Genomic DNA, 121,896 nt, shown 5'->3' with positions numbered 1-121,896 from the left:
TGCTCACACTGAGTCCTAACTATAACCTAACTGCCGGGTAAACCTTATACTCCACGTTTCTAGTCCTGAAGCACAGGCCTGACCCTTAGCCACATTCCAAGTGGCCTTCTTCATCTGCCCATGCCCAAGATGTCTGCACTCTGAGCTCTGTGGCCTGGCTGAGCCCAGGCCTGATTTGCTAGAATCCCTGGAACCTGTCTCCTAGATGGTGGGGATGACACCCGCACCCCGTGCCCCAAGGATGAAGCCTGGCCTCCTCACCTTCTTGCATCTTTGCCTCAGTTGATCAAGCCCAGGCCTGGCACCTGTGGACGGCAGCTCCAGAGATGACCCTTGACAGGCTTCTGCTTTGCCAGGATCCAGAAGCATCCAGGACTGACTGGACACCATATGGTACCCGCCTCATTGGACACTTCATTCCCCACAATCTGCCCCTGACCTCCAGGGAGCCCTACCCTCCAAAGAAGCAGTCTTTCTCCAACTATAATTTCTTCCTCCTCCAGGCCTGAAAGAAGAGGGATCCTTGGAATAGGAATACCCTCCCAAAGCAGTCTGTTCCAAGGACTCATGAAATGGTGACGTTTAATGAGAACCCCCCACTCCCCACCCCTGTATATACATCTATAAAAAATTCAAATACAGCAAGTTACCATTGAGTCAGACTAGAAGGGACTGACAGGGCATTAAATACTGTGGGGTTGGAGCAGGGAAAGGAAAAGGTTGTACAAAACAGGAAAAGAGGTGAGGGACTGAAAAGTATGGGCGCTGGGGGGAGGGGGATGGCTGGGCCCCCCCAGTGTCAGGAGCTTATAATCTGATGGTGGCAACAGAGACCCTGGGAGAGACAGGAGGCTGGGGCAGAAGGAGAAGTTGTAGATGTCAGAGGATCCCCTCAGGCCCCCCGAGGGCTCCTGGGAGTCGCTGGCGTTGGAGGGTCCAGCCCGAGGGGGCAGGGTCGGGGTGAGGTGATCTTTGGTGGGTGGGTTAGCTGCGTGGTCCTCCTCCCCTAAGGGAGGGTGGAGGACCGGTGTGGTGTGGTGGGGCTAGGGGGCGGCAGGCCCGGGCCTGCCGGGGTCTCTACAAATTGTGTCTGAAAAGAATGCAGAAGGTCCTCCTGCCCGTGTGCAAAATAGAAACCGGGGTCTGCGGGCTCAGCTCCGGCCTCCTGCTCCTCTGCAGGTGCGCTGGCATGTCCTCGTGGGATGCCGGGCTCTGGGGAGACAGGGCAGGGAACTGTGAGGGACCAGAGTAGGATGGGCTCCCCTCTGCTGCCCAGCCTCACTTGACTTACCAGATCAGGAGACTGCTGGCAGTGGCAGCAGCGGCAGCCAGGGCCAGAGTGACAGGGACACTGATCAAGAAGGGTGCTGAGGGTCCTCCGCCGCTGCCCAGCTCCCCGGGGTCACAGATCTTCGTGGTGGGCGGGGGTGCCAGTGAGCTGGTGGTGCTGGTCGTGGTCTCTGGGGAACATGGGGGAAACTCAGGGCAGGGTGGGGGCTGGAGTCCCACCCAGATCTGGGGGTTCATGAGGAGCAGTTACTGCTTCCTGTATCACACCAGTGCTGCCTCCCCATCAGACAGCCCCTACCTCCTCTCTCAAACACGCCTGCCTGCCCGCATCAGACAGATTGTTTCCCCAAGGCTCAGAGATGATCCCTCCACCCAATGGCCTCTACAAAGAATGTCAGACAGCAAGAATCAGGAACAGCAGAGGCTGGACAGATAAATGGGAGTATGGCAGCCACAGAGTATGGAGTCCCCTGAGGCAGAGGGTCTAAGTCCCAGGAGGAGTTGAAGGGAGCAGGATAAAGCCAAGCAACAGTGCACTGACTGAGAACACAGTGGGTGGGCAGGCTCACCCGGAGCTTGGGCCTCCGTGGTGAGGTGTCGTGGCTCCTCAGTCCAGGGTGTGGCATGGGCAGCCACGCTCCAGTCACTCCACGTCCCAATCTCATTGTCCTTGGCCGCCACCTGGATGATGTACTCCTTCCCAGCATAGGCATCTGTGATGGTGTGTGCTGTGCCATCAGACAGCTCCACCTGCAGCCAGATAAGAGGTGGGAGGTGGGGGTGGGAGGGACCTCTGGGAGTCAGAAGAGTAAGGCACCCCCAAAGGAAATGAGAACAATTCTGGGGAAAGGAGTGAAGACACCCCTGTAGGGAATGAAAACTTCCCAGGGGGAGTGAGGGGGTATTGAGAATATTCCTGTGGGAGAGTAAAGACATCTCAGGGATAAGACCCTCAATGGAGCAAAGATAGTTCAGACGGAGAGTAAGAAAATCTTTAGGGTGACTGGAAGCACCCATAGGGGAGAGTAAGGAGAATTTTTTTTTATCCTCACCCGAGGACATTTTTCCATTTTTTGTTCAGATAGAGTGGGAGAAAGAGAGAGGAAGAGAGAGAGAGAGAAACATTGATGTGAAAGGGACACATCGAGTGGCTGCCACCCACACAACCAACAAGGGCCGGGGACAAACTGCAACCGAGGTACGCGCCCTTAGCGGGAACCGAACCTGGGTCTCTCTGGACCGCAGGCCGACACTCTAACCACCGAGCCAAACTGGCCAGGGCAGGAGAATTTTGCTCAGTGTTTGGACTCTGCTGTCATCCCAGTTCTGTCACAATCCCCAGCCTGAGCCTGACCTCAGTCCCAGCCTAGAGGTAACAAGAGTAACAGGGTGAGAAAGAATGGCACTGTGCAGCCCTCTCCCATCAAGAAGCTGTTTATAGGGAAGGTTACAAACACAGATATGGAGCTAGGCTGCCTTAGTCCAAATTTTAGCTCCATTCCCTACTAGCTAGGTGACCAAGTCACTTAACTTCCTTAAGCCTTGAGGTCCTCATCTGTAAAACGGTGTTAACGATCTATCTCACAGGGTTGTAATAAGGACACGCACATGCTAAGCAACAGACTTCAGTCAGCTCTGTCATATCATGAGTTCCAGTTCGGAGCCTGTGTTCCTGGATGCCCAATGCACCCACCAGCCTGGCCCATCTAGTCTCCCCTTCAAGAAGGCCTCAATGTGGTTATGGCCCTGCCTGAGGTGGAAAAGGATTGGGGGCAGCTCTCAGGGTGGTAAGACAGCAGAACAGCTGCTCCATTTTTTCCTAGAGGCATCATCACCCCACCCCCGCCCTAGCCAGCCTTATCCTGCTGGTCTCCCCCCATACTCCAGGCTGGCCTGCCTGTCCAGCACCCCTCCCAGGCCCAAGCTGGGCTCTGGTTCATCTCAGCGGCACCCGCTGCCTCATTAAGCCGCCTCATAAACAGGGGCAGCCGGTGGGGGTGGCGGAGGAGGGGGCTGCTCTGGGCCATGTCTGGCCTCAGGACTTTTTTGGTCCCTGTTCCAATCTCCCCCCGCCCCCCCACCCCCAAAACTAGGGTCTGGGCTACCTGATCTAACAGACTGTGAGTACATACATGTGTGTATGTGTATTTGTGTGTGTGCAGTTCAGTCCAAGTGAAGTGGGAAGCCCCTCCAATTCCCTCTGAGTCTATGGCCCTGAGGCAGAAGAAGGCACTGGTAAAGGTCAGGGTCAGGGTGAGAGCCACTTTGGGCCCAGACCTGGGCTTAGTATATTCTACTCCCAGCCCTGGAAGATCAGTGGGCCCCACAGTCCCTCCTCTCCTAGAATTGGGCTTCAGTTCCACCTTTGATCCCCCATTCCCCTTTTGCTCTGCAAAGACTCCCTCTGGCTGAGTAACTCCAGCTCCTTCAGCTCATTCTCCCTCTTAACAGGATTTGGGGATCCCCAGGTCCTCCTTTGCCTCCAAGACCTCCACATCTGTCTTTCCCCAAAGTGAAAGAGCTATGGGAAGCAGATCAAATTACCACCTCCTTGGTTGGCTTATGCTGGACACCAAACCTCTAGGAATATGTCCCAGAAGCCCAATGCCCTCTGGCAGCCACATCTCCTAGGCCTGAGCCCTTCTTGCTAGGTTGTCCCTAATCCCTTAATCCACCTCCTTAAGAGAATGGATCCTCAACTGGCAGGAATTCCCTAGTTGCTGGCTTTGGCCTCACCCCTGAGTCCTCCATCCAGTCTCCTGGCCTCCCTGCTGAGTTAGGGCCAGAAGACACTGGGAAGGAAAACCCAAACTGGGTCCCAGTATTTGTCTCCCACCTTGTCCATGGACAGATAGCCCCTGCCAGGCCTCATGGTGTCCATTCTTGTGCAATTCCTGACCTGTATCTCTCATCTCCTCCTGAAAATCCAAGTGTTATTTTTCTCTCCTCTCCCCTCTACACCCCCACACCTCCAATCATACACCTGCCTCTAAGATCAAGAATCAGGAAGAGTAGATTCTGTTCAGAGCAAAACTCAAGTTCAAAAGAGCCATAAATCTGGCCAACTGTAATGCCAATGAGACATGGAACAGAGCTAGCACGTGCCACAGGCCACACATATTCTTGCTACAGAGCCCCACATATTTGCTCTCCCACTTCAGTGTGGGGGTCAGCTCTGCCAATGTGCAGGCCAGTGCATGGCTTTGCCATGTTAGCACATGTATGTATGGAGCATGGTTCCTCCTGGGGACCACGTGTGTGTGTGCATGTTTCCGTGTGTGTGGTGGGCAGTGTGCCAGGTCCACTGCAAGGCGTGTGCGCCGCGACGCGCGCGGGGCTGCTGCCTGTAGCTCGTTAGCTGGGGAGGGGGGCTTGTGAAACTAGACCCTGGTTATTAGCAATGCATTAGGCGCGGGCAGCTGGCCAGGCAGGAGGGACTCCGGACTCTGTCAGAGAACATGTGAGAGTGTGAGCAGCCTTTGTGGGGGCCAGGCCTGCAACCCGGACAGGCATCCTGGAATCGAATTACGCACTTTAAAGGCTAGCTGGGAGGGGACATGAGGAGATGGGGCTAGAGCCTGGTGGATGAGGTGGGGATACAAGTTGACCCCCAGGTGCCAGCCTGTGTTGCCCCGTGAAGCACCCTCCTAGCCCACACTACCTCAGAGGCCAAACACAGTGCCCACAACTCTATGAACCCAGGGCTATCAAGGAGAGAGAATCTCAAGTACGCCCCAAACCTCTGTATGTTCCTCAGAGCTATCATGGTTTGAGTAACATCTCAGAGCACAGCTTGACCCACACTCACCCTTGTCCATTGCTTAGTTCCTAGCCCAGGCCACCTTCTGACCCATAACCTTAAGCTGACCTCTAAGCTAGATGTGACTTTGGAGCCCTGACACTAGTCATGGCCTGAACACTCACATACCCTGAGCCAAACTGGATTTCATTGCCTAATTCTGACCCCTTGAGACTATCTGTAAATCCTTGAGGATAGGAACTGTCCTAGACCTTGGGTCCAGCACAGGCCCAGAGACTGGGCCAAAGTGTAAGAGGGAGATGCCTGATTAGGGCTGAGAGCCAGAAGTAAGGAAACTGCCTGCTGCCTATCTTTTCCAGCATTTCTCTCCACAACCCTGGGGAGCTACAAAAACAGATGTGTTCCCATCTAATGGGGGTCACCGGGAACCTATAAGGGCCTTAGATCAGGACATTTCTTTCAGTTCCATCCATCCTACCAGGCCCACCTGGTGACTTCTCCCCACAGAAAGCCTCCCTGACTACCCTCAGGCTTCACACTAAGTCAGCTACCAGTGGGGATACAGGCACTCAGGATCTGAGCAAAGTCAGATAGGGCACTCACATGCTGCCACTGGTCCAGAATGAGGGGTCGGTAGCGCAGAAAGAACTTGAGAGGAAAGGATTCAGGGTCGGGCCAGGTGGAGGGGGTCTGCCATGTCACCTCTAGCCGGCGAGGGTTGCTGGGCACCGGCCGGGCTACCACGTTTTCTGGAGGATCAGGCTTCACTGTTCAGGAGACATAGCTTCATTACCACACTAATCTCTGGGAACACCACCACTTCATCCACCCAGCCACCATGTCCACCATCTCAACATTGTCAACCACCATGGTTGCCATCCCTCTTCTCTGCTGTCAGGTCTGACAGCACCTTTAACAACCATTTCATTACTTTCAACTCTCACATCCTATCATCACCAATGACTGTCATTATAGTAGTCACTGTTACTGACTCATGATATCAATATCCCAAATTTCACTCCATCATCCCAACCCCATCCTCATGATGACACCAGTATCCCAATTACTAAGCCTATATGATGGTTCTACTGTCACCCTCATCGTCACCTGGATATCCCCTCCTACACCAGCATTATACACTCCCCCCAAGCCTGGCTTTTCACTTCAACTTTTCCATTTCCAAACTGAGACATGGACTCCCTTAGAAGAGTATGGGTTTGGAGTTGCCTCTGTGGGTCAAGGTTAAAAGCAGACCACAGGTTTTACAGATCTCAGTTGAAGGTAGGCTGAGGATCTGATGGGAGCATATAACGGCCCACCTCATGTAGAAACAGTCTGCCTGGAGACCCAGCCATGGGGTGGGGAGGCAAGCAGAGGGTCTGGCTGGGTCTGGCTAGCAGTAAGAGAAGGCAAGGGGTCTGGCTGGGATGGAGCAGAGATAGGCAGAGGTCTGGCTGGGATGGGGGTTGGGGGGGGCTCAGTATCTGTCCCACTCCTGTCTCCTGTTCTGACACCTCATTCATCACAGGCCGTAAGGAAGCTATTAGTGTGTGGGGGGGGGTGGAGGCTGCAGCTGCACAAGGGTCTGGCCCAGCCTGCCCCCCCTCCCCCTCCTGTATGCTGTGGGAGCCAGAGAGATGATGGGAAGAGCTGCTATAGAGGTCTCTCGGCCCCTGCAGGTAAAGGACATTCACTCAAATGTTCCCAGGTACATAAATGCCTTGCATATATGTACAGCGTGCATATACATACCACATATACCTGTGCACACATGTGAATATCCCACCAATGCTCATATACACCTCTGGCACATACCCACTTACACACTCCCATTAAAGTAAGCAGCAGGGACCCCCCTCTTCCCACGTACCAATGGTGAACTCGTCGAAGGTGATAGCTGTGGCGTTGTGGCCCAGGGCATTGCTGACACTTATCGAGACCTTGTACTTGATGGTGGAGAACAGGTGCATGTAGCGGATGTGACAGCGGTTCTTGAGGGCTGGGTCCTTCTCACAGACCATAATTTTGGATCCGTGCCTGGGAGGGGTGAGGCCCAGGCACGGTTACCAACATCAAGGGTCAGGTCGGGCAGAGGTTGGGGAAGGTCAAGCCAAAGGCTGGGCTATGGGTCTGGACTGTGGGCATGGGGTGGGTGGGGTGTGCAGGAGAGAGGTCAGAGGTCAGGATTGGAACTGAGTCACAGGTGTGTCTACTCACATCACAGTCACATTGAAGGTGTTGGGGATGTAGGTGGGGGCAGGCAGATGCCAGCTGCAGTAGAAACCCTTGGGGTAAGTGTTAGAGCGGCAGCTGAGCACAGGCTCCCGTGGCGGCACTGGGGGTGAAGAGAGCATGGTCAGGGCATTCTTGGAGCTTCCCGTCCCCTGCACTAGTATGGGGACAGGTGGGCCCCAGAACCCCAGCTCTCCCCCTCTAACCCATCAGCAATGCCAGAGGTTGAGGGGGGGACTGTCAGCAAGGGTCTGAGGCTTCCCAGGCCACAGAGAGCCAGATGTTTAATTAAAGAAAAACAAGGGCTGTAAGGAGAGGGAGCCCCCCCCCACCTGCTCAATAGACGCTGGAATTATGGGGAGCAGGGGGCTGCGGGCCTCAGCTCATCAATCACAGGATGGAGGTGTTGTCTGGGGGAATCAGCCCAGCCCCACATCTCCTGCCACACTGTGTCCATTCCCAAACTTGGCAACAGAGGCCAAGGGGAGCCTGATTGCTGGGATGATCAGGGTGCACTCCCTGGAAAAGAGACACCCAGGCTTCCCCTCAGTAGAGAATGAGAAACATGAAGACAGGCCTGGTGGTTCCACAGCAACAAAAGCACCGGGTGGCTGTTCATGTTTCTATCTGTACATGTTGCACATGTCTCTATGGGTTATATATGTTGCACATGTCTCTATGTGACATGAATGACTGACCTGTGATGGGATGTAGGTACACGTGTAGAAGAATCTACGTGCATGGCTCTCAGAGTGTGTGTTCCTGTATGACTACATGTGTGTGTACCTGCTGATTAGAAGCTGCTATTCCCTTGGTGTATACCTCATCCCAGCCCTAGCCCTGGCTTCTCCATCACAGACCCTTTAAAAAGCCCTTTACATGGTCAGCAGCTGTCTTCACTCTGAAATAGGGAGGTCCAGAGAGGAAGAGGGACTGCCTGGGACTACACAGCAAGTCAAAGCTGGGACTACACCCGAGGATAGGAACACACAAACACACTAGGGAAGTCTTTTCTGCTGTCTAACCACACTCTGGATGTCATGAGCACTTAAGTCCAGCTGTCCCACCCTCAGGCACTGGGTAAGGCGTGAGGACAGCCGGCTCAGGTTCCTGGAAGGAGGCAGCTTCTGTGATCTGACCCAGGCAAGGAATGTCTGTGGTGGCTCCAGGGACACTGACACCTCCCTCCTGTGTCCCCCTCTCCCCTTCCCCGCCTCCTGCCTGACAGGTGGACAGGAAATAGGAGGGGGCAGTTCAATAAGCCAGGGACAGTGAAGGGGAGTGCATGTCTATGCTTGCTGAGTGGCCATGGTGACACATGGGGAACTGTGGGCTTTCATCCAGTATGCACGTGACTGTGAGTGACTCTGTGTGATTGCATGTACACACATGTCCAGTATGTGTAAAGTATGCATGTATGTATTTGGGCTGAACCCCCAGGACCCCATCCGGCTTTGCAGCAGGAGAAATAGGGGCTCAGAGAGGCATCAGGGAAGCTTGGGTGTAGCAAGTGGAGAGGGCAATGCTGTGGGCAGAGGCAGCGGCATGCCTTAGGCCTGCAAAGGAGACAAGAGCTAGCTAAGCCCCCACAGGGGCAACCTGCATTCTGCTCGCTGCTGTCTGCCTCCCCTGGGAAGCCTTCCTGGCCCTGTGTCCATCTTCATACTGTATCCCTTCCCTCTCTGCCCAGGGGCACAGAGGCGTGGGGGTGGGGTGGGGGGCGGCCAAGGACACAGGAAGTGCCTTGTGGGGGCCTGTGGGCCAGGCCAGAGTTGGCAGGCACCCCAGGAGGAAAGGACATTCTGAGGTCAGCTGAAAAGCTTCCACTCCTCCCTTCTGCCACCACCCCCCCTTACCCCCAGCTTCAAAGGAGAAGGGCACTGGGGGGTGGAGGGGTAGGGATTGAAGCCTGCAGAGTCAGCTCCCAGCTTTGCCCGCCCAGGATTGGGGGGAGGGCAGAGCAGGCCATGGCAATGGACTCACAGGCCCCTTCCCCTGACCAGCCTCCCCATTGACCAGCCTCCTCCATTTCTCAGACGGTCCTCCCCTCTCAAACCAGCCTCCCCCTCAAACAAATTTCCCTGTCTAACTGGGCAGGTCATGGAGGGCTGGGGGGCCAGGCAGGGCTTTGTCTGTCATCTGGCTACTCCTGCCTGGCCCTGGGCCCTGAGTAGGGAAGGGCTTGGGTTTCCTGACAGGGACCAGGTTTCTCAGAGGGAAAAGGAGGAAAGAAAAACAAAGAAAAGGAAGAAAAGGAGTGACTTGCTGCAGCTGGAGCCCAGCTGAGGGGCCGGGTGGGCGGAGGTGGGGGTGCTGTGAGAGACCAAGTGTGAGGCTGTGGGACAGAGTGTGATCAGGAGGCCTGTTGTGAGTGTGCTGCGAGTTGGGGGAGAAACAATTTTTTAAGACAATGCAACTGTGTGGCTGTGTGTGTAATGCTGAGCGGCTTCATGTGTGTGACTGAGACTCTGGGCAGTCGTGTAACTGTGTGATTGGCTGTGTGTGACAATGACTGCGTGTGTGACTCAGGGAGAGGCTGTTCGAGTTTGAGACGGTCTGTGCAGCTGAGGTATGCTGTGAGAGCACGTGTAAATGTGCCTCTGTCTGAAACACAGTGACAGCAGGACTACATACCTGAGACACTGCATATATAAGATGGAGTTTAAGCCTGAATTTGTTTTTCAAACTGGGTGTGGAAAGGTGCCCAGAATTCCAAGTGTGTTCACATGTATGAGCTGAACGTTGTATGACAGCATGTTAGGAGAAGCTCACATGCATACATATAGTATCACACTCGGAGTATACAGGCGTGTTCCTGAATGCCCAGGCATCCTGAGTTGCCTCTTGTCGGGATTCCTGAAATGTCCAGTGATGCTGCCAGCCAGTGGCAGGGTGTCCCTGGGTCCCATGCGGGGCCGTGTGTGCGTGTGCATGTGTGCGTGTGCCCTCGCTGGCCTGGGGTTTGTTTGTTTTCCTCCTAATTGGCTTGTTTTTCCATGTCCAGCCCACCAAACCGCATGTTTTTCCTCTCATCTCGCCAGCCCGCCTAGGCTGGAGCCCCCAGCATGCATGAGGCTGGCCCAGAGGCCCAAAGAGGAGGAGGGGCAAGCAGCCCACACCCCTGGCCACGCCAGATCAGGCTGGGCGGGGCAGGACCCTTCCAGCTCCAGCCCTGCCCAGGCCCCACCCACACTCCTCCTTCCTGCCTGGCATTCAAGGGTCATGGCCTGTCCCAACCTTGTCTTGTGGCATCCCTTGATATATATCCCAACTTATGGACTCCCAAATACCCCTTCCTGCCTCCCACAGGCTGCTCTTTCCTTCCCAGCCAACAGGGCTCAGGGCAAAGTAGTGCTGAACCAGGGGATCTGGAGCTCCCATCCTGACCAATCAAATACAAATTTTTTAAAAACTGAGTAAGAACTGTCCAGTTTAAAGTTAGTGGATTACATTTAATTTCTCACCATTGACTGCCGATGAAATTAGTTCAAAAGAAAAAGAAAACTAGTCATTTGGGAAGCAACACACGACTGGCTCCTGTATTAGGAGCCTAGCTAGTTAGAGACTCATCCCCAAAGCCAAGGTTGCAGTTAGATCTCTAGTCGGGGCACATACAAAAGACAACCAATGAATGCATAAATGGGTGGAGTACCAATGGAGGTTTCTCTCTCTCTCCAAAACAAAAAACCCCCATCACCCAAATACTCCCCCTAACAGCACAAGGCTGGCCCTGGGGCCTCCCCCAGGACGGAGTTCCTATCTTCCTGCTATCTTGATTGGTTGAGTGTGTCCTCTGGTCTTTAACCCCAACAACAATGGAGTATCCCCAGGCAAGGACCTTGTTTTTGCACTGGGCCTAGGGCACACCAGTAGCCAAGTGGTTGTCAAGAAATAAATAAATACATACAGTTAGTGGATTAATCTCTGATTTGTTTTAGCTTAAAATCAAAACAACACTGCATCAGCTGTGTCTAGTAAACAAAAGACTATTAAAGGGAACCCTATGATCCTATTTTCTAATGTGTGTATGGGTCCCTTCATCATCCTGGACAGGGGACTCCTCAGAGGTATTTGCGAGTATCCACCTGAGGGCAGGAAGGTCGATCAAGAGAAAGCAATTCAGGGATCTGTCTGAGTAAGAGGACTTTCAATAGAACATTTTTATGATCAGGTACCCATAGATATAGACTTAAAAATCATATATGTTTAGGATAAACATTAAATAATTTTTGATTTGAACAACCCACAAATCAGGGGTAACTTTGTCCTGTTCTCTGAGTGCTGGCAAGAAGCATAATTTGATATTGAGTATTGCCAAACCCAGTCTCTTGTTACTAATATGAAGTGACTGAGACAATCATGATTAATGTCCCTTGTTCCCCTGACCAGCTCTTTAGAAGGAAATAAGGCAATGAGAGATAAGTACCGGTTACTAATGCTACAGCCAATTCATGGCCAGCTCTCCTCTGACAGGCAGGGCGTGGGGAGTGGTCAACACTATATACAAAAGGTCTGGTCTCTGGTCACAACAGGGCAGCTGTGGGCATGTCCTGTGTATACAGACTATAGCAATTACTTTTAGATCCAATCCCCCTCAAAGAAGATCAAGTCATCAGGAATGGGGAAGGGGCGGGGGCAGTGTCACCAAGGCCCAGCCATTACTGCCAACCTTGTCCATCCTGAAGACTTGTGGGAATCAAACTGAGAAGTCAGGCATGTAAGTGACAGTGCCAAGTTGGCCTTTTCCTTCTTCCACGGCACTCAGTATATACAACCCCCAGTAAGGTCTGGGGGAAAGGCTGAGTCCTCCACTTCAGGTGGGTCAAGGACTCCTGTAGGCTGGTCCTGCATTTCTAGACCTGGCCAACAGGGGTCACTTCACCCCTGGTTTGCAACTAAGCTGTTTGGTTAGGAAAGCCACCTCCCCACCAAAATATATTTCCACCCCTCCTCTTGCCTTACTGGTGGGTCAGTGTTTTTGTGGAGAACCCTGAGCAACCCTTCAACCTAATATTGCCCATGGTTATCCACACCAATCTCCTGACAATGGAACAAGGGCCTGCTTCCAGGACTCTCAAGCATCTCCTCCTCTTGGTAGCTGCCAGGGAGAAAAAAGAAACCATCTTCAGGCAGTGGGGTGCATCACCCAATTGGCACGAGGCCAGAGAAGCTTGAATCTTTGGCTCAAGGAGAAAATAAAACTGTTTTCTGAGTACTTATTCTGTCAGTGGGAGCCTCTGGCTGGGATCCCGGTGCTGACCCTAAGCAACACTGATAACCTCATTCTTCCAACTTCTCCAAACCCCACTCACCTGGGCTTCCCCCTACCTTCCTGCTGGCTCCTCCTCTCTTCGTGGCTTATTTCTCTCCATCAACCCCTTATACAGTGATGGTCTTCAGAGCTTACTCTGGGTCCTCTTCTCTCCACATCTCACAATCTCTCCCCTTGGCCATCTCATCCCTCCCAGGGCCTTGATGCTGACAGCTTCCCAAATTCCCATCTCCAACATAGATCTCTCCCCTGAACCTCAGACCTTTAGATTCACTGACTACCAGCCATCAATTCCCAGTTGTCACCCAAAGACTCCAACAAACCTGTTTATAGCAGATATGGATAGTGCCACAGATCCCTCACCCATATACACTGCTGCTTCTGCAGTTATTTGCCTAAGAGCTTTCTTTAGACACCAAAGTCTGCTTTGCCTGCTGAGGCACCAGGCTAAAAGTGCTGCAGAATTAACAACATCCCCATCCTCACCCCAGGAGAATCCCCCAACCAAGGATGGGCAGGAGTTGGTGTATAAGCACCCATGCTTCCTCACTCCTCTGGCAAGAGACCTCTAAGGTGCATGTTCTGCCTGGACTGCAAGAGTTCCCCCAGTGAGTTAAGCTCCAATAGCCCAGACTTAATGTCTGGTAACTCTTTACTGACTAACTTAACTTCCTATCATTTTCCCATTCCCCTACGGTGTTTCCATCACCCGCCAAACAAACTACTTGCATATGAATTTTCATCTTGGGATCTGCCTCTAAGGAAACCCAAAAGATACTGTCCAAATGGAATATACTACCTTCTCCTCCAAAGGACCCTCCTATGGTGTCTCTGTTGCTGTGACTGGTACCGCCAGCTACCTTGATTCCTCTTGCTCTCTAGTCTCCTCTCCTTCCCTCCTCCAATCCTTCTTTCCTGGGTCTTCCTGAGCACCCATATCTGTCTACATAACCACAGATCTCATTTTCCTCCATAACGTCCTCATGGCCATCCCCTGTGACAGCACACAGTGGAATGTGACTGCTCCTGCTCTGATCTGTGACCCCAGGATTAATCCCCACCAGGCTCCAGATGGGCCATGACCTGCCAGCTCTCCTCTATCCATCTTGTCACAGGAACAGAATTTCAGGATCTCAAAGACCTCTTGGGTTAGGGGGAGATATATGTGCAAAATATCCAGGGGTCTAGACTCAGTGGGTAAGACTTGGCTCAGAGGTCAGAAGAACAGGCTGGGATGGAATCAGAGGGCAAGCAAGATGCTGCAGCCCTCCTCCCTCCACCAGCAGGAAGGGGACTTGATCTAGGCCAGGGGTCTGGGGACAACTCCTCTGGGTGAAGTAGGAGATTGGATGAGGGGTTGGGAGCAACACTTACAGCCCACATGTAGGAGAACTTGGTGGCGCGGGTGCCAGGAGTCATGGTGGAAACAGGCGTAGAGGCCGCTGTGGCCCAGTTCCAGGCCACGGAGCACGAGCTGAGAGCCATTGAGTAGGTCAGGGGCCAGGTCTGTCCCGTTTACCTGCCACGTCACAGCTGCATCCCAGTTGGCTGTCCCACAAGGCAGAGTCACATCTGAGCCCAGGCGCTCATACTGCACATGGGGTGCCTCTGGAGGGGGGGGAGCACAGAGCAAAAGACAGGTCACAGCTGTGCCCAGCAACCCCAGGTGAATGTGCAAGGATGAAATTCTGATTAAGCACGAGTGAGAAATCCAGGCCAAGAGGCTCCGTGTCTGATGGTGTTAAGTATCTTGGGGAGATGAGTGTGTAAGATGTCTCTGTGGCTGTGCAAGTATACAGATATGTGAGTGTCTCCAACATTGTGTGTGTGTAAATGGATGATCTGTGTGTGTGTGTGTGTGTGTAAGAGAGAGAGAGAGAGAGAGAGAGATTGAGATTGAGATTGTGTAGAGTGCTGGGAGGTATTTTAGAACTCAGTGAAAACGCAGTTCACCTCCAGTCCCTAGGTCCTTTGAAAAGTTTTTCTGCCCGGCTGGCATGGCTCAGTGGATTGAGCATCATCCCATGGACTGAGAGGTCCCAGTTTGATTCCCCCTGCCCGGGTTGCAGGCTCGATCTCCAGTGGGAGGCAACCAACTGATGTTTCTCTCAAACGTTGATGTTTCTATCTCTCTCCCTTCCTCCAAGAAATCAATAAAAACATATTTTTTAAAAAGTTTTCCTGCCCTGGCCGGTTTGGCTCAGCGGTTAGAGCGTCGGCCTGCGGTCCGGAGAGACCCGGGTTCGGTTCCCGCTAAGGGCATGTACCTCGGTTGCAGTTTGTCCCCGGCCCTGGTTGGTCGTGCGGGTGGCAGCCACTCGATGTGTCCCTTTCACATCGATGTTTCTCTCTCTCCCTCCCTCCTGCTCTATCTGAACAAAGAATGAAAAAGTGTCCTCGGGTGAGGATAAAAAAAAAAAAAAAAAAAGTTTTCCTGACCCCCATGACCCTAACCCTCTTACCATCAACAGGCCCAGCCCCAGTCACTACATCTGCTACCCAGGCAAGCTGGAGGGGCCCCATTCCTGGACTCCTTTCTCTGTCTTCCCCCATCTGTTTCTCTTCCCCATCCTTATCTCTTTCTGTCTTGCCTTTCTCTCTCTCTCCCACTCTGGCCCCCCTGACGAGCCCTACTTCCCCACCCCCCAAACAGCCATCCAGGGCTTGGGCAGCAGCAGGAGAAGAGAGAATGGGCTGGGTGGAGGACAGGAGCCCTAGGGAACTCCTGGCAGCTGTCAACTTCGTGAGGCAGGAACTGCTTGGGTTGGGGGTGGGGGAGTGCTGGGACTAAGGGAGCTCTCTGACCATTCCTCTCCTGCCCCCAGGAGGGGCCTGTCAGAGCCAAAAGCAAACTCCAGCCCTGGCCTCCGCAATCCAGGCGTGATGGACGGAGCCCAGGAGACTAGAGTGGAAGGGCAGGAGGGAGCACCTGTCAAGAGGCAGCACTAGGTGGGGGAAGCCTATGGGACAGAGAAAGTCCCAGACACCCTTCTACAGACACCAGCAGAGAAACAGGCATGAAGAGCCGGGAGATGCAAATCTACTCTCTGCATCCTGCCCCCCAAGTCTGGAAGGACAGATGCTTCCCTGGTCCCAGCCAGATCTGTGGAGTGAGGGTAGGAGGGGAAGAGTGAGGGGGAGGGGTCCAGGTGGGGGGGCTGCGGGATCCCTCGTTAACACTCATTCAAGTCTCCCCTCAGAGAGCTACCCCACTGAGTTGGGAAATTTTCAGAGGCAGTTCCTGTTAACGAGCCAATTAAGTTGGGCCAGTGGCCTCTTAATTAGACTTGTTAACACCACCAGGACAGCAGGGGGTAGGGATCCCCCCTATGTCTCCAGATACCCCCTTCCCTCCATCCAGCCCCCTCCCCATACTGCTTTTCTCTGTGCTGCTGGAACATCTGTCCCTGTTTGCTGTCTCTGTCAGCCTCCCTGTGCTGGGGTCTTTCCCTATCTCCAGGTCTCTCCTCCACTGCTTGTCTCTGTCTTGCCCCTCTCTGAGCCTCCCTGTCCCTGTCGAAGAAGAGGGAAGCAGGAAACCCAGCCAGCCCTGACCATTCGTCTGTGGAGCCTGGGACCAGCCGAACAGAGGATGAACGGGGCGGAAGGGCGGCGGCTGGGGGCCTTGGAGGCCACAGCTGTGAGGCTGGACCAGAGACTAAATGGGGGCCTCCCCCTGACCAGAGGCCCAGTGTCCAAGGCTCAAGCCATAGAGCCCCCCCATTCCACCAGCCCTAGCCATTGAGCCCCCCTCTATCCTCCCTTCCAAAAACCTGGAGCTTCCAGGAAACATGCCAAGCCCCTCTCTCTGCACGCCACCCCCCCAGCAGAGACTCTGCGTCCAGCTGCTTGAGGAGGAGGCTGGAAACTGACCGTTGAGGAGGGGGTGTGGCTATCATGGTCCCAGCGGCAACACATCAACACTGACCAACAGCAACTCAGAACTAACGTGGACCCAGGATGGCCCTTTAATCCTGGGGGGCAGGTACAGCCACAAGATGAAGAAATGGCAACCCAACAGCACAACAAATATAATGGCAGTGAGGTAACACTTCCTCACTGCACCTTGTCCGCCTCACAGAGGACATGGAAACACAACCCAATGACAATGACAAACCAACAATGTAAGGGCAGAGCAGGAATGAAAAAATGACAATACAATGACGGAAGAAAACTACAAGCCACAAGGCAGAGGCAGTGACGTGACATGACAATCACACAGTGTCACACAACTACAATAACACAACAATGGCAATACACACAGCCATGCAACAGCTCCAAAGATGGCAGTGATTTAATCCTTTGTCTCTGGACAGCTCTCCTCCTACCCCATGGGTGTCCCTACTGATATGCTGTCCATTTCAGAAATTAAATCAAGCAGCAGGGGGAGGATGAGGTTCTTGGCCCTGACACGGTGACAAATGCTCCAAAGGAATCAGCTGTGAAAAGGTTGTTAGAAGCCAGGATGAGAGACAGAGACAGGATGAGGTCATGGACACAGAGAACACAGAGGGACAGTGCTGAGGGCTCCCTCACACCTGTGCACACAGGCTCACATGGGGACCACATGCTGGAAACAGTCCCCTCGGGTATCCTAAGCAACTTCACATCACCACACACATAGGACAAGGATAATCACAACAAAGAACAAGCACACACAGGACAATAGTCCACAAGGTCACAGCCACACAGGGACACTGTCCCACTTCAGGGATGGTAGCACCTGATATAAGATCACATGCATGCACAGGAAAGGCACCATTACTCAGAGGCACAGTTATACATGGGAACATGTTCTCATACATGGGGAGATAGTTTAACAGGAGTGCAAACACACAGAGACAGAGAGAAACTATCACACATGGGGTACAGTCTCAACCACAAGAACACAGTCCCACAGAGGGCATGGTCACACACAGACAGATAATATCACACCAGGGCACAGCCCACAAGGATGCAACCACCCAGAGAAACACAAACAGAGACATGGTGTCACTCACACAAGAACACAGCCTAATGCACAAGAACAGTCACACAATCACAGAGATGTGGCCTTGGTTACATGTGGCTCTGCTTTACACACTGGGCAGGGACAAGGCCAATGGTAGAGACCACTGCAGGCCTAGGCAAGCCAGGTCAGCGCAGGAGCCCAGGGCAGGTTAACTGCAGGAGGGAAGTCAACAGGCTGGCCTAGTAGTGGTCCGTTTAGCCCCTGCCTACTGGGGAGCAGCCCTGGAGCAGGCCAGGCTCTCTGGGTCTCAGTGCTGGTCGCACAAGGAAGAGGACACAGTAGCCTCGACCCCCTGCCCTCCTTGAACCCACAGCCTTGAGGGTGGCAGATCTTAGCCATCAGTGTCTGCTCCATGCTTGGGCCTCAGGGCTGCCCCACCTTCTCTGCCTCTACCCAAGTCAGCTGAGGTGGGGACGGGTGATGCAGAATACATCTAAAAGGGGAGCTCCCTACAACTGGAGCCTCATTTGAGGAGTTTTGAGGTCAGCCCTTGTATTGTGGGTTTTTGAAGTGCTGCCTCAAATGCAGTGGAAGGGCTGGTGCTCAAGCTAAGAGGGTGCCTGCTTCCCAGCAAGGGTGCAGCTCCTTGCCCTGTGAGCTGTGGGGAGAACTAGACCCTCATTGGACATTGGTAAGGGGAAGACAGGAGTCTGCCACTGGTACTACCTGAATAATACTTGCCTCCTCCAGCCATTCCATTCCATTCCAGCTGACTGACTGACCAGTCCCCTTCCTTAGTGTGCCAGCCCTCTCCCACTTGTCACCCTGCCTGTTCCCCCATCTTGTTCTCAGTCTACCATCTCTGTCCCCATATTTCCTGTAGGATATGGAGAAGCATTCTTGCCCACTGTCTCTCTCAGTGCCTCCCACTGCATGCCCCCCAAAGCCCTTAGGGGACCCCAATTCACTAGATACTGTACACAGGCCCTGGCCCTAGCCACCCCCAACTCCCATCCCACCTGTCTGTACCCTACATCCATCCTAATGGGAAGAGGGATAGATCATCTCAAGCCAGAGATACCATCAGCCTGAGACCACCCAGGAGGGACTGAAGGACTATGCCTATGAAACAACATCTGTGGGTCATCCTGCATATCAGTGTTATATGACTCATGTCCTTCTGGGTGTTCATGGATGATGATACCAGCATATGCCAGTGTGTGGCTCTCGAGTGAATGCATATAGCTATGCTGAAGAAGGCTTATACTCAGCTCTGGGAGAGGGTCAGCAGGAACCCCCCCGCCCCCCCGCCTCAGCACTCACCCTGAGGACTGTGTCTCTGGGCGTAGACAATAGCAGTAGTGGCAGCAAGCACAGCACAGCAGGCCCATGGGACAGGAACGGCCATCTGTTGGGAGAAACAGGGGTAGCAGGGAAGGGGCAGCATCAGCCCAGGCAGGAACCTTCTAGGGAGCCCCCCTCCCTTCCTCAGGCAAGGCTGGGAAATCCCAGCCCTAGGGCCAGGCACCTTGACCCCAAATGCCCTTCTTAATGGGGCTCAGGATCCTCTTTCAAGCAATAGAAAACAACATTATTGGCATCTGTAAGCAAAAGTTTGCTAAGACGCTAGAAGGCAACCTACAGTGGTTTGTTGCTCGATAAGGCTGCTGCCTGCAGGATGTAGTCAACCGTGGATTAGTTACAGAACACTAGTAATGTTAGGGTCATTTTTCTTTAAAAAATAAATAAATAACTGGCCTGGCTGGTGTTACTCAGTGGTTAGGGTGTCAGCCCTTGCACCAAAGGGTCTTGGGTTCGATTCTTGGTCAGGGCATGTACCTGGGTTGTAGTTTCGATCCCTGGCCCCGGTTGGGGTCATGTGGGAGGCAACCAATTGACGTGTCTCTCTCACATTGATGTTTCTCCTCTTCCCCCTCCCTTCCATTCTCTCTCTAAAAAAAAAAAAAAAAAAAAATCAATGGAAAAAATAAAAATAAAATAACTTTACTGGTGAGGTTGGCTAATTAGCTATAAACATTGCAAAAGGAAAGGATAATGTTTTAACTTAGTTGGAGGTCTATACTTCTTCAAATTGCCTTGAATGGAAGGTCCCTTGCTGTGCCTCTGGGGAGACAGCCCAAATCCTGTATGCTCAGGAGCCCCTCAGATCTGCCCCTCAGTGAGCCTTGCCACTGGGCTTTGGGAACTTCAGAGGAGCAGGGTACCAGAGCAGGGGTCCATTGTGGCCCAGGTCAGATGTGGCTTTTGCTTTAATGTGCACAGATGATCAAGAGAAGAATGAGGGGTTTTCACATGTAGGTCCTTGTCAGGGATCTCAGCCCATCCTTCACCCAGGAGCGTGGGACCTGCAGCTCAGCAGGTATGCATCAGTGTCTACACACATCCATGTGGGTACCTAAAGCACACTCAGAACATGTCCCCCGAACCCAGGAAGAATCCATTTGCCCCCCTTGTTGTCCTGCTTCCTGGAATAGGTCCAGCTGTCCCCCTCCAACCCTACCCCAGCATACACTTATACCTGAGAGCAGGAAAATAACTATTTCCTGCAGAAAAAGCTCCAAATATGATTCTCCCAACCCAGTCTGAGGAGACGGGGGACTGTCAACCAGACAGAAGTAGAGACCCAGAGAGGAATACTGCCAAACACTCAACCAGACACTGTCAAAGGTGTAGCCAGACATACAGCAAAGACACTGGCCAGACACACTGCTCAAAACAGTTAAACAGACCCCCCCCCCCCCGAAAACAGGTCCACACAGTTGGAATTATACTGGGAGACTGTGAGGCAGAATCAGACAAAGCCAGAGAACAGCTTATACACAACCAAAAGACCCGCCAGAAACATTGTAAAAGACTCAGCCAGATGCAAGCCAAGGTAGCACCATAGAAAGCAAGAAGCACAGGCAGAGAAACCATCAGCGACACCGCCAGAGAGCCAGACACTGTCCAAAACCATGCCAGAGAAACTGCCTAACACACAAGCAGAAAAACACCAGAGAAACAGATAGACACAAACAAGCATACACTCAGAAAAACAGCTAGAGAGAACCAGAGACACAGCCAGATGCTCAGTCAGGAAGTATCCACACCACTAAAAACACTGCCAGGGACACTCACATACACAGCCGGACACACTGCCAGACACAGCCAGAGCCACTGTCAGAAATACTGCCAGAGACACTGTAGACGGCTAGAGCAGGAGGAGACAAATGTGGGTGTCAGCCTGAACCAGTGGGTGGGGCTCCTTAATGAGAGAGGGCTCCTGCCTGCCTGTTGCTATACTTGCCCCTCACCAGGTGAGTCCCCCCATCTGCCCTGGTTTTCCTCCAGCCACAGCCATAGGTGCTCTAACTGCCTCTCCCTGGCACAGCATATTTCTGTAGGCCCCACATGGCCTTGGCTATCCCTCCCACGGCAGTGACTCCTTGAGCCTTAGCTACCACGTGGCCTGGCTCCTGACCCTCAGCTACTCCTCAGGGCTAGGGGTTAAGATGGCCAAAGTCACAGTCAGCAAGTAGTGGAGCCAGGAAATGAACCCAGAACTGTCTGATTTTAGAGCTGGTGTTAGAGAAGGAGAGACAAGAGCTGGTTCCCCACCTCCAGCTCATGTAGGTAGTCCTTAGACCCTCCCCCACCATCTCTACCATCTGCTCCTCTTTCTCCTCACAGCCAAGAAGATACTCCACCTCAGTGCCACGCACTGCCCACCACATGGGAGCAGGAACCTTGGCATGGGGAGGCAGCTGGGCTGGCGGAGTAGATGGAGATTAGATCACAGGATAGGAGAAAAGGGACCGGGTGGCCCTCTGCTCCCAGCTCCTTCCTGGTCCCAGTTAGGGGGAGGGGCAGGGGTAAGGAGAGAGCCTGGCATACAAGCAAACACACACACACACACACACACACACACACACACACACCACGGGCCTCCGGGCCTCCACAGGGGGAGGGGTGGCTTCTTCATCAAAGTCGCCTCCATCAGCCCGATGAGTTACTGTAAGGGCCGGGCCCTGGGCCAACGGGGCTGCAGCCATGGGAGATGGGCGGGCGTGCTGAGAGTGAGCACTGCAGAGTGGGGGATGGGGTACCAAGAGAGATACTGCATAGTTGGGGTACACAGAAAAGAGAGAAACCCAGGAAGAGGGGAACACAGAGGTAGGGAGAGAAGGAAAGCCATGAGCCGAGACCCAAAGGGACAAGGAGGGACCAAAATAAGGAGAAATGGAAGAACAGACTCAGGAAGAGAGATGAGGAGCATAGGAAATGGGCAGAGATTCAAGGGCAGAAGGAGACAGACCTAGAGAGAATGACAGACACATTGGCAGGGTCTCTGTGCCCACCCTAGAGCATCTGTCTAAGCCTACCTAGCTCCTCCAGTGTGAGGCATAGTGTCAGTGCAGCAGCCCTGGCCAACACGAGACAAAAGGAGCAGGGCCTTCTTGGGAACTGTAGGGCTTCTCTTTGGGGATCCTGTAGTTAAGACCTCAGGGGATAAGGGTGGACTAAAACCCCACTCCATCTCTGTCCCATATATCCAGAAAGCCCCAGGCCAATTTCACTTCCCCCTTCTCTCAGAGTGCCAGCTGGGCCCATTCCCAGGTAAAGAAGCTGAGGCCAGAGGCATCCAGACTACACCTCCACCCTGCCCTAGCTCACTTCAGGCCACCCATCCCAGGGCAAAGAGCATCTTTCCCAGGAATTTTCCGAGTCCACACCCCCTGGCTCTGGGATAAATCTGGAGAATAAATCCCATACAGTCTCAGATAAGGGCCTGCAAACTGACCCAGGTTCCCTGTAGACCCCTCCAGGGGCCAGCCTGGCCTCCAGCTCCAACCCCAGAATGAGGAGGAAACAGAAACCACCCCAGTAACAAGGAGCCCAGTGCCCAGCAGCCAAACCCCTTGTCAGCACAAGTAGCCCAGCACTTCTCCTGGTAGAGAACCCCAGAGTGTCACTGTTATACACACACACAGGTGACACATCAAGACACTAATCCTGGGCCCCCAACTTACTGTTACTGTCCCACTGTGACACATTATTACATATTGATAACACCCAGTATAAATAACCCAGTTGTACAGTTGACACCGACACATGGGTGTTAATAGTCACTACACTGACAATGATGCAGTGAGTGATAGTCACATTCAATGGCACCAACAAACAGAGCAATGATACCTGCTGACATTGACACAGTCACAGTCTCAGTAACCTCAAAATAAAAAATGCAATGAGACTGACAGTCACATAGAGTAACAATGATGGTGACATCCATAGTGCCACAGGGATGTTAATAAAACCCAGTAATAGTCTACAGTAATACTGGCACCATAGAGGCTGACAGTCACCAGCAGTAACAATGACAGATACAAGTGACAGGCTCCAGATCAGGAACCTCAGTTACCTAGGGTATGAGTCTGGCTTAGGATCCAGGGCCCTAGATCTCTCTTGCCAGCTCCAGCAAGGTCCTAGTTGCCCTGCACCCCTCACCCTCAGCCCCTACCCAGCTGAAGGCAGAACTTGAGGAAGGAGGAGTGTGAGTTCTGGAAAGCAGAAGCAGACAGTTCAGGTTATACAAGCCCAACATGGGGTGTTCTGAGTGTCACTGACCGTAGCCCAGGTCTAACTGTGTATGTGTTGATGCACCACAAACTGTGTTCAGAGCTTCAGGGTGTTGGTTGGTGTGGGTGTACTAATAGTCAAATAGGCTCAACCTGGCCTAGACAATGAATGAGCAGGGAGGCCCCATGCAGTACCTCCAAGAAACTGAGATCCAACAAAGTTAACTGACCTGGACTCCCCCATGGCCCAGGGCTGGATGAGGTCAGAAACATTCATCTGATAGAGGACAAATGGCCCATGGCAGGGCAAAGGTGACATCTCAACAGCTTCCAGGACCCCTTTGCAACCCCAGATCCCAGAATCCCTCTGTGTGAAGGGAAAGGCACTCTGTCCTGGGGCCTCTCCCCACAATAGCCCTAGGGGGCTGGTTCTCAATGAGGCAAGAACTCAGGACAGGACACAGCATGAACTGATTCAAAGGCCAGAGGAACTCTAGAGGCCTCTGACCTAAAGAGGAATTAGAGTGGAGTGAGGAAGAGAGACACTTACACTTGGAGATGGAGAGAAAATGAGAGACAGAGCAGGGGCAGAGACCGGTACAAGAATGTGGTAGGCAGGGAGGAACAGTATTGTCTGAGGGGGAGCCTGAGGGAGACAGTCCTGGCTGGCGGGAAGCTCCAGGAGAGGGAGGAGGGGCTGAGGCCAGGAGGCCCCCAGATCCCACCAGGCCTAGGCAGCCTGGACAGCGTGGGCGGTGGGGGTGGGGGCAGAGGCCTGAGCTGTCCAGAGGCTGGGGGGGTGGGGTGGCAGGCTATGGAGGGAGGCCTGGTCCCTGGCAGCTGGCCCGCAGGCCCCCCACCAGGGAGGGGGTGGAACAGGTCAGGGGCCAGCTCCTGGGCTGGGGCAGCTGGCCATGGGGTAGGCTCCCACTCCCTGTGGTGTCTCTCCCTCCTGTCTGAGTCTCTTGTCTCTGGCTCTTTCTCCTTTCTCTCTGGATCCAGACCTGGCCTTCCTCTCAGCTCTCCATGCCCCCCCCCCCCAAGGAGCATAGGACTCGGAAGCCATGCCTGGGTTCAGGATTCAAGCCTTATCTCTTCCTGGACTACCACAACCCCACACACTCCAGGGGCAAACTCCAGTGCTCAAGGGAAAGCATCCCACCCAAACATAGGTCCCCTCTTTCCCCCTAGAACAGGGCAGGAGAAGCTGAGCACCAGTGGGAGGGGGGGCCAGGGGCCAGGAGGAAGGCAGGGGGAGCGATCCCCCAGCTCCAGCCCTTGGCTGAGGTTGTGGAAAAGGAGGCAGCCCAATGTGAGTGAGTTGAGGGGGGGGTATCCGCACCTGCTGTTGTGACCTCTGCAGCCGGAGATGGGGGCCTGGGGGGGGACAAGAGTCTGATGGATTTTGGCAGCAGCCTGGACTCTGAGTGCTCAATCCCCCCACCCGCAGCCTCTTGCACCATAGGGACCCTAAGATCAGCATGTGCGTGCCCTGTTGCACGTGTGTGTTGGTGTGTTGTGGAGGAAACCTGGGGCCTTCCCATGATGAGCCTAGATGGGCAGCTGGGAGGTGTCCTGAGGAGGTGGGAATCTGAATCCCACCAGCCCATGCCCACATGTGGAACTCCACTCCAGATGGGGGCTGCCTGGTGACCTGGGCATGGGCTTATATATACACATATATGTAGGTCTGTGTTTAAGTAGCCCTCTAGATACAGTACAAAGGTCTAGGCTTTCTCCCTCAAAAGTCAACTGGTCCAGCTCCCTGCCTCTCAAATGGGGATCAGGAAGGGACAGATAAGTTCCTATCCTCCCACTGGGCACACAGGCTCTGGACAGCTTCACAGAACCTGAGGCACAAGCAGCAAATCCTCTATGCCTTAACCCCAGTCCAGAGTCCCCTCTGGCTTCTAGAAGAATGAGGAGGACCCCTCTAACTAGAAAAGGCCCACATACCAGTCAGGTTAATTCTGTGGAGAGTAGGGGCTGCTCCTCTTGGAGAGACAGGATGCTGTAGCAGGAGGTTAGACAGCTGGAAGAACTTCATGAAAGGTGGGGGATGGGCAGAGCAATGGGGTTGAATAAGACTTCTCTTAGCTGATGGGGAGAGGACTCAAAGCAGATGAGGCAAGGGCAGAATGGAGGCAGTAGGGCCTTCTATGGAGATAGAAGAATGGACACAATAGCTTTCCAGAGTTGGGGGCTGGGACAAAGATCTATTTGCCTCAGCATCTCTCACTGCACCCCACCACTGGCCCCATCACTGTTATGGTGCAGAAATACATTCAAATACATACACAGAAGCCTGTGCTTATAAGCTTGTATACATGTGTACACACACACACAAGAGGGCTGGAGAAGCAGTGCATGTGAAGCATTGGTTTGTAACAAAAAGAACCAAAGATGATCTTTCTGACAGAACTAGAGTTGATGTGGTGGTGCGGGGGAGGCAGAAACTTTGACTGTCTTCGTGTAATAATGTCCTGTTCTCCCTACCTCCCAGCCCCCTAACATGCATGTACACTGCACATGCTCTGAGGAAGCTTCTGGTCTGCTGGGCAAAAGCAAGCCATCCTTCCTCCCCCTTTCTCCCCTCCTCACAGTGGGGAAGCCAGAGCAATCTGTTCCTGATGGGTAAACACAGGCATGAGTACGCACACACACATGCTCACACACACACCAGCAATTCAGGGTCAAACAGCACCTAATATTCACTTCACCCTGAGTCCCAGCACACACTTGGGCTCTCATGACCACCTGGGAGAACTCCCCAAAGTCCCCACCTCCACATACACACAGCCAGAGCTTTAAAGACACACCCAAAAGTGTCTTGCAGACACTGGCACTCAGAGTCTAGCATCATGGCCATACATTACAGCCTCCCACATGGACACCCACTGCCACAGCCTCGCACACGCTGGGGTGCATGCACACACACATTAGTCACACACACAAACTCACACGCGCTTACTCAGAACAGTGATGGTCTCACATATGGATACCATCACACACTCAGAACAGTCTATCTTCCACACAGATACCATCACACCTCCAGAAACTTAGAGCCCCCCACTCACCCTCAGCCTCTCACACCCCTATATCCAGCAGGGGGAAATACACAAATAACACACTCAGAATAGTGACTCTATTCTGGGACCTCAGGTTGCCCAGGTGGTTCTTGGGGGTGAGAGGGTAAAACTCAGGGTAGCCCATGGCAGGAAGGAAGAATTTTGTTGGTCCCTAAAAAGTGAGGCAATAGATGATTATTCCTTAGGCCAGTGATTTTCAACCTTTTTTATCTCATGGCACACATAAACCAATTACTAAAATTCTGCAGCACACACAAAATTATGTTTTTACTGATTTGACAAAAAAAATAGGTATAATTTTGATTCATTCATACTGGATGGCTATTGTTCTGTTGGCTGTTGTCATTTTTTAATTTGACAGTCTAAGGGAAAAGAGGTCAGTGCCCCTGACTAAATAGTCAGGTATTGCATGTTTTTAAAATATGTATCACAGTGGTCAAAAACTGCTGCCTAGGCAGCTATTTCCTTCCCTAAGCCCATTTTCACCAGCACTGGGAATGAGGGGACCTCTACGCCAGAGAGGAGGGATGAAGAAGCCCCTGGGAGAAGAGATGGTGGCACTGGTAGGAGCAGGAACCAGAAATCGCAGAAACCAGCTTACTCCCCAAGCCCCTCCTATCTCCCCTTCCCACCCCCTCTTCTCTAGGTTAAGGATCAGCAGCAGCTCTCAGCCTAGCTATCTGTTGTGTGATCCCAGGCTTCTTCAAATAGATCTCAGAGGGGAGGGAATGGGGTGGGGGGGACTGGAAGAGATTAACCAAAGAACATATATGCATATATACATAGTCCATGGACACAGACAATAATGTGGTGAAGGACTAGGCGGAGCTTGGTGGAGGGGGACAAAGGGGGGAAAGGGGAATATCTGTAATAGTGTCAACAATTTTTCTTAAACAAAAGCTCTATGCCCATAACTGTCTATAGGGCACCAATGTCAGGCCTGGCTACAGGAGGGGGAAGGAAGGAGAAAGAGATGGGGCCTCAACCTCAGTCCACAGCCAAAGCACTGTTATCACTGACAGGCCCAGAGAGAGACAGGGATAGCATTGGCCAAGCTGGTATTCCCCCTAAGTAACTACTAAGGACAAGAATCCTAAAGTGTTGTTGGACCCCACCCACCCCCTTCCCATCACAAGAAAGGACACCATGTGGCTGTCCAGGCAGAATGGAATCTAGGCTGTGCTGGCCAGGCCCCAACCAGGGAACAATTGGAAATGCTGTTGACATCCTCACCACTTGCCACTCCAGGGGTAGCTTGGACCCTGATTCCCCATCCTAAAGGGAGCCTGATAGGGCTCCACAGAAGCCAGGCAAGGGAGCAAACACCAGGCAGCAGGACCTAAGGAAAACAGGCAGGGCAATCCTATAAAGCCAGGTGATACAGACCTGTGGAAAGCAGGCAGTGGAAACAAAAGAAACCAGGCAGCAGGGTCTAGGGAAACCAGGTGACAGAGCCCCAAAGAACATAGGTTGTGGGGGCTAAATTAAACCAGGCAGTGGGGACTAAAGTTAGCTAAGAGGTAGGAACAAATGAAGCCAGGCAAGAGGCCCATAGGACGTGAGAAAAGAAAGATATCAGGAGCTCATTCCCTCTGTCTAGGTGTCACCCCCACACCCTGGGCCTCTCTCAGTAGCCCCCTTCCCACCCAGGTGGTGGTTCCCTCCCCCAGGCCAATGGACACCGTCAGAGCCCCCTCCTCTCTCAGAGGCCTGGTCCGGCTGCAGCCAGTGGGCCCCCGGCCCCGTCCCTGAGACCTCAGGAAGTCCTGGTCCCTCCCATCGGCTGCAGAGGCGGGGGTGCTGGGGGGAGAAAGAGAAGAGAAGAGAAGAGACAGCTTGGCAGGGGGAGCGCGGGGAGCAGCGCGGGGGGCGGAGGCCGAGAAAGGAGCGGGAAGCGCCGAGGCGGGCTGGCTGGCGAGCGCGGGCGGGGGCGTCTAGGCGGCGGCAGCTGAGGTGACAAGTTCTGCGGCCCTGTGGCCGCGCGGCCACTGACCTGTGTCCCCACGCAGGCGCCCCGTCGGTGCCTCTGGCGCTCTGTGGGTCCGCCCGGCCGCCCGTGGGCATCGGGCCCCCCCGGGCTCGGGGCTGGGGCCCGAGCGGCCCAGGCCGGCCCGGGAGGCAGAAGCCGACCCCCCTCCCGAGAGCCCTGGAGGGCGGGCGAGGGGCCGCGCGGAGCTGCGAGCGAGCGAGCGAGGCGGCAAGCGGGCCGGGAGGAGGGGAGGAAGGAGCGCGCCGCGAGCGAACAGGCGAGCGAGCCCAGCGAGCGCAGAGCGAGTGAGGGACGGCAGGCAGTGAGGTCATCCTTTGAATCTAATTGTCTGAGTCAGGAGGAGATGTGGCACTTGATGCAGCGAGAGGGGAGGAGGAGGGGACCCTCCAGGCTCCGGGCCGGGGCTCGTCAAACCCAGGGGCAGCCGGGACCTCCGGGACCCCGCCCAAGGCAAAGTTGCCTCAGGCCAACTTGGACAGACCTCTGCCTGTCTCAGGACTGACCTCTGCTGCCAGGGGGAATCAGTAATCCTTGAGATGTGGGACCCAGTCCTTCCTACTCTCTGTGGGTGATGGAGACCCCCTCCCAGGCCCAGGTCACCTCCCTGCATTCCTGAGGGTAACAGGAGACCCCCAAACCACTTCAGCTGGTATTCCTGCCCTCTCAGGTTTATAAACGGGGAACTGCAACCAGCAGTTCCAAGTTACCTTCATGCATTTAGGAGCATGGAATCTCCAATTCTATTTCCCAAGTTACTTTTCACACTGGAAATTCGGGGGAATCTGATCATTGAACCCCAGCTCACCTCTGAAAATGATAGTGCAGTGTCGCCCAGTCCTCCCGTTACTGCAATTGGGGGGGCATGAGGACCCCCACCTGACTCCGAAGTCTCCCTATTCTGTATGCCCAACCTTTCAGGCAGGGCAGGAGCCCAGCCAGACACGCAGGGTCCCCAGGAGCTGCCCAGAGAACCAAGCTGCTCATGGGGGTGGGGCTAGACAGCAGCTGGCCCCTGGGCCTGTCAGGTGTGCACACCCAGGCGTGCAGACATGAGCACATGCACACATGTGCACATACACACAGAGGGGGCTACCAAGCAGCTGGGGATGCTCACACCAAGGGCCACACACCCCTCCCCTTGGCCCCATGGGGGAGGGGTGATAAATATTTCAGGGGCTTTTAGCTCTGAAGGGGCTGAAGCTGGGGGAGGGAGGGGGATCCACGATGCCTGATTAATGGGGTTACCGGCTAGGATCAATCCATCCGCCCGCTGCTCCCTCCTCTCTCCTCCTCCCTCCCTCTGCCTAATGCTCTTTATCAGGAGACGCTTTTCTGACTTGGCAGCGTCGGGTGTTTTAAATAGACCCATTTAGAGCAGGGGTTGGGGGAGAAAGGAAAGGGGGGAAGGGAGACAGAGATTGAGACAGGCTGGGAGACAGAGACAAATCAGGAGAGAGACAAGCTCCAAAAGAGAGACTAGGAGAAAGACAGAAAGAGATGCAGAAACATGGAGATAAGAGACTGAGGATTAGACTCCCACAGAGGCTGAAACTGGGGGAGAGGGGGTGATGGGAGGCCAAAGGAAAGCCAAGGGGCCCAGGAGCAAAACTGAAAAAAATAGAGACAGAGACACAGAAAGCAGAAAGGAGCCACTGGCAGTAGGGGAGACCCAGAGAGAGGCTCTCGGCAAGGGTTGAGTGCTAGCCTGGGAGACAGCAGATATCTTTTATTTCCAAAAACAGTTTTTCATCCACTTTGTTAAATTAAAAAGCTGTTTTTAAAGTGGAGCTGGAGGTGCTGCTGGGGGAGGGTGGACAGAACTGCCAAGTCCTCCTTCCAGCCTCCTCAGCCTTCACAGAAGCTACCTCAGCCTTACCCCACCCCCCAGGGTGTTCTCCAGCTCCCCTGCTCTTTTCGATCTGCTGGGATCCCTGGGGACAGGGTCAGGGTATCTGAGCTACTGTTCATTGGCAGGAAGTCCTTTCTGCTGTCTGGCTTCAGTCCCTCTTGCTGCAGGGAGCCCATTCTCTTGCCTGACCACTACCCTGCTCATCTCCAGCTCCTGTTCCAGCTCGCCAAGGTGTTCCCAATTTAAGGGGAGGATTATGTGCCCTCACAGCTCAGTAGCTCACTTTCCCAACAAGCCATCAGACTCCTCCCAGGTGTGTCCCCTGTAAACATTTATCATCTATTAATAAATCTGAACTTCTATCAGATACCTCACTCCACGTCCTTTGGTCCTCTGGGAACAGTGAAGATGGAAGCTTAACTCTCTACAGCCCTCTGGAGCCTCCCTTCCTCTTCTTCAAAACCCCAGCTTCATTTTAAGTCTCTTTAATGGCCATGTGTCAACCTGGGATACCCCATCCCACTGTGAACAACACCCGAGTCCTAGTTCTGAAGGGTCTGTCCTCACCACTCCCGGGCCAGGAAAATGGCCAGTCTGTTTGGGAGCTAAGATGAAAAACCTGGCTAGCCTTTGTGGGCCTCTGGCAGGTTTTGGACAATAGGCCCTTCCGTTCCGCTCCAGCGCTTCAATTCCTTGGACAACCCCAACCCTGAGCTGCCAATCCAGGGGCTGAATGAAAGGCAGGAAGAGTCAGGCCCAGCCCTAGGGCTGGCCCCAGAAGATTTTGGACTTTCTGACCCCCCATCCCGTCTCCTCCAAACCCAGCTGCTTCCCTAGTCAAGCCAGAGAGATGCTTTGGGGGCAGAGAGGGAGCCTGACAATGAGAGAGAAACATATTCCCACATCTGGGATTCAGTCCCTTCATGCAGAATTCCAGTTTTCTAACCTGATTGTAACTGGGTAAGTCTCTTCCCCTTTACAGACCTGGTAGGAGAGCATGGAAGGCCTCAGGAGGAAGACAGGGGAAAAGAAGAAAGGGACCTCTGGCCCTCCTTCACTCACATCCCCAGACCTACAGCTCCACCCACCGTATCTGCTTGATGCCCTGAGACTGACCTGCCTTGCCTGGGTTCCCAGCACATACCTCTTTACCACTGGCCACACACCGAGCACATCAATGTCCTCCTCCTCCAGACCAAACTCTTCCTGAGACTTCCAAAACCAAGGGGGCGGATGATGTGACAAGACTGAATTCTAGAAGGGCAAAGGGCACAAATCAGAGGTCGCAGAGGAGCCACAGGCCTTAGTCCAACTCATAGCTTGTTCTATACTGACAACCCCACTGTAAGGAAGGGAGACTGAGGCAGGCAGCAGAGAAGCATCGAGAAGAAAAGTTGGGAGTAGTCCAAACTCCATCTGGCACCCCCTGCTGACTTCAGGTTCTGAACCACACGGACAAAGGGAAGCCAGAAGCCAGTGGCTGACACCACATATGATACATACTCATACTCACCCACGGACAATCCAAAATCTCTACACAACCAGTTCACAGACACAACTACCTCCATATCATACACATTCTCACATGCATACTCACACAGAGACACGTGGCCACTGGCAGGGCATAAACATTACCATCCTCTTCCTCTGCCTCGTCACCACTCTAACTTATTGAGCATCTGTTATGTTCCAAGAATTGTATTAGGCAATTTATATGCATTATCTCATTTCATTTTCTTGACTTCTCCATGAAGTAGATTCTAGTACTATTCACATTTGACAGATAAAAAAACTGATATTCAGGGAGGTTAAGTAACTTGCCCAAGACCACATAGCTGATTAATTCCAGAGCACAGATTTGACTCTTAGTTCCAAAGCCTTTCTGCAATACCAGTTTGCTTCTGCAGATCTCTCTTACCTGCACAGTGCCTTTTCCAATAATAATGATATAGTAACAGCTAACACTTGTTCAGGATTCTTGATGAGCCAGGCACCAGGATAAGTAGTTAACATATATTTTTGTACTGAATCATCAGAACCACCTTTGCAGGTAATCCTGTATACATTTCACAGATTAGGTAGCTGAGGCTCAGAGAACAAAAGCACCTTGCTCAAATCACACACTCATAGTTGGTAAGGGAACTGGCGTTATACTCAGGACTATCTTTTTTTTTTTTTTTTTTGCTCAGATAGAGTGGCAGGGGGAGAGAGAGAGAGAGAGAGAGAGAGAAACATCGACGTGAAAGGGACACATCGAGTGGCTGCCTCTATAGGCTCACTTAGCAGAGCCCTCACTTTCTATAAGACCCCAGGAGATCCTCAGGGTCCGAATGCTCCTCTTCCCCAAAAACTTGTCCCAAAGGCATGATCAGGTGCCTAAACACATACTCATGAGAAAGGGGCTCCATGTCATCCAACTCTGCCCAGATATGCAGAGAAACCACCAACTAGGGAGAGATGGCCAGAAACTAAAACAAGGTGTTAGAGACAGGCTGGCTAGTGGTAACAGATACAGACATACCAAGAGATAGGCCCAAAGAGAGGGAGGAAAAGAGGGAGACAGAGACACAGAGACACACATTCAGGGCAAAGAATGACAGAGACCATTGGAAAAAAGACAACAGAGAGAAAGCAGGGTATAGGAGAACATGAAAAAACACACAGATGCACACCAACAGACACAGAGACACATATAGAGCCATCCGACCTTCACAAGAAAAAAACTGAAAGCAAACAAGGCTCAGGTTGTGTGTTGGGGTGGGGTGGGGGGGCATGCAGAGTCTGTATCACTACACAGATTACACCAGCTGCTTCCAGCAATTTCATCTGATTAATAATAAATGCCCCATAATTACAGCTGCTCCCCCAGCCCTTCTTCCTGTTTTTTGTCAGCTGCCGCCAGGCCAGCCCCCTATGGACCCCATGGCCCCCTCCATCCTCACCTGCTGCCTTCTAGGAGGCCAAGACGGCATGAGCTGATAGAGGAGGCAAGACTCCCAATCTGAGGGGGAATACCCATCTCTCAATCTTAGATTAATGCCTTCTGCCTCCAAGCAAAAGGTCATCTCCCTTAGGCCTCACTCAGAACTCTCTCTCTCTGGCCTCTACATAACTTGTGACCCTTTAATACAATCCAGTCTAGGGGCCCCAGTCTGGGATGCAGAGAGATGAACTCTGAACTTCCCTTGCCTACTCTTTATCACTCACTGGCTGAAAGAAGTCTCCATTCACAAACTTCCCCTAGCCTTGGAACTCCCCAGGCTCAAAGAAGGAAGGGACCAGGACAGGGGACCCCACACTATCATTCCAACCCAGGCAGCCCCAGAGTCTGCCCATTTGTGTACCATCACACTCTGGACATTTGAGGGCTCTGCCTCCCACTCCTGAGCCCCCCACTTTCCCCACCCAGGTCCACCTCATTCCAGGCCTCCCACCCTAGCTCTCCAAAGCAGTTCTATCAGAATCAGCTGCGAGTTTGTGCTGATCTGTTTCTAATCGCTGGGGCCTGGTTCAGGCTTGCCCCCCCCCCCAATATTGATTCCATTATTTGGAGAGTCATTGACGTCAGGGGCCTGGATGGGTGCCAAAACAGCCCTTTCTCCAGGCCTGGGCCAGGGCCCAGCCCCCCATCCCATGATTTCACAAAGGGGCCCAGAAAGGTCAGCTGAAGGACCAAGGTCACATGGCATCTGCCTCCAGAGGCTAGGTTCTTTTTACCTTTGTGGGACCACTGTACAGCTCCCTTCTCCTTCAGAGAGGGGCTACACAGAGGCCTGGGAGTCAGAGGTCAGGTGGGGGTGCCTAAAAAAGGGGATGTGCAAGAATCTCATTGGAACTTGGGCTGTAAGGGAGACTTCTAAGAGAAGGAATGGGGACAATGGCTCAGAAACGTCTAGTTGGGCCCTGGCCAGTGTGGCTTAGTTGGTTGGGCATCGTCCTATGCACTGAAAGGTTGCTGGTTTGATTCCCTTGTTGTGCAGGAGGCAGGTGATCCATGTTTCTCCCTCACACTGATGTTTCTTTCTCTCTTCCTCTCCCTTTCTCTCTAAAAATCAATTTTTTTTATTAATTTTTGTTAAAAATCAATTTTAAAAATCTTTTTAAAAGCCCGGCCTGGCCCTGGCCAGTTTGGCTCAGCGGTTAGTGTTGGCCCGCGGACCAGAGAGACCCAGATTTGGTTCCCGCTAAGGGCATGTACCTCAGTTGCAGTTTGTCCCCGGCCCTGGTTGGGGTTATGTGCGTGGCAACCACCTGATGTGTCTCTCTCACATTGATGTTTCTCTCTCTCTCTTTCCCCCCTCTCTCCCTCCAGCTCTATCTGAAGATAAATGCAAAAATGTCCTCGGGTGAGGATATAAATAAATAAATAAATGCCCAGCCAGTGTTGCTCACTGGTTGAGCGTTGACCCATGCACTAAGAGGTCACTGGTTCAATTCCTGGTCAAGGCACATGCCCAGGTTGTAGGCCAAATCCCCAGTGGGGGGCATGCAGGAGGCAGCCAAATGATGTTCTCTCTCATCAATGTTTCTATCTCTCTCTCCCTCTCCCTTCCTCTCTTTCTAAAAATCAATAAAGAAAAAAACATTTTTTAAAATTTGCATTTCATTAAAAAAATTATTTTTTAAAAAAAGAAAGAAAAGTCTAGTTGAGGAAGATTTTTTTCTTTGCCGCACATTTATTTTGGAACATCCTGAAGCTGGACTTGAAATGTTTATTACTAATGGCTTGATTTTTATGTCTGATATCAGATGTATCTCCTGATCATCTCAGAAGGAAATTCTCTGCAGTGCAGGATAACAGATTACCCTAAACATTGCCATAATCTGACTAACTGGCAACATTAGTTTTATAAATCTTTGTTCCATGTAAAACAAAGGTCCTGTCTCTGGTGCATCTCCTGCCATGCTGCCTCAGTTTCCCCATACTCTCCCAGTCTCTCCTGGCTCTGTGTCTATCTGATCAAGATGCAGCCGCTGCTACACCAGCCAACATTGGCAACTCCTAGGCTCTGGCTGGACAGTGTATTTTTAAGATCCGAACCCTGTGTTCTCAGACAGCCGTTAATAATCAATACAGAGAGTCCGTAGTGCCCACACCAGCTTAACAACCTCAAAGCCCAGCCTCAGAGGCTCAGAGATGGGGTCCATTGCCTCAGCTAGAGTCTAAGAAACTCAGAACTAGAGAGAGGGACATGCTCACAACAACATGGGGAAAGACTTTCCCACTTTCTGAAAAATCCTGAAGCTGGAGAGAGAACAGAGGTGACCTCTGACCTCTGCCATGAAATCAGGGTTATTGCCCTGCCCCAGTCTTCCCTAGTCCAGACCTTTTCAAGGAAGAAGCTGCCTATCCTCTGCTCTCCTTCCCCAAGTACAAGGAAGTCCTTCCTTTAGTGTAGCCTACAAATTACTCAGGGGTCTTTCCAGTGAAACAGGGGTATACAACAGAGGCCGTTGGGTCTCAAGCCAGAAACCCCAGGGAAGTCCCATCTCCCTGTGGTCTGTCCCACTCAATGATTCATTTCTCAATAATTATTAATCACCTAATCCCTCCTAGGTATTAGGGGTTACGGTTCTCACCATGAGATGCACTCAATCTGATGGGAGAGAAAAAGATGTATTGTTTAATCAACACAGCCCTCCTACTGTGTACCAGGTCTGTGCCAGGGGCAGGGTACATGAGGGGAGCAAAGCAGACCCAGTCCCTGGGTCCCACAGAGCCTACAGGCAATTACTATGCAACCTTGCTGAGTATTGTAAGGGGAAAGTATAGTGTATGGTAGGGTATACTGACTGCTCGGGTCTGGAAAACCAATCCTCCTACAGGACTGAGAACTCTTCAGTCCATTTCTAAACTCCAGGACCAGCTCTTGCGCTGACCAGAAGTCACCACCATAGTCTAACTTCAGTTCCTTCCACTATAGTTCTAGCCCCAGCTTCTGGGAGTTGGTTCCCCACAGAGGCAGAGTCTAACTCTGTCCCCACATCTGCCCCAGCTCCTCCTTCCACCTCTGCCCCTCCCCAGAGCTCCCACCTCTGATGACCCCCAACCCAGAATGGCTCTGTTCTTTGGGGGCTCTTTGCCTTCTGCAGAGGCAAATGGGTGGGGTGATGACCTCAGTGCTCTTGGCCCACAGGGACCACTTGTCTTCCCAACTCCTCCCCACAGGAAGCCAGGAGCCCTAGTGGGTGTGGGTCATTCAGGACCACAAGGATTTACACAGCTGATGTCCCATGGTTGGCCTGAAGGAGGGGGGTCAGCTCTCTCTTCTCAGCCTCCTTGTTCTCTGGGACACCCCCCTCAACAAACCAGGCACACATGGTCCCCCCCAACTCATCTGCATTTCAAAGAAAATCTACCCCATATGTTTCCAATTCATTTACACTTCAACTCACTCACCATGGGGGGGCAGAGAGCAGGGTGCCTTTCCTCCAAGGGCCCCACCCTCCTAGGAGGGCTGGAAAGCATGTGTCCCCTTCAGGGACAGGAAACAGTTATGGCCCAGTTATCTGAGCCTGAGGACCAGGTCCTGACGTCCCGGGCTTCCTTGGGGTGATGGTGGTGCACCTCAGGTACCCCACCCGCTGGCCCTATAGTGGAAAGGCATGTAAAGCTCAGAGTGTCTCCAAGGTAGGTGGAATGCTAGAGGTGGCTGTGACCTAGCCCAAAACAATCCCCATCCCCCATCCCCCATCCCCCAGAGCTGTTCTGAGAAGAGTGGAGAACCTGGGCATTCCTTGGAGACAGGATAAAGGCTCAACAGGCATTCCAAGAGACACTGCAAGTAATAACATAACTTGGCCCCTACTCCTCTTTAGCCAGGGCATAAAAAGAGAAAAGGATGGGTTCAAATCCAGTCGCTTCCTCCAGCCACCTTTTCAGGGGCTACCACCTTCCTTAGAATCAGAGATTCAACACCCTTAAAGGATCAAAGGAGCCAGAGGTCTACCCCTCACCAGATAATCTTCATACCCTTCCCATGTGTGGTAAGGGTGACTGAGATGGGGGAAATGTCTTGGGAGGGCATGAGTCTTATTTCCCCACACCTGACTCTCTCTACCACAGAAGGGATAGGCCAAAACTATTTAAGGGGACTGTGCATGAACAAGGCACATGGGAGACTCTAAGGGTACATATCACCCCTTTACCAAAAATCTACTCAGACCTTCCTGCCAAGAGCCTAGTATCCTTGGCAAAGTAAAGGCAGAAAGGTTTAACTGGTCAATGTTTTTGTGGTAGGCAGTTAGATAGACATGAGCAGAGCAAGGATGATGGGCCAGGTACAGAAGGTCACCAGGGTGGAAAGCCCCAGGTGCTTAACAACAGACAATTGTAGGATAGGACATCATCCCTAGGGTGACTTTTCCTCCCCTGGCATATTTCTGGTCATTTGGTTCAGACTACTGATAACATCTAGGTCTCAGTTGTATTTCCGCTCCAGGCTCAGAAAAGCACCAAAACCAGACAAGGTTGACCTCAGGATCCCCTGCCTGGCACCAACCAATCAGTGGAGATCCCAACCCTGAAAGGAATAGTCTATTGAGATCCTCAATAGACTGGGACCTTCCCTAAGATTTCCACCCTTAAAAGCTTGTAGGACAGAGGACCCAGCACACTCTCCCTCCAGGAGCATGCCCACCCCGCACCTTTCCCTTTCTCTTCTCTCTTCCCATCCTCCCAGATGCATCACCTTTACTTCCTCACTTCTAAGCTCCAAGGGCCCTTCCTTTGCCTCTATAATCTGTTTCCTAAAACCATTTCTTCAAATAACTGCTTCTTCTACCCCTGTGATTTTCTAAATAAATTTTTTCTTACAGTTTGAGTCTTGGCTTTGAATTCTTTCTTAGCCAGAACTCAAGTACCAAGGTTGCTGAATCCAGGTCTGGTCTGACCCCACTGGTCTAACACCTGGTGCCTTCCCTCTGCTGCCAATATTTTTACCACCACCCTCTCCAACAGCCCACTTCCCAAATGAGGGATGTGACCATGCATGTATCCTTACAAATCTTGAGCAGTCGATATTCCTCACCCCAACTGCCTGATATACACCATAAACCAAAAGAAAGCACGGGTGTATTTGAATATGAATTCTAAATTCCACTGGGAGTGTGAACACCACAATCCTAGTGTGCATTTGAATATTTGAGCCCCAGGATAAAAGTGTAACTGGGTGTGATTCTAAGTGTGAACCCCAAGGCCCCCATGTGAATATGAAAGCCTCAAGATGGAAGCAAGGAATCTGAATGTGAGCACTAGGGCCCTAATTCAAGTCTGAGTATAAGCCCCAGGATGGAAGGGTAAGTTTAATGTAATTACCAGAAATGTCCGTCTGAGTTTGAACTTCAAGATGTTAGTACAGGTTTGTGTGCGAACCCAGGTCCCAGGGTGCATCTAACACTAAGCCCCAGGACTATAGTGTAGGTTCCAGGATTCCCATTCAAGTCAGTATAAATAAGCATTAGAGTCCTAGAGTAAGTGTGAGTGTGAGTCCCTAGTCTGAAGGGCCTTTTGAATGTGAGTAGTGGGGTTCATTTGTAAGTCTGAGTGTTAACACTGGGTCCTTAAGTGATCCCAGGACGGAAGTGTGAATCTTGCATGTGGGTCACTAGAGTTATAGTCTGAGACTGAATGTGAGTTCCAAGATAGAAGCGTGAGTCTATGAACCTGTGTCCTGTGTGAGGCCTTGAGTTCAAATATGAGCCCCAGGTTCCCCATGTGAGTCTGAGTCCCTAGTCTTTTTTTTTGTAGTAATATTTTTTATTGTTGACAGTATTACAGATGTCCCCGTTTCCACCACTTTGCCCCTTTCTACTCAGCCACCACCCACCCCAGCCTTCACCACACAATTGTCTGTGTCCATGAGCTATGCATATATGCATATAAATTATTTGATTAATCTTTTCCCATCTCCCCTCATGCCCCTCCCCTCTGAGATCTCAGGCTGTTCCATGTATCCCTGACTCTGGAACTATTTTGTTGGTTAGTTTATTTTCTTCATTAGATTCCACATGTAAGTGAAAGCATGTGATATTTCTTTCTCTGACTGGCTTATATCACTTAATGTAATAATCTCCAGGTCTATCCATGCTGTCGCAAAGGGTAAGAGATCTTTCTTTTTTACAACTGCATAGTATTCCATTGTGTAAATGTACCACAGCTTTTTTATCCATTCGTTTATTGATGGGCACTTGGGTTGTTTCCAGATCTTAGCTATTGTAAATAACCTGAGGCCCTAGTCTTAATGTGACTCTGGGTATGAGCCCCAGGATGTGTGAATGGAGTAAGTTCCAGGGTCTCAGCATGAGTCCAACTGTAGGCCCTAGGCTCCCGGTGACATTCTGAGCATGAACTCTAGGTCTGTGCAAATCTGTAAGCCAAGTCAGGAGAGAAATGTGAATCTAAGTGTGAGCCTAGAGTCCAAGTGTGAGTCTTATTGTAAACTCCTGGGTTTAAGTATAAACCCCAGAATGTAAGTGTGAATCTGAGTGTGAGTCCCATTGTTCTGGTGTAATGCTGAGTGTGAGTCATGTACATTTAAGTATCCCAGTGTGAATCTGAGTATGAATTCCAGAACCCCAAGAAGACTTGAATGTGAACTTTAAATTCCTAGTCTTTGGATAAGGCTAGGGTCCCAGATGGAGTATTAGCCCTGATGGAATGCGAACCTTAGTTCCCTGTCACCAATCCTGACCAGGAGCCCCAAGAACCAATCCAGAAGATTTGTGTGGGTTTTGACCGTGGAGACAGGGAGGCACAGTTTATTGAGACACAGGGGCCCTTCCACTCCCACCCCCTAGCCCAGGCTAGCCCTACAGCCACAGGACTATCTAACTGTTGAAGCCCCATCCTCACACATGCAATGGTACTACCATCACACCCAGAATTAGACACAAAAATACATTCAGTTTTTCAGAGCCCCCGGATGGACAAGAATTATAGGTGCACAAACACACCCAGCATTTCAGACTCCCACCACCTCACTGATTACAGCCACGTGAACACCCCCAGTGACAGACACAATTATAGCAAGTATTACAGGCAAAACAACTAATGTTACAGACACACTCCTAAAGAGACATGCAGACAAACATTCAGTGTTTCAGACAAGCTGCCAGCCACACAGACACACACAGACGCTTCTCAAAGAGAGACTAGTCGGAAAGAGAAAGAAAATCCTTAATTTTCAACAAGGCGTGAAATAGTCCTGCCCGCCTGAAGCTACTGGAGGGGGGAGGGGGCCAAGGGAGCGAGCAGCGCGAGAGCTAGACGCAGGAGGAGAGGCTCCTGAGAGGAGGAGAGCTGTCCGTCTGGTGACCTCCCTGCGGCCCAGCCCCCACGCACGAGAGATAACACTACTCCGAACAACACAGGGACACTCAGGCCGGCTCCCACAGAGCCGCACTGGAGGAGACACACACCGGCAGACTCACAAAGAGATGGGAATACATTGCAAGCGGACTCACACGGACACGCAACACTGGAGGACTTACTTACAAAAGGACACTGGAGGAGACCCACTACGTGGAGAGACATCCAAGCATACTCACGGGGAAACCACGGAGAGGCTCATGCCGACACACACATATACACACCACGGGGATTCACACGGACACACAGACACTGGCAGACGTGTCAGTTCACACCCCTGGGCGCTTTGAAGTCCAGATTTCTGGCAGAGAAGGAAGCCGCCTCCGGGCGCGCGGGGGGTCAGTGCGACCCCCAGCTCAGGAATTTTCCCAGACCCGGGCGCACTGCTGAGGGGTGAGGGAGAACTGGGACGCTAGGACAATCCGCCCCGGCCACCTCCCCCAAGATGATTGTCCGCCCCCACTACCACCACGCCCAACCCCCCCCTCCGCCTTGCCCGGACGTGGGGGGGCCTCCTCTCCTGCGCCCCGGCCCCCGAGTTTGCGGGCAAAGTTTCCTGTGAACTTTCCTGTCTCCCACACCCGTTTGCGGGCCCACGCGGGTCCCTCCCTCTTCCCGCACGCACGAGGGCCACGGGTCTGTCGGTCAGCCCGAGGGTTTGAGGGTTCGGCCACGCTCGACCCGCCACCGGGTACTCACCGCGCCCTGGACAGTCGGGGCTCCGCGCCTCGTCCTTCTATCGCCCCCGGCAGGGAGCGCGGAGCTAACACTGCTGCCGGATCCTGCCGCCGAGCCCTGCGCCGCGCCGGCTGGAGGAGCCGCCGCCGCCGCTGCCGCCGCCGCCGCCGCCGCCACCGCCGCCGCCGCCGCCCGCTCTGCACCGGCTCCTCGGCGCTCGGCGGCTTTAACCCCCCCATCCTCCTCCCTCCCTCGCGCGCTCCCTCCCTCCTTCCCTCGCCATGTGACCGCGGGCGCCCGCTCGGCCGCGCGCGCCCTCGGTCCCCTCCCCCTCCCGCCTTGTCTCCCCGCGCCTCCGCGGCCGCGCGCCACGACCCCCCTCCTGGCCACGGCCCCCGCGCGCCCCCGCCTTGGCCCGCTCCCGTGCCCGGCACGCGCAGCCCGCTTGCGCGGGCACACTCACCCTGCGCAGGCCTGTGAGCCCCTCTCCGGGTCGCCTCGAGCTGGCACGCGCCACCCCCACCCCTCTGACACACTTGCCCGCACTGGCACGCGTGGCCGCCTCACATTCGCCCTTTCTCGGAAACGCCCTCCAGACAGCAGTGACCCCCGCGCTTCACGCGCAGCCCTGACCGCGGGTCTCAAAGACGCGCGCGCACACATACCCACACCCACTCCGCCGAATCCCCTAGAGCCGCTGGGCGCGCACCCATCCCCCGGGGTCGCTCATTCACACTCACTCCTTCACCCAGCCTTGGCCAGGTCTCTGCTGAGCACACTCCCGCACGTTCAGGCCCTGACTGCCTCGTACCAACACCCTAGCACACCCCGGGCCAACTCTCGGGGCCCTCCCGCCGGCATCTCCGTAAGAGGAGCTCGAGCCAGAGCGCCCAGGCCCCACTTTGGGCAGAGGACGCCAGCCGTCTCCGCCCCTCCCCTATTCCTACCGCCCCCAGCAATACACACACTCCCCTCGAGGCGGGAAGGGGGCTTTACGCTCGGATAATATGTAATGGACCAGGCTGGGAGCCCAGATCCTCGCCTCCCACCAAATCTCCGGTGACACCAGCACAACTACCTTCTCCTTCCTCACCCTCCGGACACCTGGCCTGGGAAGAAACCTCCACTGGGATTAAGGGGGTAGGGAGGGTGCGCCCTCTATGCCTGGACGGCACGCGCAAATTCGATGCTGGAGGTTTACCCCTGGAGTTTTCCTTATGCAGCCTGGGCCTCATAGGGGTCGGTGTGCTCCCTTCACTAGCCCCGGGCCTCCGGTCTAGCTACAACAATGGGGGAAGGGGTTAGGTTAGACAAGCCGACCAACTTCTGAGGCCACGCGAGAACGAAACAGAAAGGGTGAATGCCAGAGGCGGAGTACGAGTGGCCCACTCCCATCTCCACCCCACGGATTTTTCACCTGACCTTTGACCCATAATCCCTGCGCCTTGCACCTCCAGGGAGCTGCTCCAGGGCTGCGGGCGGGAGAGGGGAAGGAAATATCTCACTATTTCCTCACACCTTCCCCAGTAGGCTGCCCAGAGCGCCCGGGCCCTTTCCCAACAAATGCCTCAGGGACGCCCGTTGCAGAGGAAAAACCTTCTTCCCGCCACTGGGCTTTTCACTTTCACTTCAGTGGCAGCAGAATCCCCTCAGTGCAACCGGCAGGGGTCAGCGGGGCTGAGGCTCAGAGAGGGCCGGCTGGGGTTTAAGGACACACAGAACCTTAATAGTGGCACCCAGCTGAGACCAGCCCACCCCCACCCACAGTAGGTGTCCCCTATCCAGCCTCTCTGGCGCCCCAACCTCCAGGTCCCTGGGCCCCAGACGAGAACGAGATGGTGAGTACCAGGAGGGAATGGGGGTGGGGGCGGCAGAATCTTTGGGGGTCTGAAATTGCCCCTTTTCCTGCACAGAAACGGGGCCTGGTTGTGATTGGGTACTCAGGAGGCCGCCCCTCTCCTGGTCGGAGAGCAGGGGTCGTGATCGGTGGGTCGCTGGTGGACTGACTTGACCTCGGAATCCTCTAGCGTCCCGGGCTCAGCCTTTCTGCCAGGTTGAGCGCAGTGGTGAGTTCCGCTCCGACCAACGTGTCTGCTTGGGGACCCGGAGGCTGAGTGCTTAAATACGCGGGCGCTGGGGCAGGTCCCGCGCTGGGCAACCGGGAACCGTGAGCCGGACATGTATGTATAACAGAATTAACGAGGACTAGAGAGGCTCAGGTAGGACCGGATCCCGGCGTCTGTCCAGCCGCAGTTCCTCCGGGCGCAGCACCCAGCGGCTGCGACCACGCGCACTTTCCCGGAGCCGCAGCGACACCTGGCGAGCAGTGCAGGACGCGTTCCCCCTCTGGCTGCGGCTACTGCACAGAGGCAGCGCCCACCTACGAACAACCAGAGTACGGCCTCATCTCCCTCTCGCTTCCAGCACCTGGCCCAGAACTGATTCTCCTCCCACCTGAGCTGGGCAACAGATTACTCGTGGGTTTCCGCTCCTGCCGCCTCCACACGAGCTTCTGAGCTTCCTAAACCTCCGTGTTGAGCCCTCCTGGACCTCACTGTCGTGGGGGCAAAGTCAGGCTTCTTAGACGAAGCTTAAAAGCCCTTACAGAATCTAGTCCTGTCTCCTCTGCAGCTTTACTAGGCACCTCCATCCCCGGCCTCCCAAGCTTTGCCGCAGCTCATTTTCTCACGTTTCCTTAAGCCAAATCCCAGTTAACCCTTCCCCGTCCCATCCCATCTTCATCATGCCTCTCCCATAAGGGCAGCAGGAAATAACGCCCCCAGTTCGGAGCCCTAGTGCCTTGCAAGTGATGGGGATCTCAGGTTTTATATCCCTAAACGTAGAGTACCTGGAGTTTTATACCCAGCATTAAAGAGGGCTCTGTGGCAGGGCTTTTGGCTCCATCCTCTTCTATCCTGGCAAGTGACCTAAGTTTGGACCACCTCTCATTCCCCACCCTCAGGAGTCAACTGTGCCATCCCAAGCCTTTGGGTAGCAAGTACCCTTCCCCATTCCCACTGATGTGTGTCCTAAAGGAAGGAGAGCCCCTCATGCCTAACCTCCCGTGGTCTAACTTTTCCAGTGCTCCTTCCGAAGCGGTGTTTATTACTAACCTGTGATACCACCAGAAAGTTAAGCCATGGGGCACATACCTGGCTACCCAGTCACAAATACTCACACACAGGCTGTGTCTTTCCTACAAATGTCAAATACATCGTCATGTAAAGTCACACACCCAGTCTCAAAGAGTCAAACCCCTATATTTAACCTCCGATGTGGCACAGGGTCCAGGGTCCCCTGCTTGGGACTGGAAGCTAGAGATCCCAGAAGGGAGAAAATCCCTGATTCACTCGCTTATGCACGAGACCCACACATAGGCACAATCACATAGCCATGTACTCAGTTACACCGCATGTCACACAGGCACACACGTGGAGTCACACACTCTCTCAATCACACAAAGTCCCATGCTGGGGTTTGGCGATCCGGGAGGGCTCCAGGAGGCGGTTACGTAAACGCCCTCACATCCCGCCCCCCCCCCCCTCGCTCCTCCTCACCCCTGGCCCCCCTGCTTCCTCACGCAGTGCCAGCGCCCGGGGCGGCTTGGCCGAGGCCCGGGAACAGCTCGGCCTCGCGGAGGCTCCAGGCGCCGAGAAACCCGATCCTGACACAGCCCTAGGCCGAGCAAGGAAGGGGGGGCAGAGCACCCCCCACACACACACACTCAGGGTCCAGCCCAGCCCCCCTGGGACGACTCACTTCCCATCCAGACAGCTCCCAGCACCATCCTGGGACAGCACCTAGGGCCCACTTAGGAAACCCCCATCCTTTTGGAATTCTGTCTTTTGAACCTTCACCTAAGTGTGCCCTGATCTTCCAACCTCTGGCACCAGAAAACAGATTTCCTAAAGGTATAGAATAGGCAAGGGCTGAAGCCATAAAGGGAGAATATAAGTATTCAACCTGGAATTGCCCCTAATTCTCTGGAGCTGACTCCCCTTCCCTCCTCACCTGGGCCCTCTAAAGCCACCCTGATAGAGGTGATTTCACTCTTGCTCCATGCCCCCCTCAGATCTGCTGTCAACTGATCCCAACATATTCTCTCAGAATTCAAATTTTTTAAAAAAAATCCAAGGCCTCCCCTTTTTCTCTTTGACATCCTTCCTTCCTACTTAGTTGGAAGTTCTAACTCTAGTCTAACCCCAGTTCCTCCTGTTTTGCAAAGAAGGAAGTTTGAGGGCAGCCTGAGACACTGGGGATGAAATCTCTGAAAGGAAGGATTAAGGTTCAGGAAACCCCTGAAAGTCAGGAGTCTAAGAGAAGGGGATAGAACGTCTGTGCCTGCCCCCAACATAAACTCCCATCTCACTCTGCAGCCCAGACTCTATTTTTTTTTAAAATAATAGTTTTTTGGTATCTGCCTCTGCTCCTGAGGCTCAGGCAAAAAGGGAATTTCCCCCATGTTCTCTGTTAATGAACAAAACATTTCATGTTGAAATTCCTCCTCTGCCCCCAGCCCAGTGTCTCCAGGGTCCCCCAACCTGACCAAGCAGGGGAACTACTAGGATGGAAGTAACAGAGTAGGGGGCAGCCCCCAGGGGAAGCATAATTTACATTAGGGGGTGTGTGTTTTTTCATAAATAATTAGGGTGGCTTTTTCTTTTAACTTTTGGCTAAAATCACCCACTCCTGTGGCAGCTTCCCAGAAAGGGCGGCAGGAAGGGCGGCTGGAGCTGTCCCGAGGCCCAGGACATGGCCCCCCTCCCCTGGGCGAGGAGCCTTCTCCAAGTTGTTTTCCTGGTCTCTTCCTCTTGGATGTTTTTTTGATTATTAATCACATTTTCCATCCACAGGCTTGGTCCAGACCCCCTCCCCCTGGGGTCAGGGCTGGACAGAGGAAGGTGGGGCAGTCTCCAGGAGGATGAGTTGGGGACAACATAGTCAGTGACCCCTGGTTTTGGCTGACCTGAAAGAGACTCATTGGCATGTCACAGATCCTATCCTCACCAACCTAGTACATAGTAGGACCTTAATAAACACAAGTAGAGTATATGAATGAACAGGTATCCAGCTTTCACAGCACAGAGCTGGTAATGGAAGGCAAAGCCCCTAGTGTCAATCCCCTTATGCCACAAATAGGGAAACAACTCAGAGAGGGAGAGTCACCTCCCCAAAATCACACAGCAAGTTAGTGCCAGGGTCAGAGCAGGACTCCAGGAATGCTGATGGCTCCCCCATTTATAAGGCAGTCAATACATATTTATTGAGCACCTACTAAGTGCCAGGCATTGATCCAAGTGATTGCATACAGCAGTGAACCAAACAAAAATCCCCACCCTTTCATGGGTATGGAGCAACTAGAATGCCACACAATGCTGGTGCATGTATAAGTTGTTACAACCACTTTAAAACGCTGTTTGGCAAGATCTGCTAAGCTGAATATATGTATATCCTCTGACCCAGCAATTCCACTCCTAGATATATACCCAAAAGAAATTATTGTCGAGTTCACAAAGAACATTCATAGCAGTTTTATTCATAATAGCTTCAAATTGGAAACAACCTAAATGGATACATAGATTGTGATACAGTAACAGTAATGGAAAAGAATCAACTATAGCCTTACAGAACAAAAATGAATAAAGCTCACAGACAAAATGTTGAGCAAAGAAAAAAAAAAAAGAGCCAGACACAAAAGAATACATATAGAGTGATTTCATTTATATGAAGCTCAAAAACAGGCAAAACTCATTTATGCCGATAGAAGTTGGAATCGCAACTTCCAATTGTTGGGGGAGGAGGGCATGTCCAAGAGTGTACACACATATGTCAGAACTTAAGCTGTGCACTTAAGGTTTGTGCACTTTACTGTTTACTTTTTGCCTAAAAAAACAAAAATAAAAAACAAACATTTATAATCCCTTGCTCTCAAGGGACTCACATTCTAGTCAGGGAAGATGGATACTAACTGAAATAGGTGAGTGTATAATGTGAGTGCAATGTCTAACTCCATAGCCCCCTCCGGCAAGAGGTGACAACCTAAATGTTACCTAAGAGAAGACTAGACGAAGCCACTTTGCCCTCTCCCATAGTGCCACACTCTTTCGTTATAGTAGTTAGTGTGTCATTTTGCTACCTAGTTACTTGTGTGGTGCCTGTGAGCTCCACATTGAGTAATCTTGAGCTGGATCAGCCATAGAACAGGTTCTCCTAACAGTTGAAATCAGTTTAAATAAATGTTGAATGAATGAATGATGCAAGCAAGCAAGCGGGACAACATTGACCTGGGGAAGTAAAGTCCCAGGGCACAGGGGAGGAAGCCCATCTGGATGGTTCACGGCCTCGAGGGATGGGAATGAGGGTTTGGTATCCAGTAAAGGATTAAACAGACCCAGGAGGCAGGCTGAGTGGCCCAGAGACCACATCCTAAAGTACCTCTGGTGTTAAGGCCATGCTGGCCTGTAAAGGCATAAAGTAGGTAAGGAATGGAACCCAATTTTTTGATTTTTTGTTTTAGAGAGATCATTGAGGCTGCTGGGTAGAGGGTGGTGAGAAAAGCTAAGGCTGGAAGTGGGGCTGCCAGGGAAGAGGTATTTGCAGTGACCCATAGGCAAGAGACCTCCAGCCTGACCTGGGGCAGGGCCACGAACTCAAGATAGAGGACGGGGCTTTGGGGGAGACACTCAATACATCTTCTCCATTTGCTCCCATGAACCTTGGAGGAACCCCATGTCACTCTTTACATAGAGAACAGACCCCCTGGACACTTAGTTCAGTGTCTGCTCTCCCAAGAACCCTCCCCTTGGGTGATCCTGGGGTCTGGGTTAAGTTTGGAAAGAGAAGTAGATTGTCAGGGAAGGGCAGAGAACCCAGAGGGGTAGAGGCACAAGGGAGGACAGGAACACTAGGGGTTAGGGGAGTATATGTGTTTGAAGGTGGGAACAGGGACATGAACTTGCAAAAATTTGCATGCAACTAATTCCCTGCTCAGAAGCACAAAGTCTGTCTCATCCCCTCTCTCTCCCTCCCTTCCCACCCCAGTGGACACTGACCTTCTTCACCTCCCATTTTCCATGTAGGAAGCATATGTCTTCAAAGGATTGTCCCCTTCTAGTGTCAGCTCAGAGGCTGACCTTGATCCCTGCTGCTGTAGAGCTGCCTCCCTGATAACAGGGTTGGGCTTTCCAAATAGGACTGACCTGACAGACTGATGGCCATGTGGCCATAAGCTTTGCTCCCTCTCTTCATCTCCCACAGATCCATTCCCAGACAGCTTGCACTCTCCTTGGGCAGGCTGAGAGGGAAGAAAAGAGGTCTGGGTCCACCCCCACTCCTGAAATTCAACTATTGTGTTTTGGAAGACAGGGGACAATGAGAGCTTTGAAGACAATGCCAGAGATACCCAAGCCCAGGGAAACAGACAGAGGCAGAGTCCAAGAGAGAAAAGTGAATTAAATTCAATTTAATATACATTTATTAGCACCTACTGTGTGCCAGGCACAGAGGGAACATTGTGTACAAAAACACAGATGACTCCCAGGTTTTTGGCCCGAGTGACTACGAGATGACAGTGCCATTCACTGAGCTGGAGAGAGTTGGGGCTTGACATGTCCAGCTGAAGGGTCTGTGGGATGATAGCCAGAAGAGCTAAGGATGGGAAGACCAGAGAGGCTGAGAGAGGACTGTCTGTCTGTCTGGAGGTGTGTTGTCCCTGTCCAACAGCTCCCACTAGCCTCAGTACCCTCTGTACTAGTGCTGGTTGCATGGGCATTCATCAAAGTCTTAGACTGACCTGGGCATATGAGGGCCCTGGGAGATGGCAAGATCAGAGAGCAGGGAGAAGGTGTGATGAAGGGGAGGAAAGGACTGTCGCTGAAATCCTGGGAACCATGACTAAAAGACAGAGAGGTATAAGGAGAGCCAAGAGTCAGGGTTGTCATAGGACCAAAAAGAAGCCAAGTGATGCCAAAAAGAGCCCTGGGCTTTAGCAGCCAGGAGTGGGGTGAGGCCAGTGGGACCAAGCTGGTGCTATGGAGCTGGCTGATGTATACCCTCTGCCAGAGGCCTGTGAGCACAGTATAGGCATCTCCTTCCCCAGCCCTTCTGCTGTCTCTAGAGGCCTGCTTGGTCTGGGGTCTTCTCTCAGCCAGTCACAGGGGAAAAAGAGGATGAAAAAGTTGCCCTGCCCCCAGACTGCCATCCCTGAGTCCTTGGTTTCCGGCCTTCCCAGGAGGGTCCTGAGCCTTCCTCTAGCTTGGGAGCCTGCAGTGGTCAGGGTACCCTGGGGACCCTTGGCGTAATTAAAACCAGAACTAAGACATTAGAAACCATAACGTGGACTTCCCAGGTCCCCCAGGATAGCTGCTGGTTTCCTTCTTACCCCCATCCTCCCTGCTGCTGACAGCTCAGCTCTCCAGGCCCCCACCAGCTGGGCCAATGACCCTCCTCCTCCTCCCCAAACCAACTAGAAGGGGCTTCCAAACCAGAAGGCACCCAAAGCCAGCCCTTGGGGACTTCTTCTCTGTGTTCAGACAACCTCAGTGTATATTAGGCTAATCCCCCCATATGCTGTCATCCCCAAATTCTAATTTTAATCCTTCATTGCAGAACGTATCCTAGGGGTTGAAGTTAGACAATGGGAAGAATTTTTTAATAGTAAAAGAGGAGAGGTAGGAGATGTGGGGCAGGAGTACCTCCCAAGTAGCAGGTGCTCAATAAATGTGTGGGGAAGAAAGCATGAGTTTCAAAACCTGGGCCCCACCAGAAAAAGGTGCTGGTTGGGCCGGATCTGAAGCACAAGCAAGACAGGCTGCACAGGAAGGAAGAAAGAAGGGATTCTGTGGCCTCCCCTTCTCTCTCTGTCTGTGTGTGTGTGTCTCTCTCAGCTCTGATGTTTTCTCTGTCCCTCTGTCCCTCTCTCCCTCTGTGTCTCTATGACAGAAAGGACAGGAAGCCTCATGTTTGTGGGCCTGATGGGAAGGCCCTCCCCCAGCCTGATGATTCCCAGATTCCCCATGAGTGCTGGTATGAGAATCTGCCCCCACCTGTCTCTCTTCTTGGCTCTTCAGTGAAAGCAAAGGGTTCAAATACCTAATTCTACCACTTACTGGCTTTGTGGCCTCAGGCAAGTGACCTAATGTCTCTGTGCCTCAATTGCCTCAGGAGTAAAATGGAATCATAACACTGCCTATTTCCTAAAAATCTTGTGATGATTCAAGTAAATGAGATAATTCAGGCAAATGTTTAGCACAGTGGTGAGTGCTAGAGTCCCCTTCATCTTCAGGCTTTGGCTTTCTCTCCACTGATGTCTCTATGTCTCTTCTCTCTGTCAGTCTTTCTCCCCATCTTATCTATCTACATTATCCTCTGCCTCTCAGTCTTTGTCTCTCTCTCCATCTTTCTCCTGATCCTTTTTCTCTCCCTGCATCTGGCTCTGCCTGAAGCTCAATCCTCCCCCGACCCATCCCCAGAAAGCCGTGTTTGACCCTGCTCCAACCCCCATTGGCACAACCGGTCCTGGTCGGGTGAGGTGGGATGTCTGGGGAAGTTTTTAATTCAAACATGGAATTCCTGGAAGCAAAATCACGCCTGGGCCTGAACATATGTGAATCACATTTGATGGGAAGAATGATTGTGTCTGTGTCCTTTCTGGAGGGAGGAAAGCTGGGGGCTCAGCCTGGCAACCTCTTGGAGGAAGAGGGACTTGTCCTGACGGCATTGACCACCCCCACACCTGGGCCCAAGCCAGACCTCCCATGTTTAATGCCTGTCTGGAGGTAAGGCAACCTGCCCAGAGTCCAGGACCAAAATGGAATGCCCTGCACCTTTACATAAGGTGGTTTACCTGCCCTCAAAATACTCTGGCCCACCCTCATCCTACCTCCTGCTCTGAACTTCCCATACCCCATCCCAAACCCTGTATAAAGGCATGCTGCTTCCATAGATCCAGCTTCTCTCTCTCTCTCTCTCTCTCTCTCTCTCTCTCTCTCTCTCTATCTCTATCTCTATCTCTATCTCTATCTCTATCTCTATCTCTATCTCTATCTCTCTTAGCCTTGATCCATGTCTTTGGCAGCCTCACATGCTTTATCTCCCCAAACTGAGGCTGCCAAGTTTAGGAAACTATGGGGTTGAAGAATCTTGTGTTCTTCACCTGGACCAAAGAACTCCTTCTTGTGGAGGAGGGGGGTACACAAAAAGTACAGATGTCATTTCTATATCACTGTGGATCTGCGAAGAATGATGCTCTAGAACTGTAAAGTGAATGAAGGAGGGGCAAACAAAGAACCTCAAACAGGAAACTAGATGGCTGAGGCTTTAGCAGGCAGAAACATGGATAGACTGTGGAAAGGCTTCTGCTTGATTCTATGGCTCAGCAAGGAGTCTTCTCTAGGGGCCAGGATTGGTCTCAACTAGTCCCAGACGCCCCCATACCTGGGCCCCAGCCAGACCCCTCACGTCAGCCCTTAGGCAAAGGGCCAGATGTGTGAACCACTAAGACTTACCTCTCAGTTTCCCATTCCCGACACACCATTGCCTCAAAGTGCTCACAAGCTTCAAGGAGAGAGAGCTGAGACTATAGATCCAGAGAGGGAGAACCACTAAGCAGGGTCACACAGCAGGCAGAGGCTGGGACAGGAGCCCTGGTGTACTGGCAGCCAGCCTGGGCCTGTCACAGGGATCCTGTGACAACACTATGACAGCCCAGGCTTGAAACAGGATTCTATGTGGGAAAAGTACCTAGGAATCCTTGAACATGTGGATAGCCAGGCCAGGGATGGAGCATCTCATCAGGCAAGACAGATATGCAGCTTCCTATCCTTCCCATTAATTAGAGACAAGCATTGGGATAAGAAGTTCAAAGAGATCAGAGCAAAAGAGAGACAAGAGAACCTGGGAGAGAGACCAAGAAATAGACACAATCAGAGACAGAGTCAGGCACAAAAATAGAGATACAGAGAAAGAAAGATGTGAGTCAGAGATATAGAGACAGGGAGATGCAGGAGGGAGAGCCAAAGAATTAAAGACACAGAGACAGAGATAGGGAGACATGCGAAGTCAGAGAGAAACAGTGTCTCAGAGTCACAGAACATCAGTGACATGGAGTCAATGATATAAAGACACAGAGAAACTGAGATTGAGAGAGAGAAAAAACAGGAGAGAGAAATAGAGATAGAGAAGACAGGGAAAGACAGAGAGAGACAAAGACAGAAAGGTCAAGAGAGGCAGAAAGATGGAGACAGAAAGGCAAAGGGAGACAAAGACAAAGTGAGGCCAAAAAAGATATCAAAACAGCAGGAATGGGAAAAGCGAAGGACAGAGGAGCGTCTCCTTTTCTCTGGTCTCTCCAGCCTGGTCTCCCCAGGGTTTGGGCCCCCCTTGCTATTCTTTGGTTTCCATAGCAACAGGGAGGGCAGCACCAAATTTGCATATACATTTACATCCTTTCTTTCTGCATAATTCAACAGGTTCTGTGCATATTCATGAGACTGTGAGTGAAGGTGACTCTCTCAATCCCTGCTCAAAACCTGGCTGTGGTGTCCCCTGTTTGTAGTACATGGTCATGGCTCCAGGGCCCACCTCACAGACCCTGACCTGTCCCTGCCAGACCCTGCTAACAACATTCCCCCCCTGCTCCCCAAACAATGCCTTGTACTTTTCTACCTCCAGACCTTTCTTCAGGTGATGCCCGTCTGCCTGCCGGGTATGCCCTTCCCTCATCATCAGTACTGCTAATGGTACATGTGCATGCATGCACACATTTACTCACGTTTTTACACATGAACTCTAGTGCAGGGAGTGACCAATGCTCACCCTGGCTCCCTAGTTGAGGAGGCTCCTAAGTCATTCTTCTATCTGGGTGTTTCCATCAAAGAAGGGAGTACATGAAAGGATCACTGGGGTATAGGCTGAGCTCAAGGCTGACATATATACAGAGAGGAACCTGGGATACTGTGGCCTCCCTATGGAAACTGACAGACCCTGGTTATAGCCAGAATAATCACAGCTGGAATAGAGCCAAAAGGAGCCTCAAGAATAGAAAAACTGAAGTGACTCCAATGTTTGGGGAGAGGGTGCTAGGGCCAAGAATCCTCTCAAAGTGCCAGGCCTTGAAACTCTTGTGGGCTGGACAATGCTTCTCCAGGGCCTGATACAGCCACGATTTTGGTTTCAGCATCTCCCCCTGTATTCCTACAACAGCCTCCTCACTGCTCTTCCTGCCCTGTGCCCCCAATCTACCTTCCACACTATAGCAGCCAGAGATATCCAATATTAATCTTATATTCCATATTACTTCCTTCTTAAAGCTTTCAGTGACTTTCCATTGCCCTAAAGAAAAAGTCTAAGCTCCTTGGCTAGGCACTTAGGTCCTTCCAGTCTGGTCCCCACTTACCTCTGAGCCTCATCCCTCACACTTCTGCCTTGAACTTCAAGCTGCAGTGATCATTTCTATGCTCCTCTCACATCTATGTCTTAGCTCATGCCTATACTTTACCCAGAATGTCCTTTCCACTTCTCTTTTCCTGGAGATTCTACACAAGTATCACCTCCTCTTCTCTGAAGCTTTGCCTATCCCTAAAGACTGGACGAAGGACTATGAACTCCTGAAGTCTAATGAACTTCCTTCATTTCTGAACTCATCACACCAATAATGAAATTATCTATATGTGGTTATAGTCTTCAGGGGGCTGGAGGTTCCGAGCCCAGTAATATTTGTTACATCGTGGGTGATCATTAACTGTTTGTTGAATAACTGAGAGGTAAATGAGCCCACTGAAGGCCAAATTTCAAGCCTAGACAATCCTCTCTGTCTTGACTCCTGGGGACCTCTGCACACTGAGCAGAAAAGGGATGGGTTATCCCTTTGAGAATGCTGCCACCTCGTGGCCAGACTTAGAAACACAGCCAGACCTCACCTTCCCAGCGCAAGCACCAAAGTGGGAGCCCAAGAGGCCCCATGGAACTAGGCCTGATCCCTGAGCTCTAGGTTGGTGGTCCAGACAGAAGGGAATGGGGGAAATAAGCCCCGAGGAGGGCTCAAAGCTTAGCATTAGTATCCTTTGAACATTCTTGATGAGTTCCAAGCAGACAGAATGGCAAAAGCAAAGGCTCAGGAGCAGAAAATCTCAGGGTACTTAGAAGAGTGAGGTATTAATGTGGCCAGAGCCCAGGGTCCAAGGGGACTAGACCAAAGATGAGCTAAGCCATGGCAGTGACGAAGCAAAGGGGTCCTTTAAGGCTATCCAGTGAATGAATTTGGATCTTGTTCTCTAATCTAGCCATGGGATAAGACTAAAGGAGCAGAATGATAGATCTGGATGTGGCCACATACTTGGAGGCTCAATGTTCATTCATTCACTCATTAAATAGTTATTGAGCACCTACTATGTTCAAGATCCTTAGGTTACATCAGTGAACAAAGCAAAAATTCCTGCTCATTTGGAGCATCATTCTCATCAGGAGATAGACAATAAACAACACCAAAGAAGTAAATTATATTTAAAAAGGCAAATAAGAAAAATAGGGGCAGGAGGAGACAGGATAAGGAAAATCAGAAGTGCTTGACTGCAATTTTATTTTTATTAAAAAAATTTTTTTTGTTCTTTATTGATATTTTTTAGAGAGGCAGGGATAGAAACATCAATGAGAGAGAACATCCATTGGCCATCTCCTGCATGCCCCCAACTGGGGATTGGGCCCACAACCTAGGCATGTGCCCTGACCAGGAATCGAACTGGTAACCTTATGGTGCATGGGTCAACACTCAACCACTGAGTCACACCAGCCAGACTTGACTGCAACTTTAAACAAAGTGGTTAGAGTAGGCCTCACTGAAGTGACATTTGTGCAAGTGACATTTTGATTTAAAGGAGGGAGGGAGATAGGCATGGTATATGGCAAAAGAACATTTTAAACAAAAGGAACATCTGATGGCTTGGTCTGGAGGAGATCAGTAAGGAGACTGTTGCAAGATGGGGGCACAAATCTACAGAGGTTGTGAGAATGGAGACACCTAGGAAGCACGGTGTCTGCTTGGATATGGGAGATGTATAACTCCTCCAGTCATGTTGTGTTCTTTTTTTTTTTATCCTCACCGGAGGACATTTTTTCTATTTTTTGTTCAGATAGAGTATGGGAGGGAGAGAGAGAGAGAGAAAAACATCAACGTGAAAGGGACACATCGAGTGGTTGCCACCCACACGACCCAACCAGGTCCGGGGACAAACTGCAACCGAGGTACGTGCCCTTAGCGGGAACCGAACCCGGGTCTCTCAGGACCGAGGGCCGACGCTCTAACCGCTGGGCCAAACCGGCCAGGGCTCATGTTGTGTTCTTAAGTCTGTATTATACATGCCACCTCTAGACTGATAGTAAAAATGCTCAGCACATTCCATCCTGGATGACTCCATCACCCACCTAGATGCTCCCCCAACCCCCCAACACACACACCACCCTCTTAATTCCTCAAATTTATCTTCAGTTACTTTTTCTCCAGGCCACCGGGCTATCCACTCTCACAAACAAATCCTATCAGCTCCTAAAACTCTCAAAGCCACTGACTCTTCCATCTCATCCTTTAGTTACTGGGCTGAATTGTATCCCTCCAAAAAAGATCCCTTCAAGTCCTAACCTCTAGTACTTCAAAATGTTACTTTATTTGTAAACAGGATCTTTACAGAGGTAATCAAATTAAAATGAAGTCATTAGGGTGGACCCAATTCAACCCATGACTTGATCTTTTTTTTTTTTGGTATGTGCCCCTGGCGGGAACCAAACCTGGGACTCTCTGGTCCTCAGGCCGATGATCCAACCACTGAGCCAAACCGGCCAGGGCATATATCCTTTTTATTTTTATTTTATTATTTTATTTTTTTATTTTTTTGTATCCTCACCCGAGGACATTTTCCCATTTTTTTGTTCAGGTAGAGTGGGAGGGAGAGAGAGGAACAGAGAGAGAGAGAAACATCGATGTGAAAGGAACACATCGAGTGGCTGCCACCCGCACGACCAACCAGGGCCGGGGACAAACTGCAACCGAGGTACGTGCCCTTAGCGGGAACCGAACCCGGGTCTCTCAGGACCGCAGGCGACGCTCTAACCGCTGAGCCAAACCGGCCAGGGCGCATATATCCTTTTTAAAAAAGAGAAATTAGGACACAGAATCAGACACACACAAAGGGAAGATGATGTGAAGATGGGTGACTGGACTGATGCTTCTAAAAGCCAAGAAGGCCAAAGACTGCCGACAAACCAGAAGCTAGGATGAATCAAGGACAGATTCCCTTAAAGATTTCAGGGGAGCCCTGGCCAGTTTGGTTCAGCTGTTAGAGCGTCAGCCTGCCGTCCAGAGAGACCTGGGTTTGGTTCCCGCTAAGGGCATGTACCTCAGTTGCAGTTTGTCCCCTGCCCTGGTTGGGTCGTGTGGGTGGCAACCACTTAATATGTCCCTTTCACATCGATGTTTCTCTCTCTCGCTCCCTCCCACTCTATCTGAACAAAATATTGAAATAAAAATGTCCTCAGGTGAGAAAAAAAAAATGTTAAAAAAAAAAAAGATTTCAGGGAAAATGGCCCTGCTGACACCTTGATTTCAGACTTCTAGTCTCCAAAACTGTGAGACAGTACATTTCTGTTGTTCTAAGCCACCCAGTTTGTGGTACTTAGTTATGGCAGCCCTAGAAACTGACATAGCTACAATGCCTTCTCCAAGTTCTCCTAACTACTCCATCTGACCCCAGACATTTTCATGGGGGTCTCCAGGCCATGACTCCTGTCCCTTTCTATCTTCACTTCTTTCCAGACCCAATCTGGATTCTTTGGTCCTTTACTACATGCACTCTCTTGCTAATCTCCTCATTATTCTTCCATCATTCCCGACTGTCTTAACCTCAGTCTAGAAGAATGAAACAGTGCTCCTCTGAGTCCTCACCTGCCCTGTGGGTGCTCCTGGAGCTCATACACCCTGACTGAAGACACTACATTTTCATGGTCATCAGCCTTAATAGGGCCTTTAACCCTGCCTGGCCATCCTCCCATGCCCTCTCTACCCAGTTATCTCTCTCAATTGCAACAACTGTTTCATACTTTACCATCAGCCTCCTCACTCTAATCTCAGCAGCAGAGCTGGACAGAAGCCTTCTTAACTTTTAAATCACTCCTGTCCCACCTTAACCTCCACACCATCTGCATGCATATCCATCCTTAATTCCTTCCCTCCTGTTACAAGAAATCATCTTTCCTCTTTCCTTTGGAAGTCCATATGTATCTCCATACTTCTGGGTCCCATTCCCTTCATCCATTCAGGAGCCTCATTCTATAAGTTATCTACAATCTTCTGCATCTTTAATCTCTTTCTCTATTGGCTTCCTCCATCAGCCTACAAACATGTTCTAGTTTCTGCCAACTCATTAAAAATAAATAAATAAAACTCTCTCTGTATTCTACATCCCTCTCCAACTATATATTAGCTCTCTCAACCTATTCACAAGGCAACTTTTTTTTAATCCTCATCCGAGGATATTTTTTTATTTATCTTCAGATAGAGTGGAAAGGCGAGAAAGGGAGAGAGAAACATTGACATGAGAGGGACACATTGACTGGTTGCCTCCCGCAGGACCCCAACCAGGGCTGGGCCGAACTGCAATGGAGGTACGTGGCCATTGGTCTGTGGGCTGAAGCTCTAGCACTGAGTCAAATTGTCCAGGGCACACAATCCAACTTCTTGAAAGAGCTGTTAGAAATGGCATAACCTTTCCTAAAAAAACTATGAAGGCAAAAGCCACACTGCAGTGGCTTAAGAATAAAGTAGAGCCCTGGCCAGTTTGACTCAGCAGTTAGAGCGCTGGCCCGCAGACCAGGGAGTCCTGAGTTCAGTTCCTGCTCGGGGCACGTACCTTGGTTGCAGTTTGTCCCTGGCCTCGGTTGGGGTCGTGTGGGTGGTGACCAGTTGGTGTGTCTCTCTCACATTGATGTTTCTCTCTCTCTCTTCCCCTCCCCCTCTCCCTCCAGCTATATCTGAAGATAAATGCAAAAATGTCCTCGGGTGAGGATAAAAAAAAAAAAAAGAATAAAGTAGAAAGTTAAAAAAAATGGAATCAGCAATTATACACAACTCTTATGCTCCTTCCTAAGCTTAATCAGACCTTCCAACCTCTAAAGGGCTCACTTTTCTCTGCTCCCTCCCTACATTTCCTCCTGTAGGCTCCAGTTGGGCCCTATAGAGGCCAAAGAGGGAAAAGATCTCAGAATCACGTCATTCCTTCTCTAGCCTGTGGCTTATTTCCTCTCTCTCCTTCCCACTCTATCTGAACAAAAAAAAAAGGAAAAACGTCCTTGGGTGAGGATTAAAAAAAAAAAAAGCAAGGATGAAACCTGCAGGGGAGATATGGGATTAAGGTATATTTGTGTGTTTTAAATTTTTTTTTTATCCTCACCCAAGGACATTTTTCCATTTTTTGTTTAGATAGCGTGGGAGGGAGAAACATCAAAATGAAAGGGACACATCGAGTGGCTGCCACCCACACGACCAACAAGGGCCGGGGACAAACTGTAACCAAGGTACGCGCCCTTAGCAGGAACTGAACCCGGGTCTCTCTGGACCACAGGCCGATGCTCTAACCGCTGAGCCAAACCAGCCAGGGCTTAAATATTTTTTAATTGATATTTTTTTTTGGAGACAGGAAGGGACAGATAGAAACATTGATGTGAGGGAGAAACATCAATCGGCTGCCTCCTGCATGCACCCTTCCAGGTGTGTGCCCTAACAGGGAATCGAACCAGGACCTCTCAGTCCATGGGATAATGCTCAATCCACTGAGACACACAGGCTGGGCAAGGTATGTTTTAAGAAAAAGTATGTTTGTAAATTGAGTCATTAATAATTAGGCAATTAAGTATCTAAGACTTATTTGTGTGTATTTCTACTTTCAATCCTCATAAAAACCCTGTAAGGTAAGCACTAAATCCTGTTTTATGGATGAGAACACTAAGGCACAAAGCAGTAATCTGCTAGTAAGCTAGAGGCAGAATCAGGATTCAAATCCAGACAGTCTGATGCCTGAGACCATAATCATAACCACTATAAGCCACAGATAGAGAAAAATGTCTGACCTGGCAGAGTCCCTAAACCAGCCCAATGCACATGGTAGACCCATCCAGGGATCAAGATATAGTCAGGTTACTGTTTGAAGCTTATTAACGACTCTAGATCCTCCCAGCACTAGCCTGAGCCTACTCTTCCTGTCTCCAGCCTATGAGCTCCTGGGGGGCAAAGGCAGAGACTCTCACCCCCTTAATCCCAACTCCACATAGCAGGCTGAACAGAGGGAAGCTCATCAGACAAACCAGAAGAACTTTTATTTCCTAATCCACTCCCTGGACCTCTGTCAGAAGGCAGATCAGAGGCACTACAGATGGAAGCAATCCAGAACCTGGCTGAGACCCCACAACACCTGTCACTCTTCATAGCAGTCCCTTTCCATATGCCAGAGGAAAGGGGAATCAGAAAAGGGAGGCCCACTACGGTGGATTCGTCTTGTTGGGGATGTTGAGCAGTTACAGAGGCTTCTGGAGAAGGCACAATCATCCTAGACATTCAGGCATGGAGAACAGCTTGCTCAGCAGGTCTTCAGGACCGGGTGTCTCGAGCCCTTCTTCGGGGTCGGGGACCACAACTGGAGCTAGGTGTGGAACCCAGGCCAGGGGGTGCCCCTGGGGGCTGGTAGCCATATTCATTGGGATCCAGGGGGTCCCGGCTGAGCAGTACCCATACTGCAGGTACGTGTCGGCGCACTGTGAGGGGATCTAAGCCTGTGTCCGGTGAGGTTGGTACCCAGCTGTCCTCAGTCTGCAGGAAGTGCAGCTTGGTAAGCTGGTGCAGGCCTGGTACCCGTCGCTTGACAATCTCAGCACAGCTGACAGCCTTCCCTGCAGCCCGGCCAGCACCTGAGAACACCACATGTCTTGTGCTGCCACCCTCCAACCGACCCAGTGCCAGCCCCAGCAAGTTTCGGATTTTGCTGCCATCACGGACCCGCATCTCCAGGGTATCAGGAGGTAGCTGGGGCATTGGGGAAGGTGCTGGGAGTTCCACAGAGCCAGCTTTCCGGTAGTGCTCCATCCTGCTTGTGCTTGCGTCTGAATCTCACTGCCCACTGCAAGGAAGTATCAGATGAATGATCAGCAATGTGCTCCTGGCCATCCCCCCACTCTGGCTCTCCAAGACATGGCCTTGTTCCTCATACCAGACTTCCCAGGAACAAGACATATCCCCTCACTCCCAGTTTCTCAGGGCAGGGGCCATGCCTGCCTCACCTTGGGAGGGGCTGTGCCCCATACACCCCATTACCATGGCCAGGACCATAACCCTCCCTCCACTAGAGACCTAAACAGAACCAAATTCCTCAGGCTCTTTAAGATAGGTCCAAGCCCCCTCAGAGGGAGACAATCCAAGCTCCAGAGGCATGGGGCCAAGTCTGCCTCATCTTGAGCTCCTTGGGACAGGGTCCGGGCCCTCACCCCAGACTCCATGAGAACAACACCAAGAACAGGAACAAGGTTCCCTCACCTCGTGCTTCCAGAGCACACAGCCAAATCTCTACACCCCAAGCTCCCCAAGGAAGAGACCAGAGCCCTCATCAGAATGCTCCTCAAAGGCGGAGCTGACCCCTCCCTCACCCCGAAATCCCCAAGACAGGGTCGAACACCCCTGACCCCGTGATTCCCAGAGTCATCCCCCCTCACCCAGTTCACTGAGAAACTGAGCAGAGGCTTGACGTAAGAGTTGCTTGGGTTACTTCTGGAGTCGCGCCCGCCGTCTCCATCGCCACAGGCCACCCCTAGTGTCCTGCCGGCCGCACAGCCAAAAGGCTGGCCTTTCTTGCTCCCAGCCACCCCCTACGTCCAGGCGACCCCCAACCCCGCTGGGTTCCGGATCTCACCGCCGAGGCTGCGCCCTCCTCAAGCTCCGATCCAGAGCCAAGATGGCGCGCGGAACGGGAGCGCGCCGAGGCCGCGGGACCGCGCAGGGCGGGGGGCGGGGCAGGACCCGAGGGGCGGGGCCCGCGGAGCTCGGCGGGAAAAGAGGGTGACTAGGAACTCTAGGAGCGCAGCCTAGATGTCCGGGGCCCTAAAACACACGTTCAGTCTATGCTGTACCGCCCCGGGGAAGGAGCACTCCTATTAGGGTGGAGAGAGCCCTGCGGAGGAAAGCAGCGGCCTTTAGAGGAGTCCCGCGTCCGAAGGATGGGAAGGATTTGGCCCTTACAAAATGACGGGGATGGCGTTACTAGTTGAGCGCACCGCAACAGCAAATGCTAAGCTGCGGGCTTCACTTTGGACAGGAGCAAGAGATTCCGTTTGGAGTGGCTGCTGCTGCGTGGACGAGAGCCTTGGTCACTGAGTTCTGAACTTCGACCCCATTCCGTGGGAACTAGCGAGTCACGGGGGGGTTTCATCAGATAGTGTCTGCAGCGGAGAGGGTGGGTGTGAAAATCTGGCCGCAATTGCTGGTGACTCCAGGCTGCTGGGTCCCGGGGTCGTGACCATTGAGACATGTCCGGTGCCGGACAAAACAATTGGCGCTCAAATATTTGTTAAATGATTTGTTTAAAGAATGAACCACAGAAGTGGCAGTGGGAATGGAGAAATGTAGATTAAATTGGGTGATATTTGGAGGTACCTGGGGTGAAAAGCTGGCAACTGTTTGGACAGAGGGAAGGGTCTAGGATGACTCCCACTTTCAGACTTAGTTGGGACATGCTGAATTTGAGATGCCTGAGACCCGGCAGGTGGGTGACAGGGCAGGCCATTGAAAAAGGGCTTGGAGCCACAGCATTCCCTGAGACCACGAGGGGGCAGCAAACACTCGGTGAACTGAGCTGCCAATCTCAAGTCAGCTTTCTCCTGCTTCCTCCTCATTCCCTAGTGGGTCCCCACCCCCAACACCTGTATTGGAACCTCCTGTGTTCCCCTTGTCTGCTATTAGCACCAAGAAGGCTACCAATTGAGAAACTTCATGGCTCCTCTCTGCCTTTGCATATGCTGCCCCTTGGGCTCTCAAAGACCCTGCATATCGCCCTTTAGGGCTGCCTCCTCCATCCTTTTTCTTCTGTATCCCAAAGGACCCTGTGCCCACCTGGTGGGACTGCTCTTTTCCTTGACTCTCTCACAGCCTGTGCAGAGCAGGGATCAGGTGGACCCTACCTATCTTCTCCCCACCTGGCTGACATAAAGAGGGATACTTGGTAAATGTGGGATAAATGGATACGTAAGTGAATGTTCCACTCACATCAATCAAATGAGAGCATTCACCCTGCAAGCCCTATACCTCCCATAAAGCCAGACCAGAACAATATAGCTCCTGGTTCAACCACTAAGAAAGTTGACAACGCGACCCTTCATCACCCCCATCCTCACCCCCATCCCCATCCTGGACCAAGAAGCCAGCACACTCTTCCAGTGATCTCTACAGTTTATTATCTCTGGAATAGGACACTGATGAGGGGAAGGGGTGCAAAGAGCATATTTCAAGTGGCCAGACCTGTGACCTCAGGGCCCCATCTGAGTGCAGACAGATAGGCTGTGAATCCAATAAATACAGAGCTGCCTCTGGGCCCTGTTACCTGGCTGCCCTGGCCCACCCTGGGATGGGTAGCAGCCATCACTCCTCTGCTGGCTTCACTTGCTTGGCAGCTTCTAGCTGGCAAAGTAGCTCATCCCATTGCACGAATTGCTTGGAGAGAAGTATTGTCTAGTTTCAGGTCAAGGTGAGAACAGGAGTCTGAGTGAGGTACTGCAGATATTTTGCATCTGCCAAAAGGGTGGGGAGCCTTGGCCAGTTTGGCTCAGTAGTTAGAGTGTCAACCCGTGGACGTAAGGGCCATGGGTTCAATTTCCACTAAGGGCATGTACCTGGGTTGCAGGTTCCATTCCCGGCCCCGGTCCGAGTTGTAAGGAAGGCAACCAATTGATGGGTCTTTCTCATATCAATGTTTCTTTTGCTCTCCCTCCCTCCCTTGCACTCTCTAAAAATCAATGAAAAATATCCTTGGGTGAGGATTAACAACAAAAAAAAAGGGTTGGGGAAGCAGGGGAATAGACTGACTGGTTGGGATGGGATGAGAAACAGCTAGAGATGGAACAAAAGAACAGGGCTTTAGATAGCTCTCAGGGGCCTGGCTGAACAGAAAGGATACAGTTTTGTTGTATTCCTCCAGGAGAGCCTTAGACTCCTCAGTGATCTCCACACACTGGTCCTGTGGGGCCAAGGTGTGGCAGAAAAAGGAGTTGGACAAAGTCTTCACTTCCCACCAACCTTCCTGCCTCATCAGGGACCTTCACCCACCAGAGAGCCCATATAAGGTGATGTTTAACCCCTGAGACAAAAGGAGCAAATTTCTAAAGGGGTACTTTGAGGCTCTAGGATGCGTACACTAACAGCAGTTTTAAGGTTGATGGAAGGGGGAATGGGCCACACATTTAAGGAAACATTTCTGCTAGTATATGTCACCCCTCTTTCTGAGCCCTTTTTGAATTTACACTAGAGCCTAGAATTACTGAGAATGCACACACACACACACACACACACACACACAGTTCCTCTACCTACAGTCAAGGACACACCATCCCCAGGAATTCTTGGGTACCTCCCAACTCAACCTTTAGGTGTCTCAGAGTAGCCCTACTTCGGGAGGCAGGAGACCTGGATGTGCCCCTAGGCAAGTCCCTTCCCCTCTCTAAGGCAGATGGAAGATAAAGAATAAACCCCCAAGTTTCCCCTGGAGCTGATATCAGGGTTTCCCAAGGCTGTTTCCCCAGGTGGCGGGGATGGGGACTAGGAGACTCACTACCTCTATTTTCCCTTCCAGTTCTCTCCCCTCCCATACCTGCTGCTGGATGTGGATCTGGGCCAAGCGCTGCAGGCAGGCGGCATGCTCAGGAACGGCTGTAAAACACAACGCACACTGCCCGATGATGCTTGTGCCTTCCCCCGGGACTGCTCAATAGTCTATTAGGTCTTTGGCAGGATTAGAGTATTGAGTGGAGAAACTAAACAAACGCCAGGCTTCATCGACCGCTGCAGCTAGAGGTGGTGGTGGGGCTCCCTGCTCACTCCAGTCTTATTCTAGGACCCAAAAAGGAGGGGGAAGATACAGGTCCCTAGAAGACAAAACCTTGAGGTCCCCAGAGTTGTCCCATACCCCCACTCCAGTGCCATAAGCAGGGACAGGCAAAAAGAGCTTTGCCTATCATGGGATCTGTCCCTGCTTTTGGGCACTGGACCAATTCTGCCTGTCCTAGGGAACAGGGAGCCTACAGGTAGGCTGAGGATAGATGCCAGGTCCCTAAGTTAGCTACCTGAGATCCTACACCCAAAGCCTTGGTTACCATGCTAGGCCCAAAGCTTAAGGCTGTCTGATGCTCAGCAGGTAGCTGAGCAGTGGTAGGGAGGGAGAGCTGGGAAAAATACCTCCACAGACAGACAAGATGGATATCTGGATTCAATTAAAGTATTAAAGTCACTGTCTGCTTGTCAAAACCCATAGAGACTGCTCTCAGCAGCGTGGCAGGAAGAACTCACACACGTTCACATACTTGGCAGAGACTCTTACAGTAAAATCTGGGCTCTGCAGCACCCTGAAGGACAGATGTTGAGAGGTGGGATAAAAGGCAGAAGGACTCCCCAGAGTTGGGGCTGCCATGCTCACTTACACTACAATTCTTAGGCCCAAATTGCCTGGGGTTCTGAAACTGAGCTCTCTGCCCTGGCAATGTTTAATCCCAATACAGGAGGCAGGTATCCCCAGGGTAAAGATAAAGACAAGGACCCGGCTGGTGTGGCTCAATGGATTGAGCATCATCCCCTGGACTATGAGGTCCCGGTTCGATTCCTGGTCAGGGCACATGCCCAGGTTGCAGGCATGATCCCCGGTAGAGGGAATGCAGGAGGCAGCTGATCAATTTTTGTCTCTCACATTGATGTTTCTATCTTTCTCTCCCTTCTTCTCTCTCTAAAAAATCAATAAAACATATTTTAAAAACAAAGATAAAGACAAGGGCCCTGGCCAGTGTGGCTCAGTTAGTTGGAGAGTTGTCCCATGCACCAAAGGGTCAAGGGTTCAAAGGTCAGGGCACACACCCAAGTTGTGCATTTGATCCCTGGTCAGGATGAGTATGGGAGGCAACCTATTGATGTATCTCACATTGATGTTTCTCTCTCTCTCTCTCTCTCTCTACCTCTCCCTTCCTCTCTCTCTGGAATCAATGAAAAAAGACATCGCTGCCTGGCCGGTGTGGCTCAGTGGTTGAGTGTCGACCCATGCATCAAGACGTTGCCAGTTTGATTCCAAATCAGGGCATATGCCCAGGTTGTGGGCCTGATCCCCAGTGGGGGCCCTATAGGAGGCAGCCAATCAATGTTCTCGTGTGGATGTTTCTATCTCTCTCTCCCTCTCCCTTCCTCTCTCTCTCTCAAAATCAATAAAGGGAAAAAAAAAAAGATACCGTTGGATGAAGATATTAAAAAAAGGACAAAGACAAGGAACAGACCTAGCCTGAGCCCAGGGAACCTGAGGCACACAGGGAAATCCCGCCCATCCACCCACCTCCCCAAGCAGAGTAATAGAGAGGTACCTTTGATATGAGCACTGTCCAGCATAGGCACCAAAGCCTCCACCTGCTCCAGAAGTGCAATCTGGGAAAGGATAAACTGCTCCTCTGAGGTATAAACAGACAAGATAATTGCACTGGGCACTGCTACGCCAATGTAAGGGGCTGAGAACCTGACAGAGGAGATGGCTGGGTCCTGGAGCTTGGGGCAGCTACTCTGACCACTCTGGGTGCACATTCCCCCATTCTGCCCCCACCCCTCCTGAATGCCTCTGGTATGACCCATCTTGAGCCCAAGGAGCCTCTAAGTTTCTCCAAATCCCACCTTTCTTCAAATTTTAACTTGAAGGCCTCTTCCTCTAGCCTCCTATCAACAAATTCAGTTAGCCCCTCCAAGGCCACAGGAGACAAATTACTTCAGACTTAGGACCCCACACGCAAGTGCTCAGAAGGTCTGAAAGAGGAAACACATACATGGCAAACTGCCAGGCAGATTCTGCTCAGTGGCTCTGGAGAACTGAGACAGTAACAGAAGAGTCCAATAAGGAGAGCATGGCCCTGCACAGATTTCAATGGTTGTAAAGAGTGGAAAGGGCACTGAAGAAGGGAGGACTGTTATGTCAAATATTTGAAGGCAAGAATACTTGTCAATTAGTAGAGGAAAAATAATTTAATTTGCTAAACTGGAGCAGGGAGAGCACAAGAAACAGAGCTTGATGGGAGAGTAGATCCAGCAAACTGTAGAAGACTATGAATGCAGGCTAAGGATTTAGGACTTTATCCTCTCAAGGAGTAGGAGGATAAGGAGAGGGAGGGAGAGAGGAGAGAAGGCAGGGGGAGGGGGAGAGACACTGAGGTTTCTAAGTAGACAAAATGGCATGTTGGACATGTGTCTTAGAAAGATGATACTGAACCACATGCAAGAAGAGGAAGATTAGAATCAAGAAGAGGGTTTGGGCCCTAACTGGTGTGGCACAGTTGGCTGAATGTCATCCCACGCACTGAAAAGATACCCAGTTTGATTCTGGGTCAGGGCACATGCCTGGGTTGCAGGCTCAATAACCGGTTGGGGTGTACATGAGAGGCAGCCGATCAATGTTTCTCTCTCTCTCTCTCCCTCCCTCTCTCTCTAAAATAAATCAATTAAAAGCATATTTTTAAAAGACATACCTACATATCTGGCAGAGGATTAAAAAAATCAATACTCCAGCCAGTGTGGCTCAGTGGATTCAGAGTCGTCCCATGGATTGAGAGGTCCCGGCTTGATCACCAGTAGGGGGCATGCAGGAGGCAGCCAATCAATGTATCTCTCTCACATCGATGTTTCTATCTCTCTCCCTTCCTCTCTCTCTAAAAAAGTCACTAAAAACAGCCCAGCTGGTGTGGCTCAGTGACTGAGCATCAACCCATGCACCAAGAGGTCGCCGGTTTGATTCCTGGTCAGGGCACATGCCCAGGTTGTAGGCCAAATCCCAGTGGGGGGCATGCAGGAAGCAGCCAACCAATGTTCTCTCTCATCAATGTCTCTCTCTCTCTCTCTCTCTCTCTCTTTCTCCCCCCTCCCTTTCTCTCTCTCTCTAAAATCAATAAAGAAAAAATCAATAAAAAAATATTTAGGCCCTGGCCGGTTTGGCTCAGCGGTTAGAGCATTGTTCTGCAGTCTGGAGAGACCCGGGTTCGCTTCCTGCTAAGGGCATGTGCCTCGGTTGCAGTTTGTCCCCGGCCCTGGTTGGGTCGTGTGGATGGCAGCCACTCGATATGTTTCTTTCACGTCGATGTTTCTCTCTCTGTCTCTCTCTCTCTCTCTCTTCCTCTTTCTCCCTCCTGCTCTATCTAAATAAAGGATGGAAAAATGTCCTCAGGTGAGGGTAAAAAAACAAACAAACATATTTAGGCCTGGCTGGTGTGGCTCAATGGACAAGGCATCGTCCCCTGGACTAAGAGGTCCTGAGTTCGATTCCTGATCAGGGCACATGCCCAGGTTTCAGGCTCAGTCCCTAGTGGGAGGCATGTAGGAGACAGCCAATTGATGTTTCTCTCTCACACTGATGTTTCTATCTTTCTCCCTTCCTCGCTCTCTGGAAAATCAATTTAAAAAATATATTAAAAAAAAACCTACATATTTAAAAAATAAAAAAATATACATACATTTTTTAAAAAGGACCTAGGAGACTGTAGCTGTTCATGTGTGAGGGGATAAACACTGAGGCAGCAGCCACAGAAAGGGATGAAGAGGCAGACTCAAGAGTCAGTGCAGCCTGGCTGGTGTGGCTCAGTGGTTGAGCATCGACCCATGCACCAAGAGGTTGCCGGTTAGATTCCTGGTGAGGGCACATGTCCAGGTTGTGAGCCCGATACCCAGCAGGGGGCATGCAGGAGGAGACCAATCGATGTTCTCTCTCATCGATGTTTCTATCTCTCTCTCCCTCTCCCTTCCTCTCCCTCTAAAATCAATAAAGAAAAAAAATTTTTAAAAAAAGTCAGTGCAAGAGAAGATCTGAACTTGATGCTTGAGCCATATCGATAGCTCAGAGATGTTCTGGTTCACAGTTGTATACCTCATACCTAGGATAGTCTGGATTACAGGAGATGATTATTAAATATCTTTTCAGTGAATGAACAAACACAGGTGTTTGGCAAACCCTACCTCATGGAGTGGGGGACTAACTGATGAATAGCCATTGCCTAGAACTCTGAAATCCCAGAGCTTTTTCACATGAAAAAAGATGTTGAAACTGATGCCAATTTTATCCTCACCCAAATGCAATGCTCTCTGCTCCCACCCTTTCCTAGAAGCTCCTCTGTCTAGTAAGCAGAAGTGGAAGGTCCTATAGGAAAATCCTACAGGTAGACCATTGATGGAACATTGGAGTAGCCCCCACTGTGGCCTACAGCTGACTCAGAAGTATGCCGCACCCAATTCCTACTAGAAAACCATAGGACCACCTTGGGCTTCAGCTCAGACAAAGGCCAGAATTACAGACAGCAGTTTACAGGGCTTTAACCATTAGGACTGGTAAGGAGGCCATCTCTGTGCCCAAATTCCCCCACAATCCACATCCCCAGATGAATGCACACACCTGCTAAAATGAACTGCAGCTTTGAGGCATCAGGAATGGCAATGCGGTCCATGTATTCAGGATCCAGGTATTTGATTAGATCTTCAACTAGAAAAGTAGCAAGATGGAAAATGGAATAGGGCTGGGGAGTGAGAATCTGTTTTATGAAGGTTACTGGGGGAATGGTTCACCTTGGGGAGAGCCCTGAGTAAGGAGCTGACATCTACAGTGTCAATTAGCAGGCCTCTCCCAGGAACTCTATCCCCACTTCACTACCCTGTCTCTCCCCTCTGATCACCTGCTAGCTGACCTCAAAATTTTTTTTTACATTATGATTATATATTTTTTAAGCACTCTCAAGAGGAATAATAAACCTGCTGCCTACCTTGATTTTTCTTTACTTTTTTATTTTTTATTTTTGTTACAAACGTTTCTCCTTTTCCCCCATTGACACTCTCCTCCCAATCCTGCGCCCCCCAACCCCACATTGTTGTCTATGTCCATGGTTATGCATACATGCATATAAGTTCTATGGTTTATCTCTTCCCATCCTGTCCCCCTCTTCTGAGGTTTGTCAGTCTGTACCCTACTTCTATGTCTCTGGGTCTATTTTGTTCATCAGCTTGTTTTGTTCATTATATTCCACAAATAAGTGAGATCATGTAATATTTGTCTGTCTCTGATTGGCTTGTTTCGCTTAGGATAATACTCTCCAGGCCTCTCCATGTCATCTTTCTTTCTTACAGCTGCATGGTATTCCATTGTGTATATGTACCACAGCTTTTTTATCCACTCCTCTATTGATGGACACTTGGGCTATTTCCAGATCTTAGCAATTATAAATAGTGCTGCTATGAACATAGGGGTATATATAGTCTTTCTGACTGGTGTTTCAGGCTTCTTAGGGTATATTCCTAAAAGTGGGATCAAATTTTAGAGCTGGGAACATAAGTGCCTCCACCACCCTGGGGCTCTAAATATTCCCACTGACCTATGTTCACCAAGGGTGGAAGGCCCCTTGCCCCTCAGTGCTACCAAGACAATCCAGAGCTTTAACTGATTTCTAGTTACTGAGCATGTTGCTAGCTCTGACACAATCATAAAGACATGGTTTAGCCAAGGGCTCTAGTGCCTAATTAATTTCTTGCCTCTAAACCTTGCCTGTGGAATCCCACACCGGTTCTCCATACTTCACCTTTTCAGACAGAGCTCTTACCCCGTAACTTAGGACACTGACATGGGTTTGAAGTTTTACCACAAAATAGAAAGCACAGGGAGGGATGGAGAGGATGGACTCAAGAGTTAGTGCAAGAGAATATCCATTTCACCATTTTACCATTTCACATTCTATCTTCAAAGGGAAACTCCAGTGACCTAACGGGCTGAAGAACCAGGGCCATGTCTCAGGAAGTATAGGAATGGAAAAGAAGACATAGAAACACTTACTCTTTTTGTATAGAATCTTCACTCTCTCTCTCTTGCTAGCGATGTTCCCCAAAGCTACCTGCACCTTGACCAGGTTATCAGCCACCTGTAAGGGGAGTGAAAGTTATCTCAAAGATTCACCACCTGGTTTAAGGCTTGGAAGAGGTAAAAAACAAACAAACAAACAAACAAACAAACAAAAAATTCAGTCCCTCAGACTTCTAAGCCTCTTTGCCCCAGAAATCTAGGTTGGTCACTTTCTCTTGTATTAAAGGAGATGCAACTCCACCTTCTGGGTATCCTCAGTATGAAGAGGGAGATAATCATATACTCCTTGGGGGAGTTTCAAGTCTGACTGGGGAGAAAATGAACTATTTTGGAGTTTATGGGGTGCTAGCATATACTATATATTCCCTGGTTCCTACCTCTCTGACTGAACCTACCTAGGCTTTAAGGGGAGAGGATAAAGAATTCCAATATTAAAGAGCTGAACAGATGAGGGGCAATGAAAGTGAATGACCTTACCTAGGTTTTAGGTTAGAGGGAAAGGAAGACCAAAATTCAAGGGTCAAATATTTGGGGAGGCAAATAAGATTGAACAGCATAGCCAGAGATGTAGATGTAAAAAGATACCCAGGAGGGATAGCGTTACAGATGTCAAAGGGAGAAGGTTTTGAGAAGTCAGTTCTCAAATGGGGCACAATCTACTAGTGACAACTAATTCCACAAAGGTATACAAACAGACATCATTACCTCTGATGCACTTAAATCCATGGTATTTCTGAGTCTCCACGTTCAGTAAAAGTTCTTCCCATAGTGAAAAGGGGATGGAAGGGCAACTGAGTTTCCGCAGTTGTGAAAATTCAATAACTGGTGTGAAGGAGTACCAGACCATGCTAGAACACCCAGTATCCAATCCCTTACCCTACTAATCCTGGTCCTCTCAAGATCTCACCTCTCACCCCTCAACCACCCAGCCTTCCTTATGCACCTCTGCTGTGCCGCCTCTAAGTCCCATGGACCTCTTTCTGCACAATTCATTTAGCAATTAATTACACAGGACTCCATGACGACCCTTCCATTGTGGACTTCAGCTCTTATTGAAACTCTCATTAGTCAGCTTCCCAAGTGTGTCAAGTCGCCCCAACTGGCCCGCAAAGGCAGGGGTGGAGTCATGGTCACAATTCATACTGAGCACATCTCAAGCGGGCCTAATAACCCGCAGTTCCCTGCATGGGCATGGGCATGGACCCCGAGCGTCCAATATGCTCCGGGATCTCTCGGACCTTTGTTATTTCAAGGCTGGAGTGCGGGCGATGTAACTAGAACAGCATCAATCCCGAGGCCCAGGCCAGAAGACGGCCCTTGCTCTGCCCCAGAAAAGGATCACTGGACCCCAAATCGCTCACCTTCCGCGAGCCGTGAGACCCACTCGGTCCGTACACCCAGCGCTCCAGTTCCTCCACACGGGCCTGTAATCGCTGCACATCGGTCACAGCCGCCATAGCTACCACCCCACCTCAGCGGCAGCCAGTGGGCGGGACGTCGGTCCAAATAGAGAAGGTAGGCCAATCGGGTGTACGGGCGCCCCCTTCATACAGGAAGTGACGCCATGACTCAGGCCTTCAGTGCCGGAAATTACCGGCTGGGCCGGCGAAAGGAATCAAAAGCTGTCTGGTTACCTAGGCAACGGCCACCGGTCAGGCCCCACCCTAGCTTGCACCTCCTGCTTGTCAAGACAACCTTTGCCTTTCTTCTTCTAATTTCAAGGTACCAAAAATGTTTCCCCATCTCATTCCCCGAAGTTGCGTAAATAAATACACCTATTATTCCAGTATTGGTCCATTCCCATGAATCAATAGGAAGCCCTGTGAGATACCATAATCTTTTACAGTCTAATAAGATTAAAGCGATTAAGTGCTTTGCCCAGGGCCACTCGGTACTATAGTGGCAGAGTCAGAATTTGAACTCAGGCAGTCTGATTCATGAGACGGAGCTCTTCTACTCTCGTGGACTTCTGCTATTCTGTCTTCCCTCCTGACCTAAAGCAGCCTGTGTATACCACATAATTTCTTTCCTACCCCCAGATCCAAATAAAAAGAAGAGGCACTGGGGAGGGAGGGACTCCAGCTTTATTTTCCAGATGTGACCTGAGGGATATCTCCTTCACCACACCCCAATCCAACACTTCATCTGGCTCCTGAAGAGAAGAAGCAGGTCTCCAAGAGGTAGGGTCCTAGAGATGACACTGACACAGTGGGGCACATGAGGAGATGATGAGGGTTATTACGGGCAGAACTCTTTGGTAGATGCTGCTGAATTTGGCCAGAGAGGAAGTGCCCTCCCTTTACAATGAGGTAGAGGTAACATCAAAAGAAAACTCTTTGCATTCAAGTCCACATGGCATGTGGGGGGAGTGGTCATCTCCCACATTGGGTCCTAGAGGTAGACCCCCGGGAAGAATCAAGATGGAGGGGTTGTCTCTTCCTGGCCCCAGCAATGGGCTGGGACTCTTAATTCCAACTGGGAGCTCTCAGGGTGAGGTGGTGGAAAGGAGGGGCCCTGTAGGGGTTGGGGGTGTGGGGTTAGTTTGGCCCTGGGAAGTTGGCACAGGCTGGCGGCGGGCAAAGAGGATGCCTGGCAAAGGGGTGAGGAGATGGTAGAGGGCAAATACAAGCAGGAGGGAGGATGGCAGGAAAACAAGAAGTAAACAAAAGTTAGTGACCTGACTGCTAGAATACCACATACATACCTCTGCCACAAACCAATGAGGACAAACCCCTTGGGTCAGTTAGAAACTTCTATGCCAATATAGATCCCCTCGAACAGGTAAACAGTAAATATTTATACTGATACATAGGCCCATGACAAGGTAGACATCCTGTGGTACCCATGGTACCCATAGAAAGGTCATGCCTTGGACCCCATGCCATGTAGACAGCCTCTTTAACACATGCCAGTGTAGCAATCCCCTAAACCCCATATTACTCATGCAAGTTTGGATATCTGAATCTCATGCTAGTAGAAAAAGTCTAAAATTCCCATGCCAATGTAAATGCCCCTGACTTCATGCCAGTGTAGACAGCATGCAGTACCCATACCAGTGTAGACCACCCCGTTGATCTCTAGGGCCATGTTGATACTGCTGATACCACTGCCTGCCAGATTGAGAGGCCCATCCAGGCGCTCTTCTGTCCAGGAGGGGACAGGGGAGTCACATTTTTAGAAATCATACTTCAGACTTACAAGCTCCCCTCCTCCATCCCTATAGACATCCTCCATTCCACTTCAGCCCACATCTGTAATCACACAGTTGTCTATTGAGGGATCTATCTGCCCCACCTCCAATGCCTATCAGGTGATGGGTCTGTCCTCCTACAGTGCACAGGCTCAAAGCCCTATCAGCAATAAGCCCCTCCTCACCCCTTAGGGGAACCTTTCCATGGGGCAGAAAACTGGGGGGTGTGCCAGGTCGAGGTGGGTCCATGGACCCCATCAGCACAGCCCTCTTCTCTGGAGGTTCCTCTGGTGCCAACTTCTCCCGTGCAGGTCCCAAGGCCAGGCCCACAGGCAGTGCCAATCGAGGGGTTGGAATTCCACTTTCCTCTGGAAGAACAGGTCATTCATTCAACTCCCCAGGCCCAACCAACTCAGTCTCTGCATTTGGTTCTCCCCCTAGGCCTGGAACCAAGGGAGATCAGTCACTAAAGCTTAAGCACCAAGCTCAATCCCCACTCCCATCTAGAGTCTCAGCCTACAGGCTCTGAAACTGGAGAGCCCAAAGGGCCAATATATTGATTTTTTATTTTATTTTTTTTAAGAGAGAGTAAGGGAGAGAGAGAGAGAAACACTGACTGGGCATTGAACCTGTAACCCAGGTATGTGCCCTGACTGGGAATCAAACCTGCCACACTCTGATGTATGGCGAGACACTGCAACCAACTGAGTCACACAGCCAGGGCCCAAAGGGCCAATATATGTCTAGGTTGGTCTAAGACAACTTGGAGGACTTCTTGGTTCTTAGTTGATAAATAATCCGGGTCACAGGAGGCACAAACCACATGCAAATAGGAACCCTGGTGAGGAATGGAATTGCTTTGGATAAAGGACCTTCAGCCCCATACCACGGTAACCCTTACTCCAGGGCTCCTAAGGCTTCATTGACTTCACACCTCAGGACACCTAAACTTTAGAGTGCATCAAATCCCATACATCGATGCCTCCCACATTCAGAGCCCCCATATTTTAATGTTCATTATATCTCAGCATACCCCTAGGTCTCAGAGACCCCCAAACCTCAGCCCCTCCCCCCCTCACACCTTTCTTAACGGGGCTCGGGCTCAGCTGCGCACAGGCGTGCGCCGGCAGACCGGAGGCGGAGCCCTGGGCGGGGCGGGGGCCGGGCGTAGGCGCGGGCAGGGTGGAGCCAGGACAAGTAGCAGGGCCCGGAGTGCCCCGAGGGGGCGGTCCAGCCAAACCTAAGAGCGGGGCGGCGGTGTAAGCCTGACGACGGCCCTCGCGCCGGTTGCTGTCGATGGCTGCCTGGAGCTCCCCCGGGGAGCTGAGCGCCCGTGTCTCGCACTCGTATGGGTACAGGTACTTCATGTACCTAGGGGCGGGAGGAATGTGTGCGTTGGAGAAGCTAGACCCTGCCGATCAAGCCCTACACCCAGACGCCCGCCCTGGGGGCCGCCTCGCAACGCCCCGCCCGCGGCCTAGTGCTCCTGCTCCTGGCCTTACTGGGTGCGTAGAGTGAAGGCAGCCGACGTGATGGTGGTGGGCAGACTGAGGCCGCGCGTGACCTCCCGCCACACCTTGCGGTTGATGACTTCCACCAGGCCACCTTTGGCCGTCACCAGGCGAAACAGCGCGTACAGGTCCAGCACCTGCTTTGCCATGATGGGCACGCGGTTCACTGGCGTCCCTGGTGGGGGTTGGGCAGAGAGTCAGGATACAAAGACTAAGACCCCCTTTGTGGGCATCCTCGGGGACTGAAGGAGTCTGCTGCCTGGGTGAGGCCGGGGTACAGGGCAGGATGTCGAGAAAGGAGAGGAAGAGGAAGAGATGGGGAGATGGTGGTATACCAGGCAGAACCCATAGAGCTCCAAGGAGGGACAGGAGGCTAGACCAGGGGTAGGCAAACTTCTTCTGTAAAGGATCAGATGTTAAATATTTTAGGTTTTACAAGCCAAATGGACTCTTAAGAAGTACTTCACTTTGCCATTGTAATCTGAAAGCAGCTTTGCGGCTGGGTTCCAATAAAACTTTACGGACTCTGAAATTCGAATTTCACATGTTGGAAATGTTATTTGTCTTTTAGTGTTGTTGTTTTTTAACACTATTTAAAAATATAATAACCATTCTTAACTCTCAGGCGGCTAGATTTGGTCCGCAAGCTTTAGTCCGCCGACCCCTGGGGTAGACCGTAGGAAGGACTTCCTGACAGTGCTGATGAGAGGCCGACTCCCCTAAGCAGCAGCCCAGGGAGGCTGTCTGAGGCCCAAGGATGGTGGATGGGAGAAGAAGCGGCCCCTGCCTCGGCTCGCCAACTCCGCAGCCCACGCCGCCCCCGCTGGCCAGTCCTGACAAAGGGGCCTGTCTGCGCTGAGCGATGGGCCCCAGTTAATTCCTTACCGATCCTGTCCCCTTCCGCTGCCGCCTTTGGACCCGAACAATTAGCTGCGGCCTGATTAATGGGGGAAAATTATCGGCCCCGCGAGACCCCCTCCCCCTGCAGAGGGAGCAGAAGGAGGCAGGACTCTAGGGAGGCACAGCTCTGGGCCTGGTGAGGGAAGTGATGGGTCTGATCAGACCCCCTACCCCAACCCCCAGTGGAGGGGAGACCTCAAGGAAGACTAGGTCTCCCTGGGGAGCAGAAGGATTTGGGGCCCTACTGAGGGTCCTTGGCTAGGAATGAATCCAGAAGGGGTGCTGGGCCTAGGGTGGAGGCCTGAGAGACTTTGGCCAGCTTCTGCACTGGGAGTGGGGGGGTGGGGGGTGTGCAGTGCAGCCAGTTAATTAGCAGCTTATCAGGCCATGCTCGGAGTGAGTTAATTAGCTTTGTTGAGAGAGATAATGAGTCAGTCTTTGGACCCATGAATCTGGGGAGAAGCCTAAGTGATAGACTGCCACCCTCCCTGATCCCCTCCTGGACCCTTTTTGCATTCTCTTTTAGCTCTGAGATTTCTGGAAAGGAATTCTTCCTCTTCCACATCCCCAACTCACATGGTCCTCAGCCTACCCCTTGAGAAGTCCCTCCTTCAGTCTAATCCCAGTCCTTTCTGCTGTAGAGCACATTGGGTATCCCCTGCCTGAAGTAAAGGGAACCTGAGGAGAGACAAGGCTGGAGGGCAGGGTCAGCAAAAGAGGACCAAGGCATTCCCAGCCCCCTAGTCCTGGGAAGCCCCCCCCCACCAGGCCAGCCCCCCACCAGTTCCCCTTCCCACCTTCCCAATTGATCCCACACTCATTAACCTGCCAGTGGGCTGACCACTAATTAATTGCTGGGTGGAGGAGGAGGGCAGGGTCAGAGGTTAAAGATGCTATTGAGGGCCCAAAGTATAGGTGCTGCCAAGCTCAGGCTTCTACAGAAAGGACCCCACCTGGGGACTAAACCCTGAGGTCTCCCATCCTCAAACCTGGTAAGTGAAGGTCTTTCCCTTATATCACCCCACTCACCCCTCTTCTGCATGAAGCTAAACAGGTCATCCAGAAATTCCTTCCTCCTGGGGTCTGCATCGAGCTCGTACAGCTGGGGAAGGACTGAGGTCATTTTCCAGCTCTGTTCACCTCCACCCCCTGGGAACCCAACTCAGATTGTACCCTGAATAAAGGTCCCCAGCTGAAGGGGTAAGTAGGGTCTGAAATGTGGACTCCCAGGCATTAGGCTCTCTCCCACTGGGTGCGGTAGGGGCACTTCATTCTAATACACATTCAAGAAACTACTGGCTAGCCTGGGCAGGTCAATAGGGGAATAGGGGAAGAGAGGAAGCTATGGAGGCTTAGCTTGCCCTCCAGGGCATGCACAGACTGCAGGGAGGAAGTCAGGATGGAGCTGTGTTCCACACTGAGGAAACTGACAGATATGTCTGAGGCACTCATTCACTCTTTCTTGGTCATTCCAGCAAGGGCTTCTTTCTGTTCACTTCTCTATGTGCCAGGGCTGGGGATGATGACTCTAACCCATCCCTCAGGCAGGAAGGATGCTCAGAACCTCCTAGATTGAAACCTAGGGCCCCTCAGCTTACCTTCTGGTCTAACACTTGTAGGTAATACTCCATCCCCCAATAAGAACTCTCAGGAAAGAAACACCCACAAGTAACAAACCTCAGAGATTTACCTTTAGAGCTATACTCCCACAAGAACTGAGCCCTAAGTCTTAGATGGATGCCCACAAATAACATACACACTCTCCAAGTAATAATCTCCAGATTTATACCCAGGAGAAACAGTCGCTAGAGCCATATCTCCAGAGTTACACAGGCCTGAATAACACTCCTCTTTACACTAATGCCACAGAGTACTAACCACAGAGGAACACTTCTGGAAAATATCCAAGACCAACACCCTACAGGTAACACTACCAGAATAGCACACCTAGAGTTACAGCTCTATGGAATACCTTCATAGTGACAGCCTGGAGTAGTGCCTTAGAATAACATCCAGATGGGTTATGCAGAGAGGAAAAACTCAAATAAGGCCCTATGAGTAAGATCTTGTCATTCCCAACCGCACAGGGGTCCGTTAGTCACACTGCAGTTGTAGTGGCCATAACAGGCTAGGAACTGTCACCCACATAAGTCAGGCCAGTTAGAGGATTTGGATGGGAGGAATGTGACAGGGAAGAGATGCAGGGGTTATCAGTTTGCGAAAAGAGTAGCAAGCTTCATTCTGCTCCCAAAGACAGAAGTAGGCAGCCCAAGACATCCCCACTGGTCACTGAAATATGACCTTGAGATTTGATGTGTGAGAAGTTAGGGTAGGATGGTGCTGGCATTAGAATCCCTAGTTCTCAGATCCCCTTCCCTCAAAAGAATTCTTAAAGGCTCCTACATCCCTATCACTTTTCCTTCAAGCCTCACCAAGAGCCTCCAATCTGTCAGCCTCCATGTTTCTGGGTGTCTTCTGCACCTCTTACTGTTTGCCTATGCACTTCTTTCTGTGTCTCTGGGTACCTCTCTTTCCCTCCCTGTCACTATCTATCCTTCATTCTTTCCACTGTCTCTCTCCAGGTCTCTGTGTCTCTGTCTTTCCATCCTGTAAAGGGCAGCGGGGTAGGTGGGCTCCTAATCACCAGGCTCTGCTTTTGTTCAGAGAAGAGGAGAAGGGGAGGGCCTGACATTGAGGGGTTCCTACCTGCTTGAACTGTTCCTCGTAGGTCCACTCATGGGGATGAGGTCCAGAGGGCTGGCTGGAAGGTGAGCTGGGACCCTGGGTTCCTGGACGACTCTCCTCAGCTGCCTCTTTCTCGGACCTGGCTTTCTCTCCCTCCTCATCCTCTCTGGTATCCTCCTCTTCCTCAGCCCCAACCATCCCCAAGGCCCTCTCAGGGGCCTGCAGAATCCGGGGGGCAGGCAAGAGAGGCTGTGGTGGTGGTGGGTGTGGAAGGGCCAATGGCCTCACCCCCTGGGCCAATCTGGCTGCCTGCTGCCTCTGCAGGGCTTCCATTACAGCTTCCAGGCGCAGTCCCCCTGATGGTGGGGGGGCTGGCACCAGGCGGGGCCCCGAAGAGAGGGCCACCTGTGAGAGAGGGCATTATGGGTGCTGGGTCTTGCTGCCCCCGAAATCCCCAACACAAGGGGAGGTGGTTATGGATTCAGGGAAGTGCAAGGGGGCCAAGGAAAAAGACAGAAAGATAGCTTTCTCAGAGATTGACAGAGAGGTAGAAAGAGCAGGAGAGACAGAGCTAAAAAGACAGAAATGGGCATTGACCGAGGACAGGCAGAGATTGAGCAGATCAAAGGGGGGTGACAAGGACCAAGAAACAGAGAGAGATTGGGGAGAGTGAGAGAGAGGGATCCAACACACACACACACACACACACACACACACACAGAAGGAGAATGACAAGGAGATGTGGAGATAGAAATGGAGATGGGACAGAGAGACAAGGAGAGACAAAGGTGAAGAGAGACAAAGATTGAGAGGAACCAAGATGGAGAGAGACAGAGATATCAGGCAGACACAAGAATGGAGAGAAAGATGGGGAGAGATGAGACTGGTAGAGATACTGGGTAGAGAGATAGGGAAGGTAAGAGAAAGAGGGGAGCAAGAGATAAATATCAAAGACCTGAGTGACAGTCCAAAAGGAGAAACAGAGACAATTAGTGAGGCAGGGATTGAGAGAACTGGAAAGACCGACTAGCAGGTGACAGAAAGAGAGAGATTAGAAAGAGACAGGGCGAGACAGTAGATAGAGGGAGACAGACAGACACAGGGAAAATAGACGGAGAGACGCGGCAGAGACGCAGAGAACTAGAACTAAGGAGGCGCAGGCATAGAGGGTGGCAGGGGTAGAGCCCCGGACCAAGTCCGGACCGGGTGGGCAGGGGACGGCGGGGTCTTGACGCCCGCTCTCTGGCTCTCGACGCCCGCTCTCTGGCTTCCAACGCCGGTTTTGGCTCCGGGCACCTCGCGGCCACACTCACCAGCCTGGCGCGGCCCGCTGCTCCCGTCGTCTCCACGGTTCTCCCTCTGCTACAACCGCCTCTCGGGCGGTCCCTGCCTCCGCTCGGTTCCCCGCGCGGGGTCCCCCACTGTGCGCTCCTGCCGCGGTGCGCTCCTCTGGCCGTGGTGCACTCACGCCGCTTTGCTGGCGGCCGCCGCGGGGCGGGACCCGAGCGGGGCAGGGCGGGCGGGGACACAGGGAGAGAGGCCCAGTGGGCTCTGCCCCTCCCAACCCCCCAACAGGTGTTTCCCACCTTCCCGCACAGCCAGATTCGGGGGAGGGGGCGCTGGAGAGCTGATGGGAATCATGCAAAAGAGAGTGAGGAGTCTACTGCTACTAGACTGGGGACCAGGGCCCCGCCCAACCTCACAAATCATGCTCCCACACCCACACTCAGTAAGTGCCCGGTATTCACACACAAGCAGCTGTGTTCACAAACCAACATACCCTGTCACAAGTTCAGGCACACAGTTGCCCTGTTTCACATAAGGAGTTACACGAACACTACAGAGCTAATGGCCTATGATCATAAGGGGAATCACTCTGCAGGATTCTGGGGTGAGTGTGGAAGGCCTGGACAAAACTGAAACTTCTCCCATGCTTTGCTCAATCCTGCAGTTTGCACAATATGAGCACATGGTGGTGTACTCACACCTATGTACTCACACTTGGAGGTCTCTACGCTGATTCTACACCTGCAGCTGGGTACACTTGCTACATGGAGATACACAGCCAGCCACACAGTTTATTTTTTTAATAGCTCTTTTGATGTTCTATTACAGACATCTTCAAACATATATACAAAAAGAGTGAAGAGCATAATGAACCTCTGGTACTCATCAAACATTTCAACATTTTGCCCATCTTCACATTCATCCTCCACTCATGTGTGTATGACTCCCCAGTCTGTATCTCCAGACTCCTTCATCCAACTGATTTAGGTGTAGTCTACCCCCAGTTAACCTCAGATGCTGAGATGCTGTTCCTTATTTGGGGGTCCTGATGGCAGGTTACAATTCCTGCTCGGAGCATCCTGGATTCAGTTCCTCTCCAGCACTCTTATACATAGCCCAGTTTCTCCCGGTATGCAAGGAGGAGGGCCTACCAAGCAGGAGGGCCACTTGGAGGTGATGTCAAGTGTATAAGAACAACATGTGTCTGTAGGAGTGGCACCTGGTATGGGTGTGAAACTGCTATGTCAAACCCAAACCCTGCATGGGAATCATCCCCTGACCTCATACCCAGTGAGGAAAGATTCCTCCCAGGGCCAAGATTCCCCCAAGAGGCAGAAATCCAGGTGTGACTTTTGCTGCTTCTTCCCTGCCCCATCAGCCCTCTCCTCTCAGACCCAGCCTACCCTGCCTTGGGTCACCAGCTCTTCTCACCAGGGTGACCCTCATTCTCCCTGTCTCTAGCCTCTACACTTGTCCCCAGCCTGGCTACCACAGTAGCACTAAGTCCTTGCTCTCTTTGGCCCATCCCTGGCCACAGTGAGGCTCAGTCCTGCTCAAAACTTTGACTCACTCCAACGCCCTCCTACTCAGATTTTGGACCTGAGCATCAGATCCCTTCCCCATCAGGAAGCCTTGGTGATCCAACCACCTTCAGTACTGATGTCCGCTCCTGAATAGCTTTGTGTGGTGAGTGCTGGGACAGAAAAGCCCCCTTTTCTGCCCAGCCCTCTCTAAGACTGGTCCCACAGAGGGGAGAATCACTGAATGTGCAGAGGCAACAAACACATGCCCTGGGAGTCTCCTGGGGGACTAGAGGGCAGAGGGTAGAGATTTGTGGAAGTCCTGTTCCCAGCTTGCTCCTCTTTCCCCACACAGCTTTTCTTGGCTGTTCAGAAAAGGTGCCTGGAGATAGATGGTAAGCTTCCCCTTGGAAAGGTAGGAACTGGCTTGGGGAATTCCAGTTCTGAGCATTTGGAGATTGCTTTGAGGGTGTTGAAGGGTAAGAGAGGGGCAGGAGACTGAGCAGCTACTTCCAAAAGAAAAAGAATCAATCAAACATGGTAAACCCTCCTTTGGAGTCTGAGCCACAAGTGCTAAACTGGAAAGGGCTGAGGGGAAAGAATAAGCCTGACTGAGACCTGGTTCTCTCTTCATCTGTTAAAAGGCTGTCTCTCATACTCACACATAACCCCCATCTGAACTTATACCTCAGAAAGACTGACAGACAGACAGACAGACAGACCTAGACCTTTATTCATCCAACATATTTACCGAACACCTAATTTATGCCAGGCACAGGAGAAAATAAAAATGCCTCTTATAATGGTGTAATTCCAGTGGGAAATAGTGTCAGATAACAATAACTAAAACAAAGAGACATAAATCTGGATTAGGGGAATAGAAAGGGAAGAGTGTATTAGTTATCTATTACCATGTAACAAATTACATGCAAACATAGCAGCTTAAAACAAACATTTATTTTTTCACAATTCTGTGGATGAGGAATTTGAGAGTGGCTGAGTGGGATTCTAGCTCACTGTATCTCATGAAGTTATAGTAAAAATGTTGGCTAAGGCTGCAGTCATTTTGACTGGGATGGGAGGATCCACCTCCAGGATGGCTTACTCACATGGCTGCTGGTGGGAGGCTGTTCTCCTCAGGTGGATCTGAGTGTCTCTCAACACGAGAGCTGGTTTGCCCCAGAGAATGACCCAAGAAAGAGACTAATGCTTTTTATGGCCTAATCTTAGAAGTCATACACTGTTACTTCTGCTATATATTATTCGTCAAAAATACATAACTAAGTCCAGCCCACATTCAAGGGTAAGGGAATTAGGCTTCATTTAATAAAGGGGGGAATATAAAAAATTTTATGCAGATATTTAAAAACCATCACAGAAGGGCTGTTAATACACAGATATTATGGGAAGGATTTTGAACAGCAATTGGGGGGGGGGGCACAGGAAAAGATCCATGAAGAGACTTAGAGAAGAGCATTGCAGGCAGAATAGCAGGTGCAAATACTCAAAAGTGGAATTTTGCTGGATGTGTCAGAAGGGAAACAAGGAGGCCACTGGGCTGAAGAGCTGAGGTGAATGGTCAGATATTTGGTCAGAGGTAACATGAACCTTGGAATAGGTTCCTGGAGGCAGTAAAAAGACTGCCTGAAATGGGAGCTGATGGAAATATCTGAGCAGAGAGTAAAAGGCTGAGTCTGGCTGTTGTATGGTGAACCCCCAATATAGTACACAAGCATGAGCATCAATTAGGAGGCATTGCAGTAATCCAGGCATGAGATGATGATGGCTTAGACCACTGTGGTAGCAGTGGAGGTGACAAAAAGTGGTTAGATTCTAGATATATTTCAGAGATAAAACTGACAGGATCTGTTGATGCCTTGCATATGAGCTATGAGAGAATAAGAGGTATTCAAGATGACTCCATGGCTTTTAGCCTGGGCACGAGGGTAAATGGAGGTATACTTAACTGAGATAGTAAAGACTGCAGGAGGTACAGGACTGGGAGAAATCAGTTTATGTTGAACATTTTAAGTTTGAGATGCCAATTAGACAACCAGGTGGAGATGTCGGCAGTCAGATGTATGGAGCTCAGAGAAGAGGTTTAGGCTGAGACAAGAAATCAGGAATCAACACATATAGATAGCACACAAGGGCCATCTATGTTGTTGCAAATGACAGGATTTCTCTTTTTATGGCTGAATAATATTCCATTATATATCACATTTTCTTTCTTTTTTCTTTTTTTGGTATGTGCCCCTAGCAGGAACTGAATCCAGGACACTCTGGTCTGCAGGCCGACGCTCCATCTGCTGAGCCAAACCAACCAGGGCTGTATTACATTTTCTTTATCCATTTGTTCTTGAGGGCATTATGCTAAATGAAAAAAGTCAGAAAGACAAATACTCTGTTCTCACTTATTCGTAGAATCTAAAAAACAAAACTCTTAGAACAGAATGGTAGATGCCAGAGGCTCACAGCGGATGATATGGATGAAAGTGGTCAAAAGGTACAAACTTCCAGTTATAAGAAATAAGTCCCGGAGATGTAATGTACAACATAGTAACTATAGTTAACAATACTTCATTACATATTTGAAAGTTGCTAAGAGTGCAGATCTTGAAAGTTCTCATTAAAAAATTGTATCTACTGCCCGGCCAGTGTGGCTTAGTGGTTGAGCATCGACCCATGCACCAAGAGGTTACTGGTTTGATTCCCGGTCAGGGAACTTGCCCAGCTTGTGGGCCAAATCCCCAGTGTGGGGCATGCAGGAAGCAGCCAATTGATGTTCTCTCTCCTCGATGTTTCTGTTTCTCTCTCCCTCTCCCTTTCTTTTTCTCTAAAATCAATAAAGGGAAAAAAGTTTAAAAAAATATAACTATGTGAGGTGCTAGATGTTAACTTATTGTGGTAATCATTTCACAATATCTACATATATCACTATGTTGTATACTTTAAACTAATGTTATATGTCAATTATATCTCAATAAAACCAGGGGCAGGGAGACATATAATAGTATTCAAAGTCTTGAAATGATTGAGATTACCTGGGAGGAGTGCAGACAGAAGTTTGAGGATTGAGTCCAGGCAAGTCAACAAAGGTTGAACAGGTAAGATCTAGTAAAGGAGGCAAAGGAGTAATGTACTGGAAATCAAGTGTTCTAAGAGTGATTACGTCAAATGAAAGTTGAGAATAAATTTAGGCTTAGCACAGAGATGGGGAGGACCCTGGGAGCCTAGTCCTATTGGAAGGGAGGGATGATAGGGGAGCTAGGACATTCCTATAGATGTGGGATGAGCCTAGAGGCAGAACTAGGGGTGGTAAAAATCCTTGGAAGCTTGACTTTGAAACCGTGATCTATGGAAAGGCCCCAGGGAGGACCTGTCACGGCCAACGTGTTGGTGGTATGTCAGGAGGCCATCTTGCCTGGGCTTCACATTCATTCAGAGCCACATTTAGACTTTTGATGTTGCTTACAAGTGGTTATACATGTTGTTGCCTGTATGTTTGTTCATTAGAATGTTAACTTTTTAGAATATACAATTTTTGTAACCATGTTCCTTTCATTTTTTAATATACCAAGTATCCTAAGAATGATCTGGGCCTACTCAACCTCAGAGCAGGGCCAGGAGGAAGAGGAGACAAATAATGCAACTAGAGCACAAAACTTAAGAGGGCACGTGCCGCCCAGCTGGTGTGGCTCAGTGGTTGAGCCTCAACCCATTCACCAAGAGGTCGCTGGTTGGATTCTGGTCAGGGCACATGCCCAGGTTGTGGTCCCAATCCCCAGTGAGGGGCATGCAGGAGGCAGCCAAATGATGTTCTCTCTCATCGATGTTTCTCTCTCCCTCTCTCTCTAAAAATCAAGAAAAAAAAAAAGAGGGTAAGTGCAGGGGTCCCAGAGAGTGCACCTTAGGGCACCTCTCTTGCCTCACACTAATTCCAGGCCCACCTACCCAGACACTACCAGATAGCGTACTTGCTCCCCACCCCCAGGAGCTTCCACAGAAGTGAGGGGTCCTGGAGAAGGCAGACTGGAGAGAAACTCCTGTATGGGTAGGGGTGGACAAAATACCCTGGAAACCCAGAAAAAAGCAAATGGGGAATGACAAGGCCTTGTTCAGCTCAAAAGTGGGTGCACACTGCCATCTTGTGGCCATCCAGGCAGGACCCCCAGGACTGTTTCCAAACCTGCAATGGCAGAGGCAAGGCAAGACATGAATTTCTTAAACTGTCACATTAAAACTTGTGAAGAGGATCTTATTAAAGGTACTGATCTCAAGGCCTCAACCCAGAATTTAACTCTAGGGATTGGCACAGTAATATAGAGTCAATGATCCTCCTAGGTGAGTTTTGGGCACACTAAAGTATATAGCCACTGTTTTATAAACTCAATCACACAGCAAGGGAGAGGCCTTCGTAAGGCCTCCCTTGAGTTAGCACGTTTTCTTGCTGCTCAGATACACAAAGAAATAGAACTGTTCAAAAGGTCTTTATTAACAGAGAGACAGATGGACAGAAAATGCAGGCAGTGTCTGAAAGCTGTGATGAGTGTGTTTGTATAGAAAAGGCCTCTCTAGGCCAGGGATGGCTCCTTGGATCTAGACCCACCTCTTCAGGTCCTCTCCCCAGGGTTGGGCCTCCCCATCACATCTGAGAGAGGAATGGGGATCTTTCAGGATAGGAGGGACCCTGACCTCAGCATTCTCCACATTCTTCTGGTTCCCCAACTAACTTGGTTGCTGAGAGGGTGGGGGACAGGCCATGAGGGGACTTGCATAGCAGGGGAACAGAATGAGGGTAAGGCATATGGTGAGGATAGGGAGATCAAGGGAAAGGGCTTCATAGCTGTAAGTGAAGGGGACCTCCAAAGGCAACTCCTCTTCTTCCTCATCCTCTCCCCAACTGCTGCTGGGTTGAGGGGTCAGACCCAAGTAGAGTGTAATACCCACCACCATCCCTAACTCCAGAGCCCTGATGGGGGGTAGGGAAGCTCTGGAAAGGCCTGAGTTAATGAGTCAAGCTTGTGTTATATGTTTGAACATGACTGGACCCCTTGATATGCATGGGGATTCAGTATCTGAATGTGTGTCCTATATGTTCTCAGGTCTCTGTGTTTGGTGGTATAAGTGTGTATGTCCCTACTTGTATACCAGGAACTCAGTATCTGCATGTTGAGTATGCCTGTCTTTTCACATGGGTTCCAGCAAGTGGATGTATGCAGGCCTGCCTGCTCCTGTCCACTCACAGGTCCTCCTTCAGGCCTGGCTACTCAGGGGTCCTGGCCGAAGAGGTAGGTAGTGAGCTCAAGTCGGAGGCCCCGGGCATAGGCGCGAAGAGTGTAGAAGAGGGTGAGGAAGTCCTGGGTGCTGAAGATTGTGTCAGCCAGCGCGAAGGCCAGGGTAGATGGGATGACTCCCCGGCCGTACTCCACCATCCATGTGTTCGGCCCCCACTCCACAGCCGTTGCCTCACCAGGCCCGTGAACCACTGTCTCCCCTGGGGGACAGGGAGCACCCACATGAGGAGCCTAGCCCTGCTTTTCCATTGCTGCCACCTCCCTGGCCCATGGGCTGCCTAGTGGTAAGGAATGGAGAGAGAGCCTAAGGAAAGGAAAAAGCCTGACCCCTGCCCTGGTCAGTATGGCTCAGTGGCTAGAGGGTTGGCCCTTGGAGTGAAGGGTTGTAGTATCAATCCCCGGCCCTGTGGCCATGAGAGGCAACCAGTCGATGTCTCTCACACAAATGTTTCTTTCTCTCTCTCTCTTCCTCCTTCCCTTCCACTCTGTCTAAAAATCATTAGAAAAATATCCTTGGGTGAAGATTAACAACAACAACAAAAAACCCTGACCTCACTGGCCAAGCCTCCTATCTGGAAGGTTAAGAAGCCAAGATGGAGACTCCCTAAATTTTCCTGTGGCATCACTTGGCTCATGTTCTCTCTTGGAGGAAGCCAAGGAGGAACACTTATGAACATGGAAGTCTGCATTCCCAAGCCTCAGTCATGTTCAACAGAAATTTAGCTAAACTTGGGCTGGGCCTGTTAGATACAGAGGAATGGTTGTAAGAGTTGTGAGGCTTTCTGAAAAATGTAACTGTTCAATTACAATGCCTGCTGTGCTTTAACACTCAATCTCGAACTTAGTTGGAAGTCCATACCTCTACTTTTTTTTTGGTCAAACCTCTACTTTTTATGTAAAATATTTCACTATGTAAGAAATGAAGACAGCCCTGGTTGGTGTGGCTCTGTTGGTTGGAGCACTGTCCCATATACCAAAGGTTGTGGGTTTGGATCTCCAGCTGAGGTGTGATTGGGAGGCAGTGGATGGATGTTTCTCTCTCACATTATGTTTCTCTTTCTCTCTCCCTTCCTCTCTCTCTGAAATCAACAAAAACACATCCTTAGGTGAGGATTAAAAAAAAAAAAAGTTAAAAAGAGCTTCTGATTGCCTGTCTCCCCAACAATTGTTGGAATATAGGATGAATAAAAAAGTGTCTTAGGCCCAGCCAGTGTGACTCAGTGGTTGAGCATCAATCCATGCACCAAGAGGTCACCGGTTTGATGACCTCTTGCAGGGCACATGCCCAGGTTGTGGACCAAATCCCCAGCGGGGGGTGTGCAGGAGGCAGCCAGTTGATTCTCTCTCGATGTTTCTCTCTCTCTAAAGTCAATAAAGAAAAAAAAAAAAACTTTTAAGTGTCTTAACAGATAAAAACCAGACAACGTTTAACAAGAAACGTATGTTTTGCTTCCTTTGACAGAAAATAAAGCAACAGGGGCCCTCAGCCCTGCCTCAGCCAACCACTTATAGTTTATCTAGGGAATTCGAGAACCAGGGGGAGGGCCCTTCAACGCACCCCTTTCCCATGCATGGCTCTCTCCCCCATCTATGGGCATCCCACAATGAAGGGACTCACTTCTCTAACAGACACTCCCTACCCACCTGGGTAGAAGACCTCACTTTTGGTAGTGCCCTCTCTCCACTGGTGGAAGGTGCCAGAGATTATGGTGTCGGAGATCTCAGCCCAATAGCGTCCTGCGGGACAATCAGATGGACACCGAATATCAGGGTATCCGCGCCATCGCATGGCCTAGCCAAACAGAAAGGAGGGCATGGGCCCTTGTACAGCCCCAGCCTCCCGGTCTGGCCCGCCGCCAGCACTGACCAGAGTGGCCGCCTGAGCCGAGGGCGGTGCCGAATAGCAGCACGTACTCGGACAGCGAGGCATGAAGAAGGCACATGGCGCCCATCCAGCCGCCCGCGTTCACGAACACCCATTGCAGTTCCTCGTCGGGCAGCACGTGGCCTGGGTGCAGCCTCCGCAGCTCCACGATGAGCCGAGAGAAGGCCAGCTCATGGTCCAGCCCTGGCGGGGGCAGAAAAGTAATACAATTAGGGCCAGCACCAGTCCGGAACTAGGAAACGATAACCCCGAAACCCCCAGTTCTGACCGGGCCTTCCCAGCCCTCCATCCGTTCATTCACCCGCTCACCCGCGTACTGGCGCGCCAGCTGCGCGATCTCTTCGTGCTCGAAGACAAAGCTCTGCGTGCCCAGCCAGAGCCAGACCACCTGGGCCAGCACAGCCGCGGAAGCCAGAAGCAGCGCGGCCCACGCCCACCGCCGGCCCACGGCCCACTGCATCCCTGCGGGTAGCTTGGCACAACGGAGCAAAGAAGAGAGCTGGGGCCTGCGGCTATGCTTCTCACCGAATCCTAGCCAGTGGCGCGCTGTCCAAGACCCGATCCCCCGCCACAGCCGTGGTACGGCTCTCCCTGGCCAATCGGAACTGTCTGGGCATCCGGGCACGGTCCTTCGGGTTGTACCATTTCCTCGAGGGGAGTACAGAGCGCCGAGCGGGTGGGACGTCGCCGCGAGCACAAAATAAATGGGACTGGGCCAAGCGCTCCCAGCTCCCACATTAGGATCTTCAGGTAAGATCTCTCAGAGCGCCATCCCACGTGGGGTTAGGGGTTGGTGCCGGTGAGACTGAAAAAGGACCTCCCCTGGGCTCACTCATTGGTGAAACTGGCGAGCCCGGAAGCAGAGTCTTCCCGGACTCGTAATTCTCAAGGCCTATCTTTGCTAGCACAGAAGGTGGAAAGGTGGCGTTTCAACCTGAGAATGTTATGGAAGACTTTCTGGAGGCGGTGGCATTTGAGCAGTGTCTTTAAGAGAGATGGGAAGGGCATTCCAGCCATTGAGACCTACTCCAAGAGCAAAGGCCTGGAGGAGAGAAACAGCATGGGTCTGTCTTCAGGGGCCTACAATTCATTATTTCTTCTGAAGCACAGAATGTGGGAGGAGGCTCTTGTAAACCAACTGAGGGTTGTGGTAGAGGAATGATAAAGGAAGAGAAACAAAAGAGAGAAAAGCATTGTGCAGCATTAAGAAAGAAACTCTGGAACTGGATTGACTGGATTAAAAGCCTGACTTCTGCCACCTACTAATTGTGTGATCTTGGGCAAGTTACTTAAGCTCTTTGTGACTCAGTTTGACCATCCATAAAATGGGTTGAATAAAAGTCCCTACCTCAGCCTGACCAGTGCGGCTCAGAGGTTGAGCATCGACCCATGCACCAAGAGGTCACCGGTTCGATTCCCAGCCAGGGCAAATGCCCGATCCCCCATGGGGAGCATGCAGGAGGTGGCCAATTGATGTTCTCTCATTGATGTTTCTACCTCTCTTTCCTTCTTTTTTACTCTGTCTCTAAGAGAAACTTGGCCAAGAAAGGAAAGATGAAGAAGGGATTATCTAGAGGATAATGCAGAATTGAGGAAACTTTTTTTAATCCTCATCTGAGGATATTTTTTCCATTTATCTTCAGATAGAGGGGGAGGGGGGGAAGAAACATTGATATGAGAGAGAGACATTGATTGGTTGCCTTCTGCAGGGACCCAACCAGGGCCAGGGACCGAACCACAACCGAGGTATGAGGTATGTGCCCTTGACTGGAATTGAACCTGCAACTCTTCGGTGTGCAGGCCGACGCTCTAACCGCTGAGCCAAACCAGCTAGAGTGAATTGAGGAAACTTTTTTTATTGGCTCTGGCTTCTGTGACACTCCTGGGCTGACCATTCTCTTTTTTTGTTAATTTTTTTTTCTTTATTGATTTTTAGAGAGAGAGGAAGGGAAAGGGAGAGAGAGGTAGAAACATTGATGAGAGAGAACATCGATTGGCTGCCTCCTGCATGCCCCCCACTGGGGATTGGGCCCACAACCTGGGCATATTCCCTGACCGGGAATGGAACTGGTAACCTCTTGGTGCATGGGTCAACGCTCAATAACTGAACCACACTGGCAGGGCCTGAGTTGACCATTCTCTGAGAACCCTGAATAACTAGCCCAGAAATCTGGTCTCTGTTCCCCTGTTCCAAGCAGAACCCTCTGAGGCTATGTAGGCCTGCAGCTCCCTTATCTAGTGTTTCAGAAAGCTTCTCCAACGCACACTAAAAACAAACAATCAAAACACCCCAATTATCCTTTGGCCTTGATAGGGTTCAGAACAGGACTCCCCAAAATATGCCACTTTGACATGTGAATTATTTTAAGCTGAAGGTATCGAGACCCTGTGGGCTCACTAAAAGCTTTACCTCTTCCTTAAAGAATTTGAACTTGGGGCCTTGCCCATGATAAAAGTTATTACCAGAAATAACTTTTCATGACCTATATATATGGCAGGGCAAACTTCTAATTACTGAACATCTGCTTTTATCCTGCAATGACCTTCCTCCCCACTGAAACCCCAAGGTGCCTTACCTCATCCTTAGCTCAGAATGCTGTATAGACTTCATTTTAACCTTCTGTCTCTGAACCTCTCAGGGATGTGGGGTCTCTGACTCTCTCATGTCATATGTGCATATGTAATTAAATTATTATTTTCTATTGTTAATCTGTCTCTTGTTGATTTGCTGTTTTTTTTAATCTTCACCCAAGGACATTTTTCCATTTTTTATTCAGATAGAATGGGAGGGAGAGAGAGAAACATTGATGTGAAAGGGACACATCGAGTGGCTGCCACTCACACGACCAACCAGGGCCGGGGACAAACTGCAACCGAGGTACGTGCCCTTAGCGGGAACTGAACCCGGGGCTCTCTGGACGGCAGGCCAATGCTCTAACCGCTGAGCCAAACCGGCCAGGGCTGATTTGCTTTTTAAACCAGTCTGAAGAACCTAGAAGGGTAGAGGAAAGTTTCTTCCTCCCCATAGCCTTAAGAGGGTCTAAGAAAGGGGATTAAAGGGTTAGGGGGTCACAGACACCTTCCCTAAATATCCTAGAAGAGATCACATCTCTGCATAGGCCCCATCTCAGCCATTCTCCTCTTCCCCCGAAACATGACCTTGGAGAGACACACAGAAAGGAGAGGCTTGGCAATAGTCCAGAAGAGATGTTTCTGAAGGGGTCAGGTGTTAGTTGGCATGATCCTGGGAGTGGCACTGAAGCACTGGTGTTAAGAAAATGGGGCTGCCTCCAAAATCCAGTCACTTAAACAACAAAGTCAGTTGAGAGAGTAGAAAAGCAGATCTATCCTTCGCCCCCACCATGAACAGCCTATGGGACAGGTACCCCCTACCCCCATTCAGATCCCTGCTCCCTGCTCCCTACCTGGTGGCCTCTTCAGATTCCAGTCAGAGGACCCTAGGGCAGAGATTAGGTAAATGACCAATGACCCAGTTTTTGCATCTGAGCTGCAAAACACCTGGTTTGGCCTGGTCTGGCTTGGGGGAAGGGCCCTCCCTACTACTGCCCAGGTTCTAGTTCACTATTTTTCTGTGTCAAGTGTCACCTGAGTATCAGAGGCATTTCAGAGCAGTGGCAAGAGACTGGAAATTTGAATTCAAATCCTAGTTTGACCACTTGTCCTTTGAGTGACCTTGAAGCCTCTGTTTCTCACTATGAAATGGGGACGATACTCAGCCCATATTTAGATGTCTCTTTAAAAGTGCAGTTGGTCCCTGGCTCTGGTCGGGATCTTGCAAGAGGCAACCAGTCAATGTGTCCCTCTCAGGTTGATGTTTCTCTCTCTCACCACGCCCCCCCCCCCACTCTATCTGAAGATAAATAGAAATATCCTTGGGTGAGAATTAAAATAATACTACTAATAAAATAAAAGTGCAAGGGGAGCCCTGGCTTCTGTGGTTCAGTTGGTTGGGTGTCATCCCTGAACCAAAAGGTTGCTGGTTCAATTCCCTGTCAGGGCACATGCTGGGTAGGGATGTGCAGGAAGCAGTTGAATCAATGTTCCGCTCTCACATCAGTGTTTTTCTCTCTTTCATCCTCTTTCTTTTTTTTAATTCTCACCCGAGGACATTTTTTCATTTTTTGTTCAGATAGAGCGGGAGGAAGAGAGAAACATCGATGTGAAAGGGACACATTGAGTGGCTGCCACCTGCACGACCCAATCAGGGCCCGGGACAAACTGCAACCGAGGTACATGCCCTTAGCGGGAACCGAACCCGGGTCTCTCTGGACCACAGGCCGACGCTCTAACCGCTGAGCCAAACCGGCCAGGGCTCTCATCCTCTTTCTCTAAAAAATCAATTAAAATATTTTTTTAAAAAAGTGCCAGGGGAGGAATTAATTTGAATTTTATTCTAGTGTTAGCCAATTGGTCTGATCCCAGAAAAAGTTGAAGGGGCAGCCTGTGGGACAGGTACCCCCTACCCACATTTACACATCCAAGGGGTGTGTAAACATCCCTGATCAGTGGCTAGAGCTACTGATAGTGCTGTCTTCCCCATATGTTCACATTTCTTATAGCCCTCTTACCCTACCCACTTCTTGTACTTTTGGTGTGTGCATATAAGAGAGAGAGATAGCCCTGGCCAGTTTGGCTCAGCGATTGGAGCCTCGGCCTGCGGACCAGAGAGTCCCGGGTTCGGTTCCCACTAGGGGCACGTACCAAATAAATAAATAAATAAAAATAGAAAGGCTTATTAAATTTTAAAAAGAGAGAGAGAGAGAGGTAACTATGGTATGTCCAAATCTTTTTCTTTCTTTTTTATCCTCACCCGAGGACATTTCTCCATTTTTGTTGTTGTTGTTGTTCAGGCAGAGCGGGAGGGAGAAAGAGAGAGAGAGAAACATCGATGTGAAAGGGACACATCGAGTGGCTGCCACCCACACGACCCAACCAGGGCCGAGGACAAACTGCAACCGAGGTATATGTTCTTAGCAGGAACCAAACCTGGGTCTCCCTGGACCACAAGCTGACGCTCTAACTGCTGATCCAAACTGGCCAGGGCAAAACATGTCCAAATCTTTAGAAAAGTTTTATAAGAGTTTATTTGAGCCAAAGTTTGAAGATGTGTCTGGAAGTAAAATCTAAATGGATTGAGAAAATACTCTGAAGAATGGCAGTTTTGCTATTTCTTTTATGTATTTTGAATCAAAGGAGAAATATAAGGAAGCTACATTAAATCCATTGGTGGTAGATTAAGGAGGCAGGAGAAAGCAAAGTGGGGTAATCTCTAGGATTGGATAAAAAGCAAAATTGAGAAACATACTTCTTTTACATTGGTGAGTACAGAATAGCTAATAATTAACATTCACTGTACTTAGAGATAGTATTCCAGGAACAAGATAGCAATGAGGGGTTTAGTGGTCTTGTGCTCTGGTGCTTGTGGTTGTGCCTTCAAGGGCTCTGGAGAAGAAAATTACTGTGACATTTCAAAGGTATGTTATTCTAGATGCATAAGGACAATGAACAGAGCTCACTTAAGGTAAAGGTTGACCTTTAATTGTAGGTCTGGGACATGACTACCCACTATAAACTGTCCAGTTAGGAACTTGTGATCAGACTTGTGATCCTGTGTAGTTACTTTCAGTCACTGAACTTATCAGACCTGCCATGTGCACTGCCTCTCCACCCCCGACTTGCCAAGTTTATTACATAGCCCCCTTTTCATTCAGTTACTTAGCCCTATTTTCCCAAACATGTTTCTGCTGACTGGTGGGTATGGTTATAGTGTAGTTACCCACTCCTCCAGGTTATACTTGAGGCCAGGGTTCAGCTGAAGCAGATTCCTCCACACCCCCCCCCCAAGTTTGCCTCTCCTCCACCATAGCCACTGAGCAGGTAAGTGAAGTGATTGTAGATCAAGGGTTATACCTTTACTGTGCCCTAGAATGTTAGCAGGAGGGCAGAGGTCATCACGCGGAGCCTAGGTGTCTGGAACAGGGTAGATACTCAGTAAACATTTGCTGAATGAATGACCAAACGAATGACTGAAAGCAGTAAAGAAATCTTGTAAGCGTCTGGAGCTGAGGTACCTGCAGTAAGCAGCTTTCACAGAGGTTTTATTCAATGTACCGGTTTTGACCACGGAATTACCAAAGTCGCCCCCTAATGTGCTAGGTTGTCTGGAGCCCCGCCCCAGATAGGTGGCCCGTTGGCCTCAGATAGTCACGTGCTGGCGACTGGCCAATCATCGGGCGCGGGGCGGGGCTGGCTTGACCGAGATGGTTGAGTGGCAGCCGGGCTCAAGACCCTCCAGAAGTTCCTGCACGGTGGCCTTATGTCGCGCAGCGGAGCGGGTTCTGAGCAGCGCCAGCAGGCGTCAGAGGCGGACGCTACCGCCACGACCTTCCTTGCAAGCGGTAACTTTAGGGCGGCCGGGACTCACTGGGAAGTGGAACCTACCCCTCTCCTTCCTTAGGACGTTGTTGTCTGTACCCCCAGGTCGGCGCGCCCACTGGGTCAGGCCAGAGCGGCAAAGACACACCGTTTTGGGTTGCAGGCTGATTGGCGCTAGGAACGCCCAAGCCGGGTCCTTTAGCTCCTGAGCCGGTCTGGGCCGACAGGGTGCCTCCGAGCTTGGGCCTGTTGGTGGGTGAGACCCACTGGAGAGGTGGACAGAGAACTTCGCTGACTGAACTTGACTCTTTGCCTCCAGAGCATCAGCATATCCGCTACAACCCGCTACAGGATGAGTGGGTGCTGGTGTCAGCTCACCGCATGAAGCGGCCCTGGCAGGGGCAAGTTGAGCCTTCCCTTCTGAAGACAGTCCCCCGTCACGACCCCCACAACCCTCTGTGTCCTGGGGCCACACGAGCCAATGGGGAGGTAAGTCTTTAGAGTCTGCATCTGCAGGCTGGACCAGGGGAAGTAGCTCCCACTTAGAGCTGCCCCTCACCCAGAGGGTAGCGGACCTCCTTCTGGATCATATCTCATTAAGTCTTTTTGACCCCAGAGTGGGTCCTTCCTCACCCTCTTGTAGCCTGTCCAGCCATTGAAGCCCACCAGATGACTGGTGGTATGGGGCAGCGAATGCTTCTAGCCTATCCTCGTCTGTAGGTGAATCCCAACTATGACGGCACTTTCCTGTTTGACAACGACTTCCCAGCTCTGCAGCCTGATGCCCCCAATCCAGGTAACCTGGTTCTAGTTGCTGTTGTGGGGAAGGGAGGCTGGACCTCGTGTGTGGACTTATATTGCAGAGAGTGATATCCCTTTATCTCAGGACCCAGTGATCACCCTCTTTTCCAAGCAGAGGCTGCTCAAGGTGTTTGGTAACTATGGATTTCCTCTCATAACTTTCAACCTGGGGCCTAGTCTGAGCACTGGGATTGGGCCCTGCCCCTAGCACATCCAAGCCCTATATTTCTGTCATTCCTCCCTCCCTCCGTACTTAGTAAGGTCTTGTGCTTCCACCCCTGGTCGGATGTGACACTGCCACTCATGTCAGTCTCTGAGATCCGTGCTGTCATCGACGTGTGGGCCTCAGTCATAGAGGAGCTGGGTGCCCGTTACCCTTGGGTACAGGTCTGTGAAGTTACCCCCTCCCATGGATGAACAGGGAGGGGGTGGTGCAACTTTGGTTCAGAAAATTGGCATTCCTGTTTCCACAGGGTGTGGTTTGGAATGGTTGATTTGGTATCTTTTAGGCTACTGAAACTTCCTACCTCCCTATCTGATAGATTTTTGAAAACAAAGGAGCCATGATGGGCTGTTCCAACCCCCACCCTCACTGCCAGGTAGGTGTGTTAGAGGCTCCAGTGCATTTCTAGGCTGAGTGTAAGCCAGCACTGTGGGGAGGGGAACTGGAGTAAAAGATGGGACAGAAGGAGTATGCTAGTGATATGGAGGCTTGGGGGTGAAGGATCTGCATTATTTTCTCTCTTCCTACTCTTTGACAGGTGTGGGCCAGCAGTTTCCTGCCAAATATTGCCCAGCGTGAGGAGCAGTCTCAGCGGGCCTATCAAAGTCAGCATGGAGAGCCTCTGTTAATGGAGTATGGCCGCCAGGAGCTGCTCAGGAAGGTGGGAGAAAGTTAGGCCCTGTCCTCAAGGAGTCTCTAATCTCACCCCAAAAGAGAGAGGTGTGTGAAGAAGAAGGGTAGAAGGCAAGTAGAAAGAGAGACTTGTCAGGAGGCCATAGCAGTAATCTAAAGGAAAGGTGATAGTGACTTAGACTAGGGTAATAATGGTGAAAGTGGTGAGAAGCCATAAGATTATAGGTATATTTTTTCTTCTGCTTCCCTTACTTATTTGCTGACCATCAACACCTGCCTTGATGACCTCATCTCCATTTGGTTTGCTCAGGAACGTCTGGTTCTAACCAGTGAGCACTGGTTAGTGCTGGTCCCCTTCTGGGCAGTGTGGCCTTTCCAAACACTGCTGTTGCCCCGCCGGCATGTGCGACGGATGCCTGAGCTGACCCTCGCTGAGCGTGATGGTGAGTCTTCCAGCTGGAACATTGGGGCCAGTCTCTGGATGGGGGTTGCTCTGGTAGGGCCAACATCTAGGCCCCAGGCTGAGAGTCAGGCTTTGATTCCAGATCTAGCCTTGATCATGAAGAAGCTCTTGACTAAGTACGACAACCTATTTGAGACATCCTTTCCCTACACCATGGGCTGGCACGGTGAGGCTTTTTTGAGCATCCATATATAGCCCCAACATCATTTGTGAGCTCCTGTGGCCCAACCCAGTGGAGTGCAACCCCTAATAGGCCTCTGAACGCTTGCTGGGGGAAGTGTCCAGATCAGGGCTGCTAGGACTGAGGGTGGAGCAAGGACTTGGTGAAAATATGTCCCAGTGTGCCATCCAATGCTTGGTCTGCTCTCTGGCAGAGAATGCTGGGAAATGTAGTTTTCAGCTACCTAGCCTGGTTGGGGGTGGTTGGTTGGGGCTAGGCTGTAGAACTAAAGAAGGGCCCTCTCCAGCCGTGTCTGCCTTCTTCCTGTCAGGGGCTCCCACAGGATCAGAGGCTGGAGCCAACTGGGACCACTGGCAGCTGCATGCTCATTACTACCCTCCACTCCTGCGCTCTGCCACTGTTCGGAAATTCATGGTTGGCTACGAAATGCTTGCCCAGGCTCAGAGAGACCTCACCCCTGAGCAGGTCAAGACTCAGAGCGTCCTAGGTCCTCTTTACTCTCCCATTTCCTCAAAAGCCCAACAATCATGACCCCGAGAACCCCCATAACTCAGGCATTCCAAAGGACTCAGGAGCTGCTCAACTTCTTCATCCTCAGTCCTTATCACCAGCTTCCTGGTCCCACGAGCCCTCCCTCAGTGTCTCCCAGGCACTCAGAACTCCACACCACCATTGCAGGCAGCTCTTACTGTCTCTCTTTCTCTTTCAGGCTGCGGAGAGACTAAGAGCACTTCCTGAGGTTCATTACTGCCTGACACAGAAGGATAGGGAGACAGCAGCTATCGCCTGACCATGCTGACCTCAGGGACTTCTGCCTGAGAGAACCAGGGGTTAGGGTTTGGGCAGAAATGGGATCAATAAATCCATGCTTCTCAAACTTTAATCACATATTCTAATGCTAGAGGAGTATGAATTCTAACCCTCGAGAGTCTGGGGTTAAAGGCGGAAGGCATAGCTCCAGCCACAACTTTTCTTTGCCTACAGATGTGCAAATACTTAAGGATAAAAATATTCCTCTCTAAATCTCTGAACAAAATTAATACTCAGTGTTATGTCTTGTCTCTTACTCCTGGGGTAACAGAAGCATCCCAATTTAAGAAAATGGTTAAAAATCCTGTGTACTTGTCTGTGGCTGAGGCTTTGGAGAATACCAGAGGCCCCTTCACCACCACCCCTAGGGTGTCAGCTCACCAATCCTGGGCCTGAAGTTTTGGTGGGGAGCGGGTGAACAGGATCCTGGTCCCAGTGGTCAGTGGCTAGACCGTGGGCTGCAGGCCAGAACCCTGGCTTTGTGAGTGGCTACAGCTTGGCTCTGCTCCAGCCCACAGGGGCTGAAGGGGCGGGTAGGGAACTTGTACATGGCTTTGTGAGTCTCCAGACTCCCATGTGCAGCCTATATGTGCAGATTCCACACATCTCTGTTGCCTCTGTGCCTCAGTCATTGCACAGGGCCAAAAACGGCTCTGGCAGAAAAGGGCCTGCCAGTGTTAGGAGCCCCAGGGCCTGGAAGGATGGGATGTTTTTTGGAGTGACCCCAGGTCTACCCCCACCCCTCTGGACCTGTTTCCTTGGTAAGACTATAACTGTGGGAATAACAGGCCATGCAACTCAGGAGACCTCATGTCCTCCAAACTTTTAGGTGAGCACAGGCCTTGTGAACAATGCAAGGATGGCCAGAATGCTATTTGTTTCTATTCTTCTCTTAAGGGAATTGAGTCTCTGGGAGGGGAAATGGTGCCAAGGCCAGACAGTGGTGACCTGGCCCAAGAGAACCTTGGCTGCCTGCCTTCCAGTCTAGGGTTCTTTCTTTCTTGAGACCCTGAAGGAGAAGGGTCTGGGACTTGGGGTGTTGCCTTGGTCTGGAAGGACCTAAGACAGTCATGCTAAGCATCTTCCTTAAGCCCCCAGTGACTGGAGAGTGGATGAGAACCCTGTTTCTTACACACACACACACACACACACCACTCGCCTAAACCTACACCTCTGGTCTGCATTTTGGGATCATCTGGGGAGTTTTAAACAATACTGATGCCTAGGTCCAGTCTCCAGAGCTTCTGATTTAATTGGTTTGGAGTGTGGCTTACAGTTTTAAAACCACAATGTCCAGTAAAATTTGAGAACCACTGCTTTGCATCATTCTTATCTGGAGTCAGGGGCACCTTCGGCGTGTCCAGTCACCTGTCCAGTGGCCCCTGAGCCACTGAACTTAAGGCTTTGTTTGTGCACAGTAGGTAGGGGGAGGGGCCTGAAAAATTCCAATCCTGCTGTTCCAGGAGGACAGGCCTTTAGGCAAGGACCCAGGAATCCAGCCCCGGGCTCTGTCCCCTAGCAACCTCAGCCCCGGATGGGACAGGAAGTGTCCGGCAGAGGTGGGGGAGGAGGTGATTGGCAGTTGGAGGCTCCAATGGGCCGAAACCCCCCTGTTTCACCCCTCTCTTTCCATTGGTGCCTGGGCGGAGCCACCCCCACAGCGGGGCCCCAGAGCTAGAGGGAGTCGAGGCCGGGGCAGAGGGCGAGGGCGGAGGGCGCTGGCGGCGGAGGCCGCGGAAGGTGAGGCCTGGTGGGGCCGGTGGGTGTGCACAAGGAAGCCTTGCCAGCAGAGGGCCGGGCAGGGTGGTGTGAGATGAAGGGCTCAGTGACTGACGGACTGTCAGTGTGTGTGAGGCTGTGTGTGATGTCTATGTGAGGCTCCACAACTATGTCACTTGTTGCAACTATCTGCTAATGTGACTAAGTGTGTCATTGTGCATGCGTCTGTGCAAGGGATTAGGCGTGTATCTGTTAATGTGTAGTTTTTGGTGAGGGACTGGGTCATGTGTTTTTGCGGGAGAGGACCTGTGACCACATCAGGGAATGTGTTTTGGGAAGGTTCTTTGGGGTTTAAGATCGTTTTTTGCCAGTGTGAGAGTGGGTGGCTGGGTATGTGTAAATCAGTGTGTGACTTCAGGAGTAGTAGATTAAGAGTGACTCTTGTACTATGTGTGTGTCTTGTGTCCTAAGTGTTAGACTGTGTGAGAGTAGAGCTGTGTTTATATCTGGGGGACCCACTTCAATAGCCAATGGGGCTGACCTTTGTACTGAGTGTCCAGCATAGAACCATTCCCAACACACTTGGCTTCCCCTCCTTTCTGCACTCTAGAATCCTTTTTGCTGGTGTACTGCTTATTTTCTGTTTCTGTATCTGACTCACTTTCCTTGTATTTCTTTAAAAAATTTTTTTTTATTTATTTATTGATTTTAGAGAGAGAGGAAGGGAGAGGGAGAGAGGTGGAAACATCGATGAGAGAGAACATCAATTGGCCTCCTCCTGCATGCCCCCTACTGGGGATTGGGCCCACAACCTGGGCAAGTGCCCTGACCGGGAATCCAACCGTCAATCTCAAGAGGTCGACGCTCAGCCACTGAGCCACACTGGCTGTGCTCCTTGTATTTCTTTTTCTCTCCCTGCCACTTCTTCCTAGAACTGTGGCTCTCTATGGCTCATCACAGTTTTGTCTCCCCAGGTATCTTCACATCTGTTTTTCACTTACGTCTCTCAGGTTCTTTGCATCTCTGTCTCTCTCTGTACAGCTACGCCTTACTCTCTTGTTCACCTTTGTCTCTTTGATTACCTGTAACAGTGATGAGATGTGGGATCTGCCATGATAAGAGCTCCCTGGAAGATGAGGCTTAAACCATGATGAGAAGTTGCTTTTAGGAAGTGCTATGACCCCATCCCAGAGGTGGAGTGCTAAGTGTGTGTGTGTGACTGTGGGAGGAAGAGTAAGATGTGTGTCTGTGTGCCTGTGAGTTTACACAGTATGTGTAAATGTGTCTGAGTTCGAGGAGGATATCTGAGTATATTGGTGTGATTGTTAGTGGCTGTATCTGAGACTGTGTGTCTGAGGGTAAGTGTGGGTCTTGTGTATCTGGCACCAAGGGACCAAAGGCATTTCCTGGTGCTGAGGCCCAAAGAGTGGAGGGGAAGGTGAGAAATGGCTGGAACATCCAGGGGAGGGAAAACTGGGACTTTGGTTTTTCTTTATATCCCCCCAACCTAGGGCCTCCCTTCCCCTCCAACACAGCCAGCTGTGCTCTAAGGAAATCTTTGCTGGGGAGTGAAAAGAGTGGGAGCCCAAGTATGTATCTGATTTTTCATTTGATTGTGTCCATGTTTGTTCAAGGAAAATATCTTTTTGTTGACTGTGCCTAGTGAGTCCATGTGTGAATGTGGCTGTGTTTGGCTGTGTAAAAACACAGGGAATCTATCACTGATAGGGACATAAGCAGCCTCCATCTCCCTCTTGCTGGCCCTCGCTGCGCCTGTGGCTTCCTTTCCAGACTGGGGGGAGGCCTCTTCCCTTCCCAAGGCCTGGGGTGGGAGGAGGGTGGGAAGGGAGGAGGGAGGGAAAAAGGGGAGGAAGAAGGAGGGGGAGGGGGCTTGGCTATGAGTGGCTGAGCTCCAGGGCTCATAGGGGTGTGGGCAGGGAAGGGGGAGGAGGGGATGATTCTGGGGTCTCAGAACTGTGAAGCTCAGACGGGTGCTGTAGCTGGTGGGAGGAAGTCTTGGAGGCCATGGACACTTAGCTACTGGGATCACCGAGGTAGGGCGGGGCTGAGCAGGGTAAATGTGGCTGGGGGGCCAGGGGTGAGCCACTAGACACTCAGACAGACACTCAGACACGTGGAGGTCCCTGTTCTGTTCTACGAGGGAGGGGTCTGTACTCATCCTCTTCTGAAGCTTTTGCCCATGGCCCTTTCCCATCTGCTTCTTCTCCTGTCCCCATGGCCGCTTCCCCATTGCCTTCCTTCTCCTGCTTTCCCCCATCCAGAATCTCTCTCTTAGCCCTCTCCAAACCCCATACACACATAGTTGGCTACTTCCTCTGCCTTCCTGAGTTCCTGCTGCCCCAGCTCAGCCGTCACCTCACTGAGCCCCCACCACCTCCCAGTCTTGATCTCTGAGTATCCCCTGGTCCTGTGGATCCCACCCCAGGCCCCTGTCCCTGCAGGCTCCCAGCTCCTCTCAGCCTCCTCTCCCTTTCCCGCCACCCTGTCTCCATCTGCTGGCTCTTTGCCTGCCCCCAGCCTCTGGCAGCAGCCAGGGCATCTGGATCTGCTTAACTCTACAGCCTGAGCCTGCACCCTAGCCCCATCCAGCCTCATAGGCTTGAGACCAACAAGACTCCAGAGTCGGCCCAGATGAGTGGCCCAAGGAGCCAGAGCAAGAGGCCAGGCAGGCCCAGGCGAGAAGAGGCTTGGCAGCCAGAGCAGGGCTAGGCCCCATGGCAGGGATACAGGAAGGGCTTAGACCCACCGTGAGAGCTTCAGGGTGATGAAAGCTCCCTCAGGTCAGTCAGAGGCAGTGATTAGCCCTGGGCCAGGTGGACACCAGGATTCCCAACAGCTGGATTGGAGGAGTTAATAAGAATGACTGAGCCGGTGCTGGCATTTGGTGCCAGGGGTGGGTGCCAAGGGTGGTGCAGGGGGGTGGTGCTGGCACAGTCTGTTGCCTCCAGCTTTTGTTCTGGGCCCTAAGCCCAGGACTGAGATGGAGAGTGTGAGGGTGTGTGTGTGCATGTGTGCGCATGTGCATGTGTGTGTGTGTGTGTGTGTATGTGTGTGCATGCATGCACACACAGCACAAGTGTGTAGTGGAAAGGGGGAACTTAGATCAGATCACCCAGTGATTTCTGATATTCTTACCCTGCTTGGTACCTCAGTTTTCCTCCTAGGAAGCCCTAGTTTAGAAAAGGAGGAGGCAGGCTTTAGCCTCTTATCTTGGGAATGGGGGATTGCTGAAACTGCCTCTCTCCACACAGATGAGCAGCAGCTGCTCAGGGCTGAGCAGGTTCTTGGTTGCCCTGGCTATAGCCCTGGTGTCTGCCTCCTCCTCCTGCCCCCAGGCCTGGGGCCCCCCAGGTGAGAACCCTGCTGTATGAACCCAACTCTGACTTATGACTTGCCACCCTCGCTGTGGTCCTCACCCCAACCTGTGACTCCCCCAAATCCTGACATTCAGCCTGACAACATCTACTCTCTACCCTGTCCTCTGACCTCTGTCTCCATATTATAACATGATACTCTGACCCAGTGAAACTACCCCAGGCTTAAAAATCTATTCCTTACCCCGTCACTCTCACAAAGTAGGGGGTTTGGGGAGAGGGAAAGGAAGAGCCTCTCCTCAGAAGTGCCTTCCACAGGGGTCCAATATGGGCAGCCTGGAAGATCCGTGACGCTGTGTTGCCCCGGAGTGACTGCTGGGTAAGTGCCCTACCTGCCTGTTAGGGTGACACTCCTGACCTTTTCTTGACCCTGTCCAGTCCTCATGCCCCTACCACCCCTGTGTCTGTAATCTTCACCTCTGTATCTGTCCTAATCTTCAAACCATCCTTATTCAACAGAAAATTTCAATCAACATATATTGAGCACCTGCTAAGTGCCTGGTCTATTCTAGGTCCTGGGATACAGCAGTGCACAAGCCAGGCAAGATGTCACCTCTTATAGAGCTTACATCCTAGTGGGGCAGACAGACAATAAGCAAATAAGAATCTTGCCAGGTAGTAATACCTGCAGGGCAGAAAATCAAAAGAGAGTGCCCTGGAAGAGGGTAACTGAGTAGTTTCTTTTTATTGGTAGTCAGGAAAGGCCTCTCTGAGGAAGCAACATTGAAGCTGATTTGTGAAGGTCCGGAAGGAGGTGACTAGGCACAAAATGAGGTAGAAGCATTTCTGACAAAGGCCAGTGCAAATACCCTGAGGTGGGAATGAGCTCAACTCTTAAACAGAAAAAAGACTAACTGGACAGGATGGGAGTGTAGTAAGTGAGTGGGGAAAGGGAGGAGCTGAAGAAGGAATGGAAAGCAAGGGCTAAATCATCAGGGGCTTTGCAAGTGTAGTGAGAAGCCAGTGGAGAGCTGTGGCATGGTCTGACTTACATTTTAAACCTTCCCTCTATCTATCATCACTCTGTCTCACTCACAGGACTCTCGTGTCCTGGTTTCGGGATGGGGAGACAAGGCTGCTCCAGGGACCTGACTCTGGGCTAGGGCATGAACTGGTCCTAGCCCGGGCAGACAACGCTGACGAGGGTACCTACATCTGTCGGACCCTGGATGGTGCACTTGGGGGCATGGTGAACCTGAAGCTGGGCTGTGAGTTGGGAAGGGAGTATTGGGTGGCAGTGATGAAACATGATTCCTGAGGGAATCATGGTCCTTAGTAAGCCCTCTGAGATTGGAAGAATGGGGACTTCTCATTCTCCAGCTGCGTCCTCTGCCTCTAGACCCGCCATCTCGCCCTGTTGTCTCCTGCCAAGCAGCTGACTATGAGAACTTCTCCTGCACTTGGAGTCCCAGCCAGGTCAGCGGTTTACCCACCCGCTACCTTACTTCCTACAGGTGTGTGCATGATGGGGTGTGTTGGTCTATACATTTGGGTGTGCCAGCACAATGTGGGTGTGGGAGGCTGGGACGGAGGTCCTGAGGAAGGCCTTAGAGAGAGGGAGGACCCTATTTTCCTTCCTGACCTCAGATGTCCCCCTCCCTGCCAGGAAGAAGACAGTGCCAGGAGCTGATGGCCAGAGGTAGGACATGAGGGAGAGGCTGGGGGCTCTAGCTGGATCCCACAATGAGCATTTCCAAAGCCCAAGACCACTTCCTCTCTCCTAGAATGAGTCCATCTACAGGGCCCTGGCCATGCCCACAAGAACCCCCAGGGGCTTCCCGCTGTGTAGTCCATGGGGCAGAGTTCTGGAGCCAGTACCGGATCAATGTGACTGAGGTGAACCCCCTGGGGGCCAGCACACGCCTGCTGGATGTGAGCTTGCAGAGCATCTGTGAGTACCCAACCCTAGAGTTCCTCTAGATCCCTACCACAGAGACTCTGAACAGACTCCAGAGTGCAGATATCCCAACCCAGAACTCCCCAGAGCTTCCAAACAGTTTTCTCCTAACATAGATCCCTGTTTCAGCACACAGATGGCCCCCCTGGAGACTAAGAAGCCAAAGAGATCAGAGCTCAGTAGGCGGGGTTACCTCAGCCTCTAGAGGCTATTGCCTCTACCCCCTCCCCACAGTCCTTCCTGGCTGCCTAGCCCCAGAGCTGCCTGTCTGCTTCTAGGCCCTGAGCTGAAGGCAGCCATATCGCAAGTGTTCCCTGTCCAATGGAAGCTCTTCCTGGTCCCTCCTTCCTCTTGATCTGTGCGTGGGTTTGGGGCACTAAAACTCTGGTTGGAATTTGGGCTAACTCATCTTCTCCCTTGGATGGAAAGTAGAATCACTCTTTAATCCACTCAACACAGCTTTCAAAACCTGTCCCCAGATCTCAGCTCATTTTATAATAAGGATGACAGACAGTTCCTGAGCCTAATGGATGATCAAGCTTAAGATTTCCCTAAGCCCTTGGAACTTCCTTCCTCGGGTACCTTTAGGCACACACCCACCTTCCCTTAAGAGGTGGTGGGTAAGGGATGGGTACCTGTTGCCTGCCCTGACTTTGTGTCTCCACAACCCTCAGTGCGTCCTGACCCACCCCAGGGGCTGCAGGTAGAGTCAGTACCTGGCTACCCCCGCCGCCTGCGTGCCAGTTGGATGTACCCTGCCTCTTGGCCCCGCCAGCCCCACTTCCTGCTCAAGTTTCGGCTGCAGTACCGTCCAGTACAGCATCCTGCATGGTCCATGGTGAGGCCTGGAGTGTGCCCCAATTTGGGGCTGTGGGTCCTGTCTCCGGTTTCATGTTCCTAGGTGTTCTTCATGGATTTCTAGCACTGGCAGGTCATGGAAGCCTTTTTGCCTCCCCATAGATAGGGCTTTCCATGGGCCAGGCTTTGTGCTGGATGCTGGGGTTGTAGCAGGCATCAACAAATCAAGCTTCTATCCTATGGGGCTGTAACTCTGATGTAAGCCTGTCTGTGGGAAGACAGCAATGGCTTTTTAAAAATAACTTTTCTGGGAAAAGAAGTGTTGTGCTTGCTTCGACAGCACGTATACTAAAATTGGAAGTGTCTTTCAAACAGAGGCACATCCTCATATACCCAGATACAAAACACTCATATACCCAGGTAAAGATGGTTGTGAATTCCCACTTCTGGAGATGTCAAAGATTGACTGCATTGTGTCTGGGGAGTGGTTTCTTCAGATGATAACCAATATTCATTGAGTGCTGTCTGCTTACCAGGCAGCATGCATTTTGTACATGCATTATCTCATTTAGATGTTTTCACCTCTATTTTACAACTGAGGCACAAAGAGGCCCAAGGTTACCCAGTAAGATCTGAACCCAAGCACTCTGGCAGCACAGCCTGTCTATATAACCACTATGCATGTTTGTCTTCCAAACACTGTGTGTAGACCTGACACCACCAGCCACTCTGTCTGAGACTCAGATGGCTCTACTAGGCTGACAGGGACAGGACAGGGAGGAAGGGGTGCTCTTCGCAGACTGGGACTGGGGGACAGGTAGGTTCACACTTACAACCTGGATAACTTGGTGATGAACCATCTTCACTGCCAGGTGGAGCCAGCTGGGTTGGAGGAGGTGATCACAGACGCGGTGGCTGGGCTACCCCATGCTGTACGGGTCAGTGCCCGGGACTTTCTGGATGCTGGCACCTGGAGTGCCTGGAGCCTCGAGGCCTGGGGGACTCCAAGTACTGGTGAGAAACAGAGCCAAGGGAAAGGGCAGAGGCCCTGTCCCTCAGCGTCTGTCAGCTGGACAGGTTGACATGAACAGGGATGGGTGGTACATGCCTTGGCCACACAGGCATGGCAATTGTTGTTCCAGGCTTCAGCCTCGGATGCCTATAGCCCTGTCCTAGCTTAAGCCCTGCCCCTCAGCCTCCACACCTGCTACATCCCTCAAAACTGGCTCTGCCTTTTTAGGCTCCACTTCCTAGGCACCCCTGTGTCCAAGCTGGGCCCTGGCTTCACCTGGCAGGCCCTGGCCCTTATCCCACATGGACAATTCTCAGGTCTTGCCTCTCTTCAGGGTCCCTACCAAAGGAGACACCAGCTGGGGGTCAGCCACACATGCATCTGGAGGAGGAGCTTCAGGCAGACAGCCCTGCTTCCCCAAGGCCCTCTCTCCTTCCAGACCTACAGCCACTTGGTGAGCTGGGGTAGATGGGCAAAGGTGGTAGAGGATGGGGAAGTTCCAGAGAGAAAGGGGTACTGAGTTTGGTCAGACTCACTCTCACAGTGGCATGTGACTACCCCCCACCCCAGTCCACAGGGACCCCCTGGAGCAGGTGGCTGTGCTAGCATCTTTGGGAATCTTCTCTTTCCTGGGACTGGCAGCTGGGGCCCTGGCACTGGGGCTCTGGTAAGTGACTATCATTGGTGCCTTCATCTCTGATCCCACTCAGATGCTCTGATACTCATAGATTATACCCTTTCCCACCCCTAATGACTTCCCACTGAACATATCTGATTCTGGAATTACTTTCCCTCAACTGCATGATTCTCACTAATTCCTCTCCTGACCCCTTACTAATAAACCCTTTTGAAGGAGACTGAGATGCCCCACATTGTCAGGAAAACATCTGCCTTTTTATGCTCCAGGCTGAGGCTGAGACCAGATGGGAAGGATAGACCCCAAAAGCCTGGGTTCTTGCCCCAATGATTACAGTGGACAAGCTTCCAGGTGAGTAGGATCTCCATGAGGTTTGGATTTAGAGATGTGTGCCCTCATTTTAGGTGTCTGGATTAAGAACCAAAGGCGCCCCCCCCCCCCCCCCCCAATCATCATAAGGGTATTGGGAATCAGAGTTGGGTCTCCTCATTTTTATGTCTGGACTCAGGGATGGGCCTTTCATTCTTGAGTCCCTGGACTCAGAGTTGGGTCCCTTCCCTCTCCTGCAGGGTATTGGGGCTCCTGGATTGACTCCATTTTCATTTTTCATGTGTTAAGCTCAGAGCTGGATATCTAGCTTTATTCTTGGATCAGAGATGGGTATCTCCCTCTCTTATTCTTGATGTGCCTGGACCCAGAACTAGGTCCTCTCCCTTCAGGGAGTTCATTCAGAGCTGGGCTACCCTATTCATTTGTGGTGTTAAGCTCAGAGCTGTGTCTCCTCCCTCATACTCAGGGTGTGGGCCAATATCTAATTCTATTGTCTCCCTTGATTTGCCTTCTACTTTTTTTTAGGAGCCCCAAACCTGTAGAGACCCAGGAAGACTTCAGCTGATTCCACCTATAACTCTGTCTTGCTGGTTTGGATGGACGGATAGAACCCAGGCAGTACAGTGGATCCTCATGGGGGGAGATGTTTCAGCTGAAGTTTTGTTTGGAGCCCATTTCTATGAGACTGTATTCCAGACTTGTCAGATGAAAGGTGCCTGGACCTCTGATTTTATCCCAGAGCTAGAGATCCAACAGTGGAATATTTGTAAATGTGTGTATCTGTGTCCATGTGTGCCCATGTGTATGTGAGGTAGGGAACGTGTGTTCTCTGCATGTATGTATGTAGGTACCTGGGGAGTGTGTGTGGGTCTTGGCTCTTAGCCTTGCCCCTGGTGGGGGTTGTAAAGGTGTGAATAAAGAGAATGAGGAGATTTTCCTGTTTCTTGACATGTCTCCCAGCTTTAGATTTAGGACTAACAGGAGAATGCATAGAACTTGGAGACCACAACCAGAGACTGTTGTTGAATACCGATTTATTATTTTGGCTTTTGGGGGTCCTGGCCCATTTTCTCTATCAGCTCAAAATTCAGGTTGGGCAGAGTCCCCTGGAGCCTCCTCCCTTGGCGCTCAAACCACCGAGCCAGGCTGTGGTTCTGGGGGTAGGTGCAGATGTTTTGTCGAGACAGGTGAAGACTGGGATAGGAAAGGTCCAAAGCCATGATCATAGTTTAGAGATTAGGTTAGGGACTAAGGTCAGAGTCAGGGATCAATATCAGGGGCAGGGGCAGGGGCAGAGCTCACCTGAAAGCCTTGAGGTGACAGTCCTCATCAGCCTCCTGCAGTTCCACTCAGGTGACCTTTCTCAGTAGCTTTTTTGAGAGTGGCTGTTAGTAGAGCTGAGTATAGCAGGTAGTGCTGGGTGACAGTAGCACTGCTAAGGAGTAATGGGGCCACATGTTCAGAGAGCTCCTGACACCCAAACCCTCAGACAGCTGGAAGCTGGACTTTCTGGTCTCCTTTTCGCTCCATCCCATTCACCCAGATCCCTGGCCTTCTAGACTCCCAAGCACTCACCTGCTCCAGGGTCTGGGATCAGAAACAACAGTAACAGTAGGAGGCTGATGGTGGGTGAGGGCCCCTTCATGCTGTTCTGCCTGGATAATTCTTTTTCCTCTTTCTCCCCTACCTTTTATGGGGGTGCCTTTTACCAGGGGCACCAGGTGAGTCAGAGGCAGGTGAAGATATATTGTTCATCCTGTGACACTCCTGGGCCCTAGTTGCCACAGATCCCTGTGCCAGAGACCCCGGCCTCTTTTAGGACAGCCATTTCCCATGAGCTCCTAAGCCCTGGGCAGAGAAACTGGGAAGAGGGGTAGTTCATGATGTGGAGACTGAAGGCACAGTGACTGAATAAAGGCAGCCAAGAATCCTCAGTGTCATCCAATGATGGACATTCATATTCATATACCCACAGCTACACATTTCACAGTCACACCTCAATCACTTGATCAACCTCATATGGTCAGACAACCATAGACAGAATCATACAGCCCCAGTTATACTCAAAGTTCCATTCTCACACAGTTGTTTTCACAATATTCCAATTGTACTAGCACACACAAAATCTGATAGGTAGGGTATTGTGGGAAGGGTGGAGCAGAGGGCAAGACAGCACCAGTTTGCCTTCATTTCCCCCTCCCCACTTCCTGCTCTAGCCTGTCTTATGAGGAGGAATTGATGGGAATGGGTCTCTAATGCAGGCACTCTGGCTGAGGCAGGATCTTGGCTGGGGCTAGTCACATTCAGAGACGCTGGGGAAGGCCCTTTTTGGTGGTATTGGGGGTACCTTGGAGATGCCGAGGTGGCTTTTCCTAGGAAGATGAGACAGGGAGGATGGAGGGCAGATGAAGGAATATAAAAGTTCTTTGGTGCCAGGTTGCTGCTATCAAACAGGTAAAAGAACCAAGAAATATTATTATTATTATTATTATTTTAATTCTCACCTGAGTATCTTTTTCCATTTATGCTTAGATAGAGTGGAAGGGGTTGGGGGAGGAGAGAGAGAAACATTGATGTGATAGAGCCACATTGATAGGTGCGTGCCCTTGGCTGGAATCAAACCTGTGACTCTTTGGTCCGCGTGCCTATGCTCTAACCATTGAGCAAACTGGCTAGGGCAGAACCAAGAAATCTTATGTTTTTGCCTAATCCTGTCCCAGGATTGCCAGCCTCTTGCCAAAAGGGGACTCAGTCCCTCACTTATTGAGACAGCAGACTCAAGCTCAATTACTTCTCTTTTGTTCTATTAAAATTCCAGCTTCTCTCCACTGTGGGCCTGGAAAAACATTCCCCTTCCCCACCCAGGCCCAGTAATACCCATGAACAACCCCTGTATTCTCTGCATCCCATCTTGCTATAGCCCCAACCTCTCATCTACTTCCTGTCTCTTCTCTCCTAATCCCATACCCAGCCCTCACTCCCCTCTTCCTCTCACCCCTCATGCAAAACTCCTCCTCCTATCTTTTTCAGGAAGCTGGGAACTACCTAGGGTGGGGGCAAGCTGCTCAATTTAGTGCCCCTGGCACCTTGAAAAATGTCCCTCTCCTGGTCTATGGATTTCAACCCTCAAGTCCTGCTCTGTTTTTGAAATATAAACTGATTCTTAACACAGAAATCAAGTCCTTATCTGTTTGTTGCAGGAGTGCCTTCTGCAGCCTTTCCCACTATTCTACCTTCTATGCCGCAGAAATTCTCTTGGGATAGGGACTCACACCTTTGCTGGGCATCTTGTTCTGCTGCAGGACTGCTGCAACAATCAGGAGGGACCATCAGCTCCAAGAGTAGAAACTAGTCCCCCTCTCAGGCCAAACAACTGGAGCTTCTCCCTCCTGTCCGGGCTGAAACTTGAAGGCCCTTCCCTGGAATTTTATTTGTGGATACTCTGCAATTCTGACAGTTTACTGGTGAGGTATAGGTCCAGGGATGGATAGGGTAGTCTACTTTTAATAGGGTTCTTGATGTAGACATTGTGATAAAGTGGCTCAACACCCTGGGTCCATTTTTTAATGTGGCCACAACCTAGAGATATCTTGAACTTCTAATACCAGAGGCCGTAGGGTCTCTCTCCCACTCTCCAGTCTGGACTTGTGCCCCTGAGCTTGGGTGCAGCAACCGAGGCACCATCGTCTTGTCACAGCTCTCCATCAGCTGTCTGTCTGTGATACACTTTGTCGTCTCTCCTGGACCAGTCAGTCCAGAGACCTGAGAAGGCAAGAAATGAATTCTAGGTATGCACCAATCTCTCTCCCCTTTGGCTTCTCCAAAGATAGGATCAAGTCTCTTCAGCCATCTGCTGTGGCAGGGGCAGCCCCATGCTGAAAGTTAGCTTTGCCCCCAACCCACAAACTGGGCTGTCTTTTTATCCGAATCCTTTGGTGCCCTTTCTGGTGCTGCAGCCAGTCCATAACTGAAAGTAGGCCCACTGAAGCCCCTGACCCTCAGCACTTTGGGAGATAGTGGGTCAACTGGGTGACGAGACAGAAAGAGATGACAGAGAACAGTGGTCCTTAGGTTCTTCTAGGGAGGTTGCAAGAACTGCTAGGTGGGTTGATGCCAAATGTCTTTAAACTTGGGATCAGACTGGAGGAACTGAAAATTGGGGTATTTATAGAGAAAGACCTACAACAGTCCCAAGTCACTCCATTGTGGCAGGCTGAGGGAAGCAGCTTCTAGGACTCCTCCCCTTCTCTCACAGCCTACTTCCACAACTCTGGGCTTAAGATATTTAAGATTCACTCCCCCCAGGAAAAGAAGATCCTGGCAAAGTCTTGACTAGAAGGTACCTGGTAGTAGGGAGCTGAGTTTGTGAGAACACATGAATGTGGGAATAAAGTTGCGAGGAAGACCAACCCAGGACTATTTAGTTCCCTCCATATAGGTTACTCACAGTGATGAGTGTGTATGTGTGTGTGTGTTGGGGGGGCGGGGGGGGGGGAGTCGGGTGTAGGGGGTGAAGGGCAGTCACTGATAGTAAAGAGGGCCTGACGCCGATGAGGGGTCCTTAGATATAAGAGGAAATTGAACATGGAAGGGCACACTATTGAGAGGAGAGAGGCCCTGTCAGTTAAAGGACACAGCCAGCATGGAGAGGGGCTCCCAGCTCAAATGGCAGCAGCGGCGGCAGTCAGGAGGGGAGCACGGTGGCTTCAGTTTAAATCTTTAATGCACCGGCTGGCTGGGCAGTGGCGGCGGGTGTGCGGCGGGGGAGGCTGCGACCTGTACGCTGGGGAACAGGGCCCAGACCGCTTGACAGACAGCTCATCAGGCCCCGCAGAGGCTCCAGCTTCTGGTCCCGGGGGTGTGCCGAGCTGTGGGGTGACCCGACACTGGCATGAGGCTGGGCGGGGTCTCCCCGATTCCCCCCCAGATTCTTCCTCCAAGACAGCCTCGTCCATGCCCCTGGAGGGCCCGCGGTATCGCAGCCCCCTCACCTCCGCTCCCTCCTCCACATGCGCAGCCACGGGAAAAAGTAGAAGCAGCCCCAGTAGATCCTGCGGAGAGAAGGCAAAGCCGGGCAGGGCGGGGCTGACCCTACAGACTCGTCGGGTCACTCCAAAGCCCCGCCCCGCCCCTTGGAGGCGGTTCCCTTCACAGCCCACGCCCCTTTAGGGGCCCCACCCCTCCCGCTCCTCCTGCCCCCAGAGAACTCGCGCCATCCCCCCACCCCGGAGCGGTTGTTTCTCCTCCACAGAACCCCGCCTCCACTCACTCCTCCTCCGCCTCCAGCGCCACCTCGTATCTCCTCAATCCCGACATGTCTCGGGCTCCGAACGTCTCCTGGGGAGCAGAATGATTGGATCAAGGATTTCCCAACCCCCAGTCCCCTTCTCTGTCATTCTCAGGATGTCTGACTTGTTTTCAGGTAACCTGAGGCAGGTGCCCCGGGAAGACTCAACTGCCACATCGGGGTGGGATGGGATTGAAGATTTTGGAGGTACTAGACGTTATGGAATTAGGAGGTCACCGCAGAGGCCTAGGGCATTTAGTGGGTCAGGGTGAAAGGCATTGCGGTCATGAGGTCGGGGTATCTGGGGGCCCCGGGTGAGGATTTTCGGGGGCTAGGATCACCTGGAGGGGGGCTGAGGGGTCGGCGCAGCCTAAACTCCGCCCTCCCTGGCTCCACCCCGGAAATAGACCGTTACCTTACGTCACAGGGACTCCGTCGCGCACCAGGGGTGGGGCTTGCCTATTACCCGGAAGGGGCGGAGCTAGAACATTTCTTCAGAGGAGTTAAGAGTCAAAGTGTCACGAGGAGGCGAAGGACGGATGAAGTTGGGATTTATTACTTAGATGCGAGGCACTGGACTCTTTCAGAAGGATGGAGTCAGATTTTGGGGTTCTACCCTGGGAAATAGAGACCTCAATAATAGGCAGCAAGAAAAGAGCTTTGGGATGCTGTCCAGTGCTGTTTTTCCCCAATTCCTTCGTCTCCTCTCAATCTCCTTGGCTTCTGCCCTGACGATTGCCTTTCTTGTCTGCACCATTGTACTTGTATGACCCTGGGCTGAGGAAGAATAGGCCTCCAGAGAGGGTTCAGTCTAGACAGGTCAAACTCTGAAAATACTTCTTGGATGAGTGGCCTTGGTCAAGTCACTTAATGGCCAGTGGGTCACAGCCCTTGTATCTGAGCTGAGACCTACCTTCCTGTGATTTTTCATTCACAGTCATTCAGTCAACAAATATTTATTGAGTATCTGCTCGATGCAGGCACGGTGCTGGGAATGGGATACAACTGTAAAGAGGACAGGCACAGCCCTGGCCGTTATGGCTTGGTTGGAGTGTCCTGTACACCAAAAGGTGGCTGGTTTGATTCTCAGTCGGGACACCTACCCGGGTCGTGGGTTCGATCCCTGATCTGGCTTGTGCGGGAGGCAACTGATCAATGTTTCTCTCTCACATTGATGTTTCTCATTCTCTCCCTTCCTCTCTCTAAAATAAATTTTATTTATTTATTTATTTATTATTTTAAAATTCTCACCCGAGGATATTTTTCCAACTATTTTCAGATAAGAGTTGGAGGGAGGGGTAAAGAGAGAGAAAGAGAAACACTGATTTGAGAGAGACACATTGACTGGCCGCCTCCCACATGATCCTGACCAGGGCGAGGGACCAAACCACAGCTGAGGCACAGCCCTTGACCGGAATCGAACCCGCGACCAGAATCGGAAGCATCCACTGGCTGACGCTCTAACTGCTGAACCAAACGAGCCAGGGCTCTAAAATAAATTTTCAAAAAAGAAAAAAAAGACAGGCACAGTCTCCACCCTCGGAGAGCTTATCATCTGGGTTGGAGATGGGGGCATTAAAAGAGACAATCAGATAATTACAATAAACCTGGAAGACTTAGGAGCAGTAGAGGGTGCTGTGATAGAACCCAAAAGGAGCAATTAGCTGAATGTGGGAGGTTGAAAATAGCTGCCCCAGATGGTCTTTAGAGGGAGGAAGGGAGCTTTGTGTCTGGACTATAGGAGAGAGAGTGACTAGAAATGAGTGAAGTGAAGGTTCCCTCAGGCTGAAGTATGGAGAATGGATAGATCTACTCTCTCTCCCTCTCCTACCCTTTCTCCCTCTCATACCTGTCTTACCTTTCCTGGGCCACAGACAGGTGACAGACAGATCTGTGGGTGCCAGTTGGGCTTTACTAGAAGCATTGCAGTCTGGGTGTGGAGAAGCTGTGCTCCTGCCAACTCACCCTCACTCACACTCACACTCATACTCACACTCATTGACACTTCAGGCCCTGCCCAGGCTGGGTCAGGTCTGGTGCAGAGGAGCTGGAGGTCTGGTTCTCTCTTCTGGTTCTTGGTTCCCCAGGGTGACAGTGATTCACATTCCTTCACTTAGACACAGGATTTTCTCTGGAGCTCTCATGGGCTAACTTCTGTGGCATTTGTCCTGGGGGAGGAAGGGGAGGCAAGGTCATGGACTGGAGTCTTGAGCAGGGACTCAGAGGGAAGAGGCAGGGTGGGCTTGACTTTGTAGATTTCTTCTGCAGTCTCCGGATGATGTGGTCCCCCCAGGGCTGGTCTGGGGGTTTGCAGAGCTGGTGATCCCTCAGCATGGTGAACCTGGAGTCAGAGATCAGAGGTCAGAGAGAATAGAATAGCTCTGGAACTCAGCTTCCTGGAAGGCCTGGGTGTTTAGGGTAGAGACTGAATACTACATCTAGGAACCTATTTTGGGGGCTTCCTTGTGGGAAGGGGCTCAGTAAGGAGAAGGGAAGTAAGATGGTGAACATATGCCCCAGTGATAAGAGAGGTGATTAGGAGAGGAGGAGATAGGAACAAAAGGCACCAAAAATGTTCTCAGGAATCGGGTGTTGGTTTACCAGGAGATAGCATCACTCAGAACTGGGGGTGGGTGGGTGTTAGGGCTTGAGGGACTGTAAGGTGGGAAGCTCACAGCCCTGACTAAATTCAGGAAACCTATGTCCAGTGCCACAGGTTTAGTGTTCCTCTCTCCCCAACCCATGTGCACTGTCCTCTCTTTTTCTGGAAACCGGCTAGAGGAAACAGCTTCTAGTGAGAAGGATAGCCAGAGGCCCCTGGACCTGTCCAGGCACTGACACATATAAGAACACCTGGGTTATAGGCACATCTCCATCACATAGGTACACACACAGGACACAGACATACCCACACCACACAAGCCCATGTATAGATTGTATAGGAATACACACAATGCACAGGTGTACCCACAGCACAGAGACACAGTCACAAGGGCACACCCATTTGATACATATATACTCTCAAGTTTATGGACACACTTGGACCTGGGTATTGACTTGAACTCACAGTTCCCTTCACAGACTCCCAGATCCCTGCTGTGCCCCTCCTCTTACCATTTTACCCTCTATCCTTTCCAGGAGAGTCCAAGAAATCAATATGCTGAAGAGAGGAGTGGTGCTGTGCAGGAGGCCATGGAGGATGGACAAGATGGACACATGTGCTGAATCTTTGGAAACAGCTAGTGTATGGATTACAGGAGTCTATCTGCTTGTGTGGAGCCTGTGTGAGACTGTGAGGCTGGAAGGGGGAAAGCGAGCAGAAGAGTAATAGTAAGGATAAGGGAGTCCATGTTGGTCCTGTGAGTGAGTGTGTGTGAGCCTGTGTGAGGCCGTAGCTGTCACCTGTATATGGCACCCTGAAGCTTTCATTCTTTTTTATTTATTTATTTTTTTATCCTCACCCGAGGACATTTTTCCATTTTTTTGTTCAGGTTGAGTGGGAGGGAGAGAGAGGAAGAGAGAGAGAGAAACATCGATGTGAAAAGGATACATCGAGTGGCTGCCACCCACACAACCAACCAGAGCCGGGGAAAAACTGCAACCGAGGTACATGCCCTTAGCGGGAACTGAACCCGGGTCTCTCTGGACCACAGGCCAACGCTCTAACCACTGAACCAAACCGGCCAGGGCCTTTCATTCTTTTAAAAAAATATATATATTTTTTTGATTTTTTAGATAGAGAGGAAGGGAGAGGGGAAAGAGAGACAGAAACATCCATGAGAGAGAACCATCTATTGGCTGCCTCCTGTGTGCCCCCAACTTGGGATCGAGCCTGCAACCTGGGCATGTGCCCTGATTCGGAATCGAACCAGCGACCTCTTGGTGCATGCGTCAATGCTCAACCACTGAGTCACACTGGCTGGGCAATGCTTTCATTCTTTATGTCCAGAAATTTCTTCCCTTCTGTTATATAATAAAGAATTTCACTGGCCTTTGTTTCTGGTTTCTGAGAGGGAGACTCTAAATCTTTGGAATTTCCCAAGTAATAGGAGTGTCTTTGTTATTTATAAGTCCCTTGGATTACAACTGAGTTTATGCTAAGAGATGAGATGATTTAGGATAGGGGCTGGTCACCAGAAAGACCAACTATATTCTTGGAGAGTTGTGGCTTTGAGCCAGTCCAGCCTCCAAGGAAGGGGGCTGGAGATTAATTTGTCATGTGGCCAACAATTCAATGATACCTATGTAATGAAATCTCAATAAAATCTCTAGACACTAAAGCTCATGGAACTTCCTGTTTGGTGAACACATCAATGTGCTGAGAGAGTGATGTGCTCTGCATATCTCCAAGGGGAGAGAACATTTGAGATCCTCCCACAGTTTGCCCTGTGTGTCTTTTCATTTGGCTCTTCTTGATTTATATCCTTTATAAAAGATGACCCGGCTGGTGTGGCTCAGTGGTTGAGCATCGACCCATGCACCAAGAGGTTGCCGGTTCGATTCCTGTTCAGGGCACATGCCCGGGTTGTGAGCCCGATCTCCAGTGGGGGGCCAATTGATGTTTTCTCTCATCGATGTTTCTATCTCTCTCTCAAATCAGTAAAGAAAAAAACATTTAAAAGAATTGTAAGTACAGCACTCCTGAGTTTTGTGAGTCAGTCTGGTGAATTACTGAATCTGAGAGAGATTGTAGGAACCCTGTGAACTTCTAGCCAGAAATGCAGGTGGTAGCCTACAAATGCCACTTGTGGCTGGCATATCAAGTGGGTGCAGGCATGTTGAGGATCATGTTCTTTCTTTTTTTTTTTAAATTATTTTTATTGATTTTAGAGAGAGAGGAAGAGAGAAACTGATCAGCTGCCTTCTGCATGCCCCCTATTGGGCACTGAGCCTGCAACCCAGGCATGTGACCACCAGGAATTGAACCTGCAACCTTTTGGTGCATGGGATGATGCTCAACCAACCGAGCCACACCGGCCAAGGTGAGGACTATTTTTAAACCTGTAGTGTCTGACACTAACTGCATGATTAGTGTCTGAATTAAATTGCAGTACATGAGATGGTAGCACAATACCTTTCTGTTGGATAATTTTCCCAGTGTCTTCTATCTGAAAGAACTTTTTTTTTTTTTCTTTTCATAACTCCCAATCCCCATTTCCCATTCTTTGTCTTTAGCTCTGATAATCTTAGCAGTCAGCAGTTTGGACAGGGAAGGGTTGGGGGGTTGCCCTGTTACCCTTAGGGGAAGGTTTATAGTGTCTCCTTGGAGGCATTTGAACCATCACTATCAAGGATAGGGGTCAGGGCTTGGTTCAGGATTAGAGGTCAGAGTAAGGAGTACCTCCCCCATTTCCAGGTTTCTCCTCACCCCCAATTCTTTTCTGTGGTACTAAGATGCCTAGGAGTGGGAGGAGTGGGAAAGATGGTTCCCCAGATTTCCTGAGGACAATCACAGATAGAAGGATAAGGCTGGAAAAGGTCCCCCCCCCCAGGTCTTTTTAGTCCCATCACAGTGTCTACACATCCATTGCCTGAGACCTGCTACTCCCATGGACCAGCAGAGCTAAAGAGAAATTTTGTTGGAAGCAGGTCCAGCTCCCATACCTCATATCTTAGACTCTAGGGCTTCACCATCCTGGCCCAGCCAGCACTGTCTCTCTTCCCTATGCCCAAAACTGAGTCAGAGGAATAGCTTGAGGGGAACCTGGTCTAGAGCACTCTATCTTACCATGCTTTCCCTGGGAATTGAGAGGGGATTTCTGAGGAAAGGGCTGGTCAGCTCACAGAGAGACAGGGTACCTAGAGATGAGGAAGTGGAGCAAGTACTTTCCCTACCTGATGAGAGAGACCCAAGAGACAGAGTCCAGAAGAGGAGACTTCTCCTGAAAGACTAATTTTGGAGTGCTATTCTGTTTCCCACTCCCAGCCCTAGAGCATATGATGTGACAAGCTTAACTATGGGCCCAATTTTCCACTTTATTTGTCCGTCTGTCCATCCATCCATCCATACATCCATGTGTCCATGTTTACCCATTTTTGTCTGTTTATCAGTTTGTTCTTTCATCTATTCATGTCTTCATTTCCATTTATTTATCTATCTGTTCAATCATCGATCTATTTTTATTTATTTTTTAGTTTCATTTTTTCCCCCCGGAATACAGGTTGATTTAATATATAATCAATAAATAAACCATATTAAAAGCATAAAGGACAGTCTGGCCAGTGTGGCTCAGTGGATTGAACGTTGTCCCATGGACTGAGAGGTCCTGGTTTGATTCCCTGTCAGGGCACATGCTCAAGTTGTGGGTTTAATCCCCAGTAGGGGGCGTGCAGGAGGCAGCCGATTGATGTTTCTATCTCTCCCTTTCTAAAAAAATTTTTTTTTAAATTTTATTTTTGTTACAGATGTTTCTTTTTTTTTTTTTTTACCCCATTGGCTCATCGATCTATTTTAAAAATTTTTTATTTCTTGACTTTAGAGAGAGAGATCTAAAAAACAAAACAAAACATTACCCGGCTGGTGTGGCTCAGTGGTTGAGCATCGACCTATGCACCAAGAGGTCGCCAGTTCGATTCCTGGTCAGGGCACATGCCCAGGTTGTGGGCCAAATCCCTAGAGCTGGGCATGGAGGAGGAGGCCAGTTGATGTTCTCTCTCATCGATGTTTCTCTCTCTCTCTCTCCCTCTCCCTTCCATTCTCTCTAAAATCAATAAAGAAAAAAAAATTTAGCCCAGCCAGTATGGCTCAGTGGATTGAGTGTCGTCCCATGGACTGACAGGCCCTGGTTCAATTCCTGGTCAGAGCACATGCCCATGTTGCAGCCTCGATCCCCACTGGGTGTGTGTGTGTGTGGGAAGCAGCCAATCGGTGTGTCTCTTACATTGATGTTTCTATCTCTCCCTTCCTTTGTCTCTAAAATAAATAAATAAATAAATAAATTTTAAAAAAGCATCAATTTGTTGTTTCACATATTTATGCATTCACTGGTTGATTCTTGTAAGTGCCCTGACTGGGGATGGAACCTGTAACCTTGGTATATCAGAATGATGCTCTAACCAACTGAGCAACTGGGCCAGGGTCTAATCATCCATCCATTAATGCATCCATTCATCTATTTATCAATTATGGAAATAACATTTGTTGATACTTAAGTGTCAGGCACCATGCTAAGTGCTTTAGATTCATTGTCTCATAACAACTCTATGAAGTAGAGCTGTGAGCTATATTTTTGTTCATGCAGATGCTTTTTTTATACTCCCTTTTATGATTCTTTTAGGGAACTCCTCTCCCACTGTATGTGCTCTTGGTGGGTCTGTCAAGCACAGTGTTGTTGACAGATCAGAGCACCCCATTCCCTGGCTACTGTAATATATCAAAGGCTGAGTATGTGTTACAAGCACAATTCAGAACTTTTCATGAGAGTTGATGTTACGAGAAAGAGGGCCTCTGTTTTAGACCACTCACTATAAAAATGTACACTTGAGCCTTCAGTGGCTGCATTTCCTGCTGCTAGAAGAAGAAGGCCCTCAAAAAGAATTGGAAGTCTAGCCCTGGCCAGTTTGGCTCAGTGGTTAGAGTGTCAGTCTGCAGACCAGAGAGACCTGGGTTCGGTTCCTGTTGGTTACAGTTTGTCCCCAGCCCCGGTTGGGGTCATGTGGGTGGACATCGGTGTACCTCTAGATCCAATCAGGGCTGAAGTAGACCAAATATTAATGGATCTAGTTATGTGATATAGGCATTTAGACAGATGTGAACAGAGCAAGGACAATGCGCCAGATACAGAAACTCACCAGGGAAGAAAACCCTGGATGCCTAGCAAGCGGCAAAACTGGGAAAACAAGAACCTCACCCTTAGGGTAACCTATCCTCCCCTAGCATATCACTGGTCATGCTGTTTGCACCCCCTGACTTTTCATATCACTAGTCATGTGATTTAGAGCTCCTGACATTTTCCTCCCTAAAGATAACATCTAGGCCTCACTTGTATTCAGCTTCAGGCCTAGGAAAGCATGAAACCAGACAAGGGGTGTCATGGCTGCCTCTGGACCAGCTGCATTACCTGATGACCCCCTGCCTTGGCACCAACCAATCAGTGGAGACCGTGACACCTGGAAAGTTAATGACTATTCTGAGACCTCCCTAAAATTTCCACCTGCAAGAGAGATAAATACTCTCAGCATGAAGGACCTAGTGCACACTCTTCTCCAGGGGAGCATGCCAGTGCCATTTCCTTTCCCTCTTCTTCCCTCTAAGAGACTGCACGAGACTTGCAACCAGGGCAGCACCCCAAGCTAACCCCCTGAACCTGTCTCTGAGGCCCCCTTTCCTCTGACTTCTCAATGAACCAAAGCAGCCCAGCCTAGGCTCCCCTGTTGCTTTTTCTTTTTTTTATCCTCACTTGAGGACATTATTCCATTTTTTGTTCAGATAGAGTGGGAGGGAGAGAGAGGAAGAGAGAGAGAGAGAGAAACATTGACGGGAAAGGGACACATCGAGTGGCTGCCACCAGGGCCAGGGACAAACCGCAACTGAGGCACGCGCCCTTAGCGGGAACTGAACCCGGGTCTCTCTGGACTGCAGGCCAACGCTCCAACTGCTGAGCTAAACCGGCCAGGGCTCCTGTTGCTTTTTCTTTTAATCTTTATTGTTGAATGTATTACAGATGTTCCTCATTTTTTCCCCATTGACCTTCTCCTCCCCACTCCCGCCCCCCTCCTGCCTTTTTCCACTGTTGTCTGTGTTCACTGGTTATGCATATAAGTTCTTTGGCTTATTTCCTCCCACCCCCCAACCCCCTTCTCTTTGAGGTTTGTCAGTCTAGCAACCAATTTGTTCTTC

General features: G+C 51.0%; 9 protein-coding genes across 21 annotated transcripts; 2 read left to right on the top strand and 7 right to left on the bottom strand.

Annotated features, from left to right (window-relative positions):
• Nucleotides 1–565: 565 nt before the first annotated feature.
• Nucleotides 566–41,193, bottom strand: CNTFR (ciliary neurotrophic factor receptor). Of its 3 annotated transcripts, XM_036261212.1 has the most exons (10): nucleotides 41,081–41,193; nucleotides 31,157–31,266; nucleotides 18,829–18,913; nucleotides 13,929–14,162; nucleotides 7,268–7,385; nucleotides 6,921–7,087; nucleotides 5,654–5,817; nucleotides 1,860–2,040; nucleotides 1,292–1,460; nucleotides 566–1,212 (listed from the first exon to the last, which is right to left on the bottom strand). In XM_036261212.1, coding segments are annotated over exons 3-10 (1,119 nt in total). In that variant the 5' UTR covers nucleotides 31,157–31,266; nucleotides 41,081–41,193; the 3' UTR covers nucleotides 566–1,211. The 3 variants fall into 3 exon arrangements, with proteins under 3 accessions (XP_036117105.1, XP_036117106.1, XP_036117107.1); XM_036261213.1 differs by lacking the exon at nucleotides 31,157–31,266; XM_036261214.1 differs by lacking the exon at nucleotides 566–1,212 and having other exon boundaries at nucleotides 1,330–1,458.
• A 17,807-nt stretch (nucleotides 41,194–59,000) lies between these two features.
• Nucleotides 59,001–61,058, bottom strand: RPP25L (ribonuclease P/MRP subunit p25 like). 2 transcript variants are annotated; one of them, XM_036261447.1, is made up of 2 exons: nucleotides 61,000–61,058; nucleotides 59,001–60,213 (listed from the first exon to the last, which is right to left on the bottom strand). In XM_036261447.1, the coding sequence occupies exon 2, from the start codon at nucleotides 60,177–60,179 to the stop codon at nucleotides 59,688–59,690; it is 492 nt and encodes a 163-aa protein (XP_036117340.1). In that variant the 5' UTR covers nucleotides 60,180–60,213; nucleotides 61,000–61,058; the 3' UTR covers nucleotides 59,001–59,687. The 2 variants fall into 2 exon arrangements, with proteins under 2 accessions (XP_036117340.1, XP_036117341.1); XM_036261448.1 differs by lacking the exon at nucleotides 61,000–61,058 and adding an exon at nucleotides 60,803–60,986.
• A 1,461-nt stretch (nucleotides 61,059–62,519) lies between these two features.
• Nucleotides 62,520–71,688, bottom strand: DCTN3 (dynactin subunit 3). Of its 2 annotated transcripts, XM_036261025.1 has the most exons (8): nucleotides 71,562–71,673; nucleotides 70,906–70,959; nucleotides 70,174–70,258; nucleotides 68,749–68,835; nucleotides 65,693–65,776; nucleotides 63,946–64,004; nucleotides 63,256–63,315; nucleotides 62,520–62,810 (listed from the first exon to the last, which is right to left on the bottom strand). In XM_036261025.1, exons 2-8 carry the CDS (start codon nucleotides 70,924–70,926, stop codon nucleotides 62,721–62,723), a joined length of 486 nt encoding a protein of 161 aa, XP_036116918.1. In that variant the 5' UTR covers nucleotides 70,927–70,959; nucleotides 71,562–71,673; the 3' UTR covers nucleotides 62,520–62,720. The 2 variants fall into 2 exon arrangements, with proteins under 2 accessions (XP_036116918.1, XP_036116917.1); XM_036261024.1 differs by lacking the exon at nucleotides 70,906–70,959 and having other exon boundaries at nucleotides 71,562–71,688.
• Nucleotides 71,689–72,685: 997 nt separating this feature from the next.
• ARID3C (AT-rich interaction domain 3C) lies at nucleotides 72,686–78,819 on the bottom strand. The gene is made up of 7 exons (XM_036261784.1): nucleotides 78,508–78,819; nucleotides 76,831–76,903; nucleotides 74,893–75,076; nucleotides 74,472–74,761; nucleotides 73,576–73,758; nucleotides 73,254–73,343; nucleotides 72,686–72,789 (listed from the first exon to the last, which is right to left on the bottom strand). Exons 1-7 carry the CDS (start codon nucleotides 78,817–78,819, stop codon nucleotides 72,686–72,688), a joined length of 1,236 nt encoding a protein of 411 aa, XP_036117677.1.
• Nucleotides 78,820–83,643: 4,824 nt separating this feature from the next.
• On the bottom strand, nucleotides 83,644–89,075 carry SIGMAR1 (sigma non-opioid intracellular receptor 1). 2 transcript variants are annotated; one of them, XM_036261971.1, is made up of 4 exons: nucleotides 88,785–89,075; nucleotides 88,458–88,658; nucleotides 88,235–88,327; nucleotides 83,644–83,666 (listed from the first exon to the last, which is right to left on the bottom strand). In XM_036261971.1, exons 1-4 carry the CDS (start codon nucleotides 88,933–88,935, stop codon nucleotides 83,662–83,664), a joined length of 450 nt encoding a protein of 149 aa, XP_036117864.1. In that variant the 5' UTR covers nucleotides 88,936–89,075; the 3' UTR covers nucleotides 83,644–83,661. The 2 variants fall into 2 exon arrangements, with proteins under 2 accessions (XP_036117864.1, XP_036117862.1); XM_036261969.1 differs by lacking the exon at nucleotides 83,644–83,666 and adding an exon at nucleotides 85,768–86,790.
• An 87-nt stretch (nucleotides 89,076–89,162) lies between these two features.
• Nucleotides 89,163–98,669, top strand: GALT (galactose-1-phosphate uridylyltransferase). Of its 5 annotated transcripts, none has more exons than XM_036261196.1 (11): nucleotides 89,163–89,225; nucleotides 95,191–95,360; nucleotides 95,592–95,667; nucleotides 95,758–95,806; nucleotides 95,930–96,059; nucleotides 96,215–96,271; nucleotides 96,434–96,556; nucleotides 96,839–96,971; nucleotides 97,074–97,157; nucleotides 97,483–97,637; nucleotides 97,882–98,668. In XM_036261196.1, exons 1-11 carry the CDS (start codon nucleotides 89,180–89,182, stop codon nucleotides 97,960–97,962), a joined length of 1,104 nt encoding a protein of 367 aa, XP_036117089.1. In that variant the 5' UTR covers nucleotides 89,163–89,179; the 3' UTR covers nucleotides 97,963–98,668. The 5 variants fall into 5 exon arrangements, with proteins under 5 accessions (XP_036117089.1, XP_036117088.1, XP_036117091.1 ...); XM_036261195.1 differs by lacking the exon at nucleotides 89,163–89,225 and adding an exon at nucleotides 94,758–94,894 and having other exon boundaries at nucleotides 97,882–98,666; XM_036261198.1 differs by lacking the exons at nucleotides 89,163–89,225; nucleotides 97,074–97,157 and adding an exon at nucleotides 94,758–94,894 and having other exon boundaries at nucleotides 97,882–98,669.
• Nucleotides 98,670–99,671: 1,002 nt separating this feature from the next.
• On the top strand, nucleotides 99,672–108,702 carry IL11RA (interleukin 11 receptor subunit alpha). Of its 3 annotated transcripts, XM_036261194.1 has the most exons (14): nucleotides 99,692–99,722; nucleotides 101,213–101,290; nucleotides 102,974–103,073; nucleotides 103,355–103,415; nucleotides 104,135–104,304; nucleotides 104,436–104,550; nucleotides 104,703–104,735; nucleotides 104,821–104,987; nucleotides 105,668–105,831; nucleotides 106,664–106,805; nucleotides 107,138–107,257; nucleotides 107,374–107,470; nucleotides 107,710–107,791; nucleotides 108,296–108,702. In XM_036261194.1, exons 3-13 carry the CDS (start codon nucleotides 102,974–102,976, stop codon nucleotides 107,768–107,770), a joined length of 1,230 nt encoding a protein of 409 aa, XP_036117087.1. In that variant the 5' UTR covers nucleotides 99,692–99,722; nucleotides 101,213–101,290; the 3' UTR covers nucleotides 107,771–107,791; nucleotides 108,296–108,702. The 3 variants fall into 3 exon arrangements, with proteins under 3 accessions (XP_036117085.1, XP_036117087.1, XP_036117086.1); XM_036261192.1 differs by lacking the exon at nucleotides 101,213–101,290 and having other exon boundaries at nucleotides 99,672–99,722; XM_036261193.1 differs by lacking the exons at nucleotides 99,692–99,722; nucleotides 101,213–101,290 and adding an exon at nucleotides 101,687–101,755.
• Nucleotides 108,703–108,807: 105 nt separating this feature from the next.
• CCL27 (C-C motif chemokine ligand 27) lies at nucleotides 108,808–109,415 on the bottom strand. The gene is given in 3 exon segments (XM_036262032.1): nucleotides 108,808–108,964; nucleotides 109,073–109,205; nucleotides 109,346–109,415. Coding segments are annotated over 3 exon segments (360 nt in total).
• A 3,066-nt stretch (nucleotides 109,416–112,481) lies between these two features.
• On the bottom strand, nucleotides 112,482–113,517 carry LOC118630036. 2 transcript variants are annotated; one of them, XM_036261738.1, is made up of 4 exons: nucleotides 113,473–113,517; nucleotides 113,040–113,107; nucleotides 112,762–112,821; nucleotides 112,482–112,638 (listed from the first exon to the last, which is right to left on the bottom strand). In XM_036261738.1, the coding sequence occupies exons 2-4, from the start codon at nucleotides 113,084–113,086 to the stop codon at nucleotides 112,482–112,484; spliced, it is 264 nt and encodes an 87-aa protein (XP_036117631.1). In that variant the 5' UTR covers nucleotides 113,087–113,107; nucleotides 113,473–113,517. The 2 variants fall into 2 exon arrangements, with proteins under 2 accessions (XP_036117631.1, XP_036117630.1); XM_036261737.1 differs by lacking the exon at nucleotides 113,473–113,517 and adding an exon at nucleotides 113,399–113,442.
• Between the last annotated feature and the right edge of the window lie 8,379 nt (nucleotides 113,518–121,896).

Source organism: Molossus molossus, unplaced genomic scaffold (assembly GCF_014108415.1).
Source record: "Molossus molossus isolate mMolMol1 unplaced genomic scaffold, mMolMol1.p scaffold_m16_p_14, whole genome shotgun sequence".
In the NCBI taxonomy this organism is placed as follows: Eukaryota; Metazoa; Chordata; class Mammalia; order Chiroptera; family Molossidae; genus Molossus; species Molossus molossus.
The sequence above is the reverse complement of the archived record's forward strand: the minus strand, read 5'-3'. Positions and strand labels throughout refer to the sequence as shown.

Bases quoted from the DNA above. Each gene is read 5' to 3' on its own strand.
- GALT (XM_036261195.1), top strand. From the start codon at position 94,813: ATGTCGCGCAGCGGAGCGGGTTCTGAGCAGCGCCAGCAGGCGTCAGAG. The intron at 96,972-97,073 runs GTGAGTCTTCCA...CTTTGATTCCAG, and splicing joins GACCCTCGCTGAGCGTGATG to ATCTAGCCTTGATCATGAAG. The intron at 97,638-97,881 runs GTCAAGACTCAG...TTTCTCTTTCAG, and splicing joins GAGACCTCACCCCTGAGCAG to GCTGCGGAGAGACTAAGAGC.
- CNTFR (XM_036261212.1), bottom strand. From the start codon at position 18,913: ATGGCCGTTCCTGTCCCATGGGCCTGCTGTGCTGTGCTTGCTGCCACT. The intron at 14,163-18,828 runs GTGAGTGCTGAG...CCCCCCCTCCAG, and splicing joins CCAGAGACACAGTCCTCAGG to AGGCACCCCATGTGCAGTAT. The intron at 7,386-13,928 runs GTAAGTGTTGCT...CTTCACCCCCAG, and splicing joins AGTTCTCCTACATGTGGGCT to TGCCGCCACGGGAGCCTGTG.
- RPP25L (XM_036261447.1), bottom strand. From the start codon at position 60,179: ATGGAGCACTACCGGAAAGCTGGCTCTGTGGAACTCCCAGCACCTTCC.
- IL11RA (XM_036261192.1), top strand. From the start codon at position 102,974: ATGAGCAGCAGCTGCTCAGGGCTGAGCAGGTTCTTGGTTGCCCTGGCT. The intron at 104,305-104,435 runs GTGAGTTGGGAA...CTCTGCCTCTAG, and splicing joins GGTGAACCTGAAGCTGGGCT to ACCCGCCATCTCGCCCTGTT. The intron at 104,988-105,667 runs GTGAGTACCCAA...CACAACCCTCAG, and splicing joins TGTGAGCTTGCAGAGCATCT to TGCGTCCTGACCCACCCCAG.
- ARID3C (XM_036261784.1), bottom strand. From the start codon at position 78,819: ATGGAAGCCCTGCAGAGGCAGCAGGCAGCCAGATTGGCCCAGGGGGTG. The intron at 76,904-78,507 runs GTAGGAACCCCT...GTCCTTCCCCAG, and splicing joins ACGAGGAACAGTTCAAGCAG to CTGTACGAGCTCGATGCAGA. The intron at 72,790-73,253 runs GTATGGGTACTG...CCCCTTTGCCAG, and splicing joins CAACGGGGTGGTCTACACTG to GCATCCTCTTTGCCCGCCGC.
- LOC118630036 (XM_036261738.1), bottom strand. From the start codon at position 113,086: ATGTCGGGATTGAGGAGATACGAGGTGGCGCTGGAGGCGGAGGAGGA. The intron at 112,822-113,039 runs GTGAGTGGAGGC...TTCTCTCCGCAG, and splicing joins GCGCTGGAGGCGGAGGAGGA to GATCTACTGGGGCTGCTTCT. The intron at 112,639-112,761 runs GTGAGGGGGCTG...GTCACCCCACAG, and splicing joins ATGTGGAGGAGGGAGCGGAG to CTCGGCACACCCCCGGGACC.
- DCTN3 (XM_036261024.1), bottom strand. From the start codon at position 71,657: ATGGCGGCTGTGACCGATGTGCAGCGATTACAGGCCCGTGTGGAGGAA. The intron at 70,259-71,561 runs GTGAGCGATTTG...CTCCCCTTACAG, and splicing joins GGTCTCACGGCTCGCGGAAG to GTGGCTGATAACCTGGTCAA. The intron at 62,811-63,255 runs GTATCCTTTCTG...ACCTGAAACTAG, and splicing joins TGGAGGAATACAACAAAACT to ACAATACTTCTCTCCAAGCA.
- SIGMAR1 (XM_036261969.1), bottom strand. From the start codon at position 88,935: ATGCAGTGGGCCGTGGGCCGGCGGTGGGCGTGGGCCGCGCTGCTTCTG. The intron at 88,328-88,457 runs GTCAGTGCTGGC...ATTGTCCCGCAG, and splicing joins CGGCTCAGGCGGCCACTCTG to GACGCTATTGGGCTGAGATC. The intron at 86,791-88,234 runs GTGGGTAGGGAG...CCTGTCCCCCAG, and splicing joins AAGTGAGGTCTTCTACCCAG to GGGAGACAGTGGTTCACGGG.